This window comes from Convolutriloba macropyga, chromosome 10, assembly GCF_964194025.1.
Source record: "Convolutriloba macropyga chromosome 10, txConMacr16.3, whole genome shotgun sequence".
NCBI lineage: Eukaryota > Metazoa > Xenacoelomorpha > Acoela > Convolutidae > Convolutriloba > Convolutriloba macropyga.
Genome location: NC_134477.1, coordinates 53,646,972 through 53,760,770, shown reverse-complemented (window position 1 = coordinate 53,760,770; position 113,799 = coordinate 53,646,972). Strand labels below are relative to the sequence as shown.

The 113,799-nt window shown below is 34.8% G+C and overlaps 1 protein-coding gene across 1 annotated transcript; it reads left to right on the top strand.

Moving 5' to 3' along the window:
- Positions 1–8,865: 8,865 nt before the first annotated feature.
- On the top strand, positions 8,866–76,114 carry LOC142348073 (uncharacterized). Its single transcript, XM_075399239.1, has 7 exons — positions 8,866–8,947; positions 13,167–13,311; positions 28,466–28,698; positions 48,956–49,043; positions 51,390–51,546; positions 75,338–75,587; positions 75,825–76,114. Exons 2-7 carry the CDS (start codon positions 13,169–13,171, stop codon positions 76,112–76,114), a joined length of 1,161 nt encoding a protein of 386 aa, XP_075255354.1. The 5' UTR covers positions 8,866–8,947; positions 13,167–13,168.
- The last annotated feature ends 37,685 nt before the right edge of the window (positions 76,115–113,799 follow it).

The window sequence follows — 113,799 nt, the reverse complement described above, 5'->3', positions numbered from 1 at the left end:
GGGATCTTTGTTGCGTTAACAACAATCAAATGATTTTACTGACTTCGCAGAAAACTTTAAAATCTAAGGAACTTGATTTTGTCATAGCTCCAGTAGCTTGAATGAAAGACAAAAATGGCTATGTGAACAAAAAAGAACTCAAAATGACAGAAAAATGTCGGAAAAAAATAACAAAAAAATTTAACAAATTTGCCGTGAATTGAATATGATTTAAATCAGCTTGAAAGTTTTTAGCTTTTTTGTTGATGTTGGAGCTGAGCTTAAGGAATAACAAGCTTGCATAGGCGGGGAAAATAGAAACAAAACACTTTCTGATGTCTTAGTCATTTAATAGTTATAGTTATAGTTCTAGTTCTAGTTACAGTTTGTCACGTGAGAAAAAAGAGAAAAGGGGGAAATAACAAAAAGCAACACACAGAACTCAACGTAGTAGCCGCAGAAAACGGCTGAAAGTATAACTCAGCAAAATATTGCAAAACAAATTGTCTTGAGCAGTAAATAACGTGTTACTGTGTCTTGAACTAGAAATATTCCTGAGCAGTAAATTGTTACTGTGTCTTGTATTCAAAATATTATTCTTGAGCGGTAAATTCTGTTACTGTGTCTTGCATCAACGAATTATTGGAGCTGAAATTCAACTGTTACAACCCCAACTTCTGGTATTCTCAACTTGTGAGTACAAACTGCAAAAGCCAACCTAGGTTTAAATTTAAATATTTTTGCACAAACAGGTCTTAGACATATATCTTTGTCTTCGATTTGTTTTTTCTATCGGATTGAACTGGTATACATAAAGAGATCCCGTATTGTGTGATCTGTAGCAATCCAGTTTAAATTGATAGTTAAAAAAACTAAGATTAGCCAATAATTACGAACATAATAGTTAATGCAACGGTAAGTACAGCAGAGCGGATATACAGTTACAAAAGCGAACTGCATAAACGAAGTATCCGGACAGATTTTGTAACCACTCAGAACGAACTGGGCGGTGTAAAACTTTCTTTGTGAAACACAAGGAGAGCAGCCGTTACATTTGGTCCGCCGACCCGGACAGTGGAATAAACTGCTGTCCAACCCCACAGTCGAAGTGACGAAGTCATCGACGAACGAGAACAAAACCCAACGAACATTTCAACAACGCAAAGCCAATTAGGCAAAGCAAATAGGAACGTTGAAAAGCAAACTCAATTAAAGCAAACAAACAAAGGAGCTGTAGTGATTCAAGCTGCAGTCCCGAAGTACACAAGAAGTGACTCCGTCACAGAGTCAAAGCGTTTTGGATCGACAGATCAACAATTTGCGAAACAAGTGGATTGAGAAACAGGAAGAAGGTTTTGAGCTCATTGATAATCGAGATCGACCAAGCAAGCTCAAGACTCTTTATCAGCAGATACTGCAATTTGACGACAGCATTCAAAAACTCCTGAATAAGAAAGCTGAGACTCTCCGAGACCCAGATATTTCTTTAAAACGCAAACTTGAGAGAGAAAAATACTTTCAATATTTGAACTCAGAGTGGTTACCGTATATCCACGGAGAGACAAACATGTCAAGCCAGCAAAGCCAGTCAACTCTTCATGCCAATGAAGAGCAACCGCCTGCGAATAATGTGCAACAGTTAGAACAAAACGTTGGAATTCCAGAGTTTAACCAAAACCATGGTAACACAAGCAATGCAATGACGAATACGGTTACACGGACAATCAACCAGGATACAGAAAACGTTTCGGAAACATCTTCAGTGAAACGTCGGGTTGAAGAACGAATAAAGGAATTTGAAATTGAATTTGAAAGAAAGCTGCAAATCGAACGAGCCCAATTTGATCGAAAGAGGTTGGAGCTAGAAATGCAAATGAAAGAACTAGAGATGCAACATCAGCTTCGGCAGAAGGAGCGAGACCTAGAGCGCCAATTGCAAAGAACAGCATTGGAGAAAGATGACTTACGTTCTCAATCGACTAAGGCACGTGACAAGTCACCTTTCAATTGGACCCCAAAAGGGAGAGATGTCTCGGAGTGGGCGAATTCTATGAACAACACGCAAACAACACGCTTCAACGTCAGCCCTGAACGAAATAAGCATAGGCAATACCCATGGTACCCAAACTCTCGTGAACGCTCAGTAAGTGTTGAAGGACGGGATATATCGCCGATAGCTGGAAGGCACTACAACACTGGACATTCAAGCAGTAGTTTACCAAAATTGAGGTTGAACAATTTTGACGGAAACCCGCTGGAGTGGCCTGAGTGGTCTAGCATGTTCATAGCAACAGTAGATAAACGCATGATTCCCGACTCAGAAAAAATGAGCCATTTGAAGACTCTGCTAACAGGCAAAGCAAAATCTGCAATCTCGGGAATGGGCTATTCTGGACAGTTTTATAGTGCTGCCTGGAACATTTTAGAAAGAAAATTTGGAAGACCGCATGTAATTATAGATGCGCAGCTCGAGAGCCTACGAAAAGCTAATCAAGTGAAACCTCATGATTCAACCAGCTTGATTAATTTTTCTGCTATTGTATCTAACTTCGTGAACGTGCTCAAAGAGTACAAACATATTGGTGATTTGCAATCAAGTTCGACATTGTACATGGCAGTTGATAAGCTACCTCAAGTTCTTAAAGAAAAATGGTGGTTCTACGTCGATGACAAAGACGAGGACTGGCCTGATCTAATCTTGTTTGAAAAATGGCTATCACGAATGGCATTCGTGCATGAAGGGTTTTCAGCGTTTAAAGGGGAACAGAAAGATGAAGACCGACGCAACACAAATAGAGAAAAACGATTCTCGAAGACATCGAACTTCAGTGCAAGTTCAAACCTGCAGGAAACCAAGCAAATGCAAAACAACAACTGCCCACTAGCGGATGGCACTCATAAAATATGGAACTGTCCAATATTTAAGAATATGACTGTCACCGATCGCTATGCAGCAGTGAGAAAAGAACGTTTATGTTATGGATGTCTGGGGAAAGGGCATGCAATCAAAGACTGTAAAGTCCACCCGTGCGGTATAAATGGATGTACCAAAAAGCACAACAGACTGCTACACTCAGAAAACCAAATGGACGAGGGTAGTCACGCAGTTAACGTAAGCGCAGCAACAATCAACCAGAGTAACCAAGTTACTAGTTTTCTTCAAATAGTTCCGGTATCGGTTCAGAGTGGTGGCAACAGGCTGACTACCTATGCTTTCCTCGATAGTGGGTCAACAGTTTCATTCATCGACCAAAGTGTGAAGAATCAACTACAAGCCAAAGGCACGGACGTTACCTTAAACATAGCTGGCATACATGGGACGCAAGATTTGAGGACAGAGAAGGTTCCTATCACAATAAAGGGACTACATTCAAAGGTGCATTCAATTGAAGCGTTTGCACACCCATCAATCTCGTTGGGAAACACAACATATGACTACAAGGAACTGAAGAACAAATTCAGACACCTGAATGTTCTCACTAACAGAACATTCAACCTGATGGAAGTAGGCATCATACTTGGACAAGATGCCTACGAAATTCAACGTCCATTGGACTATAAGATTGGAACACGAAGTGAGCCTTTCGCCGTCTTAACAGAATTAGGATGGGTAGTCAGTGGTCCCATGACAGGCAAGAAAAGTCAAAATGTTTGTCATTTCGCCTCTACAGAAGATGTGAAATTGGCAGAAAATATACAATCATGGTGGGACATAGAAACTTATGCTTCCAAAATAAATGTTTTAAGTCAATCAAAGAAAGAGCAGCAAGCTCAGAAATTTCTAGAGAGCACGACAAAGTTTACAGGCGAGCGGTACGAAGTGGGCATGCTCTGGAGTGAACCAGAACCCAATCTTCCAAACAACTACGGCTCGGCCCTTGGTCAGCTCTACTCACTGGAACGAAGATTCCAACGAGACCCAAATTTAAAAGAATTGTATCAACAGTCAATTGATACAGATGTTGAAAAGGGGTTTTTGAAGATCCTTGGTAAATCGGAAGTCAAAGGCTCTTCCGGAAAGGAATGGTATTTGCCACACCATCCAGTACTAAACCCCAACAAACCGGGTAAAGTTCGCCGTGTTTGCAACGCTGCAGCAAAATACAAGGATATATGCCTAAATGACAAGTTGTTAGCCGGACCCGATCTACTACACGGATTGATCGGAACAATATTCAGATTTCGAGAAGGACCAATTGCCCTAACCGCAGATATTGAATCAATGTTTCTGCAAGTGCAAGTTCCTGAACGGGATAAAAGCTGCTTGAGATTCCTGTGGCGACCAACAATGAACGAACCTGTGCAAATTTACGAGTATCAGCGTCATGTTTTCGGAGCAAAGAGTTCCCCAACATGTGCCAACTACGCTCTGAAGCGAGTAGCGATCGATAACGAAGACGAGTTCCCAATTGCAGCAAAAACAATCCAAAACAACTTCTACATGGACGATTTCATCAAGTCAGTCGAAACACCTGAAGAAGCAATCAAAGTTTTCAAACAACTGCAACCTCTTCTCTCAAAACATGGATTTGAACTGAAGAAGTGGATCACCAACAGCGACTTGGTAACCAACGCAATCCCAGAGGACTTAAGATCAATCAGCAAAACAAAGCAGGTTGAAGTAGAACCCAGCCAGGAAGGGTCATCAGTGCTTGGGCTTCAGTGGACGATTACCGATGATAGTCTACAGGTTTGTAGAGGTACAAGCAAAGAAGTTGAGACCCCAATCACCCAAAGGAAGATCTTATCTCTAGTTTCTTCAGTGTTTGATCCTCTTGGACTGTTTGCACCATTCAGTGTCCATATGAGACGACTCCTGAAGAGCATCTGGACCAAAAATGGACAACATTGGGACAACTCAGTAGAACCTAACGAAGAAGAAGAGTTTCTGAAGTGGAAGGCGCATCTTCCAGAAGTAGCAGAAACCAGCATTGATAGAAGATACTTCAGCACAGCCAAGGACAAATGGGAACTTCATGTGTTTGCCGACGCATCTGAAGACACAATGTGCGCTGTGGCATACCTACGTTCAAAGCCCAAAGAATACTCAGCAGACTTAGCATTTGTAATCGGAAAGTGCCGAGTCGCACCGATGCGACACCTTTCCATACCACGCTTGGAACTACAAGCAGCAGTGATGGCGGTGAGACTTAAAGAACAGATAGTGAAGGAACACGAATCGAAGATTCAGAGTTGCAACTTTTGGTCAGACTCCACTACTGTTCTGCAATGGATTCATAGCTCCCACCGTAAGCAACAGGTGTTTGTTGCAAACAGAGTGGCTGAGATTTTGGATACAACTAATGTTTCACAGTGGAATCATGTGAGTGGTATTAACAATCCAGCTGACATCGGGACACGAGCGATCAATGTTGACGAACTCAAGAGAAGTGAATGGCTCACTGGGCCGGCCTGGTTGAGGCAACGAGAGAACGAATGGCCTGAACAGGTGAATTTAACATTTGCTTCAGACGAACAAAACGATGAAATGGTCTTCTCAGCTAAGGTTGAAGAGAAGAAGCCGATGATTCAGTGGGAACGATTTAGCAATTTCAATCGGCTAGTAAATACAATGGCATACGTACAGCGGGTATTTAGAAAACAGAAACCGGCAACAAAAACACTAAGTGTTGAAGAAAGAGAGGGTGCACAAGCAAGCATCTTCAGACTACTGCAGCGAGAACAGTTTGCGGAAGAGATGAAATCTCTCAAGGCTGAAAAGGAAATTCCAAAAAACAGCAAAATCCTCCAGTTTTCACCATTCATAGACCAGCAAGGACTTATTCGTGCCCAAGGCAGAATAGGTAAAAGTCAATTGAACTTCGAAACCAAGCATCCAATACTGTTACATTGGAAGCACCATGTAGTTGAATTATTCTTGCAAAATGAACATAAGAATAGTCATCACGAAGGTACTGAACATGTCAGAAACATAGTTCAGCAGAAATTCTGGATCCTAGGCATACGAAATGCTTTGAGATCGATCAAAAACAAATGCATTAGATGTCGAAAGGGAAGAGCCCAAACAAAGGCACCAGTAATGGCAGATCTACCTGAAGAACGATTAGTCGCATCAACAGTATTTTCGAATGTGGGCGTAGACTATTTCGGACCATTCATAGTAAAGATTGGTCGAAGAAACGAAAAGCGTTGGTGCTGTCTATTCACATGCCTTACTGTACGTGCGGTACATATAGAGATTGTACCAAAACTAGACACTGATTGTTGTCTGAACGCAATTATGCGATTCACTGCACGAAGAGGCAAACCGGTCAAAATGATTAGCGATAACGGGACAAACTTCGTTGGAGCTGAAAAAGAACTGGCAGAGTATATAGCAGCATGGAACAGGGTGCGAATTGAAGAACATCTGATTCAACAAGGTATCAGATGGAAGTTCAACCCACCTGCAGCACCACACTTTGGAGGAGTGTGGGAAAGACTGGTTAGGAGTTGCAAGAAGGCAATGTACGCAGTGCTGGGCAATCGATCAGTCACGGAAGATGTTCTGTCAACCACGATGTGTCTTGTTGAACAGACGCTGAATGCTAGACCGCTGACACAAGTCAGTTCTGATGCTACCGATTTAGAAGCTATTACTCCAAACCACTTCCTACTTGGCAACAAGAACCTTTGTTTACCGTATCTATCAGGTGCAGAGCAATTTGTTGATCATAGAAAGCTCTTCCGACAAACACAAGCTTACGCAGACCTCATCTGGGACAGATTCCGTAAAGAATACTTGCCAACGTTGAATAGTCGAAAGAAATGGCAGTTCACAACGGAAAGAAGTCTTCAGCAGGGTGATCTTGTGTGGTTAGTGGAAGACAGTGACAAACGTGGATATTACAATCTGGGTCGAATAACCGAAACATTTGAAGGTTCCGACGGAGTGATTCGATCAGCGAAAATCCGAACAAAAGATGGATACTACAAGAGGCCCGTAGTGAAGCTCGCTCCAGTACTTCCAATTGACAATGATGTTTTCACGAAGGAAAACAGGGCCGGCGATGTTGGAGCTGAGCTTAAGGAATAACAAGCTTGCATAGGCGGGGAAAATAGAAACAAAACACTTTCTTAGTCATTTAATAGTTATAGTTATAGTTCTAGTTCTAGTTACAGTTTGTCACGTGAGAAAAAAGAGAAAAGGGGGAAATAACAAAAAGCAACACACAGAACTCAACGTAGTAGCCGCAGAAAACGGCTGAAAGTATAACTCAGCAAAATATTGCAAAACAAATTGTCTTGAGCAGTAAATAACGTGTTACTGTGTCTTGAACTAGAAATATTCCTGAGCAGTAAATTGTTACTGTGTCTTGTATTCAAAATATTATTCTTGAGCGGTAAATTCTGTTACTGTGTCTTGCATCAACGAATTATTGGAGCTGAAATTCAACTGTTACAACCCCAACTTCTGGTATTCTCAACTTGTGAGTACAAACTGCAAAAGCCAACCTAGGTTTAAATTTAAATATTTTTGCACAAACAGGTCTTAGACATATATCTTTGTCTTCGATTTGTTTTTTCTATCGGATTGAACTGGTATACATAAAGAGATCCCGTATTGTGTGATCTGTAGCAATCCAGTTTAAATTGATAGTTAAAAAAACTAAGATTAGCCAATAATTACGAACATAATAGTTAATGCAACGGTAAGTACAGCAGAGCGGATATACAGTTACAAAAGCGAACTGCATAAACGAAGTATCCGGACAGATTTTGTAACCACTCAGAACGAACTGGGCGGTGTAAAACTTTCTTTGTGAAACACAAGGAGAGCAGCCGTTACAGTTGAGGTATTTAATCGTGCACCGGTCCTTTTTGTCCTGAATTTTTGCGTTACCAAAAATTGGACAAATTTTATAATAATAGTTTTAAGGAAAATTTAGGCATAAAACGGTCAAAAAAGTTTTTTATTGCGTTTGGTGTTAGATAAGATACAATGAAAGTGAAATTTACAATTTTTTGACGTTTTATAAATCCAAAACTATCCTTTCGGTCTAATTTGAGAAAAAAAATTAAAATTTGAATTTTTTAATACTGGAGTTTTTAATGGAAATTTTGACACGGTCCTTAGATTTTTCCTAATGGTATTTCATGTTTAGTAAGGTAAATAACAGTGAACTTTATATTTTTTGTCATTTTATGAATCCCAAACTGACCTTTCGAAATAATTTGAAAATAACCAAAGAACTTCGACATTTTATTACAGCGTTTTTAATGGAATATTTGTATCCATGAAAAGGTCCATAAACACTTTTAAGGCATTTAATGGTAACTAAAGCGCCATAAATGTGGAGTATAGAATGTTCAGAAACCATATTTAAAAATTGCAGGTGGCCCTTTGGACTGTTAATCAGCAAAACACTAAATTATTTTGATCGTTGTATGTTTAGTAAGATTCCATGAAATCCATATATGGCGTTTAATGGTTGGTCAATCTCGGGGATTACTGTCAATTAGAAGCGTGTAGACTTCATTACTCGGCCTCCTGCTGCGAAAAACATTAATTGCACTTCTTAAATTATTTTCCAATAAAAATTTTACCCGCGTCTCATCTCACGTGTAATATCTCTGTTCGCCATCGGCATGTTGTTGATTTGTTTATTTCAATCAATGAACCTAAAGATTGTTGCAAATGTGGAATCTCTCCCCCCCCCTTGTTTTCTAGTTTCATATTATATTCCCAGCGCATATGCTATATTTTCACGCAATAATTTACTATGTAATGGCGTGTGCTCTTTAAATTGGTTTTGGAAAACTTATTGGTGGTGGTGGTGGTGGTGGTGGCGGCGGGGGGGGGGGGGGTCACTAATAAGAAATTCCCTATTATGATCAATTTCAGACATAAACGAGTGCCTGATTCCGAATGTGTGTGGTTATGGTTCTGAGGAGTGTATCAATTATGAGGGATACTTCAACTGCATTTGTGCTGATGACTTTTTCTTCAATGGAACCCAATGCGAAGGTGCCCACTTTTCGACTGATTTGAGATTAGACGTTTTGGATCTATTCTGTTTCCCTACCCTTTTTTCTCGGAAGTAAGATAACCGAGCCATATTATGTAGGTGATCTGTTTTGGACTTGTCGATTTTGAAACAATTTTACCTGTTTTTGTGACTCATTAGTTCAAGAATAATATCAAAAACCTGAATGAGTAACACAGTCATCAAAACGTAAATTGAACATTTTCCAATCGGGTAATTTTGCTCTTTAAATGATTCTCTATTTTTGCTGTGCTACAAGAAAGCGCTTTTAAGTAAATGTGATCCTTGCAATTATTTTTTCGTTTGTCAGATTAATTGTTTGAGCTTTTCCCTTTATGCCCCCCGGTACGTGTCATACCAGGCTGAGGTCCCAGACAGAATCAGGTATGCCCAGACTGAAGATGAACGCACGAGGGGGAGGGACGTCAAGCGTTCAAAATTACATAGTCTGGAAACATCGAAAAACGCACGAACGTCTGGACATGTACGTGCATAAATCTGGGCATCAGTTCACTAACTTTTTTGAGCCATGTTACATTTAAAAAACTACCCGTACCGAACTCCATAGTGTAAATCAGTACTGGGCAATAGTAAATGCAAGTCTCCCATGTAATATATTTTGCTCCATTTGTTGCTTGAAATTTGCTTCTGTCAAGCGTACATTAGCCGCGCAAACGAGAAACTTTCAACTGTCGTCGTGGCGAAGAAAGGAGAACAAAAATCTAGTGAGCTGGAGATCATGGGTTCGACCACCGTACGCAACTCTGTTTTTATACTTGGCCCAAGTCTGACCATTGCAAAATCAGACTGAACACAAGTCTGACAAGTCAAAAAACTGACTTGAAGTTTAATCCGAAGAGTTATAGCACTCTTATCTCAACTTAACCATTCAAGTGGCTACCTTCAAGGCAGAAAGCTGAACATTACTCGTGTTGAACAATAGCACAATGTCGAAAGCATAAAGAAGTACACGCAGTCTTTTGGTCTTTTGCGTCGTATTTAAAATTTTTACTTCTTGTGTTATAGATAGAAGCTGAACCAAATTCATGCCTTCCCTTACAGGCCAGAGTACATCATATTTAGCCAAACAAAAATTTTGTATTGCTTTTTAAAGTTTATGCAAAGTTTATAACCAGTTTACAATTTTAGAACGCATTTACGAAATAAATAAATTAGGCTAATATTAAGCACATAAGTTGTTTGTAGTCATTGCAGTTTGTCTGTTTTTGAGTGCATGAACGTCTGGGCATGAACGCACGAAAGTCTAAGCATTCCCCGGACATTTGAGAACTTTTATCGTGTAAGATCTTACAAATTTCTTACAAAATTGTCTTATAAGATTATGCGTCGCCTGACTAAGACTTTGTAAGACAATTTATCAGGTCTAACACGATAAAAAATTTTTATCAGGTCTGATAAGATCTTACACAAACAAAGTTCACTTTTGTCAGATCTTACAAGATAAAAATTCAGCCTTATAAGATCTTACACGATAAAATTTCTGCCTGACAAAAAAAGTTTATCGTGTATGATCTTATAAGATTCTTAAAAGATAGTGTAAGATAAACATTCGGAGAACTATGACTCATCTTTTTGATAGGGTTTTTATCAGATCTTATACGATAAAAACTCTTTAATTATGGTATGTTCTTCATATTGAACACAATTTAGAGTTGCTTTCAAGCAGTAGCCGAAAAGCTACAGCTTGCAACACTTAAGTGTCAGAGCAACAAAAACGAAAATTATCTTATATTGTCTTTTTAGACTTATATGATATAGTGAAAAAAGTTATTCGAGTGTTAGGGGCTTCTTCTGAAGCGGTGATTACGAAACTAGGCTGAAAATTTTTTTTCAAAGACGAAAACTATATTGGCAGCTAATTTTAGCCAAAGTACTTAGTTAACACTCAGAATAATACTGCCGCAAAAATAAAATCAGCAAACATTTTATTGTTTCAGAATTGGTTAGTTGACTGATTGTTTTCTTTACTTTCGTAGGAACTGAACTAAGTAATACGGTTCATTAAAAATCATTTAAATATTTCTTATCAGATGTTACAAGATAAAAATTCTACCCTACGTAAACTTTTGTATTGTAAGATCTGGAAAGATACTTATCAGATCTTATAAGATAAAATTTCTGTTAAATTGAATTATTATCTTGTAAGATCCGATAAGTATCTTATCAGATCTTACAAGATTAAACTTCACGTGGTGAAGAATTTTTATCGTAAAGGACCAGATAAGATCTTCCATGATGAAGATTTTTGATCAGCATCTTATCAGATCTTAAAAATAAAATTTCCAGAATCACTGCGGTTAACGAACAAATCTGTAAAAATTATGAAATCTAGTGAATGTACGAAAATCAGATGAACGCTCAAAAATGAACGCGAAAGTCTGAAAACGAACTCACAAAATTCTGAGAATCCCCAAACATTTGAGACTTTTTATCGTAAAAGATCTTACAAGTTTCTTACAAAACTTTCTAGTAAGTTCTTATAAGATTATGCGTCGCCTGACTAAGACTTTGTCAGACAATTTATCAGGTATTGAACGAAAAGAGTTTTTGTCAGGTCTGATAAGATCTTGCACGAGAAAAGTTCACTTTTGTCAGATCTTACACGATAGAAATTCTGCCTGAAAAAAAATGCCTATCGTGTAAGATCTTATAAGAAACTTATAAGATCTGCTAAGATAAATATTCCTGAAGCTATAACTCATCTTTTTGATAAGATTTTTTCAGATCTTATACGATAAAAATTCTTGAAGTATGGCATATTCTTCACGTTGAAGACAACTCAGAGTTGCTTTCAAGCAGTAGCCAAAAAGTTACAGCATGCAACACTTAAGTGTCATAGCAACGAAGAGAAAAATATCTTATATTATCTTTCGAGACTTTTAAGATATTGTGATAAATGTTATTCGAGTGTCAGGGGTTTTCTCTGAATCGTTGATAATCAAACTAGGCTGAAAAATTTTCTTCAAAGACCACAACTTTCACGGACTGCTAAGTTTAGGCATAATTTCCAGTTAAGACTCACAAAAAAACTGCCGCTAAAATAGAATCAACAATTAGTTTTTTGTTTCATAATTAGTTAGTTGAACGATTATTTTTTCCCATAGGAAATTGACTACGTTATACGGTTATATTTAACTTATTAGAACATGTTATGTGTTAACATATCTTACACGATAAAGACTCTGTCCTACGTAATTTCCTATCGTGTAAGATCCGATAAGATATTATCAGATCTTATAGATCTTATAAGATATCATATAACAATCCAGCAAAATTGAATTATTATATTATAAGATCTGATAATTATCTTATCAGCTCTTACACGGTTAAAGTTCACGCAGGGCAGGATTTTTGTAGTGCAAGACCATATAAGATCTTAAACGATAAAGTTTTTTGATCAGCATCTTATCGGATCTTACACGGTAAAAATTCCAGAATCACTGGGGATGAACGCACAAAATCTAGTGAAGGTGGAAAAGCCTGGAGATGGACGTACGAATGTTGGTGAAAGCCGAACATAAGATCTTCTGAAGTCTGGACCAAGACAGTTTTTGTGTGAGACGGCCTGGACATTCCGGTTTCCGTCTGGCACCTCAACCTGGGATTACCCATTAATTCATTATCTTTTTTTACAATGGTTGCATAACTTACTTTTGTGGGGCAAGCGGAAAAATTGTTTTTATGACATTGAGATTGACATAAGTAAGTAAGACATTTTGCTGGGCTTGAAAAAGGGCATAAAACAGAGAAAAAATGGATCGGCGGCGTGAAGCTTATTAAAAGATGAAAAAAATGAGTATAATTTGAAAACCGAAAAAAGATCTTAAAGAAGAGTAGTAAAATTAGCTATCATGTTTAGATTTTACTTCTTTTCATCAGAATAATAACCCCTATATTTTAGCCCATTATCTTTTCAGCCTTTCATCATTTCACCACTCAAACTTTTCGACCCGAAACACTTTCCATAAGCCCTAAGATTCTATATTTAGAGAGTGCTTATTCCTAAACTCAACCCAAAACCATACATATCCCTTAATTTCATTATTAGTTGCACCAATTATATTATGAAACAAAATCGGGGTGAAACGATAGAGGGGGTAAAAAAATCGGGATTAAGTAATAGGGGCCGTGACTAATAAGGTTAAAGTTTGAAAAAGCGAACACCGTATTTGTTAACAGCAATGTTTCCCAACTTCCATTATATCTTCAAATGCAAAGTGACTTATACCTGCAACTTCGCTGTCCTCTATCTGGGGGGATTTGTTCCGAAGAGTTGTGTTAAAGATGACTGTTACATCTCTCCCGAATTCCCAATCGATATCAGGTATCTCAAACATCTGACCTCCACCCCCATCCCAACCCCACCTCCCCCTTTAAGCCAGGGAACAAATTTTTGTAGCCAACTAATTTTTAAGCCAACATTACAGCTGTCTGCTGTTACGGAGCCTTTGAGTAATTTCATTCACTTTTGAAAATGGATTTAAGTTTTGAATCTTAATCAACTGTAAGAGAGCATACAATTTAACTTATAACTAATTTTTTAAATGATATTTAAGTTGCTGTCTTCTTGTTTGAAAGTAGGATTCCTTCGGTACATGTTAACTGTTGTAATCAAGTTATTTATAACCATATTTATCATTTCCCATCAATTGATAATATTAAATTTTGAAAACCCTGAAGTTACAAGAAGAATTAATTTTATAATCATTTGCAGCGTTTGTTTCAATTTAAGCCTGAAATGGGGGGAATCAATGCAGGCTAATAGATTAAAATCCCGCATTTCATTTGGTTAGTTTTTTTTTGGATTTTTAAGAATCCAATATTTTTGCAATAGTTGTGTTCACAGGTATTGTTGGCTAATTTAAGTTAACAAAAATAAAAATAGAGAAAAAATGCAAACGAAGTTTATTGATTTTCATCAAGCTGTATTCAGGTTTCTTTTTGTTCTCAACAAAATTATTATTGGTCTAAATTTGAGATTAAAAAGAAAGCAAATACTCTAAAAACTCCTAAAATACTCTGATTTTCGCTTATGTGAACTATGTCCGAAAAGGAGCTGTAAAGGAACCAAGTTCCTTTATATTTTATCTCCCCCCACACCCTCATTTTCCTCCCCCCCCCCCCCCACCTACACTTTCGTCCTCCAAAACCCTTTCATTTCATGATTTTCATTCCCCCAACCTATTTTCGTTGAAGCTTTTTATATGTTGATTTTATTGAAGAAGTCAGAAGTGGTTGACGTTCACTTTCAATATTATTTATAGTAAGGGATGTCCCGTTTTTGACCATAACTTGTGTGCCAATGGCGCGAATTATGATGTATTTATAGAGCTTGATTTGCTACCATAGTTGCGACTTTCAGAAATACAAATATTAATGAAAAGTTGTCTTGGTATGCAAGACTTAGGCCGAAGAGCATAAACATTTCTAGCGTATCCTAGTGTCAAAAAAGGACCTTTGAAACTTGCTCGACGCAGACTGGGGAATTTTTGATTTTATAGGGGGGAACTTAGACATTTGACACTTAGCACATTTTAAACTCTGGTTTTGATAACTTCACACTTTTTAATCAAAAACATCACAATCACAAATGATCCAACTGATTTTTAATCTGGCCCTAGAAGTGAAGACTGAGATGAGAGTTCTCCTGAAAAGGATGCTTGCGTGGGATGCCTAGTCACGACAGATGGGCTGGTCTTGCTTGAGGATTTGAATGTCTTCATTTCAAAGGCTGGATTTTAATAGGCGACTAGTTATCGTTGGATCAATATAGTATCTTTCCGCATTAGTTTTGAAAGGAGTAGGTCCTCCTCTAGGTGAAATTTAAAGCACCACCAACACACACATTAACTTAGGATTAGTTGCAAGGCCTGGTATGCCCTTGCTACCTTAAGGTTTATAGGAACGTGAAGTTATCCCCCCACCAGTGTCAGTAGACACACACAATAGTCGAAAGTTAACCACCACAGGTTAGGGTACCTTCTGTCGCGCTCGAGAATCAAATAGGCAACCAGACAAACATCTAATTTATCTAAGTTTGTAAGAATTTCACTGATTAGTGGAAAAGTTTAACTCTATGCAACTTCTGATTAGCATCATATCTGTATCAAACATCACTTAGTGATAGCTACAAGCATAAACATAGCAATCAAACAATAAACAAAAGCATTAGCTAAGCACAGTAAGCAACAGCCTCATTTAAATAATAGGTTTAACATAACAAAAACTAGAATAGGGCTGTTACAAGGAAACATAGTGCAGTAACAGTGCAGTATAAACTTTGTACAATAAGAAAAGTCTTCTAACACAATCAACATGCCAAACAAGTCCAAAGCATCATCAACAGCAAAGAACAGCCTCAAGCAACAACTTCAGCTGAAAGTGATAGAGTGGAACGCAGTAAAAGACCTCTTCGAAGAACAAAGCAATAGTAACGAAGGTCTAAGCATACTACGTGAAACTTTGGAACTTTTGAGGTCTCAAAAAGAGCAGTTGGACAGAAGTTGCAGTGAACTCATGAAGCTACAGCTAACAAGTGAAGAGTTGACAACACTTGCTAATGAATCTGCTGAAAGAAACATAACCATGCTGAAATGCAAACAGAGAGCAAAAGCACACAGAATGGATGCAAGTGACACTGAATCTGCTTTCAACACATCAGCAGCGCCTTCCCCTAATCTACTGAGAAAACAGTACCCTTTACGCAATAGAGCAATGAAACAAATGAAACATCAGTTGGCAAGCCGCAACAATCAGGAAACAAACAAAGCTGACTCGTCCGACTCAGAAGACCCTGATAATTCTCAACCCGTTTTTAACATTGAAGAGAGAGGAAGGAACAGAGAATTTCTCACAGGGGCCTTGAGAATAGATGACGGCTGGCAAAATTCAATTCGATCGAGAGAAGAGAACCATGTTCGAGGACAGAACCAATATGAGAGTGAGGATAGAGCTGGGCATTTGCAACAACCACTTTCTTTTCACATCAATAGCCAAGCTGGTCCTACCATGAGCCATAGGTACACACCACAAAAACAACAACCACTGAACAGTTGTACCGGGCATGAAGTACACTATAACAACGGCTCTAACAACAACCTATACAATGGCTTCCCGAGTTTCCCGAGTTCTCCACCAGACTGGATGCAACACCAGGCACTGATGATACAGAACACAATGAGTTTGCCCAAGATATCAATTGATAATTTCACAGGTGATCCTTTGAAATGGCACCAGTGGTTCAGCTTCTTCAAAGCGACCATTCACAACAACAATGGCCTCTCAGACGCTCAAAAAATGACATACCTCCAAAACTCTGTAACACATAAGGCAAGAGATTCCATAAGTGGATACTCATACAATGGGGACTACTACCATGAAGCTATCGCTGAACTGACCAGAATGTTTGGCAAACCACAGCATATTGTCGCTGCATACCTAGATCAATTGGAGAAGTGGCCGAAACACAGACTGGACGAACCAAACACTTTTGTGAGCTTTTCATCCTTCTTGAGGAGACTGGTACAAACATTCAGGCTTCACAACTTTGAAGCTGACCTCAAGTCTTCAGCCGTCCTGAGAATGGCCAGAGACAAACTGAACGCTACCATGATAATCAGATGGAATCAACACACAAGAAGCCAAGCCTTGCTGCAACCTAACCTTACCCAATTTGCTGATTGGATTGACTCCTACGCAGAGGCGTGTGAGGACATCTCCCCACAACGGAACCAGAGAACCAGAGTGAACAGTTCTTCTAGAAGGGGGCCACCAGATGTGTCATGTCAACTCTGCTCACAAAACCACAACCTTGGTCGAGGTCCCGAATACATGGAAAAAACAGTGTATGACCGACAGTGTTGTGTGAGAAGGTTCAATCTCTGCCCTAACTGTCTAAGAGGTCATGAAAAGGGTCTCTGTCAATCAAAAACAAGGTGCCTTGTGGACAGATGCAATGGCTTCCATCACTCAACACTCCATAGGACAGATGCAAGGCAGATGCAACAATATGCACAACCAAATGGGAACTGGAACCAAAACTCACAAAATAACTTCAGACCCCAAACCAACCAAAACCAGTCAAACTATGGACGTAACTTTAACAATGAAAACCAAAGGCAGCAGACGAGTTCAAACTACAACCAACAGAGTGGAACTCAAAACAGACATGGTGGATCTAACAGCAGTACTTCACACAGGGGCAACTGGAACAAAAATGGTTTTCATCCTCAGCCGATGAACACGCAGAACGACAACAACAACAGACAGCAGAGTAGCAATCAACGCACTGTGGCTCAGCAGCATGCAACTACTCCGCAACAAAACTACACCTGCAGCAACCAGCAGGAGACTTCTTGGATCAGACCGCAGATTCAGTTGCAGGCAATACCAGTAACACTTTTCAACAGAGATCTTTGCATTGAAACCTACGCATTGCTGGACAGTGGTAGTGACAATACTCATATAACACAGAAGGTTGCTGATGCACTTCAAGTTCAACAACCAAAAGACATAACCCTACCACTAGCTTCACTTCATGGTGAACACTCAGTCAAAACAGCAGATGTCATGATCGGCATAGGAGCTTTGTACAGCAGTTGTCCTGTGATCAGAATCCCTGTGTACGCAACAGCAATGGACGAGTTTCGCATGCCAAGAGTTCAAATTGAAATGTTGAATGAGATCTGCAGAGACAATTCTCACCTCCAGAGCATAAGATTTCCAACAATCAGGGACAACCGGATCGGAATACTGATTGGAGCAGACGCATTCACAGCAACAGTTCCCAGACAGTTCACAACGGGACCCACTGGTACACCATACGGAGTCAACACTCTGCTTGGCTGGACACTGACAGGGCCCATTCCTCAGAGGTACACACAGAAGAGGGTCGGACAGTCAAACAGCACAAACAAAACACTTTTCAATCATATCAAGAGACGGCAAGACGATCCAGATGAAGATCTTCTCCAGCTCTTCTGGACAATTGAAGGAGTGAACTTCAATCAGTGTTCTTCAAAGGGACAGTCTTCAGATGACAAGGAGGCGGTTTCCATCCTCAATGATACCATAAGACACATTGGTGACAGATACCAGATTGGACTTCCATGGAAGAAAGACATCACACTACCTAACAACTACTTCATGGCCAAAGTTCAGTGGCACGCTCTGCAGCAGAGGTTGGAGAGGGACACAAACTTGAGAGACCGCTATGAGGAAACAATCAAAAAAAATTTGGATAAAAACTACATCACAACTGCAGACCCCAGTTGCAGACACTCTGTCTGGTACCTTCCCCATCACCCAGTGATCAACAAGCAGAAACCCGACAAAATCCGCAGAGTCACAAACGCTGCTTCCAAATGTAAGGGACTCTCACTCAATGATGCATTGCTGACAGGGCCTGATCTACTCTGCAACCTGCATGGCCTTCTTCTCCGCTTCAGACAGTACTCAGTGGCAATCACAGCGGACATCGCGGCACTGTTCATGCAGATTGGCATCCAACCAAAAGACCAAGACTATCTCCGTTTTCTCTGGACAGAAGATGGCAATGAAAAGATCTTCAAATACAATCGACTCATTTTTGGAGCCACATGCTCACCTTCTTGTGCGATATTTGTTCTGCAGAAGTGCAAATGACCACAAACAAGAATATCCAGAGGCCTACACATCAATCATGCAGCAGTTCTACATGGATGATTTCATGCAGACCTACCCTTCTGAAAAGGAGGTCCGCAGAAGTGCAGAGGAGATCAAAACTGTTTTACATACAGGAGGATTCAATCTGACGAAGTTCTTGAGCAACAGACCAGCCGCATTAGAAAACCTACTGGAAGAAGACAAGGCGGAAATGAAAGCCCAAAGAATCCTTGGTCAGACGTGGGACCCCAAAACTGACAAGTTGATGTTTGCAAAACCGAAGTTTCTCTACACAGGACAACAGATGACCCAAAGAAAGGTTCTCTCAATGGCAGCTTCTCTGTTCGATCCAATCGGACTGATATCACCCTTTGCCATCAGAATTAGATGCAGCCTCCAATGAATCATTAAAGAGGGAAGAAACTGGGATCAACCTGTGTCAGAATGCTACCAACAGGAACTACAGGAGTGGATGGATGAGTTCGACAACATGACTCCAATTGAAATTCCCAGATGCTTGATTCCCGACACCAATGGAACCCATCAACTTCACACGTTCACTGATGCCTCAATGAGTGCAATTGCTGCCATAGTTTATGTGAGGACAACGAACGCCGATGGATCTTCCACATCCCGATATGTGATCAGTAAAACAAAAGTGGCACCGATCAAGCAGTTGAGCATTCCAAAACTGGAGTTGGAAGCTGCAACACTTGGAGCAGAGCTAGCTGGGTTCTGTGAGAGCGAGATGACAACTACAATAAATTCAAAACACTTTTGGACAGACAGCACCGCTACACTTGGTTGGATCCAATCCAAGCAAAGACAGAAAATGTACATTGCCAACAGATTAACCAAAATTCACGAGAATTCCAACCAAGAGAATTGGAGACACATCCCTGGAAAGATGAATCCCGCTGACCATGGAACACGAGGCCTCACCCCATCAGACATACCAAAGCTGTGGCTCCAACCACCGGACTCTCTGAGCAAACCTCAAGACTCTTGGAATTTTGCCGAGGACAGTGATCCCCACATATGCGCCACACAAGCGACACAACTTCAGACGCCGGTCATTGAGGTTGACAAATTTTCAACATGGAGTCGACTGCTCAACTCTACTAGAATGGTGTTCCAGGCAATAAGACGCTTCAGGGCAAAAGTTCGAACTAGAAGACAAAACGAATCACCTGAGAAATCCAACACTAACACTTTTGCATCAGATGAGAACAGGGCAACTACCTCATCAAAATGTCCCAAAACGATTTGTTCTCAGGAACAATTTCTGCACTGTTGAAGGGAGGCAATCTTGAGAAAGGAGACAAGCTGATGCCCTTCACACCCTTTCTAGATGAAGACGGACTCTTGAGGGTAGGAGGAAGACTCAACAAGGCACCTCTAACCTACATTGCAAAACATCCGCTTCTTCTCCATAGCAGGAGCAAAATTGCAAGACTGTTGATTGAAAAGGAGCACCATGACTGTGGCCATCAGGGTGTGGAACATGTGAAGGCTCACCTGCAACAGACTTTCTTGATGATTGGATTGAGAAAAGTGCTGCGAAGTCTGGGGAAATACTGTTTCATTTGCAGACGATGGAGGGCAGACAATGTGAGACCCAAGATGGCCGATCTTCCTGAATTCAGATTTCCAGATGCAAACAAGCAGTACCCTTTCGTCAACACAGGAATGGACATGTTTGGACCTTTCTATATTGAGGACAAGAGAGAGGGCACCCAGATGCACTACGTCTGCTTGTTCACATGCCTGGTCACCAGAGCTGTCCACCTAGAAGTATGCCATGACCTCTCAACTGATTGTCTTCTCATGACAATCCGCAGATTTGTCTCACGACGTGGATACCCTGACCTCATTGTGAGTGACAATGGCAAAAACTTCATTGGAGCCAACCAAGCAATGAAGTTAAAGTTCCAGAGAAGCTACAAGCCAGACAATGAGTACATCAGACTGCAATTGGCTCAACAGAACATTCAGTGGACTTTCAACCCTCCATTGGCACCACACTTCGGAGGAGTCTGGGAGAGGCTGATACAGACCGCGAAGAGGAGTCTACTAATAGTGCTGGGCAGTCGGAAACTAACACTCTCAGTTCTCCAGACAGTTGTGGCAGAGGCCGAGGCAATTTTGAACTCCAGGCCATTAACTCATGTGGGCTGCAGCATCTCAGATGAGGGACCACTTACTCCGAATCACTTCCTCCTTCGCCGACCTCACATGTGTTTGAAACCTCTTGTGAAAAGCAACCAGCGGTTCTCCACTAAGGACTTCTAGTTGACGCAGACACTACTAGATCACTACTGGAGCAGGTTGCTGAAGGAATATGTTCCTGAGCTCAACAAGAGAACGAAGTGGCAAAGATCACATGATGAGCTGGATGAAGGTGACATTGTGTGGGTGCTCAAGGAGTTCACACCCAGAGGCATCTGGCCTCTTGGGAAGATTGTGAAAGCACACAGAGGTTCAGACGGGATAGCCAGGAGTTTCGACATCCAGACGGCTACAGGAATGGTACAAAGACCAGCAGTAACCCTAAGCCATGTGTTCCCACAATCGTCAGGTGCGCCGGAGGGTCACTGAAACAAGTTCATCGAAACACACACACTCACACACACACACACACACACAAAACTCAATGTCGGAATGAACACTTTTTGCTTTATTGTGTTAACATTTTCATATCAAATGCTTGCTTTTGTTGCCGGGAGTGTAAAGGAACCAAGTTCCTTTATATTTTATCTCCCCCCACACCCTCATTCCCCCCCCCCCCCCACCTACACTTTCGTCCTCCAAAACCCTTTCATTTCATGATTTTCTTTCCCCCAACCTATTTTCGTTGAAGCTTTTTATATGTTGATTTTATTGAAGAAGTCAGAAGTGGTTGACGTTCACTTTCAATATTATTTATAGTAAGGGATTTCCCGTTTTTGACCATAACTTGTGTGCCAATGGCGCGAATTATGATGTATTTATAGAGCTTGATTTGCTACCATAGTTGCGACTTTCAGAAATACAAATATTAATGAAAAGTTGTCTTGGTATGCAAGACTTAGGCCGAAGAGCATAAACAGGAGCAATTATTTCGATATCGTTTTTGTCGAGCACTTATATTTCAATATCCAAACATTTTTACAACATATACACCGTGTCGTTACCTTACTTCTTGGGAAGATAATTAAACGTTTTTCAAAAACTTGGCGTTGTAACAATTCATTGCATGAAGGTCAACCACAACACATTCAAAAATTATATGCAGTTGATATAAAAATGTAAAAAATACGTTTCTCTAAACGTTTTTTCCTCTACAGTGCATAAGTTATTTTTATCTTATGAAAACAAACTTGATGACAAACTTGTTCAATTTGTGCGTGCACAATTATATTTAAAACAATGTTCATATTTTATCAGAGCTAAACCAAAGTGATGTGAACAACAATTGTTTTTTTTTAACTTTAAAACACGTCAAGATTATTGGCGCGTTAACCTAGACGCAAACCTGTTGTCAAAAAATATTACTAAAGCCTATAATACCCTATATTGGCGCAAAAGCCAATTAATTTCTCATGAACAATCTTTGGAATGAAAATGTGGGATTTGTACTTTTACCCCAATGAGATTATGACCCCTAATAATTGATAAATCAGCGCATTTATAACTATGTAGTCGAATCACCGTTTTTTGTCAATCCAATATTTTTTCTTGGTTTATTCTGACGTCATACTAGGATATTATCATATTTTAGCTGGAGAATAGTGTCATAGTAATCAAAACTGACCCGCAACAACAAACTACTCAAAATATTTAATTATATTAGATTCTCTGACTTTTGCATGATTTTCGCAACTTATAATTGAATCTTTATCTGCTACCTTGGATTGCTCGCCATTTCTCTCCGCATTTCTGAGTAGTCAAAAGACAATTTTTTATAGGATTTTTCATAGGTTTTCTTTAACACCAAAAAGCAAAGAACTTGAATTTTAGCCAATCAGAATTGAGCTATGGATTTCATGCTATGTGACACATTTAGCCGCATAGCAACTCCGTTGCACTTTGTTTACTCAACGCAACACAGGTAATCTGTTAGAACTATTGTGTTCTTTTTGTCCACATTAAAAATTCGAGATTTGTTTTGGCCATTTGAGGGTCCAGACCTTCAGAGGAAAAGTTAACAATTGTTTATCCCAATCACCATCTTTCCCCAACGTCATTCCAAATGATAACTAACTGTAATTAAGTTAAACAAAAATAAAAAAAATAACAAAACGCTCCCTTTCCTCTTAGATACGACGACTTCTCTCAACAACAAAACCGGAATGCAGAAAACAAGGGTTATCAAAATTAAAAAAGAGCTGTATAATTGCTGTATAAATTTTTAACCAAATCGAAATATGGAAACAAAGGCCATCAAAACTTGTTTAGTATTTTTGAACCCAACCCTCGAAATTTTCTACGACCCGAATTACAGTTTATATGTTGCTATAGAGCAATTTACTAAAAACAATAGCACGTGCACTTTGGGGCCTGAACGATATATGTCCGCAAACCAAGGAGGTGGAAACAAAAAAGATCCAAATTCCTCAAAAGTTATTTCGTGAATCAATTGAGTTGAGAGTTGAGCTTAGTTGTGCGCTGAGTTGATTGTAGAGTTGAGTGTTGAGTTGTGTTTTGGGTTGTGTGTTGAGTTGAGTATTGAGTTGAGTGTTGAATTGAGTGTTGAGTAGAGTATTGAGTTGAGTGTTGAGTTGAGCTGATTTGGCGGCTTTGGTCTTTGATCAGACCGTATTGCGACCATTATCCGGACCTTAAAGCAACCTAAGATCACACTCTAGTCCGATTTTGCCCTCGAATTAGAATGTCTTGCGTCCATTGTGCAGACCTTCTTGCGAGCTTTAATCTGACTGTAATGCAACTTTGCCCTCTGATCAGACCATTGTTCAGACCTTTTTTCAGACTTTATTGTGATCAGATCATAGTACGACCAAAGTCCAGACCATCGTGATACTTAAGCGTCTCCCAGACGGTGTAATTTGCGTCGCAACACGCCCACAATGAGCTATTCAATTGGTCTAACCATAGGGGTCTAGAGTCGCACAACTAAACATGGGAAATCATAGACACCGACATAAAAGAAAGAGTGGCAATATTGAAAAACAACTAGTACTTCCAGGTATAGTTCAATATTTATAATAATTGTTCGAAAAAATGGTAAATGAATGGAAATAGGATGCTATATCTCTCTGTCGGCATTTATCAAACTATTCAACTTTTTGGAAAAGTTGCAATGAAAAAGCTAAGGGAAAAATGTTCCGGGAATTCTCCTTTCAGCTTGGACATTGAAAAGGGATCACGATCTTTCCAAACAGAGATGCGGAAAACAAGAATGAAAAGATCAGAAACAAAACGATGGAGAAGAGAGAGGCTGCTATTTTTGAAGAAAGATTAACACTTTAAACTGAGATAAATAGCTCTTAATTAAATTTACTGAATTATAATTGATCGAGGATACTAAATTTCATGTAATTATATTTAATTTGAATCGATTTTATGTTCCCGAATGCAAATTATAATTTATTATAATCACAATTGTTTTGATCGTTTTAATTAACAAGGAGGCTCGTTAATGTGCGTTTGCACATGATGTTCCGACCCGCGCTTATGCACATTTCAGACATAACTTTCAACCAAAAGAAGTTATAATCAAAAATAGATCTTATAGTTACACAAAAAGTCACACTAACTACCAAATGAATTGAATAATGCCATTCATCATTACAGCACTCACGAGATCTGCCATCCTTAATGACACTACCGGAGAAAAATAATAAACAGCAAAATAAGCAAAAAGAAAAAAAGAAACAAAATTTACCGCAAAACTAAAACGCTAAATTTAAAAACACCAAGTAACAATGTCAAAACACAATCAGAAGAAAAGTTAACTTTACAAGTTTAGTTTTTCGTTACTACAAAACATATGTGACAATATTTTAATGAGACTAAGTAACAAGTTTACAAAAAAGCAATGATTAGGCGAAAATCAAAAATCAACAAAAATTTTTTAAACCAAATAATTACAAACGTCCTAGAAACCATAAGGTTTCAAAAAAACATCAATATGTTTACTAAAGGTCATTACAATGCCAATAGAATCTGCCTTTGGTTAAAATAAGCCACAGAAATGGACTAAAGATGAAGAAAAACTGGAAAAATTTCAAATAAATTGCGAAAACAAATTATTGAAGCCATTAAAACCTTTCGTTGTTATGTGAGTATTATCTTTCAATTCAATTGTTAATTAAACAAATTAAGTTAAAACTATGCTGAAAGAACAAGCACGTTTACTTGGGCCTCATTTGAAAATCATTGGGGTCTGATATTACTCGAATGAGCTTGAAGAAGAGAAAAGAGAAGATAGATATTCACCACTAACAAAACTTTTATTAAAATTCAAATTGTACAACAAAAAACATTATTTGTGACGCAATATAAATAGCAACTTTGATATTCGAACTACGGGGAAGTGGATGGGGCTTCTCGATGATGAGAATTAGATACAAGTTGACAAATACAACAGCAAAAACTAGGTTAAAAAATGTTTGAAAATAAATCAGGTCATGAATTTTCAGGCTATTTGCTGTAAATCTACATCATTGAGTAACTTTATTCAATCAACACTCAGGCAGAGGCTAATGAGACCTCTAAGTTCTTTACGACCACATAAAGAACATAAAACAGGCAAAAACAGCAAATTGAAAAACAATTAGAAAGAAAAATTTCGAAGCCATTAAAAAATAAAATATTAATTAAAAACTTTTAATTAATTTAATACTTTCAAATAATTTTTCAACAAAAATAGAATTTTGTAACATTTTGACTTCAAAAAACAACAAACAAGAACAAATATATTGAAACCACGATTTTTTTGAGAAGATCCGAAGTATCAAAGCCATTAAACCCAATAGTTTTCAACGGACAAAAGAAACAATAAATTCGAATAAATTACGCCTCCATGAAAAGACAATAAATTCTCTCATTCCTAAATCAAAAATAATTCATCACAATAAGTCTTAAGACTATGAAAAACAACAAATGCAGGCAAAAACCAAAAAAACCAGAAAAAAAGTGAAAAGAAAATGTCGAAGCCAATAAAACCTGCAAACTTGATATATGGTATATGGCAAGTCTTCTCTATTCCAATGGGAACTGTCAATGATAATATAATTTCAAAAGAATCCAAAATTATAAAAAAAACCAAAAATTGAAAAAAATTGTGAAAGGTCGTGCCATCCAAGTCTTAAAGACAATAGTTAGATGGAAAAGCAGGTAATCAAATTAAGTTTGCAATAAAAAAGAAGAGGGTCGTGTCAATAGTGAGGATGACTTAGAGTTGAAAAAAATTAGTTTAATATTCTTTAATGTTCAAAATTTTTTTCAAGAAACTTTGTTTGAAGTTTCAACAGCCATTAATTTCAATTGCTTTCAACGGAAGTCAAGAAATATGCTAAGTTATGCCTCAATTCTCATTGGGAATTTTATTTCATCAAGGCGACATCGCAAAAAGTCCTATGACTATGGAAACAACAACAAATACGGTCAAAAACTTAGTAAAAAAGTACGAGAAGAAAATGTCGAAGCCATTTAAACTATGAGTCTTCTCAGGAAACTTTCTTTATGATCCAATGAACGGCTTCTCTTAGCCAATGTTAACTATCAATATTAGGATTTTGTGATAAGATTTCGAAAGGAAACAAATTTACGAACATAGCCAAAACTTTTTAAAAAAACTTCGAAAGATTGTGGCATTGAATTCATGGAGCCAAAATTAGAATAAAAAACATTTAACCGCAAAATTGTGGCTGTAGTAAAACGGAAGGGGGTTTGTCTTTACTGAGACTGACCTACCGTTCACAAAAATAAATTTATCGACTATTGTTCAAAATTTTTTTCATTTTTTTTTCTAATTCTTAACAGCAATTAGCTTTCCCCTCAAAGCACAATGTAGGTTCACTTAATTTTCATCAGTTAGTTTTTTGAACTCTTAGTGACTGAGTTTAAGCCATAGGACTCCGAAACTTTAGTAAGATGTCGAAAGGTAGATCAATACTTCCTTAAATTTTTTCCTTAAAAAATAATTTTTTTAGACTTATTCGACATTAACTGTTCTTTTAGACGCCTATTGCTTTTTCAGTCAACGAGTCTATGCCATAGGAATCTAAAAATTTAGTAAACTTTCCAAAGTAAATCAAAATTTCATTAAAAAATTTTCTTTCGAAAAATTTTTTTTTAAGTCCTAACAGCCATTAGCTGTCCCCTCAAATTACTAAATTGGTTCGCTTAAGGCTCTTTAGGAAACCTATTGCAATTCTACCCCACGAAATTTTGTCATAAGGCTACAAAATCTTATTAAAATCTCAAAAAATCAAAATTTTAAAAAAAAATTACCAAAACTCAGAATCGGAGCCGTAAAAAAATGGTCGATTCTTAAAAACAAATTTTTTTATTTGGCATTATTTGACTGTAAATGAGGTTTGCCATGAACCCCACCTGAGTTTTAAAAGTGACTAATCTCCAAGTGATTTGAAAAAAAACAATAAAAAAACATGAAATGGTTTTTATAAAAACAGCTCTCAAATAAAAATCGATTTTTTTATAGTTAACGTCCCTATGAGACAAAAACTACCCTTTTTGTGGCCTTTCGTCTGTAAGACTCACAATAATGTTGCATTTTTAGCAGAAAATTTTATTTTTATTTGATATTTTTTTTAGAAAAATTCTTAATATGAACAAAAAAGTGAACAAAATCATGACAAATATCACGTGTTCACGCAAAATTTTAAACCCCGATAACTCCTCAAAAAACACGAAATTCAAAAAAATCTGTTTAATGCCGAACTCTACGCGGAACGAGCTTTTCAATGATATCACTCGCATACTTCTACGATGAACATATCGATCGGCCAAAATTGACTGAACAAAAAACCCATTTGAGTATATAGTCCCTCCCCCACAATTGGGGTCGGAACAATTATATTGAGGTAAGACGAAGTTTTTGGGTGCAGGGGTTCATGACACTCTAGCTCTAACTTGTGAAACCAGCACCGAAACATACTATCATCAGTTTAATATAATATACCAATATACATATAATTATGGCAAAATTGGTTTTTACGATGATTTTAGACTGATTATTATGTATTTCTTTCACACTATGTTCATTTAAAACTCATAACTTTTAAAAATTTTAAAATGAAGTTTGAAAATTTTAGTGACAGAGAAAATGCATACCTTCTTAAGTAAATTAATGATACATACCATAATTAGGTCTTAATAGAAAAATAAATTAAAGAGCTGATGAAAAACAAAGCAGTGAGCGAATGTTATGTTACATAATTAAAGATCGCGAAAAACTAAAGCATTTTTAGCTTTAGAGTTTTTAGCTGAAGAGTTTTTAGATAAGCTAGACCATTGTAAAAGAAACATTTATAAAATACTATGGTTGAGTACTGGGCTCTGAATGTTTCATGTTTTTGCAAAGAATTTTCAAGTTTTGCAAGAGATATAGAGATTTTGCCTGATTTCAGGAGATGACTTATCGAGAGTATTAAGTTTCGATTAACTGGGAATAGATATTCTCTCGTAATATGCCGTACAAACCATTATTAGTGCACATCAAGGACAAACGCTTGAAGTTTGTTCAACGAGTAAGGAATAAAATTCAAATTATGTCAATTTTTCACTATAGATTCTGAGAAAAAATAATTGCTGTATACGGAGGGAGCGGCCGGGGGGGGGGGGGGTGAAGTGAAGATGTCTACTACCAGGACAGCGCACGAAATTTTGGTAACAATTAAATACACGACTGGAAGATTTGAACTCCGATTGTACTTTCGAGGATTTCACGACTTTTTCCTCTGGTTTGATATTTTCAACTTGATCGAAGCTGTTGCAATAATTGAAGGAGAGCATAGTCAGCTAAATGTGGAGTATTTACACATGAGTATGGGAGAGGAGAGGAATGAACTGGACTTGAATCTGAAAATTCATGGATCGTCCGGTGAGTTTGTTCAAATCTTGACAATTATTCAGTCCGACCCCCCCCCCCCCACGCGACATGCTGTATATGATTGCAAATTACAAACTATATCTTACTATGAAATGGCATACACTGTTAAAAACAGCAGAGGCAAACTGATTGGTTAGAAATATAAGAACACTTTGGGGGGAGGGGTTGGAGGAAGGATCATGTTTGAATGAAAAATGCGCAGTGATGGACAAAATGCATTACGCTGCGAAACGTACAGTTAATTGAGTATATTTATTCAAAAAACTTGAGTAGACAATAGTGACACTAAGAAAAAATAGTTCAACTTTGCCTCGAAATTAAAGCATTTGTCACTATTCTCCAAAAAAGGTGACTAATTACAATATAATGTTTCAGTTTCGTTTCATGTTGATTTCGTTGCTAAGAGAATGAAGAGTTGGGAACTAGAAGTTGTGTAGTTCGGTCGTGATCATTCGTTCGGTTGTGATAGTTTCATATCAAGTCCCACAGGCCGCTAAGTCTTGGCCATGGACCACGAGGCATGACCAAACGCGCTAAAGGCGCAGCTCTTTAATTGTGAAGTGGGGGTTTATTTCTTATCTAAAATGAAATGGTGGTTTTTTCCGTGGGCTTTTATTCCGCAACCGGATTTTTTCGCAACTCTTTGTGAAGTATTACAGTTCAACACTTTAGTGACTGCCCGTTGTACCCTCTCATTGGATGACAAACTTTACATTAAGAGAATGACAATTGCCTGAAGTTGGGCGGGCAAAACAAGTTCTGAGCAGCAGATATATGACATTTTACAAAGAGACAAACTTGATATTTATCAATAACAATATTTTTTATCAAAAAGATGGAAAGTCAATTTTGTAAAACTTAAAGGCCAGTAAAAATAATACAGAACGCATTTGATAGTGCACGCTTGTCTGAGGACTTTTTCTCTTAAATTGTTAGATATTGGTTACAATTTGGCCAAATTATATCATACGATTGGATACTTTGTAATTGGGTCATATCAAAATAACCGATAACGAATGCTCAATTTCGATTAAGTTCGTCGAAATTTCAAAGTTCCTCTCTGTCAATCCAGATTTTCTAAATTTTAGAACATTGGCATCTAATGTTCAAAAAAGAAGCAAAAAGGATGTTACCAATGTTTTAATAAATCGAAGAAATTAAAGAGATTATATTGAGATAAATTAGAAGGCTTAAAAATCGCTTTTTAACGGGAAAATGTAACAAGGAAATGCTAATCCAAATTAGAGTTGTTTGTTCTTTCTCAGAAGCGGGCGCATATCTTTCAGATTGGTAAAATCTGTTTTCTTGTTGTACTTTTAAACATTTGAGGGCAGAGAAATTGAAGTTATTGGAATTTTTCTTTACCATTGTTTTTCTTTTACCTTTGCTGTTTGTTTTACGATAATGTAGTATATAGAAAAGGAGTATAATTCTTTAAATCATTTATAGAACTTCTGAGCAATAAAAGATTAAGGTAAAAAGAAGTAAATTTCACTGGAATTATGATTTAAAACTTGAAAAAACTACATTTATCTATGTTCACTCGTAAAATGATATTTAAATTCCCAGCAATAATTTTCCAAAAGATTAAACTCAAATTTCATATATTTTTTTTCTGCGTTATGAGCCTTCCACAATTCTGATTTGTTATTCTCAAGATATCGGAAATCTTACCAAAATGCCTATTGCTTTCGTAGTTTGCGTTAACCAACTAGTGCGCATATTGGCCTGAAAAAATACATAAGAATATTTTTTCAAGTTAACCTATGCAATAATATTTGCTCAAAATTTGCAAAAAGCAAAATTAAGGAAAATCTGATTTAAAAACTTTTCTCGCATCTAATAGGATTGCTGCACAGATGTCAATTAATATCAATCCAAGTAACGACGCCGGACATGTTGAAAATGTATGTTCACACAATTTCCTCTTCTTTTTTATTCTTTGGGGAGCCTGTCAGATTATTGTAAATTTACAATAACGGCTGCTTTCATTTCGAGGTAGATGGTTCGAGCTGTAAGATTTTGACGGATCCTAAATATCTCTCATCTAGATATAACTGTGAGTTTAAATTTCTTGAAAGATGCTATAATTTGGAGTTTTATTTTTCTGTTTTTCTTTGGTTTGCAATACGGAACGTCTGCATGTCCGAATTGGCGATAATCCTGCTCGAATTGAGGAGCCAAATCCAAGTTATAGCATACTATAGTAGAGAGCATTTCAAAATCTATTTCCCAAATATTTTCCCTAGTCTTTGACATATTTTTAATTAATAATCACCAATACAGAGTAAATTTACTAGATTTTATGACTCGTGTCCACGACCATGTTTTAAGAATAGGGTCAGAAGCCTATGTAAAAACTTATGACAGTACGCGAATTTAATTTTACGTTGCTTCGAAATTGGATTTTTTTGACACATTTAATCACGATGCCTCTTTTTGGGCAAGCCTGGACAACAATAACAAGATTTCACCAGACTTATCGTATACCTGTTCTCACATAATAATACCATTTAATAACTGCGATAGATTTAATTCGACCAAAGTGCAAGAAGGTTTAATTGGTAATTAATTCCACAAATAACCCTTAGATTACAATTTGTGCATTATGAATACCATTAGCTGTTTTGCAACTGCTCATATAACGGTTCTTAAGATTAAATAACTCTTTGAATTGCGTGTCAACTAATTACAAATAAAAACCAAACGATAAACTATATATTAGGTTCATTTGCAGTTGGAATACTTCAGAACTTTTTATCTTGGCCTGTTCTTGGTGAAAAAATTTTGTTATTTGGGACTGTTTTGTCTTAAAAAAAACTTTGTCTAGGCTGTTTTCTCCGACACGCGGAAAAAATATTCTTTTCTGAAGGATGTCCGAATTTGGCACCGTCTTCCACGATAGCTGTTATCAAGAAATCAATGAGAAAAAATGAAAGAAAACTTAATATGCATATAATTTAATAAAATGCTTTCGCATTTTCATCCTGATTTTAGACCCGTAATTAACAAAAGAACTAATAAATCCAAGTGGTGGTGGTGGAGGTGGTGGGGGGACATTGAATTAAATTACACTGTCGAGGACCCTAGTTAGAGTCGAGCTAGTTCTTTTCATAAGTACAGCCAGATTCTTTTAAGGAACAAAAATTAGTCCAACTAAAAAATTCTGCCAACATCCGGTTTGGGTCTCGTGACCTTCTCCGACCTTACCAATTGATCTACATGACCTTATCTCTGAGGGAAATTGAAAACAAGACATTGCTACGGTTGCGAGCATAATTTGAGGACTTTTTTAACTGTCTAGCCAAATTCAAGGACACGTATTATTTTTGTCTAGCCAAATTCGAAAACGGTTGTTAGTAGTTGATAAAACAAGGAAACCAACCACCAGTAAAATTTGACACTTTCTCCTAACGCTAATTGCGCATGTCAAATAGGGCCACATTTTGCTGCTTGTTGCTTTCCTTGTTTTATCCACTACTACATATTCACTCTAAGTCTAGCATTAAATTATGAAATGGCTTAATTCTAGAAAATAATAATAAGCTCCTTTGCTGTCTCACTTAGTATCGACTAAATTATGCTTGTAACAACCAGTAGCTTGTAACAACCAGTAGCTTGTAACAACCACTAGCATGGTAACAACCAGTAGCTCATAACAATCAGTACCTTGTAACAACCAGTAGCACGGTAACAATCAGTAGCTTGTAACAACCAGTAGCTTGTAACTCCAGTAACTAATCTTCATTCTGATTGACTGGTCAGTAACGCGTAACAGGTTACTTCATAAAGAATGTTCTAGAATAATTCTCCATGTGGGGACCTTTATTCCCTACGGCACTTTTTGGCCATTCACCATGGCTTTCGCTTGGCTACACAAAAGAGCTATCTTTTGAACAATAATATTTATTAAACAAGCGTAATTAAGGCATACGAACTAAATAGCAAAACTTGGACATAAAACATATGGATTTTTAACATAAACTCAAGAACTAAGAAAGGTATCAAATTCGAACTTTGTGAATGGATAACTATTAGTTGGATACACACTCTGTATGAAAATGAGGTTGTACGCCAATGAGGTGGAGTGGGGCTACGTTTTTTAATTCTATAACCAATCTTAATACGTGGGGGAATTTTTCAAATTTAAATAGCTCCAAAACTGTTGATTCAAAATTGAGCAAACTGGCAGTGACTACCACAGACCTATATTATAAGACATGCAAGAGGAAGGAACTGAATCGGACGGAAAATTTTTCGAGATAATGAGATTTAAATTTCAGTTTGCAACAAAATTTAGTAACCAATGTTATCTTCTCTATCAATAAATCTTCAAATATAAGTTCTAGGACTCTGGTATTATGGTCATTGACGTAAATGCCGGAATGGTAAACTCCAATATCCCCCTTTGAATATTCGCCAGATTCGTGGAGAAAAACTAAAGCTGTTTTAAGCGTTTCTCATAAATTTCTTTCAGTTAAATTTTTGTGCATGATTTGCAACACATTTGAGTTCTAGTCTAACTAATTCACATTTGAGTTATAGTCTGACTTGATGTACTATTAGTGGTTGCTAAATGTGAAAGAAAGCTAATTTTACATATTTTTTTCATTTTAAAAAATTAATTTTTTTCCAAAAAACAAACAATTTATAAAATTTAAAAGTAAGAGTGAAATCCCTCTTTTAAGAGCGAATCACTCTTTAAGAGCGAAATCGCCCCTATCGGAGTGATGCCCCTGTACAAAATCACTATTTATGGCGCTTAAAGTTTGAAATCCCTCTTTTTTAATTAATGTTTAAAATTATCTAAATTTTTTAATAAAAATTCATTTTCTTAAACTTTTCTATTTTTTTTATTTTAAATTATCTATACTCTTCAATAAATTGATATTCTATTTTACTTTTTCTATTTTTATTCCATTATTAATAAGAAATGATGCAAAATTATAATATTTACACGAACAACTTTCCCCCGTTTGGGTAACAGCTCATCGAGGATTTAAATTTCTACCTAATCCTCTGGGTAATTTTACATCTGGATGTTGTTTCTGTACATGAGCTCTTTTTCCGTCATATCTCAAAACAGAATAACAATATAGACAATTAACTTTAGCTAAAGTACAATCTCTACATGTATACTTATTTTCATCAAAATCAGTTAGCGGTTTTACAGAATTACATTTAGTACAATTTCTAGTTAAGACTTTGGTGTTAAAGTTAGAGTTAGAGTTAGAGTTAGAGTTAGAGTTAATGCTAGAGTTAGAGCTAATGCTAGAGTTAGAGTTAGAGTTAGAGTTAGAGCTAGAGTTAGAGTTAGAGTTAGAGCTAGAGTTAGAGTTAGAGTTAGAGTTAATACTAGAGCTAGAGTTATATCCAGATTCATCTTTAAAAGAACAATCAGTTTTCATCGGCGAAGCAAGTTCCTTGATACAAATACCACATAATATTTTATCACCGCATGCACATTTACTAATGATATCTTCATGATATATTGAATAATGAAAAACTAAATTAAAAGGGAGTTCACATTTATGACTACACTCTAAACATTTTATAACCATTTATAATTGGCCAAATTTCAATTACACCCAACATATTTAGCCAAGATTTCAATTACATCTTTAGTATTATCCTTAGACGCGACACACTATTGTGTGTCGCGTATTATCCTTAGACGCGACACACAATATTTCTTCCCCGTCGTATTGAATGTATTAGTTTTATATCTTCTATCTAAAATCACTTCAAGGTCTAATTCCGTTTTATCTCTAACAAAATTTATAATTTCTTCTCTAAATTGTTCATTATTTCCATATAGTCTGCTTAAATACCTTCGTCTCTCTTTTTTAAAAATTTCAGTCTCTTTATTTATATATTCTCCTTGTAGCTGCTTTTCTCCCCCATATCCAAAGTTAACCAATGTACTTGCTCTATTTAATATATTACTTGCACTCGCCGCCACATGTCCCGCAGTTTTTACTGTTGTATCAGGACTCATATAATTATATATCAAAAAACATGTACTTATAATTCCTAAAATAGTTGATGATAACCTAAAACCATCTGTTTTAAAAATTTCTTGTGTTAAAACATCATTCTGTATTTTAATACCTTTTAATGTAAGAAGTTTATTAAAATAGAACTGATAAATATCATGATTAATAGTATTTCTATCTGTAGCATTTATCATGAGTGGTTTCATATATGCTATAAGTTTGTTTTTATCTTCACTTTCTAATTTATCTTTTAAACTAAGAGCTTTTAAATCAAGGAAACCAACTCTCGAGTCATATATCATAGTTCAATTCTTATCAATAATAATAAAAATATTCTCTTTCCTATTATATTTAATTATACCATAACGAAGTTCATCTGACATTCCATCTGTACAATTATAATGGTTACTATTAATTTCACTAATTATTTTATTGAAGTTGTGTTCACATTTATATATTTCATTAAAACTTTTAAATAGATCAGCTCCATTATAAGTTGTTAAATAAATAGTATCACAACTCATTCTTGCTGTATTAATTATTTGAGCTGGTTTATGACACATAACAATCATTTGAATATTATAATGGCTTCCTTTTGTGAAATAATACGCTATATCCTTATTTAACTTATCACTCATATCATCAAGAAGAATTACACTATATTTGAATTTAGACTTATTTTTTGATGTGATCATTTTTGTATCGCATATATTAAATCCAACATAAAACTCACCAGTATCAGGATATATCCAATCGCTATCATATTTACATACTATGATTATATTTTTAGCTTGCTGTTGGCTTTGGTTTTGGTCTTTGTTTTGGTTTTGATCGGTGTAACCGCTTGGTTTACTACAGACGGATTCTGTTCGCGGATCGTAACCACTTTGTGGATCCAAGTATAACTTTAAGTATAGTCTAATAAAATAAGTTTTGCCTGTACAGGTCCCACCATAAACAAGAGTATGGAATGGTGACTTTTCATATTCAAATCTAACTAGACTCCTATTCATAAAACCACCTAAGCTGTCTTCTAGTTTTGTATATTTACTTGTTATTGAATCATATATTATATAACAAGTTCTAGTTAAGAAAATAAAAGTTATAACTGCGCTACCCGCCTCTATTTTTATACCTATTAAAAATGCTTATCCTAACTTTTGAGTAATTCAATAATAAATTGAATATTGATAATAATGCTATGAGTGATATCAGAATAAAAGATATAGGAAAAGATATAAGTCTAACACCAATTGAAATTGTAATGAGAGATCAAACTCCAGATAACACAAGTGAACCTAATGTCAACATTATGTTCAATCTACATCCAACTGATGGTACACATTGGGTTTTAGTTATAAGAAGAGAGGGTGGTCCAGTGTATTACTTTGATAGAGACCCCACCAATATTTTTAGAAGAATATGTTGATCTAGGCTCTAATGAGAGAATACAACAATATGATGAATCTTAATGTGGGGCTTATTGTTTATATATGATCTGTCTTAGAATTAACAATGCTTTGAATAATCTAGTTAATCAATGTAAATTTCCAGGAATATATAATGAGTGTTTTTGTTTAAGTAGTAAGGATCTACGAAGTAGCTTTGCTAATATTGATAATAATAATGTTAATGTTAATGATAATGATAATGATAATGTTAATGATAATGATAATGATAATGATAATGATCTACGAAATAGCTTTACTAATAATGATAAAGATAATGATAATGATGATAAAGACAATTATATATATATATATATATATATATATATATAAATATATATATATATATATATATATATATATATATATTTATATATATATATCTATTGGATGAAAAACATCAAAAGGGTAAACCTAACAATAATACCCCTACTAGTGATATCTCTGTTAATATAAATGATGATCTACAATCATGGCTAAATGATGATGATAGAATTACTGAAGCTGAATTCCCAGATAACTTTAGATGTACAATATCTGGTCCTAGTGAATGCGGCAAGACATTTTTATTAAAAAAACTAATTCTGGCTAAAATATACTTTGATAAGCTATATATCATTGGTCCTATTGGTGATCAATATGAAGGTGTAGAGAGTTATAATCGACGAAATCGCAACTCTGTTGGCGATAAAGCAGGTGTTGTGTTTGTTAAAGATATAAAAGACTTACCCTCTCCCAATCAACTACCAAAAGACTTAAAGAAACTAATGATATTCGATGATGTTAAAGCCAAAGAACCAGTTATTAATGAATACTTTTGTAGAGGTAGACATAGTAATTGCAATATGATATATCTTAATCAAAATCTCTTCACAATAGATAGACAGAGTGTTAGAAAGAATAGTAATCTATTTATTTTATTTGAACAAAGAGGTAAAGTCCTCATATCTATATATCAAGATTTCTTTAATAATGTTTAACTTAGTTATAATGATTTTGCTATTATATGTAATAAGGTATGGAAAGAGCCTTATAATTACATTGTCATTGATATAACTAAATACAAAAATATTAATGGTAAACTAAGAATTGATTAAGATCGGAGAGTTTTGTAGTATAATTTAAGTTTAAGTTTATATCCAGACCAGATCAACCAAGTTGCCGACTATGTCAGATGTAAAGTAAAACTCAATACATCACCATTAAAGTCTATAGTTCTTCCATGCTCATCTTTAATATGAAACTCTATATTTTCTATTCTATCTTTAGCTACATTTTGATACAAGATATTAGTTGGTATAATATTTATCAAGTAACCTGGTGGTTCTGTTAGGGTAAAAGTATATAGTATGTCTGTGCTTTTCCCATTATCTTTAACACCAGATATCACATTACAATTAATGTTAATAGTACTAAAACCCGTAATATCAACTGAGATATATATTTACCTTGTTCATACACTATTTTTCTAAAGCCCAGTAATGGGGCTATCGAATTTTCTATGTCAAAGTTAATTGCACCCTGTTTTGCTTCCATTAAAATTTTCATTGTAATCTTATCAGAATCTATTATAACGTTACCATTAGTTTTATTAATTCTGCTATTTCGAATAATTCATATGCTCCTGGTATAATAGCTAAAATACGGGTATCTAACCATGTTTCACCCTTGATATCATATATGAATAGCTTGTTCCTTCTATTCACATTCAACACCGAATTAAAAACCGATAATCCAATTAAACCTAATTTTGATGATTTAAGTATAGGTTCACTAAAGTTAAATTTTTCTGTTGGCTTTATCATTCTAAAGCTATGTGTATGCTCTTCTTTAGTTTTACTTAGAGTTTCATATATTTTTCGTAGTTCATATAAGATTAGCGAAGTTGTATTTCCCGTGATTAAACTGTCAGTCATTTTTTTATAATCAAATATTAGATTATATTTATGGTGAAACATGGGCGAAGCCCATAGTTATAATTATAGCTTTGGTTTTATTTAAATATTAGATTATATTTATGGTTATAATTATAGCTTTGGTAATCCGCGAAGCGGTTACACCGATAGTTATAATTATAGCTTTGGTTTTAGTCATAATTATAATTATAGTCTTAGTTATAAATGAAAGTTTAATTTTTATCTAATAAAAATGGATTTTAATTTGATTACAACTTATGGTTATAATAATGATATAAACAAAAGTAAGATTATAAAGTATAAACCAAATAATCTAGCAACAATGAATACGGTTAATACCAATATTAATATCATTCGCAATAGAGAAGAGAATCATGTAAATTTGCGTGATTCGTATCTAGAGATAGAGTTTGTTGTATTAGATGATGCTGGTGGTGTATTTGTAATGATGCTAATATCAAATTAGTTAATTATGGTTTGATTGCATTATTTGGTTCAGTTAGGCTTGAAACTAGTGATGGTAGGACCATTGAATATGTATATCATTGTCATCCTAATCTATTGATGTATAAGTTTTTAACTAATACCGATGATGAATATGAGAGTGGTTTTGTTAAAAATCAAGGCAATAGAGATAGTCAACTTAAAGATGACCATATTGCCGCAGAACGAGGTCTTAAGTATATGATGATTAAGATGAGTGATCTATTTGGTTTCGTAAATGATTTAGGAAAGATTGTATATGGTTTAGGATTTAAACTAATGTTAAAAAGAAATAATAATGATAGAGTTCTATTTAGAGTTAATGCTGGTGCTGGTGCTGTTGCTAATGATGCTAATATAGAAATTAGAGAAATATCATGGTGTGTGACTAGTATTGATCCTAGTAATGGCAATAGAATTATTGTGCAAAAGAGTTTAAGTAAAAAGAATAATGTAGAATTTATTTATTATGAAAGAAAGACATTTTATAAGAATGTACCCAATGCTCTTAACTTCCTGCTTGACTTAGTGTGAATAATGGTGGAAATAAGATGGTTCATATATTATCATAATTATAATTATAACTAGGGCCCTAGTCATTATTTTAGATATATCTCTAGCTATAATAATCTGCGAAGCAGTTCTTGATAATTATAATTATAACTGTTTCTTACTTGTCTTAACAAAACCCCTAGCATAAATAACATCATGTTTTTTTTGTTCTCTAGAGATAAGCCTCCAGCTTCAAGCTTAATCCTAGCCATGGGCCTAACCTTAGGCTTAGGCTTAGGTTTAAAAACAACAAAGGGATTATAATTTTTAACTTCCATTTTTTTATATATAGAAATGAGTCTTTTAAATAAGTTCAAAACTAATTCATATTGTGTTAGTGGCAGACATTATAGTGGTACTATTAATGTAAGAGGGCTTGTCTAAGCTAAAGGAACTAAGATGTTAAGGGGTAATTATGTTAAGTGTAGAAGGAATAACTCAATGACAGTATCTGATGCGACAATAGAAGCTGAGGGATTGAAAGATTTCTTTAAAAGTGTTGGTAAAGCTACGGTTAACTTTGGAAAGAAAGTTGCTAACAATCCATTAAGAGCATTAGAAATAGCAAGTAAAATAGGAAGTGCAGCTGCAAATAGAAACCCTAGAGCTGCTTTATCAGCCACACCTGATTTAATTAAATTTTTAACTACTGGTGAAGGTATAAAGGTAGTACAAAAAGGCAGAGGGTTATACTTAGGTACAGAGAAAAGATAATTTAGTTATGGCTAAGACTAAGACTATAGTTTCAGTTAAAACTTTACATCTATCTATCTGCGAAGCCAGTTCCTGGGTAAATATTAATACTAATGTTAATGTTACTAAAAACATTGTTATTACTAAGCACTAATAGCTTTAATCTAAAAAACACTTAACTTATTTTTCTTGTTCTTCTTATATTCTTCATATACCTTGACCAATTCATTATATTCATCTTTATCTAATTTATTATCATTCATTGATTTAGTATATACTTTATTAAACTTGTCGCTAAACTGTTTACCTAAAATATACATTTGTGAATACTTTATCATTTCATTTCTTATTTTAGTATTAATTGTTTTTGATAATGAACCACAAACAGTTGCTGTAGCAAAAGCTGTTGGTATAGAATAAGGTAATCCTATACCTGTTAATGCAACTGATGTTGTTGTTGCCGTTGTTGCTATTGATGATAATACTATTCCTGTTATCTCAGCAACGTTAAAATAATTTTTATATCTACTTAACTTCTTATTACAGTTATTAGTTTTAGTTTCATAATAGTTTCTAATATTTTTTATAATGTTAATATTGTTGCTCAATTTATTATTGGCTTGAATCTTTTCATTTATTAATCGTTCTGATACTGAAGACAGATCTGGATATAGTAATCTCTCACTCGGTGCTGTTGGGTTAGTCATAGTTTCGGTTATTTTATTTAGTAAAAATTCTTTCTATTTTTTTCATTATATCTTCTTGATAAAATCATAATGCATCTCTAGTCTTGATTTTTCTTTGTTGTCTACTAATGTACTTTTTAAAAGTATAGCATTTATATATTGTTCTATTCTCTTTTTATTCTTTAAAAGGGCTTCATCTATAAAAGAATTAGCTTTTTTATTAACTTCTTTAAATTCTTTTAGCCCAGTAGTAAACATTTCATCTAATTGTATGTTAGTGATATTCTGATTAAACTTATTATTATCAATCTTTCTTAATTCGGTTAAATAATTCGGTTAAATTTCTACTTAAAATATCCGTTTTTTTATTAGACGATAATTAGTTGTTGTCACAATACTCTTTATCAACAACATCTTTTTCATCTACGGGAGGGTGCACATTTTTAATTTCATAGATATCCTTCATGTCAATATTATCATTATCTTCTAGGAATAAACCACGAGCCTTACTTATTGTTAAGTTGTTCCCCGATGAGTCTTTGTATTGTTTACAGTAAGAAATGAATCTACCAAGTAGCTGACCGTAGGTCTGTCGGGGAGCTCGAAACTATGTTGATCCAGGGCTGCTGGCTTAGGCCGTAGGTCTAGCTGCGAAGCAGGTTCCCTGATATTTAATGATTCTAAAACTTTATTATTAGATTCAAAATCAAACTCGGTTTTTACTAATTTCCTGTTCGTAATGTTTACCTTCTATTATCTCTCCATACATATCTTCTATCTTATATGTTAATGGTTGTGTGTTCAGAACTTCAATAACTTTAAAAAGTTCTCTATTCCAATTAGAAGTGTATCCCTTAGAGAAGATATTTTGTTTATCTGCATTTCTAACATAATCACCAACTTTAAAATTTGGTGTTGCTTTGCTGGATTTAACATAGTATCTAACTTTATCAGGATTATTAGAAGCATCAACTGGTGTCATATTAATTGTTGAATCAGTGTTATTAATATATGTTACGACGGCATCATTTAGTATATTTACCCGATTACCATCAGCCATTGATGAACATTGGTTTATTAATTATGTGTAATAATGGTCTATTGAATCTCTCTATAAACAAAGCCTTTAAATCACTATAAGTAGAATATGGTTTCGTTTCATATTCTTTAAGTGAATATTTAAATGTTTTATTGTAAAACTCATTACCTCTATCTACCCATAACTTTTCTGGTTTTCGAACTTCGAAGCCGCCTTGTGGATTTTCTGATAGGATTGTTTTAAAACCATTAGTTATAGATAAACCAGATTTTTTCTTTAATGGAATAGCCCATGCATATTTTCTGAATACATCTATAACTGTTAAAATAAACTTTAATAATCATTTTATTTACTTAGAGATGACTTATCAATAAAATCAGCTGACCATCTTTATCCCAGTTTCATCTTTAAATAATGATATTATTCTTTCTCTTCTAAACTTTGTTATTTGTGGACTGAATACTTCTTTAGCTAGTAGCTGTTGTTGTTCGTGTTGTTTTCCGATCATTATTTATTTACCATAGTTAAAAACAGAATTATCTAGTTGCTCTTGATTAAAATTATTCAAAGATAATAGTTGCTCAGATATATCTAGCATTTCATCATATAATCCATCATGACCAGCTTTTGTTTCTATTATTAATAATTCTAGTCTTTCTACTAAATTATTTGGGTTAGGGTTGCTATTTAAACCCCTGCCAAATACATTATCTTTTACCCACATTATACGTTTTATTGTTCTATATCTAGCCTTTTTCTTATCCCCTTTTACTACATCATATCTAATATCCTTTAAAAACCTTTTAATTTTGTTTTCATCTTCCTCAATATCATCATATAATACATTTGATTTAGTAAGAAAGTCAGTAAATCCTTCTGAAAATTTATATATGTTATCCTTAACTAAAAATGCACACTGATCTAGGGTTATATCAACATCATTCATTTTATATCTTCTAGTAGGCAAATCTACAAGATTTAATTTTAATTGACGATTAGTTTGACCCCCATTTTATGAATATTTTTGGCTGTCTTTGTATCAACAAGAACTGGTGCTATATCTTGAGTTTCGTTTATGGTCCTCTTTAACGTTTCATTAATCTTGGAAGTGTTTTCACCGATCCGTGAAGCGGTTTCACCGATCTGGAAACCAGCTTGCAGGATCATCTTAGTTTGTATATCTAACTCTTGCTTTTGCCGTTCTATTGCTCTTATTGTTTGTTCACTTAATGCTAGATTGTGTTCATTGTTTGCATTTAGTGTTTTAGTTAAAGGATAAAATAACTCCTCTACTTCACCATAATACACTTGCTGTTTTAATTTATCTTCTAATCTATTTCTTCTGTTTTGTTTTCCCTAGATTATTTAGTTTTATAAGTGTTTCTATTTTAGTCTTTTTTCTATTTAATTATAATAAATCATTGTATAGTGTAAATGCAGCAAGGATTAACTTTCTATCATCATTAATGGTTAGCTCTTTAATATTATTTATAAATAGGTCTTTGTCTCCATCTAATGATCTACGAAGCAGTTTCACTGATGAATTCTTAATCGGGGAAGGGCCTTTGGCCTTGAATTGTGTAACAAGGCTTGCCCTTCCCCAACCTGCTCCACAGATTTTATTTACTAGATCTCTTTTGAATAGATATAGATTCTAATCCTGAGGAGAGCTTTTAAAGTTATTTACATAAAATCTTTTATCATCAGATGTGTTCAGACTAATCTTACTTGTTTTTGTTGTTGTCATGTTATCACCAAATTTTTGTATTCTACATTCATCTACAGTTCTCTCTATGTTATACATTAGTGCATTATAATACTCCTAATGTTTAGCATTTTTACAATTCTTTATTCCTTTCCCTTTAGTTTTATTTGTGTAGTCTTTGAAGCTATATGTCTTTGGTGTTAGTGCCACAAACTCTTCTATGACATTGCTTGCCATTTCATGTTTGAAATTACCAGGGACTTTATTATTTGTTTTGATTGGGCAATCTAGATTGGACAGATCCATGTGCTCGTCACTAACTTTACCTTCAGTATAACCCAATACAAAACTATCATTATCCATATAGTGGAGTTGTAGATCTTTGAGAGATGGTTGAAGAATATTATAGAATACATCATACATGTGTAATTTACTTAATTCTAAGATAGTAACACCTACATACACTGGAGAATCATATTCTATTTTTTCTTTATATATTCAATTTGGCTATAATTTTTATATCTAGTTATATTCCTAAATGTTGGTTTACTTATACTTTTCATTATCTTTTCTTCTCCATGTAAGAACTTACTTTGAAAGAAGTGGAGGGGATTCATGCACATTCTTCCATATAGTGAATTGTTCATTAATTTCCTTACATCCTTTTCTGCTTCAGTTTTAGCTGTTGCTCTTTTATTAGTATTGTTTTGTATATAATCTCTACATACAAAATCTTGTTTAAATTTAATTACTCTATGTATTTTTAGTTACTTTTACTCCCATCTTAACATAGAACTTTAACGTCCTATATTGAACCATGTATTCTGTTTTGTTGTTTTGGTCTAAGACTATTTTCTCTGTTTTTGTTTTGCCTTTCTCTCTTTCTCGGTATCCCAATTCATTATCATTTATATTTCTCTTATCGGGCATTAATGCTAGTTCCTCTGTTCTATCTTTACATGTATCAGTATAATCGATATTGCAAACTATATAATAACCTTGATCACTATCATCTGGAATATTTAATATAGTATCAGGAGTAGTAGTAGTAGTAGTAGTAGTAGTAGTAGTAGTAGTAGTAGTAGTAGTAGTAGAAACCTGGAAGTCCCTATGAGGTAGCTTTTGCCTCATTATGGGACTTCATCCCTGTTTCACCATTGTTGACTATCCTATCTCCCATTATACAGCATATGCCCCCTCTCTATATTTTTTATATTCTGACGTTTGTGTTCTTTTATAAAAGTAATTTTCTTCTTAGGACAAATAACCTCGGGTTTGAAAGAGTGGCTCCATTCATGTTTGTCGTGTTTAATTTGTGAATCAAACCAATATGTACATCTATCACAATAGTAATATTTAAGGTTATTTTTATTTGGTCGTTCTAACAAGGTTTCTATGTTTTTAATTAGAGCACAGTGTTCTGTAGTATTATCTCCCCAAACCAATATTCTGACATCTATTTTATCTTTATCAAAATCATCCACTGCTTTAAACAATTCTACTTTACCCCCACCACAAGGTGTGGATATCCAAATACTAATATTGTACAATTTTTGTATTCATAATATATGGCCGAAGTCATCTTCATCTCGTTGTCGTGCTTCAATTAGATTATTTACAAATTTACTCTCACGTGTTGCATTATTGAGAAAGCCACTTCGCGGATCGATAGAAGGATATAGCCAAGCAGTAATAGCCGGCTGCAAGCAGTTATATTTGGAATTGCGTATTTTCAATATTGATTTAGAGTTTTTGAGATCGGGGGGTAAATCTATATAACTACAAATAGATGCTTTAGTTGGTTCAATATTTATCTGAATACTTTCATAAATTTCCTTTTCAAAGTTTAACCTTTGAGTGAAGTCTCCATTTTCTTATACTGCGTTAATAATAATATAGTCAGTGTTGAAAAATATTTTAGTAATTTTAAATTCTTCTTAGGTTCTTTTTTGTACTCACACTCAGCTGTGATCTTATCTTTAAAACTCTTAACTTTTCTATACTGGTATTAGTTTTTAATTTCTTCTAAAGAGTTAATGATGGCTTCGTCTATGTCTTCAATGAAATTTCCTGCTTTATCAGTAATATAAAATTTTTTCATGTTCTGGCTAGAGTTTATATCAAAGTATTCTGTGTTTTCTTGATACTTGCGATTATGACTATCTGAAGGAGTAGTTAGCGCTATTTTATTCCTAAATTCTTCATGACATTCTTTACACTGATTCTTAATTCTGGTTTAGATATTGTCGTCGGGTTTATTTTTAGTTTTAATAATATCTTTAGTTTCAGTTTTAGTAGAAGGTTTGACATAGATAAAGTCTCCATCCAAATCATACGTTTTCTCTATAGTTTTAGTTGAGGCTCCAGTTTTAGTTGAGGCTTCAGTTATAGCCTCATCCAAACTAGAATCAGTGAAATTGCTTCCCAGATCAAACATTTTATCCAATAGTTCTTTATGTTTGGGATCGTATGATTGATGTCTGTATAAACCCTTCTTTGTTTCAAGGGATAAATTACAGACGCCGCAAAAGTTCACACTTGTGACATTACTGTTTGTTGAGTGAGACATGGTGTGTTTTATTTGGGAAAATTTTGGAAAAAATAATATTTGGAAAGAGAAAAATGAAGTGTGATAAGTTTAAAAATAATCCTTGGAAAGAATGTTGCAATGATTGCAAAGAATTAGAATATTGTTGTTATATATGTAAAAATATAGTTAAATTAAAAAAGTTATAACTAAAAAAGTAAAGTTAAAGTAAAAAAGTTATAGTTAAAGTAAAAAAGTTATAACTATCTAAGAATTTGAGACAACCGATGCTAAACAGCTTAGACTTACCAGCAGCTAGTGGTATGTTATCTACTTTTCTTTTATCTTTATTCTGTTTAAAGAGTTCAATGTATAGTAGGTTGAATTGAAGTCATAGCAAGAGCCATTGTGGAATTTTACAGGAATGAAGTTTTGTTGTTTGTATCTCAAATTACATATTCTACCTGCTGGTCCTCTATATTTACCAGTTTCATGACAATGATCTCTTACTTTATTAATACGTGTTTTACTGCAGATATGACAAGTGTTATTAGTTTCATGATATAATTTATCTTCTTCATTAAATATCATTTGTTTGTTGCTCTGGAAGTTATTCTCAGTTTCTATTTCTAATAGATCACTAGCACATCTTTTGATACAATCAAGACCAAAGTAGTATTTGAAATTGCATTGCCTTGTGTAACCCACATTTATTGGTATGTGTTCAGCTATCACATATTTGCTAGTTGAGGTCGAGACGTTGGTGACACAACATTCTATATCAGCAATTATAATATTTTTTATATTCTGACGTTTGTGTTCTTTTATAAAAGTAATTTTCTTCTTAGGACAAATAACCTCGGGTTTGAAAGAGTGGCTCCATTCATGTTTGTCGTGTTTAATTTGTGAATCAAACCAATATGTACATCTATCACAATACTAATATTTAATGTTATTTTTATTTGGTCGTTCTAACAAGGTTTCTATGTTTTTAATTAGAGCACAGTGTTCTGTAGTACCATCTCCCCAAACCAATATTCTGACATCTATTTTATCTTTATAAAAATCATCCACCGGTTTAAACAATTCTACTTTACCCCCACCACAAGGTGTGTATATCCAAATATTAATATTGTACAAATTTTGTATTCATAATATATGGCCGAAGTCATCTTCATCTCGTTGTCGAGCTTCAATTAGATTATTTACAAATTTACTCTCACGTGTTGCATTATTGAGAAAGCCACTTGGCGGATCGATAGAAGGATATAGCCAAGCAGCAATAGCCGGTTGCAAGCAGTTATATTTCGAATTGCGTATTTTCAATATTGATTTAGAGTTTTTGAGATCGGGGGTAAATCTTTATAACTACAAATAGATGCTTTAGTTGGTTCAATATTTATCTGAATACTTTGATATATTTCCTTTTCAAGGTTTAACCTTTGCGTGAAGTCTCCATTTTCTTATACTGCGTTATTAATAATATAGTCAGTGTTGAAAAATATTTTAGTAATTTTAAATTCTTCTTAGGTTCTTTTTTGTACTCACACTCAGCTTTGACCTTATTTTTAAAACTCTTAACTTTTCTATACTGGTAACAGTTTTTAATTTCTTCTAAAGAGTTAATAATGGCGTCGTCTATGTCTTCAATGTAATTTCCAGCTTTATCAGTAATATAAAATTTTTTCATGTTCTGGCCTGAGTTTATATCAAAGTATTCTGTGTTTTCTTGATACTTGCGATTATGACTATCTGAAGGAGTAGTTAGCGCTATTTTATTCCTAAATTCTTCATGACATTCTCTAAACTCATTCTTAATTCTGGTATAGATATTGTCGTCGGGTTTAGTTTTAGTTTTAATAATATCTTTATTTTCAGTTTTAGTAGAAGGTTTGACATAGATAAAGTCTCCATCCGAATCATACGTTTTCTCTATAGTTTTAGTTGAGGCTTCAGTTTTAGTTGAGGCTTCAGTTATAGCCTCATCCAAATTAGAATCAGTGAAACTGCTTCGCAGATCAAACATTTTATCCAATAGTTCTTTATGTTTGGGATCGTATGATTGATGTCTGTATAAACCCTTCTTTGTTTCAAAGGATAAATTACAGACGCCGCAAAAGTTCACACTTGTGACATTACTGTTTGTTGAGTGAGACATGGTGTATTTTATTTGGGAAAATTTTGGAAAAAATAATGTTTGGAAAGAGAAAAATGAAGTGTGATAAGTTTAAAAATAATCCTTGGAAAGAATGTTGCAATGATTGCAAAGAATTAGAATATTGTTGTTATATATGTAAAAATATAGTTGAAGTAAAAAATTATATTAAACATTTGGGAGACCATTATGATAATCCAGATCAATATCTGGCGTGTAATATGTGTAAAGTTTACAAACATTTTACTTTCTTTAGGTTTAGAATTGGAAGACGCAGATTGTGCATCTATCTTAATAGATATAGATATACACATACCAAAGATAGATTCAAGGAATATGCTGAAAGGTTTAATATAAAAGTGTAGTATAGACAAGAAATAATATTTTGTGATGTACATAAGTGAATTTGCAAACGAGCTTATTACTATTTTCTAGAATTAAGCCATTTCATAATTTAATGCTAGACTTAGAGTGAATATGTAGTAGTGGATAAAACAAGGAAACCAACAAGCAGTAAAATGTGACCCTATTCGACATGTGCGATTAGCGTTAGGAGAAAGGGTCAATTTTTCCTGCTGGTTGGTTTCCTTGTTTTATCTACTACTGTTGTTTTAGTTCCAGCCAAAGTCAAGGACATCGCTTTTAGTTCGGACTTTTTCTTTTCATACCAAAAATATATCCAGGTTAGTGTTTTCATGCCTTATATCGGCCCAGGATGGTCTTTTAACAATTCCAGTTCCAGATTAAGGTAGTTGCAGATTAAGAAGATCAATTGAAAATTAGTACCTATGGATAAAATGATTCATGCGGAAGGTATTAATCTAAGTTTGATTTTTAGTAACCAATAATAAATTTCCAAGAACGTAATTTTAGGCGAATAGAAGCTGTCGCCACTGTTGTTCACAAAAGCCAAAGTGTACGCTTTGCGGCGTAAAAGACCAGGATTTGTTTAATTAGCCGAGACCAGGTGTTTATCTTGTGAGATGAACATCTGGTCTCGACTAGGTTTTGACACGGATGAGTATAGTTTAGTCTAAAAATGTTTCAGGCCATTTCCACTTTATTGATGCCGGGGTCAGAGAAGAGAGCGGCAGCGAAAACTTAGCAATAGCGGACGTGATTCGAATTTACACAAGGTTACGTTTATTGTTTATATTTTTTTCACAGTTTAACTTGAACCAATAAACTTTGATCAACCGCTACACATTGAGTTTGAGACTGTTCAGAGTGATTTCAGCACCAAAATTGTTCTGTGCTATGATTTTTTAATCTGATCAGGGTAAGAAGGCAAAAGGTTCGTTGTTTGGCAACAGTAAAAATTATGAAGTTTCATGAGCGCTATGTTTTATGATATTACTTTAATTCGTTTTGTTACTAGTCGTGCTCGGTCTAAAAACCAATTGTGAAACACATCTATGCCGCATTGATTATTTTCAAGTAAGATGACAAGTAAGTATTCAAAAACGGGCTCATGAAGAGATAAATTAGCATTGAGAAATCATAGATATTTCCCCCACTTCCATTATAAAAGATGAGGCCTGAATAGTAGGAAATTTTGGTCTGTTTTAACTCTGATTCATAATATTTTCACATCAGAAAACACTCTGACCGGAAAAATTTCTCAGATTAAAAATTTAGTTTAACCATGGTAAACTTACAGCGTATCGTTAAAAAACAGTTTCTATTTATCCTAATTTAACGCATCTGATGAAAACCTTCTCAATAATACACGGCATTCCAAATTGAGAATCCAAAAGTTACCGAATTGATCTGGGAATGATATTAGCGTCAATTGCTACTTTTACAACTATTTCAACGTGTCTTAAAGAAAGAAAGAAAGACAGAAAAAATAAATTTCTCCTTTATCATAAAAATTATCAACAATTTATTAAATTGCATAATACATTAAATAATTCATAATATATATCAATTAAAATTATTTACATATCAAAGGTATCTCGAAGAGGACAGATAAACGGGGCTATTAAGCCCACCTAGTATCTGCCCTGGCCCACCTAGTGTCTGCCCTTGCAAAGTCTTAGTTAAGCTCTTGTTTTTTCCTTTAGAATCAATTTAATTCAAGTAATTCAAGTTTTCCATGCCAAAAAATTTAATCTTGCAAGATTAAATTTTGTTCTCCGATAGGTTTCATGCAGTTTATCTCTTTTGCATACTTTAGCAATATTTTTGTTGTTCGTTAAAGAAATTTTACATTTCCCGGAAACATTAAGGGAACCAAAATTCAGTCAGAAATTCCAATTTAAACAGGATAGGCTATTTACCTCATACGCTCAATTACACTAAACTTTGTGTAATTAACCACCACTGATGGGCAAATTTGGGCAACGACTTGAGTCTCTTCAAAGGCAATTTCGATGATTATTTTCAATGGTCTTTGAACAGCTCATTGCGTCTAATTACATTTTAATTTTTCCCGCTGAATCAAAAGAAACAACCCTAGTCGGATTCGAATGGTTATCTTGCAAGATCTTGCAAGATTTTCTTCCAAAATCTTGCAAGATCTTGCACGATAACCATCCATCTTGCAAGCATATTGAAAGATAACCATTCATCTTGTAAGAATCTCGAAAGATAACCATTCGTCTTGTAAGAATCTTGAAAGTTAATCATTCGTCTTGCAAGATAACCATTTATTGCGCAAAAAACCGTCCTACATCCTAGTGACCTAGTCTTAGACCGAAAAAACTCAAACGTTTGCAATATATGAATGTACACATATTCTGCGCATCGACACAATTAATATAATAAAACATCACAGAATTATTAATTTATAACATCAGAAAAGTGGTCCATCCATATTTAAGAATAAGAAAACTTATAACTACTCTTGTTTTTTTTTTCATTTTATTAGGTTGTGAATTATTAATTTACCTCCTATATTTATCTCTCAATCATTTGTTTTCATTCTGTTTTTTATTGTTATGCTGATATGAGCAGAGATTTTTCAAAGTTTTTTAGTGTTCCTTTTTTGGCACTTATTGTTTTGTTACTTACAAAAGTTTGAAAAATTCCCTCAATTTTGCTTAAGATTGATTGATTTTGGTTAATTTTTTCTTCGCTCAAATTTGTTTTTTTTCATATTTTTTTGCAAGAATCTTGAAAGATAACCATCCGTCTTGCAAGAATCTTGCAAGATAACCATTCGTCTTGCAAAATCTTGCAAGATAACCATCGTCTTGCAAGATCTTGCAAGATAAGCATTTTTGCAAGATTCTCGCAAGATCTTGCAAGATAAACATCTGGTCTCGTATAGGGAAAGTATAAGACTACTTTGAGAACATTTTACTGCTGGATTATGTGCTGAAAACCTCAATCAGTCACCCTAGCTGTTATTTTTTTGCTAAGAGCAGTAAAACCTAACAATATAAAATCTGCAATTATTTTGTTCTGGATTATTAAATGCAGAGGTCAATTGGGTTATTATAAGTGGAGATCTAAACTTAGTCCGAACCATATTTCAGGTCTTCAGTACCTCAACGCGGATGGCAGCTTCAAATGAGATACTCTCCAGAAGCAGATGTTGATTTCTTCTCCTTTTACAGAGGAGAGGTCAATATGCAGAACATACATGCATACAGATCTGTCAATTTTGAAGAATCCATGGACACTAGTAGTATAGTAAGTTGCCTAGTGCTTGTAGGGGGGGGGGGGTCCGGACCCCCCTACAAGAAATTTTATCTCTGAAAAAGTGAAATCTTGTAATTTTTTCAGAGTGTAAGGCAAATTACTATACTTTTCAGCCATTTCATTTTGAAGGTTCATGTAAATTGAAACTTGGGAATTGGGTTTTGATGGTTTTGAATTCATGTTTTGTGCGCGATTGAGGGTAAAACTTTAAATTGGGATTTTATTTAGTTTGGAGAGCGGGGAAATGTTTGGACTTGTCAAAGATTTGTTTACGGTGTGGAATTTACGAGGAATAGAATCAAAGGGAATTAAATTTGTGGAAATTTAATTTAATGGGTAGACAAAATCAAATCTGAATGTTTTTAGGGGCTTTGAAATTATATTGCGGTAGTGAGGGAAAATGTTCAAATTACGATTAAAGACAAATTGTGTCGGTGAATGGAAGACTTCAAGGGGGCTATTTGGGGACCGAATTAAATTGTCTGAGTCAGTGTGGTATGGATTATTTTGTTATGGAATGTCTGGAACTATTCCTATTTTCCTACAGTAAAGAAATGAGGTTTTGAAACTTGAAGTTTGGAAGTTATAAATATTCAACCTCCATTTTAAAGTCTCTACTTAAAGCGCTACGAGCTCAATCTATACAATTTGCTCAATGCTTCAGTGAAATGCATATTTGCAAAATTTGTGACATTTATTTTGACGAAAATCATGAAAAAAACGCCCATTTTTCCCATTATCACTCTGATATATACATAAAATTTTGTACTTTATGTTGCAAATCTGTTTTTTTCCTCCCAGAACTGAAAGCCCATTTAAAACACAAGTCATACCTCCAGCCCAACCCTTTATACGACTATCGTTTTCTTGTAACTGGTAAAGTTCCCGATCAAACTTGTCCCTTTTGTAAGGAGGTCTTTTATTATAAACTTGAATTGGAAGAGCACCATTTAAAAAACAAGTGCTTGGGTGACAAGGTGCGAAGCCTCTTCAGGAGGAAAACGGGACAGAGACTCTAAAGTACGTTTCCTTTTTTAATTTTTGAATTGAAGAAAACAGTTTCTTAACACTTTACTTTGCATATTTTTAACTTTCCTTTCTTTTAAAGATGTACTAATTAAACTATACAAAGCAGCAGTATTATTTAAACTGAGTCAGAATCATAAATAACAATACGTTGGCGTTTAGTAGAAATAACTGGGGAGTCTCTATTACTTTGAACTTCTTCCTCCTCAATTATTTGTGGTCGACTAGTGCTGGGTAAATTATTTTTGCTCTCCTCTCTTCTTTTGATTTTCCTTTTTCTCTGTTTGATTACTGACAAAGGCGTGTAATCGTCGCTGGTAGAGGGACTGGTGTCAGCTCTCTCGCTTTCTTCAGCTTCTGTCAAAATAAAGGGGTTATGGGGAGTCTCATGGTCAGACCCATCGCTCATTTCAGAGAGGTTTGTTAAGTCAACAACGTCTTCAAGTTCCTCTTTTGAATAAGTGCGCTGATTGAAACCGCGATCAGGGGTCCCCCATCCAGACGCTTCCCCACCCTCGGGTAAATTGAAGACGTTAATATCCTCTTCTGATTCGATTCCCCAATCGGGCTCATCACATATTTTCTTTGAAATGTACTCATCTCGAAGAGAGAAATGTCCAAAAGGCAATGTTGTTTTCCGGTCAGCATTTATGTATCTCTTATCGTCGAACGCACTCAAGGCAATTTTGTTCACACGTACAGTTTCTAGTTGATGTTTTGTCGAAGCAATCTTTACATTTTCGAGTCTGACAAGTTCACCGGTTTCGAGGGTTTTTTTGAACAGCTCATGGTGGAGTTTTGACTGGGCAAATTTCTTGGTGCCCTTAGCAGACATTTTTTCGAAACCGCCCGCAATTAAAGAATAAAGTTTTGGTTTGAGTGCGCAGAACTCTTCAATTGGTGCTCCAGCTAATTCATCTTTAAACTTTAACACCACTTTTTCATTAGACCGATCATATAGGGGGTGGTTTTTTGGGAGATTAGAGAGATAAAAGTGTGCAATTAGGTTTGGGTTTTTTGATAGATCATCGTAAAAGTTACCCGTTTGTACTTTGTAGATAAAACTGTCCGTGTCAGAGTATAAAAGATGGCATGAAGTTTCTTTTTTCATCACATTATAATGGAAGTCCATCATGAAAAGTTTGGACAGTTTCAAAATACATGCGCCCACTATGGTAGGCTTGCTCCACATTATGTTCTGTTTCGTTTTGGTAATGAGCGACAGATTTTCGTCAATAACTTTTATAGTCCTAATGACACCTTCAGATGTAGCCTTTAAAAGTTCGTCTTCAGTGCGGACAAAAGTTACAGTAACTCGATTCCTTAAACTTTCACAAAGTTTACCAAATGTCGAATTCGTCATTAGCTTGAAGAAATCCTGGTCAAGTTTTGATGTTGCTTCTTGTCGCCTTTGGGTATTTAATTCAACATATTTTGATAACCACTTTGATTGTTGGAACTTGATAGCTTTATGAATCTTTGTTACTATAATTCCTTGTTCAACAAAGAATTTCAGGTTTCTGAAATGGGTAACGTAATGCGACTTAGGATGGAATGTTTGTCTGAGTTTATTTGTTCTTTTTGTTGCTGAAACCTTCAGTGCGTTTTTCATTTGGGTCTGGTACTCACTGAGCTCCAACGGGTCAATTGGTTGTTTGTCAGAAATGATTGGGAAATCCGAATGCTTCTCATGAATCGCATCCGGATATTCCAGGTCCACTTCAACAACAAACCCAATCTCTCCATTATCGTCGGTTTGGAGAATTTCCTCAAGAGTTATTTCGGTTACCAACTCGAACGCTTTCTCAGGTAGTGGATAGTTGAACATAACCCCGCCATAAAGATTATTTGCATCGATATAAATGATCGATGCCAGTTCTTTTGACTCATCATAGTGGGGCAGTGAAGGACTGTTAGCCCTTTCTAGCCTTGAGCTGAATACTGATGCCACCCCACCACGGATCATTCTTTCAGTCATATCAAGCAGCTCGCGGTCAGTCAAAAGCTCAAGTTGTGGTTGGCACACTTTAAGACATGCGCTGCCTGAGAGATTTGATGCGGTGTAAAATTGCGCGCAGTCAAGCGAATATGTTTTATAGCACACAGACCTCAACTCCTTAAACCAACATGCCAGTTGCAGAACGTCTCCAGTGAGGTACAGCTCTAGAAATTGCTTTAGGTTCTCACAATTGAATTCTCTGAAAACTTTTTTCAGCTGATCAAGTTCCGCATACGTTATGTCGATGCTGTTATCCTTCAGGCTGTTTTTCCAGTGTCGTATACCAGGAAGTTCGAGGTCGTTTAGTTTGTCAAAACTATCTACATAAGAGTAGGGAAAGTTTCCTTTGTGTTTTAGCAGCTCACGTTGTTCATGACTATATCCACGATAAAAGTTATCCAAGATTGTGAATTTGTCATGTGGCAGAGTCTGTACTAATTTACTCAGGCTGCTGGGCATGATTTGAAACTGTCAATGAATCGTAAGTACTCTTAGATAGCAACCTCATCTCGTTTTCGCCTTCTAGTCTCAATGTATACACCATAGTTCAAAGCAATGAATTTTTCATCGTTCGTGGGTATCACTTCAATCTTTACATTTGCTGTTGCGGAGTGCAGGGTTTTAACAATGTGATGAAGATCATAGTTCATCATATTATGAGCAATAACTGGTGTATAATCAAGTGTTCTGCGCTTCAAGTTACACTCATTGTGAGCATAACCTAGAAATTGTCCCCGAAAGTGGCAATGATCCAGAACTTTTTCATCATCAGTTTCAAAGGGAACATCGCAAATCCAACAACATGTATGAAATGTTTTTGAAGGTGGTTTCCCAATGAAGATGTGATACTTCCTCTTCTGATGATAAAAGAATTTTGCTAGCTTCTCGATCTTGGACAAAAATCTCTCCATGCAGTCAGGACCTGTATAGATGTCAAAGTGTATGGGTTCAGGGTTTCCTCGCTCTATGACCATTAAGCAATAACTGCATGGTAGATGTTTCTCTAAAACATGAGTACTGGAGACATTTGGATGATTTTTCACTGTTGCTACTGGAACTATCAATGATTCAAGGGCCAAGTAAATCACAAAGGGTGAAAACCATCTCGCAGCAAAATTTTTGAATGTCACTTTGTTTTTCGTTAAACTAGGCATAGTTATTTGTAGCGAATCTTGTTCGAGACTTTTTTGCTGATGTGTGTTGAAGTATTCAATGGAAGAACAAATGTGGAAACAGTTTCGACACAGATAACTTCTTTCACGATATTCTTTTCCACTAATTTTTGAGATGAGTTTGTGTAAGTTTACTATCAAAACATAATGGTAAGTTTCTCCATTGCTGAGTAGAAGTAAGTCAAGAAGGAACGGATAATTTTTTCCAGCGGAGAGTCTCAAGCAGCAGTTGTTTTGACTCATACCTAAAAACAATTTTTTTTGGAGAGCTTTAGTTAGTGAACACGGTTTTTTATTTTTTTTTACATCAATTAATTTCATTAGCTGGCTCTTTTTTTAAGAAATTTTTTTGTGTTGATTTTTGGATAACTTTTGCAAAGAAGTGGGTTACCTGAAAACGTTGACCTGAACTTCGTTTAAATCCTCGAACTTCGAAATGTCCAACAGGCTCATCGGCATATCAAATTCACCAATCGGTTGCTTTGCTGAAGGGTTCTCGCTGCTATATGTCAAAATATTTGTCCTGGGTCTGAAGCAGGGTCTAGGCGGTTCCAACTTCTCTTTCAAGTAGACAAGATGATACCCAGCAGTGAAACAGTACAGAAAGCACTTGTCATCATTTGCGTTGTGTATGTTCAGGAGATTGGAGTCTCTCCTCAATGGATGGTTATCCGGAAAAGGTATGAAGCTGCTCCCCATCACTGGAATATAACGCACCAGTTTGACCGTGATTTTGTCAATTGTCTGCAGCTGCCATCCGCTTCCATAGCTTGAAAAAGAAACCAGCTTCGAAACTATGTTGTCCACTAGTTCCTCAAAAACGGTATCAGTTATACCTGTGTAGTATACCGTTGTTGTATTCGTGTTAAAGTAGACGCTGACTTTTTCTGGTTCTTCTTCTCCAGGTTTTTGAAGGGTCATCTCAACCATCAGTTGTATTTTTTGAGGGTACTGATTGGTGTGTTTTCTGATGATTTCTTCAATCTCGTTTCGTTTTCTGAACAAATATTCCATGATGTCTAGATCGTTACTGGTAGGATGAAGTTCATAGTAGTTGATGCCCCCCTTGATTGAGCTGACAACTGGCGTTGCGGGGCTCGATTCAACTGGATCCATTTCGTAGACTGGAAGACCGTGTTCGTTGTTTATGTGACGGGCAAAGTCAAACTTTGACTGAAAGCCCATACGACATGCATAACACACTTTCAGAATAGGTTGGTGATGAGAAACCTGTGAATGTTTGCGTAGGGAGGGCAAACTTTTCACTTGTTCTGAACAACTGAAACAGCTGAACGTGGGCACGTTTGGATGAATGTCATGCGTCCTTAGCAAATGCTTGTTCAGTGCTCGTCTATCAGACAACTGAGCCGGACAGTTTGTGCATTGCAGAGGCATTCTGACAGAACTGATTGTATTTTGGGATTATGTTGTTTTTTAAAGCTAATTGATCAAGATTGTAAGAAATAGTAATTAAACTAGAAACTGCTTTATAAAAGTTGAAATAATGATAGAAAATTGTTTTATAAAAGTTGGTTTGAATTTGATAAAGAAAATGTTTAGAGAAAGGTTGTTTCAGAAGCAATAGAAATTGTCAAAGATCCAATGTATTCAAGACTCGTAGTTTGAGTTTTGTTTTGCAAGAATTTGATAAGTATTTTGAGAAAGTGTTCGCACACACGTTTAGAGACAGTCAACGGAGCAAAGTGAAAGTTAGAGAAATACAAATTTACACGCTGCTCCCAGTAACGCCTAAACAGATCAAATGTCAAACATTATCTTCCGTTGAAAGGTCAATAATAGTGAAATTACTAATACATTAGCTCAAAATTGTACCAGTGAATTTTGTTTCATTGCATTTCGGTATCAAACATTGAAATCAGATTCTTATATATCTTATCTGGTTCAGTTATAAGTATGGGTTGGCGCAAAACATGATAAACTTTTTTCTTAGGAACAAATAATTGCTTCCAATCGACTTCCAACACAATGTCATGAGCGCTCAGAAAAAATTTCCAAAATCGTTAATCAAGGTTTTGAGATTTTACCAAAAATTTGCCAAAAAATTGATTTTTTTCATAAAAAATCTACAATCAGCTGATGGTCTGTTAGGAAAAAGTTTTTTCTTAGGAACAATTAATTGCTTCCAATCGACTTCCAACACAATGTCATGAGCGCTCAGAGAAAATTTCCAAAATCATTAATCAAGTTTTTGAGATTTTACCAAAAATTTGCCAAAAAAATTGATTTTTTCATTGAAAATCTACAATCAGCTGATGATCTGTTATGAAAAAATTTTTTCTTAGGAACAAATAATTGCTTCCAATCGACTTCCAACACAATGTCATGAGCGCTCAGAGAAAATTTCAAAATCGTTAATCAAGTTTTTGAGATTTTACCATAAGTATGCAAAAAATTGACTTTTTTTCAGAAAAAAATGTTCGAAAATACTAAAATTTCCCAAAAAATTATTATAATATTAGTTGGTCTGTAGTGAGTCATTTGATTGAAATCAAAGTGTTTTAGTAGAAGGCTTTAAGCGAGGATTAATTGGTATTTCAAAAATGGAATAACTTACATATTTTTCTGTGGTTTTTGATATTTTTTTCCAAAATAATGAAAATTTATTGTTGTTCATTCTTCTTTCTTCAAATTTTTTATTTTAAAATGGTTTGTTTGAACCTAGCTCACAGTGAGCCGATTGACTCTAGTTATAAACAATTCTACTTTATTTCATAACCTGTACGTTTAAGTTTTCTGTTTTGAAGATTTAAGGATTTCTTGCATTCAGCCAAATTTGGTTAAAACTCTGTTGTTATAAAACCAAAAACAAGAAATTTAAATTTATCTGAGATCAAGTAAATCAATTTTTGGGAAACTTCAACACAACACACATTAGATTTGGAAACTACTGAACCTTTGGTTTCAATATATTGACAAATTCTTTATGAAATACTTCCAATATTTAAAACAATTACCCGCTCACATGTGGAATTATTGCTTTTCACTTTGTATAAAAATCAAATTTTTTGACCCACAAAATCCAGTAGTGCATACAGTGTTGTACATAACTTTCGAATGATTTTGCCAAAGAGTATGAGATAACTGTGTTAACTGAAATTGTTCCAGTTTTAAGAAAGTTTTCTGTTAGTCTGAGTTTTCAAACAGCTCTCTCACACAGGTCGATGATTTTCTTTTCTTTGGAGCATTGATGGTCTCCGGGTTCTCTGTGTTCACCGGTGTAATTTCAATAGTGCAGGCTGTATCCTGATTTTCTTGGTTGTGTTCAGTTTTTATTGGAGTTGCAAAGTTAGTACCTGACAGGTTGCTCCAGAGACCACTGAAATTTTCTTGAGAGCTGCTAATGCAATTTTTCATATTTTCAAAGAGAGATGGGCTGGATGCTGGGGATACAGCTGGACTCGGATCAATCGCTGGAGTAACTGCTGGTGTTGGTGCTGAGGGCGACTCAGGTGATCGAGGTAGTCCCCATAAGTCAGCAAGATCATCGCAAGCTTGGGTAACACCTAGTTGGTTCTCAAAGAATGGAACTGTATCACAGTCGTATTTGTACAAAATTTTCTTGACCGGAGCAGGTAAATTAACTATATCGTAAGCCACAAGAGGATCCTCCAGTTTCGAGGGAGGAATAATACCACCTGACGTGATGTACGATCCTTCGATCGAATCTGATGACGGTTTATCAGGAAGTTGAGATAGAAAGTTTAGAAAGATTTTTGGAATCATGCAATGTTGTTGGGTATTCCAAACATCCTACTCATTGAATTTCTTCTGTTGTATGAGGACAATAAAGTTTTCGTAAAAAGTTTGATATGCAATTGTCCATTCCCAGGAGCCTTCGCTTTCACACAGAATATAAGACATTTCTACATATTTCAGTTTTGGTGAATTTTGTATTTTTGGGAAAATCAGAAATTGAAACAAACAATTCAAAGAATTCAAGAAATAAATGGAGCAGTTGGTTTGCTGTTATTCAATCGCAAGTAAAAAAGTGAATGAGTGGGTTACCAGAATTCGGTTCACAACTTAAACAGTTGGAAGTTTGTACTCATGTGATTAACTTAGTAGGTAAACTGGAAAAACATAAAACTACAGAAGTTTTATTTGTCTTAGTCGTGGTGGTCTTGGCATGGGTTTTATGACTGATAATAAAGTAAACACATGAAATTATTTTAGTTAGAGCTATTAAATAAGAGTTTTGCTCCATGGTTTACTGTTCAAAACCTAAGGTTACAAGTGTCCTTCATTAAACATTAGCGCTGAATGGTGAAATGAACATACATGTAATCCGTCTGACCCTGTTTTATGACCTTAAGCGGACTGCTCTACGTACAATGTGTGTGAAAGAGCACATGTGGTTCTAAAACGCTAATCAGTACCATGAAACAATTATTCTCCTTAATATTCGTCCTTCACAAAACTCTTATCAGTTGAACCATTCTATTTTTAGCACCATGTAAAAATTGTTGAGTTTTACTTTCACCAGGGGAGACATTATACACTATTTCCTGAAGAAGAACAGTTGAACAAATTTCAACAAAATCAGAATGCCATTTACAGCTGAAAAAGACGCCGAGTTTGGAGACGCTCATTTTGACGTTTCTAAGAATGAAAAACGCTTGATTCGAGTCACGCTCAAAACATATGAAAGAACAGGAACTTATATCTTTCTAAAATTATTCAAAAAGGGTGAACATGACTATGAATTTCAACAAAGAATAACCCTGACTTTGGAAGAGTTTGAAAAGTTGTCAAAGAAAACTCCAAAAATTCGAGCGGCTGCTCAAAACTCAAATGACATTGATTCAACAACTAAAACAACCCCCGCAAAACGACCAAAGTTAAAGCAAAAAGACGACGAACACGAATTATCTGATCAAGAGTAAATTGTAAAGAAAATGGTGGAAGCTATGTACGAGCGCTCACCTGCTTACTTTAAACAATTTCAAAAAAACTTTAGGTTTTTCGTTTCAGAAGAAAAACCATCTTCAATGTTTGCCCGGAATTACGCTGTTTGCATGCATTTTGAAAACGGCTATTGTGAATTGTTACCCTCTAACCATTATCATGTGTTGTTTGATGTGTCTGACGTTTCTACGGAAATATTAAAACGAAATAAGCTTTATGCAGTTCCTTGCTTGTACACAACCTTCAAAACTTTTTTTTCAAACGGAGCCACAGTGGAGACAACTGGAGAGATTTTCGAAAAACTCAAACTAGCTGTGGAATACAATGGTTCAGCGCCGCCGACAAAAGGAGAAGCAACCAGCATTCAGAAGAGCTTACCAAATTTGAGCAGTGCCTTGAGCAAAAATTACCGCCCAAGTGGAATAGTTGGTTACAAATCTCTGGATAATGCTGAGAAAACATTGAATCAACAATTACAAACTGACCGGATAACAACTGAAACTCTAAAGAGATTTGAAAACATTTTGTATGGTCCTCATTCTGGTGCTTTTTGTCAAATAATGGATATTTTTGTGAGTGGCTAGGGAAAGTTAGATATTGACATTGATGTTTTGTGTGTACGCTTAGTTTTTGAAGAAAAAATAAAGTTTTGAAAAAAAAATTTATTTCATCAAATCATGTTAGTAGTGTTAGAACATCATATGAAGCGCAAAACGTATCAATTCAACATCACTCATTTTTACAATTTCTTTTCCACCAAAAAGATAATGAGCAATATAAATACAAAATAAGCCACACAATATTGAGTTTGGTTTTTGAATTGGCTGGTTTCTTAGCAATTCATATACAGTTTGTATATTACCAGCAGAGGAAACAAGTCTATTGTGCAAATGTTTATATGAAGTTAGATTTTGTCCCAAGGGATCCGCAAAAATATAATCTCCGTTCCTTCGACAAATAAGTATCCAATGTGTTCCAATTGATTGAGAAGTTGACGCATTCACAATAATGAAACTGTTCTGAGATAAGTGCAGCGGAAAATTGTCAGCTGCAAACACACCATGAAATTTGTACTTCAAACGTTTACATCCTTGAACGAGGTTGTTTATTTCATCTTCATCCACCAATTTGTAAGAATATGATTTTTCGAAACTCTTCGTGCAGAGTCGATAAAAATTGTACTTGCTTTTTCCCCAATTATGAAAATTTCAATATTACTGGGCAACGCGGCTGAAAACTTAAGTTCAATTGAAATTGAACAATTGGTAAGTTCAGGGTGAATAAAATCATGTGACGCCTGCTGAGTGCTGGTGAGATCAAACACCATAATAAAATGGTTAGGGTATTCAGACAAACTTATTCCATGTCCATTGTCAATATAGGCTAAATCTGACATTGTGTTGAAGTACAAGCGTTTTTCGTCAGCTGTATTTATGGGGCTGTCTGCAACGGGGAGTCCATTTCGATAAATACATATCTGCTCCAGATTAAATTTACGAAAGTGAAATGGATTGAGTTGTTTGCTTCCTAAGAAAGCTTCATTTGTGTTAAGACAAATGGCAAGACGTCGAATAGGCTCCCTGCTAAAAACATCTTCCTGTTTCCAACTTTGCAAACCAGTAGAAGCCAGAAATGTTTTTGTTATAGTTTCCAAGTAAGGATAGGACGCTGGGCTTGTTAGTAAAGTTTTTTCAATGGCAGAAACGACGTCGTCGTTCAATGTCATTTTTCTCACATACAAATTAGCTTCTATAATTTTCACTTTGTATGATTTTCCAGCATCGTCGGATATTACAACAAAATCATCTATAGATCTTCAAAAGGAAATTCGCAATGTGACTCCACTCAAAAGATGTCGATCACATGTAAAAAAATCTACTGCCACTTTTCCATAAAAAGTACATTCAGCAGATTGTCTAACCAACGCTTTTCGTCTGTTAACTTCAGCTGTTGCTATCGTTCCAGGATTATCCTCGTACGAATAACCTTGGCAAGCCAACCAAGTAGCCTTTGCGTCTTTGTTGTGAGAAAATTCGGTTTTAATGAAACTTTTGTGAGCATAATTTCCATTAGCATTTGAAATTTTTAGTCCGTTGGCAGATACTGTACAGTCAGAAAAGAGTGAATGTAAAACATTATTACAAAAGTAAGGAGCGTCTGTTTTGGTTACATCTGCTGCAGCTCCAGCATCATATTTTAAATCAGCTTCAGAAGCCTGAACTATCTTGCATTTGATTTCCAGGAAAATTTTTTGCAGATCAATAAAATTATTTCTGTCTCCGGCAACCTCAAACTCCAGCATGGGTCCATTAGGACTGTAAACTGGTCCTACTTTTTGACAAAAGCTCCAATCAAAAGTTACAAGAAGCGCTGGTTTTTCGAATAAATCCAAGGAACTATGTGTTGCCTCTGTTGGTAACATATTACCGATCATCTTTAACTTTGGCAAAGAAACCCGACCGACTTCTCTTTGGCTGTTTGTATTTTTGAAATGACTACCTTTCTTTTTTTGCTACCTTTTCTCGCTTTTGAACCTGAACGTTTAGATCGTCTACGATTCATTCGTCTTTGTCTCATTCGCAGTGCCAATGAGCCTCCTGTTTGCTTTTTGACTGTATTTGATAACGTGTTTTTCAGAGCTTGTTTTGGAGATTTTTTTTTACTGACAACGTCCATTAACTCTGGTACGCTCTGTAACAGAAGTTCTTTTCCAACTCGTTTTGCTGCTGGTAAAATAAATTTTCTGGCAATAGGTAGAGCGATTCTTCCGATACAACTTGCTAAAGCTCCAAATTCGCTACCTCTTTGCCTATAGTGCCCAGAAAAATAAGGCAATGCAGATGCTTGATTGGTGTAGTATGAATCCATTGCTTTTACTCACCAAATTTTTTAAACTGTAACGTCAAAATGACTTTTCCGGTCCCTGAAAAAGGGACTAATTGACCTGTTTCGCTGCGTAGTTCTATAGAAATTGACTGAATTGTATTTGAAAGAAGTTTTTTGTAGTCCAAATTCGAAAAAACTATTCTGTGTGTTGGTTCAAGCTCGCAGACGCTACTGTTTTTCAATCGTTGTTTTGAATCAATGACTCGTAATAAAGGTGCTTTCGCATCGCCCACGTATTGATACTCAATAATGTTTGTATAAATGAATATCAAATGTTTCCCGGCGCACAGATCAGCTGGAAAGTCAGCCATAAAAGCCTTAGTATCATCTTTTTTCATCAGTTTATTTGCAATTGTGTCCATTTTATAACCAATGTGTGTTCCTCGTCCATCAGGAGTGCCCTTGAAACCAATAATGCTAGGAATTTCATCGCTTGGAAACGTAATTCCCTCGTATTTTCCAAAGACAATTTCAAATTTACCGGAACTTTTAATTTCTCTGAAAGAAAAATTTGGTAAACCAACAGTTCTTTTAATGGTAACTAGCAACTGTGGCACAGTATCAAAAGTTCCTGGCATGAAAGCTAATCGCTCACCGTTGTATGGACGTGATATGACATTAGCTCCAGAGCTATTCCGTTGGTGCTCTTCTAAACCACTTAAACTGTAAGAAATTAGGACTCCGTTTGTGATGTGCTCTATTTTTTTTGGAAAAATAATTTCACTCAAAGCTACTCTCCAGTCTCCCGACAGTTGTATTTCATCATTGAAAAAATTCCTGAATGAAGCCAATGTGTTTTGATCGAAGATCTCCATCGAAGCGGAGGAGATTACATGTACCGTAAATTCATCTTCAAAACGGTTACTTGCCATTTTGCACAGGCGACTCTCGCACTAATTGGAGTTCGGGTTGATAGAATTTTCCCTGAATAATTTCCTTATCGGTATCGATAAGAGAATACGTTGGAGGGTTCAATGTTGGGATAGACGAAATTTCAAAAACCTCGTCTGTAAATGACTGTTTGTAACCTTTTCCAAACGTCTCCTCTTTTTTCACTATTCGTACAAGATCACCGACAAAGAATTTTGGTTTTTGAGAATATGTTGTATTCGCAATCAGAGATACCAGTCGCGGAACGTCTTTTTTCGTGACCTTGTTTGGAGCAAGATTGATTGTTCGATTAACTCTAGAATTGATAGTTTTAACAAATGAATCCAGTTTATCTAGATATGAATAGGTCCACTTTTCTTCTAAGTATCTGTATATTATATTTTTGAGGGAACGTATAATTCTTTCAGCAAAAGCAGACTTTTTCTCACTAAACGTACTGTATAAATGAATTCCGCGTTTATTGCAGAGGGCTTTGAAAGCACCGAGGAACTCTGTACCATCATCGACCCAAACTTTTTTTGGTTGCTTATGTTTGATCATCTTTTTGAAAGCCTCTGCAGTTTCTGTAGCATATTTTGTTTTTAGTGGTTCAACTCTGAGATATCTTGACAGACAGTCAACTGCAACAAGAAGGTATTTTACACCACTGTTGTACTTTGCAAGTTTATCAACAAATGCTAGATCTACGGACCAGATCTCATTTAGGTCGTTAACAATTACTTTAAGCCTTGGAAATCTGAGGCGACGTGAACGATATTTGGTGAAGGATGGTTTCGTTTCCAGATACATTTTTACTTTTTTCATTGATAATTTACTCAAATTTTGCAGTCGTTTTGCGTTTCCAAATGACGCAGGTCCTTTTAAATAAAGGCTATCAAGTTTCTTCACATCATCTATAGAAAGCCCAGTCTTTTCTACTCGTGTCTTCGTCTGTCTTCTTTTTGCTCTCATCGACTTTTGGCTTTGCACTTTTTTCTTTTGTCTCAGATCTTCCTCTTGGTTGTTTTTGTTGCTGTTTCTTTTGTTTTCGAGTCGGTTGTTCTTCCTCTTCTTCGCTGTAAAACTCATCGAGAACTTTTTTTGCATGTGTATTGTAAACCAAGTGAGCTGCTATATCAAGTTCACTCAAGATTTTGGAATACTTTTGCACGTCAATTTTTTTGGTAGGTTGTTGTAAATTGTACAAGAAATTTGTCACCTTCACTCCTTGAGGTTCATCTTCAATATGGAGAACATTATTCTCTTCACTAATAGAAACAGTATTGGAATCAAAAATTTTTTTCAGGATAATAGCAGCTCTTTTTGTTTTATTTTCATCCATTAATTTTAGTTCTAGCATTATTGAGTCAAACGCTGAATCCTTCCGTTTTTTCACTACAGGTTCGATTTCACTGTCATCACTCACAAATAATTCTGATTTTACGTCATCTGGATCACTTGTTCCATCACCGGTACTCCTTGTTCTTATGACACGTCTATCAGTGCTTGTGTCAGCATCTTTTTTTCCACTGCTCTGCTCAAAATTTGGATTAGATCTTTGTAGTAGCGATAACTGAGTGGCTTTTTGTTGATATATTGGATTATCAAAAATTTCTTCCTTGGTTGGATTTTTTGATATGAACATCCTCTTGGGGATCAAAACAAATTCTTCTGTATGCATTATTTGACTTTTAAGTAAAGATAGCACGAGAATGGTATTGCCTTGATAAGTTGTGATTTTTTCGTCAAAATAAATCGCTTTCTCTTCAGACTTGTTTCCTTTGATAATAACTGCTGAAATGAGTCCTCTTGATTTTTTAGTAACTGTTTGTTGACTGGAACATTGCCATTGATTACATTGAGCAAACACTCGCACAGAAAATTTATAAAACTATTCGGTGCTTCTTTGAGGAACTTTCTGAAATTACTATCAGACAGCTCGAGCATTTGCTTTAGCATACATAACTCTTTCTCTCTCATCTGTTAAATTAGTTATGACCGCTTTGGAGGAAGGTAGATAAAAAATGGTTGGACCTGGTTGTACAATATTTGAACAATAACGCAAGGAGTCTGAAGTTTTTGGATCCAAGTCGATGAGTAAGTGTCCAAAGGGAATTTTGTTGCTAACTCGTAGCTTTCTTTTAAAAAACTTGTGTTGTTTAACTGTTTGTCAATATAGGTGATCTGCTGTATGTCTCTAGGTGATTTGAACAAAATGATGTGGGTTGTGTTGAGATCAATTGTTCTTGACCATTTACTCTGTTGGAATAAGTTATGTTTAACGTAAATGACGCTAATATTTCTATGGCGTCCAGCAGTTGCGAGTTTAGAAAACTCTTTGTCATTGAAAATTTCCTCGCAAGAATCGTCAAAAACAAGCAGACAGTTTTCCAGCTGTGAAATGAACTCAAATCCAGAAAACTTTGTGAAAAAATGTTCAAGTTACGCTCTATAGAGCTGAACTTTGGTTGCTCGTGTTGATAGAAGTAGTAAATAGATTTAAATTTTGGGTAAAAAGTGTTTCTCATTAGCATTTGGAATATAAGCTCAGTTTTACCACAGCATGATGGACCACAAACAGCCATGAATAATCTATCGCTTGTTGAAATTATCTTGTTCATAGCTTCGGATTTGGAAGCGCGTAGCCAACTGTGCATGAAAGCAATGAAAACCAAAATGTTGACTCTTCACAATCAAGATGGAAAAACACAAGTTTGATCAAGGACACACCAATAAGAAACAGTATTATTACGATTTGAGTAAAATACACTACTTCTGATCGTGGTAGTCTAGAGTTACAAAATTTCCATGAGCGTCTCTCTTGATTCTCTTCATTGAAAACTAAATCATTCAAACCTATTCCAGCAGGGGAATCTATCTGATCTTCTTTATCACTCATTTTAAAAGACGTTTTGATCAAAAATGAATTAAAACATCAGTTTTTTTGTGTTAGCTCATTATTTTGTTAGTAACTCTCTCAACCATAAAAAATTCATATGTAGTATATCTAGAGTCTTTGTCTTCTTTCTTGTAAGTCACTTTGTAGTTCGATTGCATGCCACAATCCTTTGCGTAGTAGACAATTGACTCCACGTTTCCTTTGCTGACTACCTGCTTGATTTCATCAGGGAGACTTTCGTCGTCCAGGATCACTTGAACTGGGGTTGGCGACTTGTGCATAGGTAAAGGGGTTAGTTTCAGTCTTTTCATTTTCTCTTGTAAAGACATGGTACATTTGAATGTATTCAAGCAGTGAAGGATATTTCTTCAGTGTCTCAATCTCCGATAAGTTGCAAATAATCTGTTGTTTCCTCAGAATGGATTGCCCACGTGATTCTACTTTATCTTCTCTGACCAAAGATAGATTTATCTGATTATCATTCGTTATGCAACTGCATACTGTCAAACTTGGAGATAAATTCACTTGAAGAACTGAAGGAGCTACCTTCTCCACTCGACGGCTCATTGGCGGGGAATGTTAGCCAATAGAAATACAACTGTGCTTTTCTTTTAGCGCAATGTCTTTTTTTGTTTCTCAGGCAAGTAAAGAGAGTGTAGAGCACAAGTAAAATGTTTAATTGGGGTATTAATTTCCTCAACTTTAGGGCATGAAAGGGTATCCAAATCTATCACTTCTTTCTGTAAAAGTGTTTGCAGTGATTTAGTTTTCTCTTTCCCTTTAGCATAAAACTTTCCTGAAGGAAATCGAAGTTTAATTGCAATAAAAATTTGAGATATAAACCAGTAAGGATAATTGCCACTATTCCACGACAAACCGTGTAAGAACCTACTAACCCACTGATGAGATTTTCTCTCACTAGCGGATAGTGAGTTGTAAGAAACTGGTGGAAGGAACAAGATTGTGTCTGTGTAGTTGTTTGAGCAAATCGATAACTCCTTAATTATAAAACCCGATTTCTTATGACGAAAACCTTCAAAATCTAAGACAACAACTTCTGGCTTTAACATTCCAGCAAACTAAATAGGTTTCGTTTAAATGTTTTCACGAAGAGGCAAAACATTAATCCAGTCATGTGACCAATGTAGGCGTTTGTGATTGGACACGGTAAAACGTAAGAATAACCAGGACCTTTCTGACTGTGCTCTGCAATAAAACCCGAGGCGTCATGAAGTATTGCATGTAATCGAAGGAATTTATATGACTTAAGGTATTTGTCTAGTGAAGAGTTGTCTATACCTATAAGACCACCATATGGTCTCAACTTGAGAACAATTTCAAGGTTGATGTCTGGGTCCAAAATAAGACATGCTGCTAAAAAATATACAAACCGCTCACTGTATTCCGGATAGTCTAGTTTTATTTGATCATAAATTTCATGAATATTTTTCAAATCTACCGTTGCAATTGTTGTCATGCTGATTTGCAAATGATAAAATGAAATAATGAACTTAAGTTCGTTGCTTTTTCATATAAGAAAAAAAGTCAATTTAACAAAATTGTTTTTTTAGAAAGTTTTTGACTTCTATTTTTATGTAGACTAATTCAAAGAAAATAAAAGTCAACAAAAAACCATTTTTGAGTGCCCCTTCATAGCGCAAAATCCATTTCAGACCATTTTAGGACTCCAAAAAATTTTAAAAATTTTTTCAAAAAATTCGAAATTTTTATATGTTTCGACCCCTATACTACTTAGGTGAAAAAAGTGAAGTCAACAAAAAATCATTTTTGAGTGCTCTTTCATAGCGCAAAATCCATTTCAGACAATTTTAGGACTTTGAAAAACTTTGAAACATTTTCGAAAAAATTTTTGAAAATTTTTCTCAATCGCGCACAAAACATCAATTCAAAACCACCAAAACCCAATTCCCAAGTTTCAATTTACATGAACCTTCAAAATGAAATGGAAATAGCTGAAAAGTATAGTAATTTGCCTTACACTCTGAAAAAATTACAAGATTTCACTTTTTCAGAGATAAAATTTCTTGTAGGGGGGTGTCCGGACCCCCCCCCCCCCCCCCCTAGAAGCACTAGGCAACTTACTATACTACTGACACTGCTACCCAGGGATGCAATCGATTAATTTTAATACCACTTTGAATATTAATACCTAGAATTTTTCCCGGCTGATGTCCCACTTTTTAAATTTGCTCATTCTCTGCAGAATTTTGCGCATTTTTCGAGCACTCATTTTTTGCATACGTGTCCGCAGTCAAATCCGCTTAAAATCTAATATGGTTGCAACTTAATAGAAATTAGAGTTTTGTGCACTCGCGGCAGCTAAATCATGAATCATGGGTACCGTAGCACCAGATCTCTATTGGCAGTTGTGCCAAATGTAACACACACACACACACACACACACACACACACACACACACACACACACACACACACACACACACACACACACACACACACAATGTGTATCCCAGATTTTGCCCAAAAAAACGGGGAAAAGAGTGTAAGAGCGTAAAAATGAGATTTTTACACCGTTAGTGCCACGCTTAATAAGGACAGATGAAGTGTAATTAAAAAGTGTAACTTCAGGGTTTAAAGGTGGAATAAGGGTGCATTAACTAATTTTTACACTCTTTGAATCACACTATTAAAACTATTTTTTTCCACTCTTTTCTCACTTCTTTTTCTCAAATCTTGTTACACTTTTTTATTGAATAACGAACCTATTCAAATTTTTCATTTTGTAATTAATGGCTTTCATGTCTTTGGAAATATTTTTTTTCGAAAAAAAAAACAAGTATTACAAAACTTTGCATTTTTTTTCTTTTTTTATCTAATTGTTGCTTATTTTCATTAATGAGCGGCCACATAATACATTATCAGTGTTGGACGATGATGCAATCGAATATATTTTGGGGGCCAAAGTATGGCTTTGCGGCTTCCAAAATATTTTCTGGCAAGTTTTAATTGATTTTTAGTTTGTTGTCCATTTGTTGTTCTTTTTGTAACTGCATAAAAAATTGAATGCCAAGAGTTCATAATTCATTTCTATAGAAGCTTTGGCAATAGTAAACCTATGGGATATATTAGTTGATTCCTATTGGTTTTCATTACTTTGAAATTAATTGTTTTTTTTTTAAATTCAGCGAATTTTCTGACTTTAAAGTTTCTGTTCTTTTTTGTCTAATTGTTACCAAGCTTTATTACGAACTGGTGAAAAACCATTTTTTTCTGGTGAATTACCAGTTATTCTGTTTGATTTCAGTTTTATCTGAACCTATTTTGACTTTGTTATTAAGTTTTGTTTTTGAAAACGGACATAAATTTTTTGATGTAATTAATGTTTGTTGTTGTTGTTTGATTTTGCCGTTCGTCTTCGCTCGCTTTCTTAATATCGGCATATCTCATCAATCTAATTCATCATTTTGTACTCCACTGAGTTACTTGCTTTGGAGGCTAATTGCATGTAGTGTCTGAAGATGTCCAAGGTATTGATGCAGTTGCAGCTGAGTTATCAAGTCTGGTTCTGGAATCGGAACAGACGGAATCCTCTGAGGATGCAACTCCTTCCGACGGCAGTTCACAACAAGATTGTGACTCCAATTGTTAAGGGTGACATTTCACACTTTGGCATTGTATTGGAAGAATTATTGTTCCGACCCCTCTTGAGGTGGGGAGGAACTACATACTCAAATGGGTTTTTTTTGTTCAGTCAATTTTGGTCGTTCGATATATTCATCGTAGAGAGTTGAGACTGGTATCATTAGAAAGCTTGTCCAGCGCAGAATGTGGAACTAAAAAGATTTTTTTGATTTTCGGTTTTAACAGGGAGATATTGAGGTTTAAACTTTTGAGGAAATAGAGTGAATTCCGTTGCTTTCATTCACCTTTTTTCTGAATTTTTGAATAAAAATTCGCCAATTTTGATAAAATTTTTTAACATTTTTCGTGAAAATGTTGTTGATTTGACGTTTAAAGACAAAATACATTGTTGGCTGTTTTCATTGAATTCTTTTGTCACAAATTCCGGCTGAAAATTTCACAAAATTCAGACTTTTTCATCAAAAACAGCACGAAATAAGTTTCTTTAGTCCACTCTGATTAGTTTTGCAGAAAGTGCACACCCAAAAACCACTAACACTATCTTTGTAGACTTAAAAAGAAGGCTAATTCCACTTCAATTTCCAATGCGAGTGCTCTGTAAAAAAACTTTGCCGTTTTTTGCTAACTTTATTCGTTGATTGTCAAAAACGCAGCATTTTTTTTTGACTTTTTAACTAACAAAATATCTACATCAATGACAATCCAAAAATTAAATATTCCTAATGGATAATCAGCATTGGCAGAATTAGTCCTGTACCAATCGTGGACTGTTACAATCCAAAAATAATTTGGATTGTCGTCAGTCGGTTTTTTATTAAAAAAAATTTGATCTTTTTTATATTAATTAAATAACAGAACATTTCAAATCAAAACTCACTAGTGATATGTCCTATTGGCTTGCCAATTACCTCAAAAATAATTTATCTTATTGATTGCTTGAAATCTTATGGTCGTTTTGACTTTTATAATATTTGATTTTTAAATAAAAATTGGCTTACAGAAGTTTGCCTCCATTTTTCTCTTAAGTTGGTCGACTTGTAGCTTACTGTCAGCAATCAAAGAGTGCTCCTTCTTCCTGCTAAATTCAAATTTAGTCTTTATTGCGGTTTTACGCCTTAAGTTATTGTGTTCTGGCTTTGATACTACTAGATTTCACAATTTTTCTTTTAATTTTTAGGTATTTGCCCATTTTTCATGTTTTCTTGTTTTGTCAATTTATCACGTTATTGTCAGTTCATATATCACATTTTTCGCGTTCAAAATAACACACAATTGATAATGTTTAAATCCATAAAGATATAGATTGTGGTTCTTTACCGCTTCGACAGTACTTTCTGAAAGAATTTAATCGATTGTTTTAATATCGTCTCTAACTGTCGTTTTTTTTACTTTGTCTTTATTGTCGTATTTAATTTCCTGTATAATGACCCGGTTTGATTGACTTTTCCTGGAAGTGTAGATGGGCCAATTTTCTGATATTAGAAGATAGATAATGGCTTTCATGACTTTGAAAACAATTGTTTGCCAAAATGAAAAAAAAAAACAATTCAACTTCGCAATTTTGTTCCTTTTATTGTCTGTTTGTTACCAGATCTCGATAATTAAAGGTTGAAGATGACATTGTTTTTGTCAAGGGAAGGTGTCAAAAGGGATTGGTGTCGCAAAATCTAATGTTTTAAAAGAATTCGGTATAACTTTACTGGCTTCGACACGGGTTTTTCACAAAAAAAATCAAATTAATATTAGATTTTTGTTATTTTTGACGTTTTTTTGTAGACGTAAGACATATTCTGGATAATTGAAGGTCTCAAGGGCTTCCTTTGGAAGAATGGACGAACTTGTTCAAATTTTCCATTTTGTAATTAATGGCTTTTATGTCTTTGGAAATAAATTTTTTTCGAAAAAAAACAAGTATTACAAAACTTTGTTTCTTTTCCTTTTGTCTAATTGTTGCTTGTTTTCATTAATGAGCGGCCACATATTACATTATCAGTGTTGGACGATGGTGCAATCGAACATATTTTGGGGGTCAAAGTATGGCTTTGCGGCTTGCAAAATATTTTCTGGCAAGTTTTAATTGATTTTTAGTTTGTTGTCCATTTGTTGTTCTTTTTGTAACTGCATAAAAAATTGAATGCCAAGAGTTCATAATTCATTTCTATAGAAGCTTTGGCAATTGTAAACCTATGGGATATATTAGTTGATTCCTATTGGTTTTCATTACTTTGAAATTAAATGTTTTTTATTTTTAAATTCAGCGAATTTTCTGACTTTAAAGTTTCTGTTCTTTTTTGTCTAATTGTTACCAAGCTTTATTACGAACTGGTGAAAACCCATTTTTTTCTGGTGAATTACAAGTTATTTTGTTTATTTTCAGTTTTATCTGAACCTATTTTGACTTTGTTATTAAGTTTTGTTTTTGAAAACGGACATAAATTTTTTGATGTAATTAATGTTTGTTGTTGTTGTTTGATTTTGCCGTTCATCTTCGCCCGCTTTCTTAAAATTGGCATATCTCATCAATCTAATGCAACATTTTTGGAAAGAATGCAACGGAATAAGGGTTAGTTTTGACCTCATCATGTTTAGGAAAGATCCTCATCAAGTTTAGGAAAGATCTCTTTTAAAACTTTTCAATGTTCTCTTTCATGTTAATTACAGACAAGTCAAGTATCTTATCATTTTTCCTTTCAATGCAGATCTTTTTTACGTTCAAATATTGCCCTCTGGATATATTTTATGTTTGAGGCAGAATTTCATAATTTTTGAGTTCTTGAGTTTTGCCTGCAGTTGTTGAATTTTCATTGAATTTATTTTTCATTTTATATAAGCTGGCATTGTGTTTATTCATAGTCAGTAAATGTCATGTCGAAGTAACCAGAAGCGGTATAAACCTCTATATAAAACGGTGTACATTTATACCCCTATTGGGTAATTAATTCAGTTCATCGGCTCATAGTTTATACATTGACCTTGTGTTAGAATAACCTCTATGTGCGAAGCTCACATATACAGGCTTTGTAATAAACCACTCACATCTCTCTACGATAATAATATCGATTAGACAAAATTAACTGAACACAAAAACCCACTTGAGCATTTAGTCCCCCCTCCCCGAAGTGAGTCGGAACAAATAGAGAACTCAAGGACCCGTATAGAAAACGACGAATTCATTTTTTCCAAACAACGCATACCAACTATAATTTGTTTTTGCAATACGGTCAAGTTTTTTGAAATTTTTTATAATTGCATCACGACCAGCACTTTTTAAATTAATTTTCACAAATTCTGTGGAAATATTACATAATTTTTGCTTGCACGCACTGCTTGAACCCGCAAGGCTTCACACACAGTGAGAAAAAGGTATTAAAAGTGAAATCAGCAGGGTTATTGTAGTGTATTTCTAAGAGTGTTTTTTCTTTAAAATTACAGTCTTCCATTTTTTTCTTTGATAAAAATTGGACTAAAGATCAAAATCATAAGGAATTTCTGTGTGAAGATTGTAACAAGCGTAAAAAGTGCAGTTTCCCAAAGTGCAGATTACACTCTTACACTCTTATCCCTGCTATTTAAGAGTGGAAGTTGCTTTACACTCTTATTCTCGCTTAATAATAGTGGAACACGCGTGGACACCTAGGCTCGGGATGTTTTCAGACTGAAGTAGTACACTTCTTGAATAATGTTAATTGGTTTTCATTGTAATTGAACGCCGAATGTAATACAATATGATTGTGGTCGGTGAAATGACTAATTTCAAGATAGAAAAAGCGTATAAAACATTGCAAACACCAAGCTGGAAGTCATTGAGGTCTTTAATGTCACGTTTTTTGGTGGTCACTAACTTAGCCACACTTGTTGTAGTCGATAAAACATTAAAAAAACACTTTTTGAATTATTTTTTAAAAAAATCAGTCTTTCAAACGGGTTATCACCTGTAGAGTACATCAGAATCCTTCTGTTTAGGCCCGAAAAAAAATGTCGGCAAAAAAATTGTGACTCCAATTTTTGTGTTTTAGCTATGTATTATCATCATTATGAGTGTCGTTCGGCTATAGAACGCTTTTTTAAATTCTTTGAAGGCTAACAAAAGTGACCATTTACGATTTTTTGCTATGTTCACATTTCATCAGTAAAAACGTTAGATTATCGCTACGCAAAAGGTAAGATCAAATTTTCTGATTGTCTTCAAGCGTGAAACAAGTGGTCTTTCGACAAAAATTTTTGACGGTTCTCTTGCAAGATCTTGCAAGATTCTTGCAAGATAAACGTCCGGATCTTGCATCTAACAAGATAAACGTTATTTGCAAGATTCTTGCAATATCTTACAAGATAACTGTTGGAGTTCATCTGTGGTTTGAAAAATATTGCATCTCTGCACAGATTATGCTCACTTTTTTCGACTGGAATGAAAACTACGTGGGTGACGTCACATTCGGTCCATATGGGATTGGGAATCACTCTTGGGACGATTGGTTCTCCTCAACTTCAAACCCAACTTCCAAATTCTTTCAATTCTCTGAACGGGTTACTGGAATCGAGTTCAACCAGAACTTTGAATCACCCGGGGAGGTTCTGAGCGTGACATCAGTAGCCCAAATTGATGAGGGAACCCTATCAGGAGGTAGCGAAGGTATTTGTGAACAAGTACGGGTGGGGGGAGAGGGTTGTCGATGTTGTAGGCGAAAGCTTGTTTCCTGGATTATAGTAACATAATAATCCATTCGTAAAAAATATTTCGGTTAATGGTTAAATTTTTTATACAGTACTTATTGTATTTTTTATTATTAAAGGTTTATATCGTTACTATTGAAAAAATAATCAATCGAATTGAGAAACGAAAAAAACTTTCACCAAGTTTTCTTTTTAGAAAGCGATGTGGGATTGCTAAATGATCCCTCAGGTTCGCGTTATCCTTCTCAAACTAATGATGAGACCCTAACCGGTGGAATTGACGACGTTTGTGAACAAACTGGGTGGTTGCGGGTGTTTTGCAAAAGCGAGGCTAATAGTTGTGACACTTTCCGACATCATTTTGTGCAAAAATGCGGCTTTGCATACAGCAAGAATGGACAAGAATCACTTTTCAGCAACAAACTGGAGTTCAAAGTTGCTTCACGGATTGAAATTTACACTCTTACTGCTTTCACTGAGCACTGAATTTGATTGGAGAAAAAAGTTTATACCTCGTTTGATGTTCATTTTGCTTCTATATCAGTCAAAAAAGAACATTTAATTGAATTGAAACTAGAAGCACAAAAAGTATTTCTTAGCATTTTTAGGATATCAGCAAGGAAGCCCGGTAAAGAGCATTTGCACTTGATGTTCCGACCCCTCTTATTCATGAACAACTTCGGAGACCAAAAGAATTTTCCGTACATTTGAATATTAAAATGGATCGGTTAAACTAATTGTTCCGACCAACTTTAGTGGGGGAGGAATTATATACTCAAACGGGTTTTTTGTTCAGACAATTTTTGCCGTTCGACGTATTCTTCTTAAAGGGTTGTGAGTGGTATTATCAGAAAGCCCGTCCAGCTTATAAGGTGGAATTAAAAAGATTTTCTTCATTTTAGTAGACGGAAATCCGTTTTGTTATTCGCATTTTTCCTACTTTTCACAAAAATATTCTTCAATTTTACTAACATTTATTAAATTTGTTGAAAAGAATGCTAATCATTTTACTAGGATTATAGCCAAAACGTTTTTGTTTTTGAACTAATTTTTTTCCACACAATTATCGAGGTTTAAACCTTGGTGAACATTTGACTGACTTTCGCTGTTTCTGTTCACAATTTCCGTATTTTCATGCCATTTTTGTTGCCAATTTTGATAAAAAGTGTGTTAAAATTGGTAACGATAGTATTGTTGGTTTTACCTCTAAAACCAAGAGTTTTCTTCCACTGTTTGATCTAATTTCAGGCTGAAATTTTTTGCTGATTTTGTCAAATTTCATCTTTTTTTCCATCAAAAGTGGCTCCAAAATAGGCCTTTGTAGTCAGCTTTGTTTAAATTTTTTGCATTAACACACCTATAAACTGCTGACACAGTTTTCGCTGACTCCAAAAAATGATTGTTTAAATTGTGGATTCTATGAGAGTGTACTTGAATTAAAAGTTTGCCGGTTATTCGCAAAATTTAACTCTTAAATTATTCAAATTGCATCATTTAAGTTTGATATTTCGACTTTTTGTCAAACAATCCAAATCCATATTATTCAGAGCAATAATGTGATCCCAATAAACAAAGGGCAATAGCTAGAATAGCTTTAGTCTAATCATTATTTCTCAAAGTCAATAAAATCTGGTAGTAGTCAGTCGATGTTTTTTTTTAAACATTTTAGCGATTCCCCCCTTTTAACTTAATTACTGAAAGAAACCTTTACGTTCAAAATGTAATGATGATAGTTCCAACTGACTTCCTAGGGAGTTTCAAGGGAACCTAGTTCTTTTTTGGTCGAAAGCTTATGGTCGAAAGCTTATCCATATTTTTAAAATGAACTGTGGGTCATTGAGCTTTGCGACTTCTTTTTCTTTTTTTATCAACCTCTAGCCTAAAGTCAGCAAAAACAGGTTGTATCGGGTTTTTGAGTGGCTAAAATTTGAACTTTCTTTTTTACGCTCCTTTCACATTGTTAACAGTTCAGGTGTCATATTTTTGGCATTTAGAAGGAAGGCACTGTTGAAAACATTGGGTTTTTGTTAATTAGATTACGGTTTTAACCGCTTCGACTCCGCGTTCTAGAAGCATATATTGAACTTTTTGTTTTCGATCACAATTTATCGTTCCTTTTAGTTGTCCAAATAATTCTGGATGATTGCAGGTCTTAGCTGTTGACACAAAAGGGAAAATATCTACTGATTTTGGTTGATTGCTGAAATTGTTCATGACTTTGAAATTAAATGTGTTAAAAAGTACAAAGATGTAATTTCAAATTCATGTTTCGCTGTTTTTTGCCCACTTGTTACCTACTCTCACTAAATAAAAGCTGTTTATCAAATTTTTGGCAATGAAGAAAAGCACAATTGAACGTATGGTCCTTTTTGATGCATGGCGTGTTGTTTTAACGGCCTCGATGCCGGTTTTTTGCGAATAGCAGAAGAATATTTTGTTTTGTCTTTGTTTGTCATTCTTTTTGTATTCGAATGAAAAATACCACACAATTGCAGGTCCTATCGCCTTGTTGCTGTGGAAAAAAATTTTACTTATTTTATTTGATAGCTAAATTTTTTCACGATTTTGGAGTCGAGTGTTTTGATAATTATAAAAAAATCTCTTAAGTTGAATTTTATTGTTTTTTGTCTACACATTAGCTATTCTCCTGAATTACAATTGCATATCTTATTATTGGCGTTGATGAAGAAAAAAGTGAATATATCTAACGTTTTAAGTTCAATGCGTATTGCTTTATACCTTCAATGCCAATTTTTTGCAAAACAGTTATTTAGTTTTTGATTAAAGTCTATTTATCGTTACTTTGTAGACGTATGACATATTCAGATTAACGGCAAATGTCGATGCTTTTTTCGAGAAAAATCTTATTCAGTGATTTTAGTTGCTATCTATTTTTTTGAAGCCTTCGAAGTTAATTGTTTTAGAAAAAAGATTAATAAACATAAACGTATTCTTGAACTTCTCCTTTTTTGTTCTTTAAAAAAAAAACAGGTTAACCAATCTCATTATTCGGCAGTGACATGTCTCATTATTGGTTTTCAAAGAAGGCGCAGTCAAATATTTACTTATTCTATGAATTAGAAAAGGTTCTAACGGCTTAGTCGCCCTTTTCTTGTAAAATTTAACGGAATTTTTGTTTTTCGTCTGAATTGGTCGTTTGTATTTGTAGACGTACGACATATTCTGGAAACTGACTTGCCTGAGTATTTTTATATTAAGGTGAGAATGAAAAACTATTTAAATGTTTCAATTGATATATAATTGATTTCTTTCGATTATTGTTCCGACCCACATGTACGGGGGAGGAACTGTAAACTCAAATGTGTTTTTTTTGTTCAGTCAAATTCGACCGATCGATATACTCATCGTAGAGAAAGGTGAGTGGTATCGTTAAAAAATTGTTCCAGTGTAGAACTCAAAATTACAAAGATTATTTGATTGCCGTTTTTTTTTGAGGAGTTATCAAGGATTGAATTTTCGTGTGAACACAGGATCTTTGGCATGATTTCCTTCACTTTTGGTGTGATTTTTCTTCAAACTAGGATTTTTTCCATAAAAGTAGTATTTACAAATTTACATTTCATGCGACAAAATGAACCAATCGCGTGTTCCTAATTGACTGAACGCGATAAAGAGACTAGTTCTGGTCTCATAGGGAAGTTCATCATCAAAATGATCGAATTCTGTTTGAGATCTCTTTTTTAGAAACCTTTTCCGTTTTTTTTCAAGTCACCCAGAGATTAGCCACTTTTCATATCAAGGTATCAAAATTCTGTTAACGACAAACCTCATTTACAGTCAAATGAAGCCCAATGAACAAGAAAAAATAGTTTTCAAGGAATTGCTCATGTTTTTTTGGCTTCGACACAGTTTTCGCAATTCTAAAAGAAAATTTGATTTTTTTGAGTATTTACTATTTTTTGGAGTCCTATGGCATGAAATCATTGACTAAAAGTGCAATGTGTTCCGTAATGAGCATTAAGTGAACATATCTAGTGCTTTGAGTGGACAAATATTGGCTGTTAAGACTTTAAGAAAACTTTCGAAAATTTTTGTTGAACCTTAACCAATCATTATCTTTTTTCTTTAACTGTACGTCAGTCTCAGTAATGAAAAGACCCTCTTTTTTTCTACTGCAACCAAATTTTATCTGGTTAGCGGTTTTATCTACAAACTATTGGATATAAAACACTAGTCATTTTTCAAGTTTTTTTCGTAATAATGGCTACTTTTGAAATCATATCACATTATCAAAATATTGATAGAACCCATTGGCTTAAAAAATACGTTCAATGGGCCTCTGATAAAATTTTCGGAATAAAGTTTTTGGCTTAAATGGCTTCGACACTTTCTTCTAGCACTTTTCTGCTGATTTTTTGGTTTTTGCTTGTTTTTGTTGTTTTTTTCATAGTCATAAGACTTATTGTGATGTCTTAATGATTACCTATGAAAAACAAACTTCATTGTCCTCACATCGGGTTATATTTGAGCGCATTTATTGACTTCAATTGATTTGATGGCTGTTAAGGCTTTGTAAACAATTTTTCGCAAAATTTTTTTGAACATAAACCAATCTTAACTTTTTTTCGTGAACTGTCAGTCAGTCTCAGTAATGAAAGGACCCTCTTCCTTCCTACTGCAACCAAAATAAATATAGTTAGAGGTTTTATCTTCTAATATTTGTTTCGATGACTTCAATGACAAGTTTTCTATTTTTTTTTGATAATTATAAAAAAAGCGTTTTAATAATTGAAAAAAAATCTTTTAAGTTGAAATTTGTTGTTTTTTTGTCTACATGTTAGCTATTCTCCTGAACTATAATTGCAGTTTTCATTTTATACGTTAACGAAGAAAGCAATTGAATATATCTAAGGTTTTAAGTTCAATGCGTATTGCTTTTACGCCTTCAATACCAATTTATTGCAAAACAATTATTTAGTTTTTGATTTCAGTCTATTTATCGTTACTTTGTAGACTTATGACATATTCAGATTAACGGCAAATGTTGATGCTTTTTTTGATAAAAATCCTTTTTAGTGATTTTAGTTGCTATCTGTTATTTTGAAGCCTTTGAAATTGATTGTTTTAGAAAAAATAATAAAAAACATAATCGTATTTTTAAACTTCTCCCTTTTTGTTCTTTTTTTTTCAAAAAAACATGTTAACCAGTCTCATTATTCAGCAGTGACATGTCACATTATTTGTTTTCAAAGATAGCGCGGTCGAATATATACTAATTTTAAGGATTAGAAAGTGGTTCTAACGGATTCGACGCCCTTTTCATGTAAAATTCAACGGAATTTTTGTTTTTCGTCTGAATTGGTTGTTTATATTTGTAGACGTACGACATATTCTCGAAACTGGCTGGCATCAATGTTTTTATATTAAGGTGAGAATGCAAAAAACTATTTAAATGTTTCAATTGATATCTAATTGATTTCTTTCGATTATTGTTCCGACCCACACTTGGGGGGAGGAACTATATACTCCAATGTGTTTTTTTTTGTTCAGTCAAATTTGGCTGATCGCTATGCTCATCGTAGAGAAATATGAGTGGTATCATTGAACAGTTGTCCCAGTGTAGAACTCAAAACTAAAAAGATTTTTCGATTTTCGTTTTTTTTTTCGAGGACTTATCAAGGATTGAAAATTTGTGTGAACACGAGATATTTGGCATGATTTCGTTTAATTTTAAGGTGATTTTTTTCAATTTAGTATATTTTCCATAAAAATAGTTTTTCAAAAAACCTTTCGTGCAACAAATTAACTAAATGTGTGTTCCTAATAGACTGAACACGATAAAAAGACTAGTTCTGGTATCATAGGGAAGTTCACCATAGAAGAAAATCACATTCTGTTTGAGAGCTCTTTTTAAGAAACCTTTTCAGATTTCTTTTGTTTATTAAGTCACCTAGAGATTAGTCACTTTTCATATCAAAGTATCAAGGTTCTGTTAACGACAAACCTCATGTACAGTCAAATGACGCCCAATGAACAAAAGAAATCGTTTTCAAGGAATTGCTCATGTTTTTTTTTGGATTCGACACAGTTTGCGCACTTCTAAAAGAAAACTTGATTTTTTTTCGAGGATTTACTAATTTTTGGAGTCCTATGGCATGAACTCATTGACTAAAAGTGCAATGTGTTCCGTAATGAGCATTAAGTGAACATATCTAGTGCTTTGAGTGGACAACTATTGGCTGTTAAGACTTTAAGAATTTTTTCCAAAGTTTTTGTTGAACCTTAACCAATCATTATCTTTTTTCTTTAACTGTACGTCAGTCTCAGTAATGAAAAGACCCTCTTTTTTTCTACTGCAACCAAATTTTATCTGGTTAGCGGTTTTATCTACTAACTATTGGATATAAAACACAAGTCATTTTTCAAGTTTTTTTCGTAATAATGGTTACTTTTGAAATCATATCACATTATCAAAATATTGGTAGAACCCATTGGCTTAAAAAGTACGCTCAGTGGACCTCTGATAAAATTTTTGGAATAAAACTTGTGGCTTAAATGGCTTCGACACTTTCTTCTAGCACTTTTCTGCTGATTTTTTGGTTTTTGCTTGTTTTTGTTGTTGTTTTCATAGTCATAAGACTTATTGTGATGTCTTAATGATTACCTATGAAAAACAAACTTCATTGTCCTCACATCGGGTTATATTTGAGCGCATTTATTGACTTCTATAGAAAGGTAGAGATTTTAATGGCTGTTAAGCAAGTTTTTTTTCGTAATAATGGTTACTTTTGAAATCATATCACATTATCAAAATATTGATTGAACCCATTGGCTTAAAAAATACGTTCAGTGGACCACTGATAAAATTTTCGGAATAAAGCTTTTGGCTTAAATGGCTTCGAATTTTTCTTCTAGCACTTTTCTGCTGATTTTTTGGTTTTTGCTTGTTTTTGTTGTTGTTTTTATAGTCATAAGACTTATTGTGATTTCTTAATGATTACCTACGAAAAACAAACTTCATTGTCCTCACATCGGGTTATATTTGAGCGCATTTATTGACTTCAATTCAAAGCTAGAGATTTTAATGGCTGTTAAGGCTTTGAAAACAGTTTTTCGCAAAATTTTTTTGAACATAAACCAATCTTAAGTTTTTTTTGTGAACTGTCAGTCAGTTTCAGTAATTACAGGACCCCTTCATTTTCTACTGAGGATTGGTTCTATGAGTTTTATGACAAAATTTCTAATTTTTTTTTGATTTTTGGATGTTTTCGCATTATTGGTTACTTTTGAACTCTTATCACCTTATCTAAATATTTATAGTTTCCATTGGCTTAAATATGACGTTCAATGGATCTCAGACGAGGTTTTCAGAGAAAAACGTATGTTTTCAGTGGCTCCGACACTTTCCTGGCATTTCGCCACTGAATTTTTTGGTTTTTGCCTGTTTTTATTGTTGTTTTCATAGTCATAAGACTTATTGTGATGCTTTATTGATTAACTATTGAAGACAAAAGTCCCTTATCTCCCATTGGAACATATCGAAGTGTATTTATTGATTTTTGCTGAAAGCTATTGAATTAATTGGCTGTTAAGTCCTTAAAGCTAATTTTTCCGAAATTTTTTTTTAACATTAACAAATCTTATACTTTTTTTTGTGAACTGTTAGTCAGTCTCTGTATTGATAGGAGCCCATTTTTTACTACTGCATACAAAACTAATCTGGTTTCCGGTTTAATCCTCTACCTAATAGTTTTGAGTCTTCACTGCCACGCGTTTTCATATTTTTTTTTGTTTTCTGAAACTTTTTCTTATTTTTGGTTCCTTATGAAATCTTATCACATTATCCTAATACTGGTAATTACCATTGGTTTAGGGAAGACGTTCATTGGATCATAGCTAAAATAATTAGAGTAGAGGTTATGATTTAATTTGCTTCGACATTTTCTTCAGGCACTTTTCTACAGATTTTTTGTTTTTGCCTGTATTTGTTGTTGTTTTCATAGTCAAAGACGTGTTGTAAAGGTTCAGTGATAAAATATGAATGGCAAACAATCTTGTTGTCCCATTAATTTAGCGTATTTACTGGCTTCCGGTGAAAGCTATTGAATTTTATGGCGTTGATACTACAAGTTAACTCCAAAATTTCATGGTTCTAATGTGTTTGTTCATATTTGGTGATTTTTTGAAGTTAAATTGTTAAAAAAGAAGAATCCCATTGCTGTTAAAAAACTATTTGAAGCTAGAAAAATTTTTATTGAAAAGTTCATTGCCTTCGACACTTTTCTCGCCCATTTTTTTCTTGAATTTGCTGGTTTTTCCTGTTTTTTTGTTCTTTAGGTAGCCGTAAATTGCTGACCGGTCGCGAAGCACTCAGTTTATAGCGAATAGTCTTAAAGTTTATGATATACATTTTCTATTTCTGTTTTCAAACTTTTCAGTTTTTGTTGTTCTTTACGTCAACTTGTAACTTATTTTCATCATTGAGAGGTCCCGTCCAATTTCTTGTATTTCCGAAAATAACAAATCTACTTATATGATTTTTCACTGACGTTCTCTTTGTTGGACAATATGCGTTTTTATAAACGGTTTTCGAGTGGTCAGTTTTGTGTTTCCTTTTTCTCTTCTTTCAACAGAATCGCGTAATAACGGATTCCAATGGTTTTCAAATGTGGCCCAGGTAAACTTAGTTAATATCTCAGTATAAATCCTTTAGTGGAAATAGTAGAAATAACGATTGAATTAAAAGTACTTAATATTCAGTAATAGCTAATGATTTTAATGGTATCAATAATTTGCGTATTCTTAAATCGTTTGTAATTTTTTGAGTTCTTCTGCAAATTTGGTCCGTTTATATGGTTTAGTCTAACCAAAGACAGGTCTTTCTGGTTTCGTAATAACTTTTTAGTAATTTTTCATGTGTTATTAAGTTAAAAGCTAATGCATGGCATAATTTAATTCAATTAGTGGTTAAATTCTGTAACGACTGTTTTAAACTCAAATTTATGTTTTTGTTATATCGTCATTTGGTTGACAATTAAGTAAAGAATGTTGATAAGCTCGGGTCCGAACATCATGTGCAATTGCACATTAACGCTTTCTTGTTTGCTTTAGTACAAACGTTTCATTTTTAACTTTTTCCTTTTTGTTCTTTTTGTCTGCTTGTTACCGAGTCTCATCAAAGACTGGTCGCAGGTTTTTTTCTAGCAAAAAACAAGCTAGTTTGTTTATTATAGGTTTTTTAAACTATTTTGACTTTGTTATTATTTCGTTTTTATTTTTCAAAAAAATACACAATGAGATTTGGATTTAAATGCTTGTTGTTGTTTTTTAATATTTTTTTTGTTTTTGTGTCTCGTAGTCTTAATAATTTTCATCGGCCGACTAATGCGGCAATATTGTGAGTGATTAGAGTTTGAGGTGTTCTTTTTCTATTCATACATGGTCGACAATTCTCACTTGGTCGACAATTAAGCCAACTTGTGGATACGCGGGGTGGGAACCTCATGTGCGAACGCACATTAATGAACCTCCTTGTTTAAGCTTTAACAATTCAACTTAAAGATTTTGAATTGGACAAATTCTCGTGTTTTTTGTTCAGTGTCAGATTTCAAGGTTAATCAAATTACTAGGTACCAAACCTGACGAATTACAGAATATACAATATGATAAAATTTTTTGAAAACCACATTAATTCGGTATTTCAATTGACTCAATCCGCAAAATAGGTGTTTCATGGAATCATAAAGCAAAAAATGACCATATCCTGAAAATTACGAATGACGACCATATCCTGTGTTTGCTACAAAATTGTTAAATTGACATTTTTCGACGGACTTTGAACCATTTTGATCTAGCTGGTTTCTGACAAAAATTTGTAATAAGCTAAAATTGTTGGCAGATCAGTTAACAAAAGCAGAAACAAACAAAAAACAGAATGTAACATTTCATTCGACAAATATCGGCGAAAAATCATATAAATGCCGCCAACTTTTGTAAGAATCAACGAAAAGAAGCTTGTTCAACGAATGATGCAGTTACTGTTTAAGAAACATAGAATATTGTACATAGAAAATTGGTATAAAATTTTTTGTTTAGGTTTTGGGATAATTTTTCGCACCAAAATTCCAGTGCACAAATTAGCCACTACAAATTCCGGAGACAAAAGTTATTTGCAAAGACAAATGTTTTTTAAGAACGGCACGGTTTATTTCTTAGTCCCAAAAATATAAGACCAATTAAATGTTATTTATTTTCCTGGTAAAACTAAAAACGTACTAAAACATGCTAGCGTTGAATTGGTTATTTAAGTTCCAGACTGGCACATCAAAAAACGTTTCGCATAAATTTTTGTTATCTTGTTTGTTATGTTCAAGCTTTTGGTACCATTAACACGTAATTTTCCCCATTTTTCCAAAGTATGAGAAAAATCCTGAAATTGAATTGGACGTAAATCAATATATAAGGCATTTATCAAGGAACTAATAGATATAGCCAGCGGGAGCCAATTTTTACAACGTTAAAATTTTAGTATTTGTGACCTACAATATTTTATGACTCATCATTGTAATTACGTTTTAATCTGGTTGCACATAATTTTTTAAAAGCAATTATAACAATGACCGAAAAATGTTTTGCGTTTAAATCTATGAGCGTAAAATCAGATATATTTAGATGGCTCTTCAAAGATTAGCCCCGATAAATCCACAGGCAAAAAGCACAGTTTAACTCTGCAGAATTTGTCTGAAAAAACTCACAAAAAAGTTAAGAGGTTTTGATAAGCATGGGTTCTAACAAGCATGGGTTCTTACTTTTGGGAATTTTTTCCCCGAAAAAAAGTAAAAACAATTGTACTGTAATATAACTGCCTAGATTTGTTTTGGCAACCAATCAATGACAAAATAGAAGAATATTGTTTGGGTACATTTTTCTGATTTCTATAAAACAGATTTTTATCGTAATTTGTTCGTCAAATACTTAACTACATTCCGATTTTCTTAATAATAAAAGGGAGTTTTCACTATAATTCCACTTAAACAAAAGCTTCGACAAATGTAATTGGTTGAAACGTTTTTGGAAAATGATTGTTTGACATGATTTGAGTTACAGAAGTCAATTGACAAAGTAAAAAAAAAGATTGATTTCAGTTTTTCCTACTGATGTGGTAATTTACTGGTGAAAATTCATTGGAACATATACAAGTATTTCATTGGTAGGTTTACGAAGTGTTGCTTTTTTTCAAAATTGAGGAATTTCTTGTTTTCATTTTCATTCTAATTTTTAGTGAAGAACACCTTATTAAAGTTAATTTTGCATCTGTGAGGGCACGTTAACAGTTATCTATGTGTAATTTCTATGGGTAATTTCTATGGGTAATTTCTTATGTGTCGACCCAGGTTGAGAATTGAAAAAGTTTGGTGAAAGCAATGATTTCAATTAAAAACTGTGTGGTATGACCTGCTGTGAATGTGAAGTTTAACATAAATTCACCGCTTATCAGCGGTTCCCTCACACAAAACATTGGAAGAGTTAAGATATACCCGTTTCAGAGCATGGCCCATTACTTGGCGAATTCCTGAAAAGGCAAACTTCAATAAATTGGGAGTTTTGTGCAAACTGTTGACAATGCATCGTAATCATTTTCTATTTCTCTCACCATTTCATCTACTCAAATAAAAACTCATACAATGGAAACAGGTTGCTTAAATCTTGTAAAAAAAGATAATATTCTGTTTCCAGCATCAGTAATGAACTTAAGCCCATTCCATTAATTTTTGCGCATGTAATGAGCCTTAAACTTTTTTGAAAAAATCTTAATTTTGATTACTTAAAACCGAATTCGATTATCTATTTTTTCGTTTCAATACCGATATCTGTATTAAAAAACTGCTTTGTGTCTCCCTAATAAACAATTGGAAACCAGAAGAAGATTTCGGAAATTGATCACCAGTTAGGTTTTCTGTCAATTCGGTCTAAATCATACTATTGTATTTATTAGATACTGCAGACCCGTGGACAAAAGTGACTCGTTGAACTGAGTAATTTATGGTGTAGAAACTAGTTACGAACTATTGTCACTAACTACTCTTCACAGGCCCAAAAACACTCATCGTGGATTCATTGACAGTGATTCTTGAAATCAATCGTTTAACCAAACTATTTTGTTATGGTCATTACATGCGAGTTCACATTTTATAAAATTCTAAAGCTAAGTTAAAATATTTAAAGCTTTGCGGTGGAAATTATAATTATGAAAGCAGGATATAGCGACAATTTTACATAAATCTGCTTTAATTACGCGATTGCGGCGATTGTTTCAATACCCAGGTTGAGGTCCCAGACGGAAGCAAGTATGTCCAGACCGAAGATGAACGCACGAGGGGGGCGTCGTGCGTTCAAAATTACATAGTCTGGAAACATCAAAAAACGCACGAAAGTCTGAACATGAACGCACGAAAGTCTGTCGAACGCACGAAAGTCTGGACATGAACGCACGAAAGTCTGGACATGAACGCACGAATTTTAGTGCGTTCATGATCAGACTGTCGTACGAGAGTCTGGACATGAACGCACGAATTTTTGTGCGTTCATGATCAGACTCTCGTACGAGAGTCTGGACATGAACGCACGCATTTTTGTGCGTTCATGATCAGACTCTCGTACGAGAGTCTGATCATGAACGCACAAAAATTCGTGCGTTCATGTCCAGACTAAAAAACTAACCTTATGCTTGTAGATGCCCATTGAAGATGAAGATGCCAGGGTTCCATGAGTCCACAAATCCACATATAAAGTCTTTTTTTACGTGAGGTACATGAACATCTTTATACTAATAGTAGACATCCTTTTTTGCTGGCGTGAGCAAAATTCTATGTGTCTATCTATCAGTATTAAGAATAAAATAAACCTCTAATAAGACTTTTTTATCAGACTTTTTTTCACACTCATTCAAGAAAGCTAAAAGCAACATAAACATATATCATACATCATAAACACACATCATAGACTCAAACCAGAAGACCGAAGCGAGACAACGCGAGAGACGAGCGAGAGAACGCGAGACGAGCGAGAGACGAGCGAGAGAACGCGAGACGAGCGAGAGACGAGCGAGAGAACGCGAGACACGAGCGAGAGACGAACAAGAGACGAAAACAGGGGCGAGAGAACGAGGGGAGAGGAGAGTGAGAGCACCGAAAAATCTTGACGCCCGAATGGCGTCCCACTCATTTTTAACTCTATAATTTTGATTTTTTTCTTAAAAAAAACGTACGCAAAACTAACCTTTTTCCTAGGCAAGCTATATCAAAAACTCTTTTTGTGCTAGACTCTAACTACAAATGGGATACCCCATACCAAGTTTGGTTAGATTTGGACAACTCCTTGACCCGATCAAAAAGACCTATTTTTAAAATTCGTTATTTGCGAAATTCGCAAATTTCCGTATGAAAAACTAACTTTTTTCCTAGGCAAGCTATAGCAGAAATTCTTTTCGTTGTAGATTCTATATACACTTGGGATACTCCATACCGAGTTTCGTTCGATTTGGACAACTCCTCGACCTGACGATATAGACCTATTTTTAAAATTCAATAATTGCAATTTAAACGAAATAATAGCAATTTTCCGTAAGAAGAACTAACTTTTCTCCTAGGCAAGCTATATCAAAAATTCTTTCTGTACTAGACTCTCACTACACATGGGATACCCCATACCAAGTTTGGTTAGATTTGGACAACTCCTTGACCCGATCAAAAAGACCTATTTTTAAAATTCGTTATTTGCGAAATTCGCAAATTTCCGTATGAAAAACTAACTTTTTTCCTAGGCAAGCTATAGCAAAAATTCTTTCTGTGCTAGACTCTAACCACAAATGGGATACCCCATACCAAGTTTGGTTAGATTTGGACAACTCCTTGACCCGATCAAAAAGACCTATTTTTAAAATTCGTTATTTGCGAAATTCGCAAATTTCCGTATGAAAAACTAACTTTTTTCCTAGGCAAGCTATAGCAAAAATTCTTTCTGTGCTAGACTCTAACTACACATGGGATACCCCATACCAAGTTTAGTTAGATTTGGACAACTCCTTGACCCGATCAAAAAGACCTATTTTTAAAATTCGTTATTTGCGAAATTCGCAAATTTCCGTATGAAAAACTAACTTTTTTCCTAGGCAAGCTATAGCAAAAATTCTTTCTGTGCTAGACTCTAACCACAAATGGGATACCCCATACCAAGTTTGGTTAGATTTGGACAACTCCTTGACCCGATCAAAAAGACCTATTTTTAAAATTCGTTATTTGCGAAATTCGCAAATTTCCGTATGAAAAACTAACTTTTTTCCTAGGCAAGCTATAGCAGAAATTCTTTTCGTTGTAGATTCTATATACACTTGGGATACTCCATACCGAGTTTCGTTCGATTTGGACAACTCCTCGACCTGACGATATAGACCTATTTTTAAAATTCAATAATTGCAATTTAAACGAAATAATAGCAATTTTCCGTAAGAAGAACTAACTTTTCTCCTAGGCAAGCTATATCAAAAATTCTTTCTGTACTAGACTCTCACTACACATGGGATACCCCATACCAAGTTTGGTTAGATTTGGACAACTCCTTGACCAGATCAAAAAGACCTATTTTTAAAATTCGTTATTTGCGAAATTCGCAAATTTCCGTATGAAAAACTAACTTTTTTCCTAGGCAAGCTATAGCAAAAATTCTTTCTGTGCTAGACTCTAACCACAAATGGGATACCCCATACCAAGTTTGGTTAGATTTGGACAACTCCTTGACCCGATCAAAAAGACCTATTTTTAAAATTCGTTATTTGCGAAATTCGCAAATTTCCGTATGAAAAACTAACTTTTTTCCTAGGCAAGCTATAGCAAAAATTCTTTCTGTGCTAGACTCTAACTACAAATGGGATACCCCATACCAAGTTTGGTTAGATTTGGACAACTCCTTGACCCGATCAAAAAGACCTATTTTTAAAATTCGTTATTTGCGAAATTCGCAAATTTCCGTATGAAAAACTAACTTTTTTCCTAGGCAAGCTATAGCAGAAATTCTTTTCGTTGTAGATTCTATATACACTTGGGATACTCCATACCGAGTTTCGTTCGATTTGGACAACTCCTCGACCTGACGAAATAGACCTATTTTTAAAATTCAATAATTGCAATTTAAACGAAATAATAGCAACTTTCCGTATGAAAAACTAACTTTTCTCCTAGGCAAGCTATATCAAAAATTTTTTTTGTACTAGACACTCACTACACATGGGATACCCCATACCAAGTTTGGTTAGATTTGGACAACTCCTTGACCCGATCAAAAAGACCTATTTTTAAAATTCGTTATTTGCGAAATTCGCAAATTTCCGTATGAAAAACTAACTTTTTTCCTAGGCAAGCTATAGCAAAAATTCTTTCTGTGCTAGACTCTAACTACAAATGGGATACCCCATACCAAGTTTAGTTAGATTTGGACAACTCCTTGACCCGATCAAAAAGACCTATTTTTAAAATTCGTTATTTGCGAAATTCGCAAATTTCCATATGGAAAACTAACTTTTTTCCTAAGCAAGCTATAGCAAAAATTCTTTCTGTGCTACACTCTAACTACAAATGGGATACCCCATACCAAGTTTGGTTAGATTTGGACAACTCCTTGACCCGATCAAAAAGACCTATTTTTAAAATTTGTTATTTGCGAAATTCGCAAATTTCCGTATGAAAAACTAACTTTTTTCCTAGGCAAGCTATAGCAAAAATTCTTTTTGTTTTACAATCTAGATACACATGGGATACTCCATACCCAGTTTGGTCCCATTTCAACAACTCCTTGATCCGACGAAAAAGACCTATTTTTAAAATTATAATCGCAAAATTATTCGAAATAATAGCAAATTTCCGTATGAAAAACTAACTTTTTTTCCTAGGCAAGCTATAGCAAAAATTCTTTTCGTTTTACACTCTACATACACTGGGGATACTCCATTCCCAGTTTGGTCCCATTTCAACAACTCCTTGACCCGGTCAAAAAGACCTATTTTTAAAAATATGTATTTGAAATAATAGCAAATTTCCGTATGAAAAACTAACTTTTTCCTAGGCAAGCTATACCAAAAATTCCTTTTGTTTTACACTCTAGGTATACATGGGATACTCCATACCCAGTTTGGTCCCATTTCAACAACTCCTTGACCCGACGAAAAAGACCTATTTTTAAAATTAAAATCGCAAAATTATTCGAAATAATAGCAAATTTCCGTATGAAAAACTAACTTTTTTCCTAGGCAAGCTATAGCAAAAATTCTTTTTGTTTTACAATCTACATACACTGTAGATACTCCATACCAAGTTTGGTCCCATTTCAACAACTCCTTGACCCGGTCAAAAAGACCTATTTTTAAAATTATGTATTTGAAATAATAGCAAATTTCCGTATAAAAAACTAACTTTTTTCCTAGGCAAGCTATACCAAAAATTCCTTTTGTTTTACACTCTAGGTATACATGGGATACTCCATACCCAGTTTGGTCCCATTTCAACAACTCCTTGACCCGACGAAAAAGACCTATTTTTAAAATTAAAATCGCAAAATTATTCGAAATAATAGCAAATTTCCGTATGAAAAACTAACTTTTTTCCTAGGCAAGCTATAGCAAAAATTTCTTTTTGTTTTACACTCTACATACACTGGGGATACTCCATACCCAGTTTGGTCCCATTTCAACAACTCCTTGACCCGGTCAAAAAGACCTATTTTTAAAAATATGTATTTGAAATAATATCAAATTTCCGTATGAAAAACTAACTTTTTTCCTAGGCAAGCTATACCAAAAATTCTTTTTGTTTTACACTCTAGGTATACATGGGATACTCCATACCCAGTTTGGTCCCATTTCAACAACTCCTTGACCCGACGAAAAAGACCTATTTTTAAAATTAAAATCGCAAAATTATTCGAAATAATAGCAAATTTCCGTATGAAGAACTAACTTTTTTCCTAGGCAAGCTATAGCAAAAATTCCTTTTGTTTTACACTCTACATACACTGTAGATACTCCATACCAAGTTTGGTCCCATTTCAACAACTCCTTGACCCGGTCAAAAAGACCTATTTTTAAAATTATGTATTTGAAATAATAGCAAATTTCCGTATAAAAAACTAACTTTTTTCCTAGGCAAGCTATACCAAAAATTCCTTTTGTTTTACACTCTAGGTATACATGGGATACTCCATACCCAGTTTGGTCCCATTTCAACAACTCCTTGACCCGACGAAAAAGACCTATTTTTAAAATTAAAATCGCAAAATTATTCGAAATAATAGCAAATTTCCGTATGAAAAACTAACTTTTTTCCTAGGCAAGCTATAGCAAAAATTCCTTTTGTTTTACACTCTACATACACTGTAGATACTCCATACCAAGTTTGGTCCCATTTCAACAACTCCTTGACCCGGTCAAAAAGACCTATTTTTAAAATTATGTATTTGAAATAATAGCAAATTTCCGTATAAAAAACTAACTTTTTTCCTAGGCAAGCTATACCAAAAATTCCTTTTGTTTTACACTCTAGGTATACATGGGATACTCCATACCCAGTTTGGTCCCATTTCAACAACTCCTTGACCCGACGAAAAAGACCTATTTTTAAAATTAAAATCGCAAAATTATTCGAAATAATAGCAAATTTCCGTATGAAAAACTAACTTTTTTCCTAGGCAAGCTATAGCAAAAATTTCTTTTCTTTTACACTCTACATACACTGGGGATACTCAATACCCAGTTTGGTCCCATTTCAACAACTCCTTGACCCGGTCAAAAAGACCTATTTTTAAAATTATGTATTTGAAATAATAGCAAATTTCCGTATGAAAAACTAACTTTTTTCCTAGGCAAGCTATACCAAAAATTCCTTTTGTTTTACACTCTAGGTATACATGGGATACTCCATACCCAGTTTGGTCCCATTTCAACAACTCCTTGACCCGACGAAAAAGACCCATTTTTAAAATTAAAATCGCAAAATTATTCGAAATAATAACAAATTTCCGTATGAAAAACTAACTTTTTTCCCAGGCAAGCAATAGCAAAAATTCTTTCCGTTTTACACTCTAGGTATACATGGGATACTCCATACCCAGTTTGGTCCCATTTCAACAACTCCTTGACCCGACGAAAAAGACCTATTTTTAAAATTATTTATTTGAAACAATTACAAATTTCCGTATGAAAAACTAACTTTTTTCCTAGGCAAGCTATAGCAAAAATTCTTTTTGTTTTAGACTCTAGGCAAACAGGGGATACTCCATGCCGAGTTTGGTTCGATTTGGACAACTCCTTGATTCGACGAAATAGACCAATTTTTAAAATTCAATAATTGCAATTTATTCGAAATAATTGCAACTTTCCGTATGAAAAACTAACTTTTTTGCTAGTCAAGTTATAGCAAAAATTCTTTTTGTTTTAGACTCTAGTTACCCATGGGATACTCGATACCGAGTTTGGTTCGATTTGGACAACTCCTTGACCCGATCAAAAAGACCTATATTTAAAATTCGTTATTTGCGAAATTCGCAAATTTCCATATGAAAAACTAACTTTTTTCCTAGGCAAGCTATAGCAAAAATTCTTTTCGTTGTAGGTTCTATATACACTTGGGATACTCCATGCCGAGTTTGGTTCCATTTGGACAACTCCTTGATCCGACGAAATAGACCTATTTTTAAAATTATTTATTTGAAATAATTGCATATTTGCGTATGAAAAACTAACTTTTTTCCTAGGCAAGCTATAGCAAAAATTCTTTTTGTTTTAGACTCTAGGCAAACAGGGGATACTCCATGCCGAGTTTGGTTCGATTTGGACAACTCCTTGACCCGATCAAAAAGACCTATTTTTAAAATTCAATAATTGCAATTTAAACGAAATAATCTTAACTTTCCGTATGAAAAACTAACTTTTTTCCTAGGCAAGCTATAGCAAAAATTCTTTTTGTTTTAGACTCTAACTACACTGGGGATACTCCATGCCAAGTTTGGTTAGATTTGGACAACTCCTTGACCCGATCAAAAAGACCTATTTTTAAAATTCGTTATTTGCGAAATTCGCAAATTTCCGTATGAAAAACTAACTTTTTTCCTAGGCGAGCTATAGCAAAAATTTTTTTCGTTGTAGGTTCTATATACACTTGGGATACTCCATGCCGAGTTTGGTTCCATTTGGACAACTCCTTGATCCGACGAAATAGACCTATTTTTAAAATTATTTATTTGAAATAATTGCACATTTCCGTATGAAAAACTAACTTTTTTCCTAGGCAAGCTATAGCAAAAATTCTTTTTGTTTTAGACTCTAGGCAAACAGGGGATACTCCATGCCGAGTTTGGTTCGATTTGGACAACTCCTTGATTCGACGAAATAGACCAATTTTTAAAATTCAATAATTGCAATTTAAACGAAATAATCTTAACTTTCCGTATGAAAAACTAACTTTTTTCCTAGCAAACTATAGCAAAAATTCTTTTTGTTTTAAATTCTATATATACAGGGAATGCTCCATACCGAGTTTGCATTGATTTGAACAACTTCTTGACCCGATAAAAAAGAACTATTTTTAAAATTCGTTATTTGCGAAATTCGCAAATTTCCGTATGAAAAACTAACTTTTTTCCTAGGCAAGCTATAGCAAAAATTCTTTTCGTTGTAGATTCTATATACACTTGGAATACTCCATACCGAGTTTCGTTCGATTTGGACAACTCCTCGACCTGACGAAATAGACCTATTTTTAAAATTATTTATTTGAAATAATTGCACAATTCCGTATGAAAAACTAACTTTTTTCCTAGGCAAGCTATAGCAAAAATTCTTTTTGTTTTAGACTCTAGTTACCCATGGGATACTCGATACCGAGTTTGGTTCGATTTGGACAACTCCTTGACCCGGTCAAAAAGACTTATATTTAAAATTCGTTATTTGCGAAATTCGCAAATTTCCGTATGAAAAACTAACTTTTTTCCTAGGCAAGCTACAGCAAAAATTCTTTTCGTTGTAGGTTCTATATACACTTGGGATACTCCATGCCGAGTTTGGTTCCATTTGGACAACTCCTTGATCCGACGAAAAAGACCTATTTTTAAAATTATAATCGCAAAATTATTCGAAATAATAGCAATTTCCGTATGAAAAACTAACTTTTTTCCTAGGCAAGCTATAGCAAAAATTCTTTTTGTTTTAGACTCTAGGTAAACAGGGGATACTCGATACCGAGTTTGGTTCGATTTGGACGACTCCTTGACCCGGTCAAAAAGACCTATATTTAAAATTCGTTATTTGCGAAATTCGCAAATTTCCGTATGAAAAACTAACTTTTTTCCTAGGCAAGCTATAGCAAAAATTCTTTTCGTTGTAGGTTCTATATACACTTGGGATACTCCATGCCGAGTTTGGTTTGATTTGAACAACTCCTTGATCCGACGAAATAGACCTATTTTTAAAATTGAATAATTGCAATGTATTCGAAATAATTAAAACTTTCCGTATGAAAAACTAACTTTTTTCCTAGGCAAGCTATAGCAAACATTCTCTTTGTTTTACACTCTAAATATACTGGTGATACTCCATACCGAGTTCGGTTTGATTTGGACAACTCCTTGACCCGATCAAAAATACCTATTTTTAAAATTCGTTATTCGCAAAATTCCATATGCGAACCTAACTTTTTTCCTAGGCAAGTTATAGCCGAAATTCCTCTTGCCCTAGTCTTTAATTACACAAAGAGCACTCCATACCGAGTGTAGTTCAATTTCAACAACTCAATGACCAATTCAAAAATACTATATTTCAAAATTAATTATTTGAATTAATCGCAAATTTCCGTATGAAGACCTAATATCTTTCCTAGAACAAACTATACCAAAAATTCTTGCCCATTTTAGGAATTATACACCAACCTGGAAATCTCGAATGCCAAATTTGTCTTGCATCATGTTTAAAACAAATAGATCTGATTGAAGAACTATTTTTAAAACGTTAAATTTCATTACACTAAAAGGCATTACGGAAGATCGTCATTATTCTAAACACAAAATGAAGTAACCAAAAATGAAACAAACAGAAGAGTTCATAACACACAAGGACTGGCTAGTTATGTTCAAAATGACGAAGCATTGTGATAAGATAACTTTCTTGATACTGATAATAGAACATTTTGTATTTAATGGCCATTAGAGGCACTTCAATCTTTTCCTCAGTATCCTCTACAATAAAACCGAATGGCACGACGCGTTGAGCTTCAGTTTTCACAAGCTTCAATTTTTTTACAATTTTCAGTTTACGAAGGATGCAACTTCTAGAAGTGCTTTCGAAAAAGAAAAGAATTTCTCCAGTCACAAACTCATCTTCTGCCCAAACCGCAACATATTTATCCGCGAGACATCCTCGTCCATAGGCAGCAGATGATAAGAAAAAGTCTCCCCAATAGCGACAAAATAATTTTGTTTGAGGACGTTCCCGACGAAATTTTCTCGTATCTGTGTTGTCTACAAAGCCGTACGCTTCATCAAATTTCTTCTTCTGGAGAAAATTAGTCAGCATTGAGGTGAGACAGTCCTCTTTTAATTTCATTGTCGCAATCATTTTTGCTCTTATGAACCGCCATACCATTAGCTGACATTGATTAACAGTTCCCGTGAGCGGAGCAATAAGCAGCCTATTGGCAGATTCGAACATTGCAGCAGAGGTAGTAAATAAAGGCCCGATGTTTTTTGCCTGCCAACCTAGATGCCGCAAGAGGTGAAAATTTATAGATTCCATCTTGTTTGTCTTTTCTGCCATGCTCACACAGAACTCGGAAAGTAGCCTCTCGCAAAAATCAGCGTTTTTGCTGGATTCGTAGAGTTCGCGGATCGAGAAAACCAATTTATTTAAATCAGTCTCGTCGCTTTTTCTCTCATCGCCAAATAAGTAGAGGGAAAACTATTGGAGACAGATAAAGCAACATTACTTTGACTTCTTTCGCTTTAAAATTGCTGAGAGCATCAAGAGGTCTAATAATATTTTTGAATTCTTTCGGTACATCTAGAGAAGCGAGAAAGGAATTGATTTCTTCTCTATGATGCGGCCTCATCCTTTCATAATGATAGAGCAGAAGATCTTTTCCCACACCAAGAAACAATTGATGCATGGGATCAACTGGCGACGAAAGGGGCAAATTTGAGATAATGTCAAAAGCTTTGCTAAGACCTTTTACTCCATGGGTTTTGACTTCGCAATCTGCATTTCGACCCAGTCGTTCTTTCAATTTTTCAACGCTGCCTTTTTCTAATTCCTGTACATTCATCAAATGAGAACTAAAGGAATGCATGACAAAAACTTCATCATGAGGGTATCGATGAGCACCTCCAACATGGTTCCCTCTCTGTGTACACAGTGTGCACCCGTAGTAGCCGTTGCACTGTTTCATTTTTAACACCTTTGACTTGGCAATGAGGTCTGCAACAAACAAAATGGGCTCAAAAGTAACCGACGCTCAGGCCCCCTTGAATTCAATTTCTTCATCGACTGACAATTCTTTCTGCACATGCTCAAACACAACATCAAAATCGGGATAGCCTGCTCCAACAAAAAGAGCTCCAAGTACCAGATTTTTGAAAAGTTGGCGCTGCTTAGGAGGTAAGTCGGCAATCGCGAAGAACATGGGCCAAGCTGAAGCCATCGGTGTTTTACAAACATTAGCTCCATCTGTGTTGACAATTAGCCTGATCTTCAATCGCTGCTTTTCTATTCGCAACTTTGGCATCAGAATATCCTTTCCATCTTCTTTGTCTTCGGCGTACTTAAAAATGTCGGCAAGTGAATCTCTCAGAATATTGAGAAGAAGTGGACGAAAACTGAGGAGAATCAATTCACCATTATGAAAAGACTGCTTGCTCGACTGATATTTGGCGCAAAAGTTTTCGAATTGTTTTCTAAAAGCCCATGGGGAAATTGTCTGACCAGCAAAAAGCAACTGATCTCGTTTTAGAAGATCGCTCAGAAGTGCGTCAGAACCGTTATGCAACGATACAATAGCCAATAAGGACGCCGCTAAATTTGTGGCTGAAGCACCTGCTATTTCAAATAATTGGTTTTCTTCATCCGCTTCCTGAGTACCACTTTCAGCGCCTTCTTCAATAAGAGAGTAATCTCTGAATAAATCAATTCCATGATTGAACTCTTCGCTCTGCTCGAAAGAAAGGCTGATATCACTACAACTAACGTCTGAACCAACTTCATCATCTTCCTGTTCCAACTCTTCACTTTCAGTTAACTCCCATTCTGGATCTGGACTTTTCATGACGGAAATGGAGCTAGTCTCTGAAACGATACTAGCATTTGAGTCTTCGTTGTAAAATGTGGCTAGATCAACTAGCAAGGAGCCACGCTCATCATCTTTCATTACTTTTATCCGAGGCTTTGCAATCCGCTTTCGTTTTGGTGGCCTGTCATTTAAATTATCTTGCTGTACGGACTCTGTCACGACTTGCATGCCATGTTTTGATTCATGCCCACAAAGACAAAACATGTTGTTCGTACCAAAAAAGTCGTCGTTATAATAAGTTAACAGCTCTTCTCCATCCTTGATTTCGCTTAGAGCTCTTAGACGCACGCATTTTCTTCCGCGGAAGCCACTTTTCATGTAATAGTCGCAATTGGGTACGCATGAATGATTCGCCCATCTTGCAACTCCGACTACTAATTTCTCGCCCTCCATCGACGACCAGTCATCAATCTCGTGGCCTTTTGATTTCCTACCCAACAATCCAACAGCGCAATTGATTTCCCCGCACTTGATGGTATTTCCACTTCGGTTAACTAAGCAATACCCGCCAAATTTATCCGGTTCAATTCTCAATCCAAAATCAACCGCAGATTTGTAAATGTCTTCCATGTCTGTATGCAATTTTTTGAATTTTCTATCGGTGTTTAATAGATTCATGTAGCTTTCTTTAGAGAGTAGATTTGTTAGAGCGTGAACTTCGTGTTCAGAGTGTTCAAGAAAATGTCCCGCAACATATCCTTCGACTTGAGCAAGCTTTTCACACTGGTCCATAGAGCATCTTAAACGATTGAACCATGATTGAAGCATTAAAGCAAAAATTCAAAATGTTTGATTGTTGTGCAAGAATTAAAAATGAAGAAAAAATGAGACTGAAAAAGCAGAAAACTGATTTGATCAAAATCATCTTCTAGAAACTAACAAGTGCCAAAACATTAGGTCATTGTAAAATGACAACAGCATTAAAAGTAAAGTAAATCACAAACTGCTAATCATTATCAAACTTAATAGGGCGCACATTTTTCACAAATTGTTAAAATTGAGAATGTCTTTGAAAACTATACACAATTCACTATACACATTCAACCGAAAACGGTAACAATTATAGGTTCTCATCATTCTGCTCTGCATTTAACTTCAATTCTAGCAATATCTTTAACTCTTCTAACTCGCGACATCTACAGTTGGGGCTTTAACTGGAATCATTTCCAAAGCTATCATCAATAGCAGCCAGGGTTACATCTGCAGTGTTCTCACTCATCTGGACTCGATTCAGATAGCTCTGTCTCTCTCTTCCAGCCTGATTTGCGGAGTTCCTCGCTTTTCGCAGTGCCATATGGGGCGTTAGCGGATACTTCTGGGTTACAACATCTAAGCAAGAGAACGCTTTGCTGGTTATAAACAATCCCATATAAAGAACAAGTCAGAAGTACTTAAAACTCGAGCAGTTATTTTGAAGCATGTAGTTTTATATTATTGTGCTAAAACAAATGAAAATCTGTTAGAAAAAGTTGAGAACGAACTTTCAAAGATAGCAATTTTGTCTCTTGGAGCTTCGATGCGGCCCAGAGAGCGTTCACTGCCAATCATATCTTTAACCAAGCCATCAACACCGAAGAGAGTTCGCCGCAAGCACCGACCAAGTTGTGTTGGATGAGCATTCGCTTTCAACGTCTTCATTAGGCCGTCACCCTCAAAATCCACGCGATGGACAGGATAAGCTTCCAACAATTCCGGAACATCATCAATACTTTGGAAACCCGACTTTTGAAGTAGGGAAACTTCATTTACGTCCTCAACCTAAAACTTTTAAAGTTCAAAAAGGGCTCAAAAATTAACAACAGGAGAGAAAGAACAAAAATACCATTTTGTTGAGCTCTCCCAATAGCTTCCTTCTTTTCTTGTCGTGCCTAGTCTTGATTGATTTCCCGACTTCTTCAGCCCGTTGCATTCTCTTTTCGTGACCTTTCATAAACGCCTCGAAGTCCTTGCACATGGCAGAAGCACCCTAGAAAAAAATGCTGACAACCACTTGAGAAAAAGAGTACCTAAAACTTGCAAGACAGCCAAAACTTTTCATTGCACAAACTTTTGAAAGCAAATCAAGTTAGCTTTAGTTACCTTTTTGTCTGCAGACACTACAGCTTTTTCTTGGAACAGAAGTCGCGGGACCACAGCATTTTCTTCTCTGGCTGAAGTTGGCGCTTCCACAATAACTGCAGCCGTTTCATCTTGAAGATTTGAGGCCGTTGCAACTATTGGTGAGTCTTGGGAGAAGAACGAAGGAGATTCAGGCACAAAGTCAACAGGCAATTGAGTCACACTGCTTTTCGTTGGCTTGGAATTCAATTCTGGAGAGACAGAACTGAGAAACGTTGATGGCAAACCTCTCTTGACCCTTTCAGAAGTCAATTTCTTGTGCAATCTCACTTCATCTGCGGGACCATGACCCAAATAAAGCATTCGATGAGTCCCACGGTTGTGTCTGATAAATTCACTCTGTCGTGGTTTCAGTGCAATTTTATCTTCATCTGAGTAACCTCTTGGCCAAGCTTTACTGTTTAGCGTAGTAGATACACAAGCTTTTTGATAAAAAAAGCAAAACAAGGTATTCCGATACTGATAACGGATACTCCTCTCAACCTGTACTTCCGGATCGGTTTCAAATTCCGGCTTCTTAACTTGCCTTTTAGGACGGTCTTTCGAACTTGAGGTTTCCATAGGTCTGAAAGACACAAGACAACTTAGCTCACTTGAGATATAAAGAAGTTTAAAAAGGTTATCATATGAGTTTAAAGACAACGAAACCAGGTCTTGTTGGTATTAGATACTCCACTGACTTTAAGTGAAAACAAAACGGAACCTCTTTACTGATTGAATTTGAATAAAAAGATACTATAAAATTCATCGTGAGTAGAAATTTGAAGCAATTTTGTTAAGCACCACTTTCTAAATAATTTTATAACTTTAAGTTAAAAAAATAACAATCTAAACAATAGCAAATAATTTAAAAGACTTTTGAACTACACCATACTATACACAAAGTAAAACGCAACCGATTTCTGAGTAAGTGCTAAATTTCATTTCGATTTTTTGTCCTCTTTTTGTTCTGATAGAGCTCTTTCTTCTTCCCTTTCGCATCTTCGCTGTATTTACCATTGCTTTCGAGCCGCTGCTTTGCATTTAGCCCCGCCTTATTTGCCGCTTTTTTCGCCTGAGATCTTGCGTCGGGGAAGTTGTCATTTGGGAATTTTCTCTGGACTGCTCCTGAAAAGAACAAATTAGGGTGCTGCGCACTCATTTTGCAAATAACTTCGGAATGTTAAAAATTTTGGAGATTTCTTACGAAAAAAGGTGAGCATTGATTCCTTTGATGCACAAACTCTTCCGCCTGACATGTTTTTGGATGGCAATATCATCGCGTACGCTAAACCATCAACTCCGTATATCCATTTGCGCAGCGCTAAACCGTATTCTGAAGCTTTATGGCCACTGTAGATGTGGTCAAGGTTCTTGCCGTTCAATCCAAACTGAACGGGAGGTTTTGTCTCAATCAAACGAAATAGCAAAGCTTCCTCCAATTCCTCCTGCTCTACAAAATTTTCAGTTTCGTCATTTTGTCTATTTGGCACAACTGGAAGAAGAGAGCTGTCTTGAAAGCCGTCAATTGCTGCGAGAGAATCAGTCACCTTTAAAAACACCGAGGGTATTTTCTACAGAAACGAAGATTAAAATAAAAAACGTCAAAAAAACAACTCACGATTGTATTTAATTTCCGTTTAATGTTGTTCACATCTTCCATCGACTGACTTGTCGTGCTCTCTAGAAGTGTCACCATATCAGACATCCTCTTTTCGTTTTCCAACAGAACTTCCGAAAACTTCTTGTGATCGGGGCAGCACTAACAAAAGAAAAAAGAGGAGTCAAAATAATTTAGCGAACAAATATAAGTTAAATTGGTTAAAACGGATGAAAAAATTTTCGAATAAAATAAACGCACCAAAACAACTTCACCCTTGGGCAATTTTGAGGGTAGCTTAACAGTCACATCGCTTCTTTCTTCGCCTATTTCTTCACTGTCATCAATGAAAGCTTCTGGATCATCAAGCTTGAGCTGTTTCCGCAGTTCGAGAAGATCTTTTTCATAATTATCAGTGCCATGTCTGATTACTTTGTACAAATGCCAGTCATTGTTAATAAACAATCTAGTTTCAGCGCCTGTCGTTCGCTTGAATTTATCGCATTGACTTAGATATCCCCAGGCATCTGATTCAGAATCAATGATACGAGCATCATTTTTCTCAACACTCATGACTAGCCAAAAGTACTTGGGATCCATTTTCAGGACCTGAAATAAAAGAAACGATGATGCATAAATGAAGACGGTACACAATTGAGTCGGAACTAAGATCTAATAAACTGTGACACAAACTGAACCGCTAAACTTTTGATTACACTTTATAGTAAACAAAACATTGGCTGATAGATCACGAAACAATAACAATCAGAATTTAGGACAATTAAGTATATCTTTCTAAAAGAATCTACAAGCTGGAATATCTGCAACGGGCTTCTCAAATACCATTTGGTATATAATCGCTCAAATCTGATGAGTGCACAGAAGCTGTTGAGGGAAAGCTGTCATCTGCAGTTAAGTCAACCACTTCAATGTTAGCTTTTTCAAGCTCGGTAACTCGCTTAGTTAACTGCTCAATTTGCTTTTTAAGTTCACAAATTTCACTCCAAACGTTATCCACTGTTTGCCTTTCTTGGTTCTCCTCAATACTGCTTAAACGAGGCTTTTCAAATAACAATTTTTTCCCTTTTATGACATTTCTGCTTTGCAGCATCTTTGAAACTGAAAAATAAACAAATTATTTCAAAAAAAAATGATCCCATGAAATCAATCAAACAAGTCCTTCAAATCAAATTCAAGATGTTGCACTCCTTTGAAATTCGCTTCCACAGTGGCATTTCAATACTTAGTTCGGCCAAACTTTGACATCTCTATGACCAATTCAAAAATACTGTTTCAAAATTAATTATTTGAAATAATCGCAGATTTCCGTATGAAAAACTAACTTTTTTTCCTAGGCAAGCTATAGCAAAAATTCTTTTTGCTTTAGACTCTAGGTAAACAGGGGATACTCCATGCCGAGTTTGGTTCGATTTGGACAACTCCTTGATTCGACGAAATAGACCTATTTTTAAAATTCAATAATTGCGATTTATTCGAAATAATTGCAACTTTCCGTATGAAAAACTAACTTTTTTGCTAGTCAAGCTATAGCAGAAATTCTTTTTGTTTTAAATTCTATATATACAGGGAATGCTCCATACCGAGTTTGCATTGATTTGAACAACTTCTTGACCCGATAAAAAAGAACTATTTTTAAAATTCGTTATTTGCGAAATTCGCAAATTTCCGTATGAAAAACTAACTTTTTTCCTAGGCGAGCTATAGCAAAAATTTTTTTCGTTGTAGGTTCTATATACACTTGGGATACTCCATGCCGAGTTTGGTTCCATTTGGACAACTCCTTGATCCGACGAAATAGACCTATTTTTAAAATTATTTATTTGAAATAATTGCACATTTCCGTATGAAAAACTAACTTTTTTCCTAGGCAAGCTATAGCAAAAATTCTTTTTGTTTTAGACTCTAGGCAAACAGGGGATACTCCATGCCGAGTTTGGTTCGATTTGGACAACTCCTTGATTCGACGAAATAGACCAATTTTTAAAATTCAATAATTGCAATTTAAACGAAATAATCTCAACTTTCCGTATGAAAAACTAACTTTTTTTCTAGGCAAGCTATAGCAAAAATTCTTTCTGTTTTCCACTCTAGGTATACATGGGATACTCCATACCCAGTTTGGTCCCATTTCAACAACTCCTTGATCCGACGAAATAGACCTATTTTTAATACTCAATAATTGCAATTTCTTCGAAATAATTGCAACTTTCCGTATGAAAAACTAACTTTCTTGCTAGTCAAGTTATAGCAAAAATTCTTTTTGTTTTAAATTCTATATATACAGGGGATGCTCCATACCGAGTTTGGATTGATTTGAACAACTTCTTGACCCGATCAAAAAGACCTATTTGTAAAATTATTTATTTGAAATAATTGCACATTTCCGTATGAAAAACTAACTTTTTTCCTGGGCAAGCTATAGCAAAAATTCTTTTTGTTTTAGACTCTAGGTAAACAGGGGATACGCCATGCCGAGTTTGGTTCGATTTGGACAACTCCTTGATTCGACGAAATAGACCAATTTTTAAAATTCAATAATTGCAATTTATTCGAAATAATTGCAACTTTCCGTATGAAAAACCAACTTTTTTCCTAGGCAAGCTATAGCAAAAATTCGTTCAGTTTTACACTCTAGGTAAACATGGGATACTCCATACCCAGTTTGGTCCCATTTCAACAACTCCTTGACCCGACGAAAAAGACCTATTTTTAAAATTATTTATTTGAAATAATTGCAAATTTCCGTATGAAAAACTAACTTTTTTCATAGGCAAGCTATAGCAAAAATTCTTTTTGCTTTAGACTCTAGGTAAACAGGGGATACTCCATGCCGAGTTTGGTTCGATTTGGACAACTCCTTGATTCGACGAAATAGACCTATTTTTAAAATTCAATAATTGCGATTTATTCGAAATAATTGCAACTTTCCGTATGAAAAACTAACTTTTTTGCTAGTCAAGCTATAGCAGAAATTCTTTTTGTTTTAAATTCTATATATACAGGGAATGCTCCATACCGAGTTTGCATTGATTTGAACAACTTCTTGACCCGATAAAAAAGAACTATTTTTAAAATTCGCTATTCGCGAAATTCTCAACTTTCCGTATGAAAAACTAACTTTTTTTCTAGGCAAGCTATAGCAAAAATTCTTTCTGTTTTCCACTCTAGGTATACATGGGATACTCCATACCCAGTTTGGTCCCATTTCAACAACTCCTTGATCCGACGAAATAGACCTATTTTTAATACTCAATAATTGCAATTTCTTCGAAATAATTGCAACTTTCCGTATGAAAAACTAACTTTCTTGCTAGTCAAGTTATAGCAAAAATTCTTTTTGTTTTAAATTCTATATATACAGGGGATGCTCCATACCGAGTTTGGATTGATTTGAACAACTTCTTGACCCGATCAAAAAGACCTATTTGTAAAATTATTTATTTGAAATAATTGCACATTTCCGTATGAAAAACTAACTTTTTTCCTGGGCAAGCTATAGCAAAAATTCTTTTTGTTTTAGACTCTAGGTAAACAGGGGATACGCCATGCCGAGTTTGGTTCGATTTGGACAACTCCTTGATTCGACGAAATAGACCAATTTTTAAAATTCAATAATTGCAATTTATTCGAAATAATTGCAACTTTCCGTATGAAAAACCAACTTTTTTCCTAGGCAAGCTATAGCAAAAATTCGTTCAGTTTTACACTCTAGGTAAACATGGGATACTCCATACCCAGTTTGGTCCCATTTCAACAACTCCTTGACCCGACGAAAAAGACCTATTTTTAAAATTATTTATTTGAAATAATTGCAAATTTCCGTATGAAAAACTAACTTTTTTCATAGGCAAGCTATAGCAAAAATTCTTTTTGCTTTAGACTCTAGGTAAACAGGGGATACTCCATGCCGAGTTTGGTTCGATATGGACAACTCCTTGATTCGACGAAATAGACCTATTTTTAAAATTCAATAATTGCAATTTATTCGAAATAATTGCAACTTTCCGTATGAAAAACTAATTTTTTTGCTAGTCAAGCTATAGCAGAAATTCTTTTTGTTTTAAATTCTATATATACAGGGAATGCTCCATACCGAGTTTGCATTGATTTGAACAACTTCTTGACCCGATAAAAAAGAACTATTTTTAAAACTTTTTTTCCTAGGCAAGCTATAGCAAAAATTCGTTCAGTTTTACACTCTAGGTAAACATGGGATACTCCATACCCAGTTTGGTCCCATTTCAAAAACTCCTTGACCCGACGAAAAAGACCTATTTTTAAAATTATTTATTTGAAATAATTGCAAGTTTCCGTATGAAAATTTAACTTTTTTCCTAGGCAAGCTATAGCAAAAATTCTTTCTGTTTCAGACTCTAACTACACTGGGGATACTCTATGCCGAGTTTGGTTCGATTTGAACAACTCCTTGGTCCGACGAAAAAGACCCATTTTTAAAATTATAATCGCAAAATTATTCGAAATAATAGCAAATTTCCGTATGAAAAACTAACTTTTTTCCTAGGCAAGCTATAGCAAAAATTCCTTTTGTTTTAGACTCTACATACACTGGGGATACTCCATACCGAGTTTGGTTCCATTTGGACAACTCCTTGACCCGATCAAAAAGACCTATTTTTAAAATTCGTTATTTGCGAAATTCGCAAATTTGCGTATGAAAAACTAACTTTTTTCCTAGGCAAGCTATAGCAAAAATTCTTTTTGTTTTAGACTCTACCTACACTGGGTATACTCCATACCGAGTTTGGTTCCATTTGGACAACTCCTTGACCCGATAAAAAAGAACTATTTTTAAAATTCGCTATTCGCGAAATTCGCAAATTTCCGTATGAAAAACTAACTTTTTTCCTAGGCAAGCTATAGCAAAAATTCTTTTTGTTTTAGACTCTAGATAAACAGGGGATACTCCATGCCGAGTTTGGTTCGATTTGGACAACTCCTTGATTCGACGAAATAGACCAATTTTTAAAATTGAATAATTGCAATTTAAACGAAATAATCTTAACTTTCCGTATGAAAAACTAACTTTTTTCCTAGGCAAGCTATAGCAAAAGTTCTTTTTGTTTTAGACTCTAGGTAAACAGGGGATACTCCGTGCCGAGTTTGGTTCGATTTGGACAACTCCTTGATTCGACGAAATAGACCAATTTTTAAAATTATTTATTTGAAATAATTGCAAAATTCTGTATGAAAAACTAACTTTTTTCCTAGGCAAGCTATAGCAAAATTTCTTTTTGTTTTAGACTCTACATACACTGGGGATACTCCATACCGAGTTTGGTTCTATTTGGACAACTCCTTGATCCGACGAAAAAGACCCATTTTTAAAATTATTTATTTGAAATAATTGCAAAATTCCGTATGAAAAACTAACTTTTTCCTAATCAAGCTATAGCAAAAATTCTTTTTGTTTTAGACTCTACCTAGACTGGGGATACTCCATACCGAGTTTGGTTCCATTTGGACAACTCCTTGATCCGACGAAATAGACCTATTTTTAAAATTGAATAATTGCAATTTAAACGAAATAATCGCAACTTTCCGTATGAAAAACTAACTTTTTTCCTAGGCAAGCTATAGCAAATTTTTTTTTGTTTTAGACTCTACATACACTGGGGATACTCCATACCGAGTTTGGTTCCATTTGGACAACTCCTTGATCCGACGAAAAAGACCTTTTTTTAAAATTATTTATTTGAAATAATTGCAAAATTCCGTATGAAAAACTAACTTTTTTCCTAGGCAAGCTATAGCAAAAATTTTTTTGTTTTAGACTCTACCTACACTGGGGATACTCCATACCGAGTTTGGTTCCATTTGAACAACTCCTTGATCCGACGAAAAAGACCTATTTTTAAAATTATTTATTTGAAATAATTGCAAAATTCCGTATGAAAAACCAACTTTTTTCCTAGGCAAGCTATAGCAAAAATTCTTTTTGTTTTAGACTCTACCTACACTGGGGATACTCCATACCGAGTTTGGTTCCATTTGGACAACTCCTTGACCCGATCAAAAAGACCTATTTTTAAAATTATTTATTTGAAATAATTGCAAAATTCCGTATGCAAAACGAACTTTTTTCCTAGGCAAGCTATAGCAAAAATTCTTTTTGTTTTAGACTCTACCTACACTGGGGATACTCCATACCGAGTTTGGTTCCATTTGGACAACTCCTTGACCCGATCAAAAAGACCTATTTTTAAAATTATTTATTTGAAATAATTGCAAAAATTCCGTATGAAAAACTAACTTTTTTTCTAGGCAAGCTATAGCAAAAATTCTTTTTGTTTTAGACTCTACCTACACTGGGGATACTCCATACTGAGTTTGGTTCCATTTGGACAACTCCTTGACCCGATGAAAAAGACCTATTTTTAAAATTATTTATTTGAAATAATTGCAAAATTCCGTATGAAAAACTAACTTTTTTCCTAGGCAAGCTATAGCAAAAATTCTTTTTGTTTTAGACTCTACCTACACTGGGGTTACTCCATACCAAGTTTCGTCTAAATTGAACAACTCCTTGAACCGATAGTAATCTACTTTGAAAAAAAATCAGATTTTGAAGACTGAAGATTAAAATGGGGTGTTTTCAACGATTCTGTTTGTAATCTAGGGCTAGCCCTGCAGAATCCTTGAAAACAGACCATGTGCAGTATAAATAGAACAGTAGAATGCAAAATCAGCATCAAATTAGGGTAAAAACGTTTAATGTTTAATATCATCTTTTGTGAATTCGCTATAAAACTATGAAAACATCAAGTATCAAACTAAACAAGGTAATCAGACTCTGCAAACTAAATCAAATCATTGACGCAACATTAAACTAATCATAAACAAGCACAACGTCAAAGGGCAAGCACGTAAAATCGTCAAAAGCAAATCTACTATCATTTCTAGGTGGTAACTTCTTGCCCCAGCACGAGTACTGGGTAGGGACATTCAATTTGGCAGGAATTCTGTATCGTGGAAGCGCAATAAATTTTTTTCTGCTGTCCAGTCCGATGTTTCTTATTCTGCCAACTTTTTCGATTATCATGCCACCGAACTTTTCGGGTTTCTTCTGGATTCTGATCTTAGCCCGCTTGCAATCGCCGATGCCGAAAAAATTCACCCAGCCATTATACTTCCACTCATTTTTCAATCCCTTTTTTTGATTAGGCCTGAGTTTTCCTACTTTCACAGATTTAGCCTCTTTAAATAGCTTAGAAACTTTTGCTAAGACTTTCCCGGGTTGACAACTGGCTCGAAAATTTACGAATTTGATAGAAGTTGCTAGACCCAAATCAACTTCACGACGTCTCTTAAACAAACACTTGTCGTCTTTCGAATTAAAATCCTTCAAGCATTTGGCTCTTATCTTTTTAAGCTTTCCCCCTGGGTAAACAAACTCATCGTCATAAAGATCTTGTCTAGGTACATCATCATCAGAGGTACTTGCTGACATTTGTCTCGATCTAAAATACTCAATTCCAGTCGCTATAGGCTCTAAAAGGGGTCCCACACTGCGCCCTGTGGCTGCCTCGCCTGGGGCTGCCCTTTTCTCCCTTCTCCGCTTCTCTTCTCCGCTTCTACTTTTCGCTTCTACCCTTCTCCGCTTTCTATCTGGGGGGGGAGGGGAGGTGGGGGGAGCTTCTACGCATACTGTCACATATTATAGCTCTACTCTACTTCTCCTGCTTACACTGACAATTCTGATATATCCCACTTTATATTATGCCTCATACAAGGTACGTATTACTTGTTGAACGGACAGCGTCTCACCGGACAGCCTACGCTTTCAGATGACATGCTCAGTTCCGAGTGACCTGGTCACTTGAAAGCACACGCCCTATTCGAATATTTCATATTCTCAACTGCTATTACTTACCTGCAAAGAGGTAAATCACAACTTGCATTCAAATTACATATTTCAAAAGCTTCTGAATTGCACAGTGCGAGGAATGTAATTACTCTGATCGTATAATGAGTATTTGAAAAATATTGAGTGAGAGTTCATACGGGGCTCGATGGGTCTGGGTCTGACGGGTTTTTCAAAGTGCAATATCTCCAAGACTACTGAACCAATTCTTAAAAATAAAAGTGTTTTGGAATCAAGAAGAAAAATGCTATCATCTGATGCATAAAAAAGTTCTGAGAAACAGCTTTAAAAAAATCATGATTTTGACCCCTTGATGCAAAACAGGTGTTTTTTAGCATTCTTCGGGAAAGGCAAAAAAACTCACCTCGGGTCGCAAAACTTATTCAAACAATATATATGAGTGTAAAGCACAGAAGGTAAGCTTTATTTTGGACACTAGAACGTATCTTAACTCTTTCTGTGCTTGTAGTTATTAACAAAAACAGCTTTGAATTTTCGTTTTTTTTGCAAATTTTCATCTCGATTGGGTGGCGTTCCTCGGCCTAATTCTCAAGAAAATCAAAAATTTTCAATTTAAAAAATCATTTTTTGTGAAGCTTAGTTGATAAGCTGCACGAAGACTACAAAAAAATATAGTTTTGAAGCTGAAACATCAGTTAAAAACAGAAAATGACCTCAAAAAGGGCGTTTTTCTCAAGTTTTTTTGAGTTATTTTGCATTTTAAAACACAAAACTTAATGAAACGATTACTCGGTTATAGTGATTTGGAAAGTAGAGGCAATGAGCAAAAAATGAGTATACGTTTGCTATATTTCTTTTCCAAACAGAATAGTTTTCTTGATAAGAACAAAAACTCCGACAAAAATTAACGAGACTTTTTTGAATTGTGACAAAACGATTTATTGTGTGGGCAAGCTATAGCAAAACTTTTTTTTTGTTTTAGACTCTAATTACATGGAAGATACTCCATGCCGAGTATGGTTAGATGTGAACAACTCCTTGATCTGATTAAAAATACTATAAGTACAATAAATCGATAATCGATTTAATCGTAAACTTCTGTGTGAAAAACCAACTTTTTCTCTAGACAAGATATAGCAATAACTTGTTTTACATTAGAGTCTACATACAATGCAAGTACTCTCTAGAGAGTTTGGTTAATTTTGAAAAACTACTTGGACTAATCAAAAACAATATATTTCAAATATAATATTTCGAAATAATCGTAAATTTCTGTATGAAACCACAACCTCATTTCTAGACAAGCTGCAGCAAAAATTCTGTTCGATTCCGACTGTACATACACTCGGAGTACTCCTTACCGCATTTGGTAAGATTTGGACAATTCCTTGATCCGATCAAAAATACTATAATTCAGAAAAAAAATTTCAAATTAATCGTAATTTTTCTTATCAAATATCAACTTTCTTTCTAGACAAGCTATAGCAAAAACTCCTCTTTATTTAGACGCAACATGTATTGGTAGTACGGCATACCACGTTTATTGAGATTTGGGACACTCCTTGACTGGATCAAAAAACTAAATAATAAGCGAATAATAAGCGAATAAGCCGATATTTCCGATTGAAAAACTAACTTTTTTCCTAGGCAAGCTATTACAAAAATTCTTTTTGTTTTAGACTCTAGGCACACAGGGGATACTCCATGCCGAGTTTGGCTCAATTTGAACAACTCCTCATCCCAAAGAAATAGATCTATTTTTAAAATTGATCAATAGCAATTTATTCGAAATAATTGAAAATTTCCGTATGAAAAACTAACTTTTTTCCTAGGCAAGCTATAGCAAAAATTCTTTTTGTTTTAGACTCTAACTACACTGGGGATACTCCATACCGAGTTTTGTTCCATTTGGACAACTCCTTGACCCGATCAAAAAGACCTATTTTTAAAATTATTTATTTGAAATAATTGCAAAATTCCGTATGAAAAACTAACTTTTTTCCTAGGCAAGCTATAGCAAAAATTCTTTTTGCTTTACACTATCATAGCGCTGGTGATACTCCATACCAAGTTTAATTTGATTTGAACAACTCTATGAGTAAATCCAAAAGACTTATTTTTAAAAATAACTATTCGAATTGAAAATAATTATTCAAAATATTTGTATATTTCCGTGTGAGATACCAACTTTTTTTCCTAGGCAAGCTTTTGCAAAAATTCTTTTAGTTTCAAGCTCTATATGCACAGGGAATACACCATTACGAGTTTAAAAGATTTGGACAAATCTCTGACCCAATCAAAAATATAAAAATACTTTATTTCAAATTTAATAACTCGAATTAATAGTAAATTTCTATATGAAATACCAAATTTTTCTCCAGACAAGCTATAGCAAATTTTTCTTTTTTGGTTTTACATACACCGGAAGTACTCCCTACCGTGTTTGGTTAGATTTGGACAATTCCTTGACCCGATCATAAATACAAAATTACTATATTTCAAAAATTTTAATTCGAATTAATCGTAAAATTGTATATGAAATAGCAACTTTTTCTCTGGACAAGCTATGACAAAATTTTTTCTTTTTGGATTCTACATACACTGCGGTTACTTCCTAACAAGGTTGGTTTGATTTGGACAACTCCTTGACCCGATCAAAAATACTACATTTCAGAACTAAATTTTTGAATTAAAAGCAAATTAGCGTATGAAAAGTTATTTTTTTCCAAGGCAAGCAATAACAAAAACTCTTTTTCTTTTAGGCTTTATATACACAAAGAATACTGCATACCGAGTTTTGTTCGATTTGGGAAACTCCTTGACCCGATCAAAAATACTATATTTCAAAAATGTTTATTCACAATAATCGTAAGTTCCCGTATGGAATACCAATTTTTTTTTCTAGAAAAGCAATAGTAAAAATTGTTTTTGTTCTTCCTTTTACGTAGAAAAAAAGAACTGCATATAGAGTGTGGTTTGATTTGGACGACTGCTTGGCTGAATAAGTCAGATTTTTTAAAAATAATTATACGAAACAAACGGAATGGACATTTTCGAACAGTCTGGACATTAAATCACGAAAACCCGGTGAACGAAACTAAATCTGGGGAAAACATAAACGTCTGAACGTGAACTCATCTTAAGACTGTCGAAGGCTCAGAAGTCTGGACATGAACGCACTAAAACCTGGTGAAATTAATAAAATCTGATGAACGCACGAAAGTCTGTTGAAGCTCGAAAGTCTGGACATGAACGCACAAAAGTTGGCTGAACG

Excerpts from the sequence above, each read along its gene's own strand:
- LOC142348073 (XM_075399239.1), top strand. The coding sequence starts at position 13,169 with ATGTTTCCCAACTTCCATTATATCTTCAAATGCAAAGTGACTTATACC. Across the intron at positions 28,699-48,955 it reads GAAAATTCATGGATCGTCCG|GCCATTTCCACTTTATTGAT; the intron begins GTGAGTTTGTTC and ends AAAATGTTTCAG. Across the intron at positions 49,044-51,389 it reads GTGATTCGAATTTACACAAG|GTCTTCAGTACCTCAACGCG; the intron begins GTTACGTTTATT and ends ACCATATTTCAG.